This window comes from Podarcis melisellensis, assembly GCF_964234715.1.
Source record: "Podarcis melisellensis genome assembly, chromosome: 1".
NCBI classification, from domain to species: Eukaryota; Metazoa; Chordata; class Lepidosauria; order Squamata; family Lacertidae; genus Podarcis; species Podarcis melisellensis.
The window spans coordinates 73,467,813-73,589,708 of NC_138528.1; the positions used below are offsets into that span (position 1 = coordinate 73,467,813).

The 121,896-nt window shown below is 42.9% G+C and overlaps 1 long non-coding RNA gene across 1 annotated transcript; it reads right to left on the minus strand.

Moving 5' to 3' along the window:
- Window positions 1–70,879: 70,879 nt before the first annotated feature.
- Window positions 70,880–104,508, minus strand: LOC309366326. The gene is made up of 3 exons (XR_014166639.1): window positions 104,446–104,508; window positions 72,447–72,581; window positions 70,880–70,944 (listed from the first exon to the last, which is right to left on the minus strand). It is a non-coding gene; the product is annotated as an uncharacterized lncRNA (long non-coding RNA).
- Window positions 104,509–121,896: the final 17,388 nt, after the last annotated feature.

The following is a 121,896-nucleotide window of genomic DNA, read 5'->3' on the forward strand; positions in this document are numbered from 1 at the left end:
GAAATGAGAACGGAATCAAATTTGTTCCCCACCCCAAACAGGACAGCAGGTTTGTTTAAGTTGGGGCATCCTCAGAAGTCACACAGGGTAGTTTCAATAAGCTGAAATGAGAGCTGTGGCAATCATTCATTTGTTCTTAAAGAAGGACTTTGGGGCTTCTGTGCACCTTATTTTCCACACATCAATTGAGTGCACAGCTTCATTTAAGCTCTGAACAAACTCCTGTGTCTTACTAACACTGCATCCATAACTAATTTGATTACGATAAGCATACCAGCAACTGGTAGATTTGACATATAGTTCAGAAAGCCCTATATCTCCCAGCTTGAGTGTAAAATGACCTGGAAACAATTGTTAGAAGCATTTCTGTTCAATGGTGGCTCTGCTTATCCAGTAGTGAGATCTGAAGAGTTTCTTGTTCTAAGAAATAGTGTTTGGCTCTGGACGCTGTTTCTCAGATGCTTGAAATCAATCAGTCTCTGCAATGCTGGGTACTGTAAGTACAGCAAATGATTATAGCAAGTGATTGATCCCAAATAAAGCACAGTAAAGGGATTTGCCATTGCTCTTTAAACATGGCCAATAGCATGGGCGGGATTTGCTGTAAATACTTAATTCTAATGACGAGTGGGTTTGGGGTTCATCTTTTAGGGTGCAAGGAGCCTGATTTGGTCTCTAGAGATTTTCGTATCATCCTGAAGAAGTGGCTATTTAGGCCCATTTGAACCTGGCTCATGTCTCTGTACATACCTGCTGCAAAACTGAAGAGTAAATATTAGTAACAGATACACTCAAATTTGGATTGTCTGCTACCAGCCTGGGAATATGTAACCTGTATAGGGATATATTGCCATCTAGTGATACCAATGAGTTGGAAACACTGAAGGAAAAGATGGCTGATTAGACGGGAATCCATGCAGCTCTTGAGCAGTTTGTACAGAAAGGTAAAGTAGGTCAGGTAGGGTTTTGCTGATAACTAGATGTACTTTATTTTAAACAGCAGCATGCTTTACGTGAACCATGGAATTTGGAGATAAAGAAGCAACGGAGCAATTAGTGAGCCTTTAAGGAGCCTCTGGATTACATAGATGGCATATGGAACTTTTTACCTAGCCAGAACACAGGTCCATCTAGCTCAGAATCACCCACTGGCTGGCACTGCATTCAAAAGGTTCATAGGGGGCTTTCCCACAGAAAGGAGGAGACACCAGCGAGTGAACTACGGACCTTGTGTATGTAGAGCAAGGACTTTACCACTGATCCACGACATCCTCTTTAACTTTCTTACACTGCAATTCCCCCCCCTACTTTCCTGGTGTGAGATAAACCATATTTTGCCTGAATTGGCAAGTGTAGTTCACGCTTGCCCTGCATACCAGATTGGAAATGTTGGGAGGAATTCAACATACCACTAAGATCACTTAGCACAAGTGTTTCTGCTTCTCAGATGGGATTTTTTTTGCCTCTTTCCCTCTGCATGCTGCTCCAGGGGTTCTCCCTCCCCACCCACATAGGGGGTGAAGAGGGTGAAAGCCTTGTTGCACTAACAGAAGTTCTTGTGCAGGCTGTGCATTAGTTGAATCCAGACCTTTGGTGTTACCTTAATTCCAAGCCATAGTTTGACAATGCATCTGAACCAGACAAACATAAAATGATTGAAAATGAAGAGATATCAGAAGGTGCTAATTTTCATATTTTTCTGAGTGATGTATGTCTAGGATGAATTACTCATAGAATTATAGAATTGTAAAGTTGAAAGGGACCTGAGAGGTTCATCTAGTCCAACACCTTGCAATGCAGGAATCTTGACTGAAGCATCCATGGCAGATGACCATCCAACCTTTGCTTAATAATCTCCATCCGTCAACCTTCTGAAGGAGTCCATTCCATTGTTGAACAGCTGTTACTGTCAGAAAGTTCTTCCTGATGTTTAGCTGGAATCTCCTTTCTTGTACCTTGAAATCGTTTGCAGACTCCACATACAATTTTCTGGCTCCTGTCCATGCTGTTTTCAACATGCAAACACTAAAGTTTATCTCCAAGAGGCAGAACAGCACATGGCACAGGGCTGCTGCCCAAAATGGCAGCCTTGTATGGAGTCCTCACATCTCTCCACTGTGACATTCAAGCACTTATTACCTGTGCCACAGTGTCATTCTGATCTGCATTTTGCACTCCCCACAAGCAGCAGGCAATGATATGGAATCATTAGCACAGCATATTACAAAGCAACAGCCCTGGATTTTAGCAAGATCAATAAGTAGCCAAAGCTATTCCTGACTCTTTGAGTGTACCAATATGATATGTGAGTTGTCAGACACATTGAGTCTTTACATTATTAGAGGTAGCCTTACATCATCATCATCATCATCATCTTCATTAAATTTGTATACCACCCTTCATCCAAAGATCACAGGACAGTTTGCAACATAAAAATTCAAAATAAGAACACAAAATGCATAATAAAACAAAAACAAACCAATAACCTCCCTCCCACAAACACATTTAAAAGGACACAGAATGTTAATCAGCCAAAGGCCTGGTTATAGAGAAATGTTTTTGCCTAGCACCTAAAGCTATGTAATGAAGGCATCCGACAGCCTTCCCTGGGGAGAGCATTCCACAAACAGGGAGCCATCGCAGAAAAGACCTGCCCTTGTGGTGTCACCCTTTGGACATTTCACGGAGGAGATACACACACACACAAAATGGGCCACAGATGATGATCACAGGGTCTGGGCCAGTTCATATGGTCAGTTCAATATCTTAATGATACACCTAAAAATTGAGATGTGTGCTTGCACTTGGATCAGGACTTGGATCCACATTGGATCTACTTTAGTTAGGTTGCAAGATCTGCAACTTGTGTTGCCTGCATATGAAAAGGGGCTAACTGTATGGGTAGAAAGTTACAGCAGAATCGTAATTCCAGCATGAAAGTTCTATTCCAAAGAGGCAGATTTTCACACTCCTACTTACAAAATGGCAGAGCACAAGAGAAAGCACAAGAGTAGAAAGCATCCATGCACTGTAAATCTCCAGCAGATGAGTCTCTTAAAGGCTGTTATGACATAGCTGGCAAGGTAAAGACAGACTATAGAAAGCCTGAGAAACTTGTGAGCTACCAACTCAAACACAAGCCACAGTGGCCCACCAAGGAGCAAAACACAGCTCTTTGCTTCCAAAGATTGCAAAATAAATGGAGAGGGCCAAGCACCTGTGAGGCCATTATGTGGCCGATGGGCTCCATTCAGCTTCAAGGGTATCAAGGTCAGGAAAGATTTGCAGTCTAATTCGGGGATAGGCAGAAGGTAGTTAAGATCTACTTGAAGACAACTAGGCAATTTATGGTGGGATAATGCTAGGTTGGTGGGATTCTTACAAAGAAAACAACATTAGCTGGACCTTCATCTGATCCGGCACAACACTGTTAATTAAGAGTTAATATTCAGAAGGATCTCTTAACATAGTTTAATTATGTGCCTTCATGGTTAAGATGTACTGAGTGTGTACTTAGTGCTTTGTAAATTTATATTACATTGAAGCACCATGGGGATTCTAGTAAAAAAGGAAAAAGAGGACCATGTAAGAATGAGGCATGCATCTTATCTAACGGTTAAACCAGTTTACAGAGCCCTGCCCAGAAAAAATCATGAACTAACTGGCTGGCTACTTACAGGAAAGGTTAGCATAAAATAATGATGATGATGATGATGATGATGATGATGATGATGATGATGATGATGTTGGGGCACTTTCTTTCCACTTCTACTACTCTCTATTAAACAAAACTTACTCATCAAATTCACTGAATTGTAATTTCTCGGCCGCATCTGCCAATTATTCTGTGAATTCATCTTCCCACCCTCTCGAATGATCTGCAGATTTGCACACACACCCCTTGAAGAAACAGCTGGATGACTTCATTTGCTGACTGGAAGCTGGGCAAGAAAGGCATCATCCTTCTCAAGTAGACTGTGGTTGCTAACGCCTTCTGTTACTGCACTGGGAAAAAGTCCATATATGAAATAATATTATTATCCCATGGTGGCACTCAGTCCATAACCACACATTAAAGAGGGGGCAGAGGGAGGGGGATAAAGAAACAAAATACTTAATCTTAGCTAGATGAAAGACTACTCCAACTGTGTTTCTGCATTGTCATGAATGCATAAAAAACCTTATGTTGTCAGCTGTTTGACTGATGGATTACAAAAATTAAAATGAAACAGTATAAGCTGCCTTCAGTGGTCTAATCTGTCCTCATCAAAGTCAGTAGCAGAACTCGGTTAGGAACATAAACCTGTTCAGTGGTCCATGTGTTGTCTGACTGACAGCAATTTTCCGGGGAATCTGGTAGGCCTTTTTAAATCCTACCAGGAGAAATCAAGGATGGAACCGGGGACCTTCTACATGCAAGGCACCTGCTCTTCCACTGAGCTGTGACCATTCCTAGCTTTAATATCACAGAGGGCATATATAAAATGTAAGCTTTTCTGGCTGAATGCTCTGAAGTAGATCCATAGATACCTGAGTGGGTGGTGCCTAACTAGGCATAACGAGAGAGAAAGTGAGGAGCGAACTGGAAGAAATAAGCTTGATATGCTACTCTGAATTAGGCTGAGTTCCTTGTCAGAGAGGCAGTGAATTTGGGTCCAGGAGAAGCAGCCAGTGTTGGTGGGGCAATGCACCCTCCCATCACTAGGCACCCTCTCATCACTGGGAGTGGCGCAGCGGGACAGTAAGTTTGGGACATACTGGAAGCGCCAGGGAGAGCACCAGGTGGGCTTTGCTGGTGTATTCACACGGTGCTGACCTCCTCCTGCCGTGTCCCACACCCTGTCCTGTAGGTGGCTGCAACATTGGTGTCAGAAGGGTGGCACTGCCCCACCATGCTGGCTGCTACCATTTGGGCAAGGCTGAGAAATGGAGGAATGGGGCTTGAACAAGGGAGGTGAGTCAACTCAATTTTTGCTTTCCCTTTGCCCCTCTGTGCTGAGAAATGTGGGGAGCGCAGCTGACGTTTTACTGCAAACTGCCTAATTTTCACTTCCCAAAAGGATGCTCAAATTGAAACACAAATGTGAACACTTCTCTGAATTTTGTGAGGCAATTCTCCAATGGGAAAAAAGTGTATAAAAATGTGTATATTAAGGGAAAGTGCGCAACATGCATGTGAGTGGAAATAAGATACACACAAATGCATTACATAATTGCTTTCAATAAGTATAAATGAGGCAAAATTTGCAGAAAAATGAATACGAATTTTCATGTGGACTTTAAAGAAATATGCAAACTGATGTAAGAAGCAAAGCAAACTGAATTTGTGATAAGAAAAATGAGAAACTGAGAGAAACTGCAATTGACAGATTAGTCCATCCTAAGCTGAGACTCACTAAGCGGAACCAAATAAATGATATTTGGGCATGTTTTATCATCTGACCGGTAAATTATGGGCTAGGAGGTGTTTGTCCTTAGCGCTGTGCTGGTTTCGAACTATTCCACTGCTTTTCTTATCCAGAAAACTTTGATGGGCATTTGATTGGGTTCCTTAGCAGCCAAAGGCTCTATATTATGTTACTAGCCCTATGAACTATTCCATCCCAGTGGATTGCTCTTTCCTCTTTTCCAGGGCTCAATTGGAAATTAAATCCATCGTCTACATCTCTATTTTTCTTTAATTCCACTCCCTCCTCTTCCAGTAAAGAATGTTTGTGAAAGCAAGTGATCCCCTGAACTCTGGCTTCCCCTGAGAAGCACTTGTGCTCTCTGTCTCTGACTTAAAGAAGTTTCAGATACATATAGGAAAGGAATTTCATAAGCTGTCAATTGCAAAACATTCCACACATTCCCTCTCATCTAGAAACATCCATGTGTGGTCTCTGAAGAGGTTATATTTGGGGGCGATGCAATGGGGGGAGCCGACAAGGCTTCTAGCACAATTCACATATGGGAGGCAGTGAGGCAAGATTAGGGAAAGTCTTTACTCCATTGCTCAGGCTAATATTACAGTAAATATATATAAACAGACAAATTCAAGAGGCCTCAATCACATTCATGTTATTAACCATCTGATCCTCAGGTGCAATACAGTAATTTATTTGCCTCACCTTCCTCTTTCATCTAATCCACTACAACCCCACAGTGACAGCAGAAACCTTCACAATAATTTGGGACGTGGGATAACTATTCTGCGTTCCTGTCTTCCTAACCTCACGAAGTCTCTGGCAATAAGAATATTTCTGTGGCACGTTCCACCATATTATGTGCAAATATCAATAGAGAATAAGAAAATAACTGGATCAAGTAACCTGTGGAGAGTTTTCAAACCTCTCCAACACCCTTTGAGTTTCCTCAGAGGTTTTTTTTTAAGGGGAACCATGAAATTAACTTTATTTTTTAATTGATTTTTTATTCCATTTATTCCATTCAATGATAAGAATTATTATTATTATTATTATTATTATTATTATTATTATTATTATGTTTTTATATAGAATATTTATTAAGATTTTCAATAATAATACAATGAAAAGAAAAAGAAAAAATAACAAAAATACAAAAATAAAAATAATTAAAAACACGCAGAATTTCCATTACTTATTTTCCTTTAAATTATTTCCCGGACCTCCTCATACCTCCCTTTTTTGTATTCCAATTCAGATTGTTAGTTCAGCAAATCCTTACCATTAAATTTTTACCTATTTCTAAACCTTTTTTCATATTCTCTTAAGCATTACAGCTGGAAACCACTTAATTTCTATCCAACATCATTCTAACATTCATTAATTTTACAATATTTCTGTAAATAGTCTTTAAATTTCTTCCAATCTTCTTCCTCCGACTCTTCTCCCTGGTCTCGGATTCTGCCAGTCATTTCTGCCAGTCCCATATAGTCCATCACCTTCATCTGCCATTCATCCAGAGTGGGTAGGTCTTGTGTCTTCCAGTACTTTGCAATAAGTATTCTTGCTGCTGTTAAGAATTATTATTATTATTATTGTTATTATTATTATTATGTACACCAACTCCATCTCAAATTAATTTTGCTACTTTTAGTGCAATTCTTCATATCTTTGCTTGAAATTCCTCAGGTGCTTCACCTGAGGAAGAACCTCCTCATTTGCTGAAAATTTTCTTTTAGGCAAAAAACCAAAAAACCTGGTGACCCCTCTTGACTGCATATTTCACTTGGAAACATATTTATCAAGATTTATCAATATATGATGTAGCTAATTTTTAAACTTGTAATCCAGGTATTGTTCTGATATTATGTAAAAAACAAACAAACCCACAAATGCTTCCTTCAATGGGGAGGTTATCTCTTGCCCTTCTATCTTCTCTCAACTCTTTGTACATTTGAGCCAACTGTTAGCAATATCCATTAACTTCCTCCACGAGATTATCTCAGCTTTGGTGACTGGAATGTAGGGCTTGGAAAGAAAACAAATGTTTTCAATTTAGTTTTAATAGTAATGGGTGTCATTTTCAATTGCTGGCTTTTAACTGCCATTTTACAAGCCTTTGGAATAACTTGTCTTCAGTTCTGGAAAGAAAGAAAGAAAGAAAGAAAGAAAGAAAGAAAGAAAGAAAGAAAGAAAGAAAGAAAGAAAGAAAGAAAGAAAGAAAGAAAGAAAGAAAAGCTGGCTGGGAAGTCCTCAGTTTAGTCAGCCTTTTCAGTAGAACTGTTACTGAATTTGACTAAGGCAAAGGACCATTCTGTTCTGTCATAGATGTGAAGGAATTTAGTAAGATTTGCAGAATTTCCTAGAAGGGTTTGGCACAGCACTAGTTCGCCTAATGAGAAATTTAAGGAGAACTGTTCAGATCCTGCTCATGTGAAATATCTGCTGGAATTTTCATGGAATCTTAGAGTTGCAAGAAGCTTCCAGGTCATCTAGTCTAACCCCTTGCCAATACAGGAAATCTACCACAACAGCATCCCTAATAGGTGGCCAAACAGCCTCTGCTTTTAAAAGCCTCTAACGGAGGAAAATTCAGTACTTCGCAAGGGAGTCTGATTTCAACGTCAAATAGCTTATGTTGTCAGGAGGTTCTTCCTAAGATCTAGTCAAAATCCCCTTTTCTTCTGGTCTCAACCCATTGGTTCAGGTCCTGTCCTGTCCACGAGAAAAGAAATTTTAATAGTCCATCAAATATTTGAAGATAGTTATCATATCATATCTTAAATCAACTCTTCTCCAGGCTTAACTCTACTTTGAGTATCATCATGGAAAAAAGGTGGGGTACAAATTTATTGTTATCATCATCAAACTATTTCCTTCTATTTTTTCTCACAGAATGTGGTCTCTAGGCCTCTCTCCAGCTTTGCCACCTTCCTCTGTATATGTTCCAGTTTGTCAATATTCGTCTTAAACTACACACTCTCGGCAAGGTCTGGCCACAGCAGACTAGAGTAATTCCATTGCTTCTTATGATTGGAACCAGGGCTTTCTTTTCAGCCAGAACTCACAGGAACTCAGTTGCATGGACAGGCGGAGTCCCCAGATCCCGCGTGGTCCCCCCGTAATGTGGAATAATGACTTAAGACAACGTGCTATGGGATTAAATTGGCCACAACTTTATTAAATTTCAAATGTGGGTAGACCTTGGCTCAGGCATTGGGCGTTCTCCCTCCCCAGTCCCCAGCCGGGGACCTAGGGAGCATCAGGGTTATCCAGTGTGTGTGGGGGGGGATGGGCCGGCTCTGGAGAACATATGTTCAAGCAGAGATAGCCGCCCCCGTAACGCCGCCACCGCAGGGGAGAGCAATGACAACCTTTCGGTGTACGGTCAAAGCTTCCCTTCAGAAAACCCCTTTAACGGGAAACCCTGGTATCGCCGCCGCAAAGAGAAAGATGGACAAAAGGATTCCGCCCAAGGCCTGATACCGCCAAAGTTGTGACGTTTTGCTACGGGAAAGGCGAAACCTGCCAATGCAGGGAAATTCCTTTCCGGCCCTTGAACAGCGACCTTAATGTAGCAGCGCCCGCATACCTGTGAAGAAAAGTTAACCTGCAAAACCTGTGAGGAAAAATTAACCTGCAAAATAAGACATTAACTGAGGGTGGGTAGGGTGGGAGAAGCTCTGGAGCCAAGTGAGAATTCCCAGGTAAGATCCTCCCTCCTTTGTGTGGGCAGGTAATCCCTCCCCTACCTGGCCTGGTCTCCTTGGCAACGCTTCCCCCAGGTGGGATTGGACAACTGACTGAGATAGGCAGAGACCTCCAGGTATCCCGCCTGAGGGAAGGCGAAGCCAAGCCTATGCTGATGGAGCCGCTCCAGATCTAGGGGCTGCACGCGTCCACGCAAAGGGCGCCCCCCGTTTTAAGCGGGGAGCGGTCGTTCCGGCACCTCTCAGGTAGGCGCCATTGTCATTATAAGAGAACAAGGGAGGCGTTCATGATGCGTTCCGGACCCTCTTTTTCTAGAAAAATAGCACTGATCTGAACACTATTCTTTTGTTGATGTAACCTAGGATTGTATAAGCCTTTTTAGAAGTTGCATTGATCTGATCATTCGTATTTATATTGTGATCTATCAGAACCCCTAGATCCTTTTCAGATGTACTGCTGTCAAATTAGGTGTCACCCGTCCTATGTTTGTGCATCTGATTTCTATTTCTCCTACTTAAATGAAGAACTGCACATATATCTGTGATGCAATTCAATTTCATTAGTTTTGGCCCAGTCCTGTCAAATATGGTTTACAGAATAAAAACACAGAATACATAATAATAAGTTCTAATAGTGCCTAAGGATGCATTTCATCTGGACCTAAAGACTTGGAACTCATTTAGAGTGGCTACCTCCAGGTATTTTCATAGATTCATAGGGGGGACCACAGGGCTCATCAAGTCCAACCCCCTTCAATACAGGAATGTTTTGCCCAACAGAGTGCTTGAACCCATGACCCTGACATTAAGTGTCTCATGCTCTACCACAGCTCCTTCCTATCACCATGTGGTCTATTTTTGCTAGATCAAGTTCAGTTGGCTTTATGGGAGAAGGCTGGGAGAGTTGAGCAGGTGTATCATTTATATATCACCTCTGCTCCTGCAAGTTCAAGATTGCAAACATTGTTCTCCCTCCTCATTTTATCCTCATGACAACCCTGTGAAATTGGTTAGACTGAGAGGATATGACTGGCCCATTGTCACACTATGAGATCCATAGCCGAGTGCACCGTATTTTTCGCTCTATAAGATGCACTTCCCCCTCCTAAAAAGTAAGGGGAAATGTGTGTGCATCTTATGGAGTGATTGCAGGCGGGAGGCTCTGCTCAGCGCTCCCTTTAAAGAGCTGTGTGGAGTATGTGTGCGGCTCTTGGGGGCTTTTCCTGAGGAGGAGCTCGGCTCTTGCACTGCTCTTGCGGGAGGTGGGGGAAGGGACAGAGTGCACGGCTTTGTCCCTTCCCCCCACCTCCCCCAAAAGCCCCCAAGAGCCGAGCTCTCTTTAAAGAGCTACGCGGAGTGTGTGTGTGGCTCTTGGGGAAAAGCCTGCAAGCGCCGCACACACTCTCCACGCAGCTCGTGAAAGGGAGCGCTGAGCAGAGCCTGGGATGCATACAGGCTCTGTTCAGTGCTCGCTTTAAAGAATCCCCCCTTGCATCCCCCCTCTAAAAACTAGGTGTGTCTTATGGTCAGGTGCGTCTTATGGAGCAAAAAATACGGTAATTCTATTCTTCATGAATAAGAATTGTGAGGCATCTTCTGATTTTCATTTCTATCTGGTTCCATGAGTTTGTGCCTCCTATCTTATTTAGCAATCATTTTTGTATGAATGCTTACATTATACCATAACACACACACACACACACACCCTCCTACATTCCTGCAACAACAGGAGGTCAGGAAAGAATGTGGGTTCCGAGAATGTTTCAATTTCAAGGCATGGATTTTATCATCATTCCTCACAAGGTACTCATGGATTATTACCAGAATAAACCTCCTTCTCCTTATCTCCTCTTGCACTTCAACTATGCCAGAACTCTATCAAAGCTTCTGCCTGCCTCCGCAACAAAGCAAACAACCTCACGGTCAAAATTTCTATCACTCGGTATCTGCACTATGTCTCTGTTTTTCTCCATTGCTTGCTGCACTTGTTGCAGTGATGGCTTTTCTCTAAACTAAAGCACCTTGATTTCACATACACACAGAGGCCGACAAGATGGGGAAGAAATTTGTTATTTTCGCATTTTATCTCATTCATAGTTCCTGAACCAATATGTGAACTAAAAACTGTTTTGCTTCAAAATTCACACTTCTCCAAATTTTGTGATGCAAATACGTTTGCTTGAACTCAGTGGGCTTCTTTCTGAATGTATGGTATTGCACTGCATGCCAGGGGGCTAGGAATGGACAAATCTGTCATTTTTGCTTTCTCTATATTTTTTCCTTTTTCCTAACTTAACTTCACCTCATTTCTGTACCAGTTTGTAATTGTTTCTTTTCAAAAGTCTGTTTGCAGATTCATAAGCATTTTTTAGGGCATTTCTCTAAATGTACAGATTTTAAACCTGTGTGTGTATAAGATTGATTATATACCAACTCCTACCAAATCCCATTTTTAGTTATGATTACATAATTTGATTTATTTATTTACTTACAATAATTCATTTGTTTGTTTTATTTTCTCTGTTGATAGCTTGCTTAATATGTAGTTGGGCAATATTTTACACTTTAGTTAATGGAACTAGACAATGGAAATGTTTGTTTAAAGTCCAATTTTGTATATAACTACCCATTTTTCTTCTTCACAGTATGATAGGTCATGATAGGCTACTGTCAAAATCTGGCTTTATCAACATCTAGTAAACCTACCCTCCCCTCACACACATGGCATACCCAGTGCCTGCCAAAGCAATAACATGTCTTAAGGAGGCATGCCACAAAAAGGCAAGGAAGTTCTAGTAAATAAGCCACATTGAAAGACTGATAGTTTTCATTCTACTTTTATCTCTTAACAGTCTAATTGGACTCTAGTAAGTTTGGGGCTGGCAGTCATCACCAGATTTCAACTTCTTTGATGTGGCTTTCCCCTCAGAGCTATATAAATGCAGGGCGAACCAAAACTGTTATCATATACCTCCGCAAGTGTCTTTGGAGAATCCCCCATTTGCTCCAAATGACCAAAGCCACTAATAGGTCCCAGCTAACCAAGATGTTTGGGCAATGAATAAGAAACAGAGAGGTGCTGCTATGATTCAGACTTCAGAATGTGTAGCAGTGCGGTGACAGAGGCACACCTCAAACTGTGATGTGGAAAGTGTTGGGGGAAAGCATTGCAATATGCAGAATCCAGCAAGAGTTTGAAGTGATCTCCCAGAAATGCACGGAAACAGTGCTTCTGGAAAGCAGTGCTGCCTACACTATCTGTGATCTACCAAGCCAAATACAACCCACCTGCAATGTATGGCAGCTCACCGGAAGAGGAATATTTCTGATTTTGCTGCCTGCTGGGAAAACAGGGGAAACTGTCAGACACCTGTCAGGCTTCAATACATGCCTGGTTGGCAGCATTCACCCTGGTAGGTCACAAATTGTATAGGCTTGCATAATGGTAAGAAAACAAACAAATTTGCTAATGCAGCCTGTATGGATGAACGTGATGGGCCCAACCATAAAGAAGAGCCTGCTGGATCAGGCCAATGACCCATCTAGTCCAGCATCTTGTTCTCACAGTATCCAACCAGATGCCTGAGGGAAACCCACAAGGGGAAATTGAGCACAAGAACAGTCTCCTCTCCTGTGGAGAGCCAGTGTGGTGTAGTGGTTAAGAGCAGTGGACTCGTAATCTGGTGAACCGGGTTCGTGTCTCCGCTCCTCCACATGCAGCTGCTGGGTGACCTTGGGCCAGTCACACTTCTCTGAAGTCTCTCAGCCCCACTCACCTCACAGAGTGTTTGTTGTGGGGGAGGAAGGGAAAGGAGAATGTTAGCCGCTTTGAGACTCCTTCGGGTAGTGATAAAGCAGGATATCAAATTCAAACTCTTCTTCTTCCTGTGGTTTCCAGCAACTGGTATTCAGAAGCATCAAGAATGGTGGCCATCACTGCCTCCTGTGGAAACAAGTTCCATCGTTTCACTATGTGCTGTCCTTCTGCTTTATTGTGCAGGGGTTTCATGGCAGTACCAGAAACATTTATGGGAGGGGAAAGAAGAATTTGAAATGACATCTTTCATTTTACACCATTAAATCAGACAAGTGGGCACATTTCGAATCCTAAGAAAGTGTGATGGGCATCAGACACAATATGGCTGCCATGTGGTATGACACAAAGTGCCTCTCACATCTGAAAGAGCAGAAAAAGAGAGACAAGGCCAAAAAACCATATGGGGAACTCCTACCAATGGGCAAAAAGGCACTTATATCAGCCACCAACATGCTCACTCACAGAAAGAAGCTCTTCTCTTTGTTCAAAATAGGGAGGAGGATGGAAGAGCAAGCAGACTCTTGCATACTGTAGATTTTTGAGGGGATACTAAGATCTTTCATGGGTGCCTTAGGACATAATGGCAGGCATACTAATGCCAGCAGTCACTGTGTTGCATCCCTTATTTTACACCCTATATACCTTTTAAACAGAAACAAATCCATATATTTTATTTTATTTTATTTTATTTTATTTTATTTTATTTTATTTTATTTTATTTTATTTTATTTATTTATTTATTTATTTATTTATTTATTTTATTTGTTTAGTCCACCCACCATTGTGACTGATCTCAGGAAAGCACACAAGCAGCAAATTGACAGATTAAAAATTATACATAAATCAGGTCCAATTCACAATGCAACAAGGGCAAGTAAGATACTAGATAGGTAAGAATTAAGTTGGTACCAAAACAAGCAAAGGTGTCTTGAGAAATGGCTCTTTAAACCATATTCCAGATGGCTCAAGTAATAAGCCAATCCACACAACTCAGGGTAGCAAGGAAAATGGGGATAAAAGGGAAAACTGGGACAAGGTCTTCAGCAAAGGTGAAAAGGAAAATGCATGAAATGAGAATGGGGGCTGCAAATGCAATTTCACAGGAAGAAAGTCACTGACACACAAGGTCTCATCCTTTTGTTAAATTTGGAATAACTAACTAAGTACTGTAGTACTGAGACGCATTTCTCCCTCAGTCCTTCTACATACAAAATTTTGGAGATCCTGAATTGCCCTGGAGAAGACAAGCTACTAGGGCGGTAAGAACAGGGCAAGAATTGAGAATCTTCAATGTCATTGTACTATAGAGACTCTCCTCCCTGCAAGAGAGGGGAGTGGTTGTGGGCGGGAGCCCGAGCACCGCCCAGCAGGGGGCGTTGCCCCCTGCCTCCAGCTCACCTGGCTGGCACTCACGCCCCCGGTGGCCACCCAACCAGGTGCCGCGGTGGGGGCGTGTTCAGCAGCCTTTTGCTGCAGTGCCAGCCTTTCCCTGGCCTAATTCCTCATTCCTCATCATCGTCCCGTCACGAGTCAGGAGTCCCCTGGTGAATAAACCCACTTGTTTCGATCCAATGCCTAAGCCAATACCTTTTCATTGCTGTAATCAATAAAGTTGTGGCCTTTTCTAGCCCATTAACCTTATATCACGTGTCCTTGTGTCTTCATTTCACTCCGTGGGGGTCGGGCCCTCGAACCACAAAGACTCTCCTCCCTTCAAGAGAGGGGAGTGGTTGTGGGCGGGAGCCTGAGCACCGCCCAGCAGGGGGCATTGCCCCCTGCCTCCAGCTCACCTGGCTGGCACTCACGCCCCCCGGTGGCCACCCAACCAGGTGCCGCGGTGGGGGCGTGTTCAGCAGCCTTTTGCTGCAGTGCCAGCCTTTCCCTGGCCTCATTCCTCATTCCTCATCGTCGTCCCGTCACGAGTCACCCACCCTCCACTCCCTTTTAGTTAGGGCTTAGGTCATTGGCCTTGCTATGGACCTTAGGTTGGTTGCCCTGGTTGCCCGGGGGGCCTGGTAGGAGTTTTTCCATTTGGCAATAGGCTTTTTGGTTTTTTTCGCCTACCTCGTAGCAATCGTCACAACTTTTGTGGTATTGGTGGGTAGGTTATATAGTTCCTTGAAAGTAACTGATACTTGAATGATTTGACCCTTTTCATTGACTGAATGCTTAGTAACTTTTTCCAGAATATGTATGTGTGTGCGCGAGCGCGTACACACACACATGCATGTGTGTGCATGCATGCATGTGTGTCTGTGTCTGGGTTCATCCAGCTCAAAAACAAAATGTCTTTCCCAAGAACACTGAAAGATACACATGCAAGAATTCATATATGTATAGGACTGGAACACTTTGTCTTTTAACCAAACTTCTAGACATGTAAAACACTCTGCACTCTAATCCAAAATTATAGTCTCTTTTCCTATCTTATCTCTGAGAAGCCCACTTATCAGCCATTCATTCCTTCAGACTTTAATCTGAACTTCTGGTCAAAGTGGAACAGATGTACGAGAGAAAAGAAAAACAAAAAAAAGCATAATGGGTTCATCTCCTTCTACACTCCCCTTAACCATGTGGCAGAACCTTATGGCTTTGTTTCATTTGAGCTTGAACTCTCAAATACCTGAAGGGGTAGGAGAAATGACTCACTAACCCATCATAAGTGTTTTAACTAGAACTTGATGAAATTGACCAGGTTAGGTCTGCTGGACTTCAGCCAACATGTGGCTTAAAATCTGAAATCCTTTAAGCTCTAAGTTGGCAGAATCGTTTAAAAATGAAAACCACAATGTTCATTAGGAGAGGTGACCGCAATCAAATTACAAACATTAAATAAATTTATTTATGCTGTAGCTTTAAGATAGTGTTTGGAATGCAATAAAATCTGCAGCTAGGATATCACTCTTGGGTCACGAAATGGCCCGGTTTTAGAAATGAAAATTAAACAAAAGACGACAAAACAAAACAAAACCAGGTACTCTTTGGTGTAAAAGTTAAGGATCCCTTTCTCTCACCCTTTGTCGGCTGAGTGTTGTCATGCCAAAGGCCTGAGATGTAAGAAGAATATATATCACTTGCCTCAAAAACGAAACGTGAGAAGGCAAATGATAAAATTGCCACTGGAAAGGGGAAGCAGAGCAGGTAGAAAATGCTTTCTTTTCCTGCCTCCCCCTTTTTTCTCCCCCTCCCCCTGCTTCTCCCCACACACCTCAGCCCCATACAAATCAGCCAGTTTCCCTCTGGCAAAAATGTGCTTTCTGATGTTGCTGCCAGACCTCAGAAATGTATATTGCCGTTCTGGCTACATTTGGGAAAAGGAGAGTGCAGTGTTCAACAGATTCTCTTCATAGAGGGCCCCCTCATTTCCCACTTTCATCTGAAAGGGGCCATGGAGGAGGGGGAGAAAGAGACAATTCCACTTTAGGCCCAAATCCAATGACTATTGAAGTAAAAAGAAAAGACTCCCATCAATTTCAATGGGCCCTGGGTCAGGGCCTTTAATCTTTATTCCAAGATTAACCACATATGAGGAAGGTCAGCTGTGAAGAAAAAAACAACACCCAACCATTCAGGCTTTCAGCACCCGATCATTTCATAGCCCTACAGAGAGCCCATCAAAATCTCCTTGTCTATGTTGCTTTTGAGCTTGCCTCTTAGTATGCATGGAGGCAGATGGGAAAGGGGCAGAAAGGAGGGTGTGCATCTTCTGCTGAAGGCACAGAAACCTTCACGCTACCATTTGCCACGACACAAGGGGGAGAGAAGTTGCAACTCTCTCTCTCTCTCTCTCTCTCTCTCTCTCTCTCTCTCTCTCTCTCTCTCTCTCTCTCTCCTTCTCCTTAAGCCAGTATTGTGAAGCAGCAAATCTGTGCCAGCTTTCAGCCTATGATCTCCTCCAGCAGGGTTGTGAGGCTTTGCACTGCTGGCTCCAAAGCAGGTGGTGGGAGACTATGGGAAAACATGTTTACACCCTCCTCGCACGGCATGGGAAATGGTATTGTCAAAAGGGCCTGAGTATCTGAAACTATTGCTTGAAAACGGAGGGGCGCGCACAGCCAGATACCTATAACCTGGCTCAGCCTGCAGAAAAAGGCAGAGCGCTTACTTGATGAGAATGATGGTGGGATGAGGAGGAAAGTTCGAAAATAGAGAGCTTATTGTGAGTGTTCTCTAGTCATGAGTTTATATACAGTCTCTCTCTCTCTCTCTCTCATGCACACACACACACACACGGCACCACATAACACATGCCTACTTCTTTTGGTCAGACCTTGGACTGGTTTGTATTGAGCATTTGAAATTTTTACCACAAAAGATAGGTTTTTGGTAGGAGAGAATGGTTCTCTAAGCAGTACCAAAGCAACTTTTTATTTTTTAAAAAATTGATTGTTTTTTGAACTAATTAGTCCATGCCATTTTGCTGCTCTCCTCAGAAGTACTCTCATCAAATAAGATCCCATGGTTTGTAAGCATCCAAGATGGTGGCTCCTATACTCTTCACCTTCAAGCGAGCAATGATACTCCAATGGCTTTCCACACTTCAAGTACCTCCAGGAATGATGGGGTGGTGCAGCTGAGCTGCCTTCCTGAGAGCGCTGTCACTGCTGCTTACTTGGACAGGGCAGGGACAGGGCACTATGGCGGCGAGTTCGGGGCTGTGTGGGCACACTGGTGGAAGTACCGAATTGGTTCTGCTGGTGCACCCTCATTGCCCCAACCTTACTGCCCCCCCGGCTCCACCCACACAAGATCCAGGTAAGTAGCAGCGCCATTGCTGTCAGGAGGGTGGGTGCACATCACCACCCCACCAATCCAGCTGCTCTGGAGCATTACTGCTGCTGCCGTCAATGATGTGATCAGCTTTTCAATTACTAGAGGCATCATGGGCTGGCAGCAGCATGTCAGCAGCTGCTGCAGCCTCCATAGAATTGGGATGCCCAAGGGCTTGTTCCAGTTTCTCCACAGAGCACTGTGAGTGCTGCCAGAAAACCTGTGCTTGAGATAGGGATTCCAGTGCTAGAGCTTCACCAGCAGGTGCTTTCTAGTCACTGCTTAAAGATCACCAATGAGTTAGAGCCCTGCCACCACTGCCCCAAGCTAGGTGATTTGTTCCATTATTGAGCTGCTCTTATTATTAAGAAATGACTTCCCATGTTCAACCAAAACCTCCTGTAACAAAGGCTGGTTCGTTATTGGCATAGCTTCTGAAGCAACAGAGCATTAATTTTTTTCCTTCTTTGTGGAACAGCCATTCAGATATGTTGTTGTTGTTGTTGTTTAGTCGCTTAGTCGTGTCCGACTCTTCGTGACGCCATGGACCAGAGCACGCCAGGCACTCCTGTCTTCCACTGCCTCCTTCAGTTTGGTCAGACTCATGTTTGTAGCTTCGAGAACACTGTCCAACCATCTCGTCCTCTGTCATCCCCTTCTCCTTGTGCCCTCCATCTTTCCCAACATCAGGGTCTTTTCCAGGGAGTCTTTTCTTCTCATGAAGTGGCCAAAGTACTGAAGCCTCAGCTTCACGATCTGTCCTTCCAGTGAGCACTCAGGGCTGATTTCCTTAAGAATGGATACGTTTGATCTTCTTGCAGTCCATGGGACTCTCAAGAGTCTCCTCCAGCACCATAATTCAAAAGCATCAATTCTTCGGCGATCAGCCTCCTTTATGTTCCAGCTCTCATTTCCATACATCACTACTTGGAAAGCCATGGCTTTAACTATATGGACCTTTGTTGGCAAGGTGATGTCTCTGCTTTTTAGGATGCTGTCTAGGTTTGTCATCGCCTTTCTCCCAAGGAGCAGGTGTCTCTTAATTTCGTGACTGCATTCAGATATGGGAAGAGTGCTATTAAGTCCCCACCAGAGCCGGACCAGCCATTAGGCAGGGTGAGGCTGCTGCTTCAGTTTGCAAAAGCCTCCTAGCTGGCATGCCCCTGGGAGCCCTGCCTGCCCTGCTGCCTCTGCCAGTGGTGCTGATTTTGGGCAAAATTGCACTCCTTCTGGGTGAGATCTCACCCCAAAGCAGCATTCATGGCAGTGCCACTTCTGTGGCAGGGCAGACAGCAGCAGGAAGAGGTAGGTGGTGGTGGGAGCTGCAGCAGCAGTAGGGCAAAGCAGCAATTCCCATTTCCCCTCAAGCTGCAGAATGGGAAACACCACCACAGTCTCCACTCAGCACTGCGCCTCTCTTACCAGTGTTGCATGGCATCAGCTTTGGTGCCACTTCTCCACTGCCAGCAGAGGTGGGACAGGTGATGGAGGCGAGGCAGGCACCATCTCTTGGGCTTCTGCCACTTGAGGCAGGCACCTCACCTTGCCTCACTGGTGGGTCAGGCCTGCCAACATCCCTCGTAAAGTGTCCTCCTCAAAATGGGGCACAGTACTGCTGATGAAGTCTGAGTAGTGCAGAACAAAGTAGAATTACTACTTCTTGGGATTTGGAAACTATGGTTCTATTAACAGCCTAAAACTACTTAGCCCTTTGCAGCAGCTACAACAAAAAGCTGGCCCAAGCTCAGATTGATTTGTAGAGGCAAGTTCATTCAAAATACGGTTGGCAGGTTTGTGTGGGGGTGCCAAAAAGTCCACCCAAAGAGAGACATTTTTCAGCTAAGTGAAAAAGAAATGGGGGTGGGAATGAATGAATGAATGAATGAATAAATAAATAAATAAATAAATAAATAAATAGAGTACAATCAACTTGCTCTTCTTCCTAGATCAGCCAGTCTGAGCAAATGCGTGAAACTGAAGCTCCATGATCAGACTCCCTGTTAGAAGATACTTTCTGTATTCCGCAACCAAGAATACTTGCCTGTGTTGTTTCTGTTGTAGCACTGAACAATGCATGAGGGAGACCTGTGATTACTGTAAGTAAAGCATTTAAACTTACTCAAGTTTGTAGTCTATTCACTCCGAGAGGGGTAGAGGCAGGGGAGAACTGTAAGCACTTAAAAGTGGGACATTTAAAGGTCTAACAACCTATATTTTCCACACGTTGCTAATGCTGCATAGATCTGGTGGTCTAGGAGGGGGTGGAGCAGGAAGACCTTGCTAGTCACCTGAAAAAGCAGAGCTTAAGAAAGGGGTAGAGGATGGGCTCCCCCTGACCTTAGGCAAGGTTGGCTAACCCCTAGATAAGTTAATGGTTGCATCTCACACTTTGATCCCCCTATACAGATTGGGTTTGGGTTTAAATAGTCAACTATTTTTTGAGTCTTGCCTGTATGGTTGCAACACCTAGCTAGACAAACCAATGATTTGATTCAGTATGAGATAGCTTTCTATGTCTCTATGTTCCTACTTGATGACGACTACCAACTGAGGTCACATCCACACTGTACATTTAAGGCACATGTTTACCACTTTAACAGTCATGACTCCCACCAAGGAATTCTGGGAATTGTAGTTTGTTAAGGGTGCTGATCTCACAGACCTGCAACAAACTACATTTCCTTGGATTTCCAATGGCTGTGAAAGTGCTATAAGAGCATTTTAATTGTGCAGTATAGATGTGGCCTGAGCTGTGGCTTTAAAATAGGGTTAGACAAATGCATGGAGAATAAGGCTATGGGACACTGAGCTGGACAGGAATTTAGTCTGATCCAGCCTAGTTCTTTGTATGTTCTTAATACATGATAAGGAAATGCTGTTAGTACAAAAGACATCTAATTGAGGGTAACAAGCTACTTTTGATCCATACAAATGAAAGGCGTGATCCACCCTAAGTCAGGCACACACTCTTAATTCTCCCATTTCAGAGCAAGAAGTAAAAAAGAGTTTTAAGACTAGTGATGTCCTAAAAGGTATGACTTGCAAATTCAAGCATGGGAGATGTAAGCAGCAGGCCAAATCACAGTTTCAGGGCACAAAATGAATACTGCTTGTTTCTTAAAGTCACTTCTCTAATGTATAGCATAAATGAAATACCAGATTCTTGAAAGTTTTAATCTGATAAAACAAACACCACTTATGAACAGTTACTTAAATGCTGAAAATAGCAAGATTTTTCATACAATCCAACACATATACAGTATTTTTCTTCAGCAACATCCTATAGAAGGCAGTGGGATTCATTTTGGGTGGGGTTGATGTTTGACGCCACCTACTGGAGCTTCACGATGAATCCTTATTGTAGTATCAGATAAAAGATTTCAGTTTCTAGTCTTGGTGTTGGCAAACTGACATGTAAAATGTTTCACCACCCTAAAGTTTAGGTGGCTCTGTAAAGTCTCTCTGAAATTGGTCTTGGATTTGGTATGCATTATTAGCATTTACACCCAGCTTCCAAGTTTTTCTTTACCTTCCTGCTGCAAATCAGAGTGAGGCATTTGATCAGTTAATTTTATTTCCAATGTTTATATACCACCAAATAATTAAAGTTCTCTAGACAGTTAATATTTTGCATGCAACAAAATATTTAAAGTAATAAAATATATCTAGAAATAAAATCCAGAATATAACCAGTAGCAGAATATATCCAGATTTAAAACCAGCACAACTCACTTTTCCCAGCTAAGGACTAGAGAGAAATTTGAACCAAATCTATAGGCAAACCTATCTAATTCACACTTCCAAAATATGAACTGAAATGCAGCCATCCTTAAAAATTTTCGCATCTCCAGATTATGCAGCGCAGTTCGCCAGCCAAGTATTGTCTGCAAAAATTTATATAAAGGGGAAGTACATATAAAAATGCATATACACATGAAAATAACAAACAAAAATGTATTTCAGTTTTGTAAAATCATGTATATTGGGGGGGATAGTCAACAACATTTATATACTACTTGATTGTAGAAAAACCTCTAAGTGGTTCGCAATAAATGTTAAAATTTTCAATTAAAAGTAGTTTTATAAACATCTAAAGACACTGTGAATAATTCAACATCATGCTATGGCAATCGTTCAATCAGGGCAAGCATTGTGGCATGCCATACAGAACAATCACTGTCTATTCTGAGATGGAGCATTAAAAGGACAACCCTTCCCTTCATGGTAACAAAAATATAATAATAAACTCGGTAGCGGACCCTGGTGACTCAAATTTCAGTAGCGTCCTGTGCAACATCAAAACACTTCTCGCCTTCCATTGGACATAATAGTGGTGCTCCTGCTGTGGTGCCCCAGATGCTCCATGCCAGTCATGCTCCCCTAGAGCCGCCTCTGATAAACTATACATCTGACATATCTGCTCTCTCTTATAGCTCCCTTATAGCTCAGTCAGTAGAGCACAATACTCTTGATCTCAGCGTCGTGGGTTTGAGCCCCACACTGAGCAAAAGATGCCTGCATTGCAGGGGGTTCGACTAGATGTCTTTTCGCGGTCCCTTCCAACTCTACATTTTTACGATTCTATGATTCTAGCCACCGCTTGAAACAGATCACTTCACTCTGCCTTGTGATCTTGCTCTAATAGGAACTGGAAAAGGGTGTAGTACTGTGCTAGATCAACAGGAGGCTGAATCCAGAGCTAGAGTCAAATGCAGTCTGGGAAGAAGGGAGCCAAAAAAACGTCTGTCCAAGGGAGAGGTCAGGGCTGGAATGAGGATGGAGGCGGACAGCAAGCAGATTGAGAAGTTGGTTGACTGGAAGTGGAGCAGACAGAAAGAAAAGGAACAGGAAGGCTGACAGGCAGCAAACCTGGGGCAAGTAACTGTACAGCCTCTGTCTGGCACTTGAACCAGACCTGACCTGGAAGTATTTATCACCAAGCCCAGTCAATGGGTTGCTGAGGAGAACTGCACCACCCCTTCCTTCGTTCTGTAGTTTGATGCTTCCCATCAGAAGGGGTGCCAGTTCACAGACCAGAAGGTTCCTGGTTGCCAATTCCACCGCTTTACCAGTTACCCCTGCTGCCTTATCTTCCTTGCAGCAGTTTGTCTCCTGATCGGTTGGTTGCAGCACAAATGTGGTGTTTGTTGAATCTTCATTCCAAAAATGAAGTAACTGGCTATAAATCATGATTTGCATTTGTACAGTGCTTCGGGGAATTCAAAGTGCTTCACATACTTTCTGCCAGTAAGTCTTAAGGCAGAATTGTACACTAGTAATACTATGACTGTGTTGTAAATGGGAGTCTGAGACTGCAAGGTGATGGTTTGCCAAAGGCCTCCTAATAATAAATTAATGGCTGAGACAAAATCAGAACTAGTGGCTTCCAAGTTCACAGTTTGTACTCTTAGTCACTACACAACAGCCTGCTGTATAAAATAAAACCAGATAATTTGTGCAAGGGGTGAACTTCTGCCACTAACTGAAGCTCAGTTCCTCTGCATATTAATAACAAAGAAAGATTTCCAGAGGGGGCGAGAATCCAGTTAAAACCTTTTAACACAGATAATACATACAATGAGATATATGTGTACTGAAGGAGTGTTTTCCCAAATGCTCTGCCTACAGAAGGCAAGTATATCATGGAGAAGGGTTCTTTCCTTCTCCCTGATATGCTAGCTTTCTATGTGCATTGTGCAGGTGGTTCTATGAAGGGGAGAGGAGTCAAATATGCGAACACAAACACATACATATACTGCATTGTGAAATGGTATGGTCTAAGATGGGCTGAACCATGTGTGATTTGAGCCTTGTTAGTGCTTGCGGCATCTTACTGAAGCTGCACTTACTTAGGGCTCACCCAGTCTTCTGCTTGCCCTGGCACTTGCCCCTGGGAAAACCCACTCTTTACCACTGAATTGGAGCAAACATCAGTCAGGTTTTCTGTAGACTCAACGGAGAAGACTGGGTTTTCCCAAGGAAAGCAGCAGGGCAAATAGAAAACCACTCAGCCCATACCTAGAAAGCACCTTGAAAAACCTCTCAAGACCACTGCTTTCTCTTATGGGACAAGCAAACTGTGTATGGGTCCCAAAACTACTTCTCAAGTGGGAGCAACAGTAAGAAGATACTTTCCAAATGGTGCTACATATGTGCACTATGAGCAGACTTCCTAAATCAGATGCTTTAGGCCAGCCTACCCCAACCTGGTACCTTTCAGATATTTTAGATGACAGCTCCCATCAGCCACAACAGGCATGGCCAATGGCCAGAGATGATGGGAGCTGTGGTCCAAAGCATCTGAAGGACACCAGGTTGAGGAAGGTGTTGCTGCCTATCTAGGACACCTGAATGAAATAGGGATGCCCAGGGCTATCTTTGAGTAATTACACATACACACATCATCACTGCTGCTGAAATCACCCCTACAATGGTACCTTGGTTTGCAACCGTTTTGGATTACAACCGTTTTGGATTAAACCACGTCAAACCCGGAAGTGCGTGTCCCTTTTTCGGATTACAACCCCCCCCTTTTTTTGGAGGTCCCATTGGTGAAAGCACGCCTTGGGTTACAACCTGTTTTGGTTTACAACCAGATCTCCGGAACAGATTATGGTTGCAAACCACGGTACCACTGTGTTGGTATGCTCTAAGACAGGCATTTTATTCAGGTGTGTGGAAATTGTCCCCAATTTGCTACCCAACACTAGACTTTCATCCTGCTTCATGATTAATTAGCTGGACTTTGACATGTAAACAAATGAACTGCCTCACACAAGTGAGCAGCAACTGGGTATCTTACAGGAGGAAAAATGGCAACACTAACCACACTCTACTTAATAAATCCAGCTGCTGTTTGCTATGATAACAATGACAGAATCAATTATACAAAATAAGATCATTATGCAAATGTGCTTAATTTACACAGGTCTCGGAGTTCAGCTTTTTTTTTAAATCACAGAGTTAGGGCTAGTAATGCAGAATTTGGGTTTTAAAGACACAATGTACACCACAGGTTTTCTTTCTTTCTTTCTTTCTTTCTTTCTTTCTTTCTTTCTTTCTTTCTTTCTTTCTTTGCACTTTTTTATCTTTGCACCAAACAAATTGAAATAAGCATATCAATTTTAATTAATTCATCACCACTACTACCACTTTCATCTTTATCTGAAAGGTCTGTTACATTTTCCATTCTTTCTGCTGAATTCAGTGATGGCCAGGATATTCTGAAGCCACATCTCCTCGATCCTCTATCTATCCATCCAGGGAACGCTGTTGTTTCTGAAAAGTTGTTTCTAAGCCATCCTGTTTTCCCCCACAGTTACATTTGGCCTTCCTATTTCCTGCCCACCTGCATACACATCATTACAGTGATATTATTCATCTGCCAACCATATAGTCAGAGATCCTGCCTCCCCAATTTATTCATTTGCCGTTTGTTAATTTGATAATGTCCAGTAATCCAATTTTTGGGGAGTCATTTTCTCTCAAGGCCACACACATGCATGCTCGCACACAGTGTTCATTGTATAAAGTGCATATGCTAAGCAGTTCCATGACAGACATAGACCAAGGGCAAATCTTACATTATTCATGTGGGAACACGAATGTTAGATGACCATGATAGCTGTATCAGCATCAAAGGGCAGCTTGCACTTAAACTGAATGGCCACAGTCCAACACAGAGTGAAATGTGCTTAAGCCCGCTGTTTTCACACTTCATTCTGCTTTGTATTATGGCCAGTGAGTGAATTCACCTTGTTTGATAATAGTCTAATGGAACTTTTGTGGCAGTTTGTAGCAACAATCTGCAAGTGCTTGGGTATTTCCCTTCAGGATCCACTTTGGGTCTTGCATGCAAAAATGCAATAGTTGAAAGACCAGGCAAAAACTACGCAGGGCCATATCTGACTACAGAACTGCAGGAAATGGGAGATGTTTTGCTCAATAGCAACCATTTTTGTATTATTATAAGGGCATGCAAAACCTATACAGGCGTCACTTCAGGAACAAGGAACCATGTTAACAAGTGCTTCTAGTATTGTCAGATTCCATGGACCTATTCTTCATGTGTAACATCAGGTACTTGCAGCACTGCTTGGTAACATCAGAAGCTCTGGGCCAGATGAGAGAAGTTCATAATGTGACTCCTTCCCAGCAATGCCCCAACAATAAAAGATGAAAGAATACAAAATTCAAATACCCAACATACATTTCCAGAACAGGTGATGCTGGTGTTGAAAGGAGCCACTGTGGACTCCTTCCCTATGTTACTATGATGCATCATGAAGAACAGGTTATCAATGAAACAATGCTAATCTGGATTTTATGAATGAATAAAAAGGAGAACTTAAGTGAGTTGGCATTCTTACATCATTTTGAAAGATGTTACAGCCATAAAAGTTATCTTATCAACAGAGGTATTAAGACATAGACTTCACATCCCCTTTGAAGTATTTCTTCTCCTTCTAAAACGCAAGTATATTTATATCTATATTTTGATTTGCATGGAAATGTGTCTTGGAACATGATGCTCATGGGCAGCTCTCAAGATATGGGGCCACAGTAAATATGCCTTCTCTAGGAAATAGGCACATTTGCTAACAAACCCATGATACTTTTCATGTATCATCAGACATGAGATGCTTTTTAAAGAACAGGGAGCATTCTACAGTTACAATGTTGCACCTCCTTCCAAAATAATAATGGCAGAGGAAGGAAGGGCTGGTAAAAGCAAATTCTCAGGGTCTTATAGCTGATAGTCAAAGTGTTCAAATCTGGATAAAACTGAGAGAGAAGGAGAGAGGGAGGAGAAAAGAATGCAGAAGTCTGGGAAATTGCAGACCGATAAGGGCTGCCACCACACTAATCATTCTTTTTGGAACTGACAACATTCACTCTCTCATTTATTTGTGAGAATTCAGACAACGTCACTCTCAAACCATTATGTTCCCATCATGTTTTCGCTGTTTTGACAAGTGACTTTTGTTTGTTTCAAATGGGGCCGCAGCATAATCATTACATGTGTAGAATGACATAATGCTATTGTTACACCTTCTGTGGAAAGCTGGCAGTGATGTGGCTGGTGATGGTGTTGTTTTCCACACCTGTCTGCATCTCTGCTACTGCTCTTCCCTCAGTGCAGGCCGTTCTGTAATTACCTCTTCAGTGACTACTCTTTGGCAATGTTATTCTGTGAAACATAACAGCATGGCAAAAGTATTTTGATTTATGTTTAATAATGAGTTAAAACTACAACTGCACATAAATGACAACCATTTGTAATGTGAAAGGCAGGCAATTGTAAAACAATGGTTGAACAACTGGAAACCACAATATACTCTGCCTGGCTGAAAAAGTTAGGTATAATCTATGCTCAAATAGATATTTGGGTGCTGTGATTCTGCCCTGCATATTTCTATGCTTCTAAATATTCTGAAAAGCTAGATTTTACAATAGTGCTTCTGCATATGTCTTTGCACATAAGGAGGGGCTGGATTAGTGGTCACCTGTAATGCATACCCTCTGACATTTATCCGATGCAAATAGGGACGTCCTAATCCATAATAATAATAATTTTATTATTTATACCCCACCCATCTGACTAGGTTGCTCCAGCCACTATGGGCATCTTCCAATATCTATAAAAACATAACAAAACATTAAACACGGAAAAACTTCCTTTATAGGGCTGCCTTCAGATGGCTTGGGCATTGGGTAACTCCATACCCTCCAGTATTTCTCCGATGAAAAAAGGGACATCCTAAGGAAAAGCGGGACGTTCCAGGATCAAATCAGAAACTGGAACAGCTTCTCTAAATAAGGGACATCCCTGCAAAATAGGGACACTTGTAGGGTCTGGTAATGTGCCATATATGCCTACCAGTACTCTTAAACAAACTCATCCATTTGTAGTATGGATGATGGTTGCAGGATATTTGTTCGCTTTGTGGAATCACATTTGCAATCCAATTGCCAGCTGGTTCCAGATTAACACTACCTACAAAACACAGGAGGTCTTTCAGTGTGAGCCTATGCACACAAACTGGGAAGGAAGTCCCATTGAGCACAAAGGAAACTCCCTCTAAAGGTGCATTAGGGCTATACTGTTAGTGTACAACAAGCACCCAAAGAAAGTGGGAGGAAAGGGAATAATGAAGAGCAGGGAGCCTGGAAAGTGTAGCTGTGCCTTTAAAGCTGTGGGTGGCTTTAAAAGTGGATTGGACAAATTCATGGAGGAAAGGACTCTCAAAAACAACAAGCCATGATGGCAATGCAGTGCCTCCACAGTTGGAGGCAGCAAAGCTTCTGAATACCAGTTGCTGGGAACCAAGGGAAGGGGGAGTTTTCTTGTGCTCATGTTCTGCTCCCTCATTTCCCACAGGCATCTCATTGGCCACTGTGAGAACAGGATGCTGGACTAGATGGGCCACTGGCTTGATCCATTAGGCTATGTTCTTTATTTCATTTGAAGGAAGCCACTTCAGTGCGGTAGGACTGCAGAGCCCATTTGGAAATTCCATGTTTAATTTAGTGGCACCCAAAGAAGCAATTTTGTGATTTAAAGTCAATTCTAGACATTTTTTCCAAATGAGAAAAACTTTCCTTGCTATGTTAACTTTGTTGTTAACAAAGAAAGGAAAAAAAGATCAAGACCACAATATTCTGTGGTCCACATTGGCCCAATCAACCCCCCGAAAACTGTCTCCAAACCTGTTTAAAATGGGAGAGGCCTATTGCCTTTGTTGTTGTGTTTGTTGATTTCCCAGAGGCCATGTTTTTGTGGTAGGCCCTATATTTATCCTCTGCCCCCATTACATTTTGGAATGGAGCTGCTCTGCTGCCGTCACTGCTGCCTTGAGCATTGTCAAACTAAAGTACAAGAAGTCATACCCTGCCCCCACTGCTAAAGGCAGCAAGGTTCAGCATACATACCCCTAAAAAACAACCACAGGGAATTCCGAGAGTCACTTGAGCAATAAGATCCTCATCCCAGGCTTAGCAGGGTCAGTTGTCCCAAAAGGTAAAGTGAAGTGGTAGATGCTGGAGTGGAAAGTGGCCGCAAAGTGTTGGAGAACAGTGTTGCCTGTCCCTAAGCTCACATGCTGCCCTCATGGGCGGCAGGGTATGGAGTCCTGTTGCCAGGGCTAAAGTAAGATTCAGTCAGCAGTTTGGTTGGCTTCTATATGTGGAATTGAAGGAGGGGCAGCATCTTTGCCTTTGTCATCAAAATGTCCTGGGCCAGGCCTGAGGCCTAGTAATTATATTTGCATGCTGAATACTCTTGAATACCTTGATGCCACACTACGGAAACATCTCATCATAGTACTGGGAAAAGGGGAAAGTTTCTATAGCTTTGGGGCACTTTTCAGACATTACAAGGTGCTAAAGTACAGTACCTGGTGTCCTTTGAATGGCTTATCCTATAAGGTATTCATAGCTCTCTTTTGCCTGGTTTGTTCCCTCTTGTACCCATCCCAAACAGCCATGCCAGGGCATTGGAAGAACATGCTTTGCAATATCCCCCTTGAAAGTCAGATCAAGGCAACAGTGGCACCCAGAACAGGCATATTTTGCAACAGTCTTAGGGTTCATATGCACTTACCTTTGCCCTGCATTTGTAGGCACAGGTCTGGCCTTCCAGGTCTGTGTCCAAGCGTTGTGTTTGTGTTGGTTTGTTTTGCCCTTTCCTCCAAGAATCAAAGCAAGCAGCAATCTGTGGAAAACCTGAATTGCTGTTTGTTCCAACTCAGCATTAAAAGAGTGGGTTTTCTCGGGAAAAGCGGCAAGGTGGGAGAAAAGAGTGTTTGGATGCAGACCTGTGCCTAGAAAGTGCAGGGTAAAAAGTAAGTGTGGGCGAGTCCTTAGAGAAGGGATGATGTAGAGGTTCCTTACCTTCTTTGACTGACAATAACTGGTGTCCTGCCAACAGCTTTAGTTTGGCTGCCTCCTTGGAAAAGGTAGCCCACAAATTTTATCAGTTGCCTTTTTTATCTTTTAGAGGTGCATTTCATATATTGGCATTCCTGGCAATGTGTGAATCTTCTGCTGTAATGTTAGGGTGGGTTGCAATATAATTACATGTGTTGTTAGCATGGTTTACAGCCCACCCCATTAGTTTATGCACATGTGTTGCTACCGCAGTAGATAAGTGCGTATTTCACCCTATATGTAAATGTTTTGTATGAAATTGTCAGTGGTATAATGTATTTATGATTATGCTTTTAAATGCATTGTAAGTCACTTGGAGACATTTGGTAACAAACAACTAACAAGTGGAGGAGGAGGAGGAGAATTGAATGAGTGGAAACTACCTACTTTATCAGTAACAGCGTGGGATTAGCATACAATAATTCCCCAACAATGTATTTTTTTAATGCTATTTTTATTTATATATGCACACTATCCACTGACATACACCTTTTTGTATACATTTGGTTGGAAAACTGCATTGCAGAATTTGGAGGTGTGAATTTCAAAGGACAGCTGCATTTTGGCTTTCATATTGTTTCAGGAAGTGTGGATTTGGTAGTTTCATATTAAAATGTGAACTGAAATAAATTCATCTCCTGTTCCCATCTGCTGAGTAGGTAGCTTGTGAATCATGACTAAGGTTAGCGAATCGTGTTCTATAAAATGGCAGGGAGGGATTTCCTTGCATTCAAGCCAGTTCCAACAATAACTTGAAGCTCTGTACATCCTTTTTTCCACCTCATTCTCCAGGTTATGACACCAGGAATGTATCTGCTCCACTGTACATAGGTTAATGCTAGTAGGAAGGAAACAAGACCAAAAAAAGAATTTCTCATTTCTCATCTCCAATATCCCCATTACCTCCAACCCATGCCTGTTTTTTAAGGAGGGCAGGAAGGAGGATAACAACTCAAGGATAAGGTCAGGAATGTGACATCTTATCATCATCAGTGATAGGACCACAGTGTGGAGGAGTTGGGCAGCTTCTTCCTCACATCAAAGCAACTTACCAAACTGCTTGGCACTTTCTTAGGACCCCAGTAAAGGTCAAAAGACACATCCATAGGGATTCATCTGGCTTCAGGGAAGTTCCCAAAAGGGAACAGATATCTTGCCTGCAGAGCTTTTCCTTCCTTCTGCCACTGCCTACATTCCACTCCTACTTACAGAGCATTGACAGAAGTCCTGGCTTCAGAGTGCTAAATGGAGGGAGGATACCGCCCAGCTGTTTGCAGAGCTAAGCAGCTGACACTTTACTTCCCAAGTACAATTTAAAGTACTGGGGACTGTGAAAAAAGTGTAACCTTCAAAATCTATTAGTCACCTGGGAGCAAAGAGCGAGCTTGAGACAGGGGGCTCAGGAGCTGAGTTCATACATGTGCATAAATTGGCTGTATTTTAAATAAGCTTTTCATGCAAATGAAAAATCTCTCTTGGTTAGGCTGCATATACAGTTTTGTTTTTCTTGTTATGTCTGTTCTGGATTAACACATTTCATAAGTGGCCTCAAAAGGGTGAGAGAGGCTCCAATGCACTTCTTGAAGCACATCTACACCAGACATTAGAACTGTTTTAATAATCATCCCTCTTATTGGAAACATTAGGAACTGCAGTTCTGTGAGGAAGGGGTAGAGATCTCTAAGAGAAAATGCTCAGCGCCTGCACCAAACTACAATTCTCTGACTTCTCTGGGGGGGAAATCATATTGATTAAAATGACATAAATACAATTTAAGCTTGTAGTGTAGCTGTACCCTTGGTATTCTCCATGAAAACAGATTTATAGACTGTTGGGGGACAAAATTACTAAATTTCTAATCATGGAATTTCCAGCTTCCATCTCTGTCAGCACAGAACCAAAACCACAACAAACCCCAAATGCTACTCTAAGCTGCATCAACAGAAGTATAGTGTCCATATCAAGGGAAGTCATAGAATCACTCTTTTCTGTCCTGGTCAGTCCACTCCTGGAGTTCTGTGTCCAGTTGCGGGTACTGCAATTTAAGAAGGATATTGACAAGCTGGAAACCAAGCCTTATGAGGAATGGTTAAGGAAGTTGGGTTTGTTTAGGCTGGAAAAGAGGAGACTGACAGGAGATCTGATAGCCATCTTTAAATATCTAAAGGGTTGTCACATGGAAGACGGAACAAACCTGTTTTCTCCTGCTCCAGAGGCTAGCACCCAAATCAATAGCTTCAAGTTACAAGAAAAGAGATTCTGATTAAACTTCAGGAAGAACTTTTTGATGGTAAGAGCTATTCAACAGTGGAATGGACTCCCTCAGAAGCTGGTGGACTCTCCTTCATTGGGGACTTTTAAGCAGAGGTTGGTTGAATGGCCATCTGTCATGAATACTTGAGATCCCTGCATTGCAGAGGGTTGGACTAGATGACCCTTGGGATCCCTTCCAACTCTACAATTCTATTATTCTATGCCTTTGGGTCACATGTAGCTTAGCCCTAAATCAGAATCTCCTATTGTAAAATCAGAGAAGTCTTGCTTTGGAAAAATGTTTTTCTCCAAAATGCATAGAAGGGCAAAATAGCAAAGGAGAGCTACTATTGATTTGTTTCATTTGAGGACTAAATACACAAGGAAGATGAACTTTCTAGGGTAGAAAAGAAAGAGAAAGGAAGAAAGAGAGTAAAAGACCCCATCTCCCTTTCTGGCTGTTCACAAGTACTATATTTGATTCTGAGTAAGATGGTATCTATTCTAATGTGAATAGCTGTGAGTATCATAGAACTCCGCCACACCAACACAATGTTATTTATCTATTTAGAAAATTTATAACCTGCATTTTAATACAGTGATTCCCAAGACAGGGAACATCTATCAAAACCACACACTACAATCCCAGAACATCAATAAAACTAGAAGAGAAAATGATGAGGAGTGGGGGGAGACACCGAACTAGACAGCAGCCAATAAAACTCAATAAAATCAAATACACATTAACTACAGAATAAAATCAAAAGACCATTAACTACAGAAGGATAGTCTAGAAAGATAAGCCTTTATAGCCTATTTGAAAGGGCCAAGCTCCTGAATTTCGCACACCTCAGCAGGCACCAGGCAGTTGATTCCATCTTCTGTGGACCATTAACCAGGGTGCCTTCTTTGTAGCAGCCACCAACCTGATGAATAATGGACTCATCCAAAGATGATTTGGGCTAGTTGTTAAAGTGCAAGAAGACATATAGGCTCTCTCATTATGTGGACAAATATGAAAGGATCCCACTAATAAAGAAGGTTTCCTGAAGGTATTCAGAGAGGCATCCTGTACTTCTCACACCATCTACACCCTGACACCAATATTGTGGGCATGGGCTAGAAGCTCCACTGCTTCTCACAATTACTGCTGTTCGCTGAGAAACCACTTGCCCGGAGAGAGCAGACCAAATGCAATGTGTTACTATGGAGGCTGCTCTATTAATACCCTCACATTTTCCCCATTGCAAAGTTCACTCATTGGCGTCTCCATAAATAGGGATGGGGAAAGGCCCAGAAGCATTATGGAAAAGGGAGAACTCAGCCACAAAAATATATAGTAGAATAGCAATATCAACACCAAGATTTGGGGAATCCCTCTTCTTTCGTATAGCCACACTTACAGTTGTTATGGCAACAGAGAAAACAAAGATGCCATATCAAAGGCAGTGTGCTGAAGAGGAAAATGCTTTGCTCTGTGTCACAAAACCAGTGTGATATAAACTACCCTTAAATGTGGCCTGTTTAGGCATCTAAATAGTTTGGGCAATGTTAGGATCACAACAGCATTTCTTAGAAAGAGTAATTGAAAGAGAATGCCTGTGTTTGAAAGCATCAAATCTCATGTCTTCCTCCTTAATCTCAGCAACATAAACAATCACAAACATTGGGCAATGCCTGACATTTTTCATTTATCAATTGGGCAGCTCCCACTGGCTTCACTGGGAAGCTACCCAAGTGAAAGCAAAAAGCCCAACGAGTATTGATTAAATCTCTGATACCATCGGGAACGTCAAGCCCAGCAGGAATCTCTATTTGCCCTTTAAGTCTTTGATTCCTACTAACATGTCATAAGAACAGAAGAAGACCTGCTGGATAAGGCCAATGGCCCACCCAGTCCAGCATCCTGTTCTTATAGTGGCCATTCAGATGCTTGTGGGAAACCCTCAGGTAGACCTGAGCACCCCACACACCTTTCCTCTGTGGTTTCCAGCAACTGATATTTAGGAGCATTGCTGCCTCTGACAGTGGAGTCAGAGCAGGGCCACCATGGCTAATTGCCATTGATAGTCTTACCCTCCATGGAGGGAATCTCCAGAGGCAATGCTTGCAGTTGCAGAGCTAGTTCCCACTATGACATTTTGCTGTTGGCACTTTCATGTTATGAAACCCTTTATTGACAGATTAAAGAGCTGTGGATATGAAAACAGTCATCTGTGTTCCCAAAGAGTGAGACTGACTGGAACCTCATATATCATTGCTTTCTGAAATTTTCTTGGCCCAAAGCATCTTTTGACAACTAGCCTAGTGTCTCTTGGGAAGGATCTTAAATTGGGGTGTATATTTAAAGCAGGGATGGCCAATTACTGAATCCTCTGTATTAAGGCAGACAGTGGTTCAGGGACTGGAAGTACACATCGCTACAGAAAGTAATCCCCTTGTACAAATCATTCTAGAAAAAACTTTCCTATTTATATTCTCACCAGTGAAACTGGGGGCATGCTGATTACTACGTGTTACATCACCTCCTGGCAAATAGAAAGGGAAGAAATGGAGGCAGTGAGAGATTTTACTTTCTTGGGTTCCAAGATGGTGACAGCAGTCACGAAATTTAAAGATGCCTGCTTTTTGGGAGAAAAGCAATGACAAAACTAGACAGCATCTTAAAAAGCAGAGACATCACCTTGCCAACAAAGGTTGGTATAGTAAAAGCTATGGTTTTCCCAGTAGTGATGTATGAAAGTAAGAGTTGGACCATAAAGAAGGCTGAAAGCCGAAGAATTGATGCCTTTGAATTATGGTGCTGGAGGAGACTCTTGAGAGTCCCATGGACTGCAAGAAGATCAAACCTATCCATTCTTAAAGAAATCAGCCCTGAGTGCTCACTGGAAGGACAGATCCTCAAGCTGAGGCTCCAATACTTTGGCTACCTCATAAGAAGAGAAGACTCCCTGGAAAAGACCCTGATGCTGGGAAAGTTTGAGGGCATAAGGAGAAGGGGACGACAGAGGATGAGATGGTTGGACAGTGTTCTCGAAGCTACCAATATGAGTTTGACCAGACTGCGGGAGGCAGTAGAAGACAGGAGTGCCTGGTGTGCTCTGGTCCATGGGGGGGAGTGTCACGAAGAGTCGGACATGACTAAACGACTAAACAACAACAACACTTAAAATTTAGAAGGCCTACTAAGGCTCAGATGAGACTGCTTCAGGGACTAGATTTATCCCACAGGCCAGGGGCTGCCAACCCAGTGCTCATGGGCACCACGAGTACCACGGCATAGCTGTCAAGTGACCCTTATTAGAAGGGACAGTCCCTTATTCCAGCGCCATGTCCCACTGCTGTCCTTTATTGATGGATGTCCCTTAAATGTCCCTTAAATGATGTCCCTTAAATTTCAAAGGAAGCAACTCCTCTCCCTCCCTCCCTGCCGGCCAGGGAGGAGGGAGGCTTCAACTGTGTTGCTTGGCTGTGTTGCTCACCCAATAAAAAGTCTAAGAACGACTGGGGGGTGGAGCTTGCATGCCTTGTGCTGATCAAATTGGCTGCATTCCCTGGGGACTCGCCTTTGCTCAGCGCTTCCCAGCGGAGAGGTGACGGTGGTTTTCCTTGAGACTTTGTTTGGCTACTGGCTGGGCTTTCTGCCTTTGGCTCAGAGGGGCTCAGAAGTTGAGCATACCTGTGCTGAGTGCTCGGATCAGAATCGGATGGATATGCCATTGACGGCCCACTCACCCTTGCCGGCGAAAAGGTCTTTCTGGAGCGGTAGCGCATGGTGGGGGAAAAGGAAAGGAGATCTCGTGGGAGGGGGGAGGCTGTGTGTGTGTGGCTAGTTAATGCAAGCTGAGGGGTTTTTTGAATGCTGGATGCCATTTTGTTGCATGTGCCGCTGCAAACTTTGCAGTGCAAAGCCAGGCCAGGGAGCCATCTTAAGTTGAGGCTGCATAGGCCTTGTGGTGCATGTGATTCAGATTCTATTCAGTTGAACCTCTGGTTACAAAGTTGGTTGGACAGTGTTCTCGAAGCTATCAGCATGAGTTTGACCAGACTGCAGGAGGACAGGAAAACTGGAGCGCCTGGAACAGGTGAGGCTGCAGGTCCCTTATTTTGGCTGCTGGTTCCTTATTTTCAAATCTGTAAGTTGACAGCTATGCACCATGGTCCCTGCAAAAGTGCCCCAGAGCTTTCATTCATTTTTATATTAAAGTAAGTAAGTCTCTAGGCCTCCTGGAAATAAAGTTATGGGGGAAATTTGCAGGTACCTTCTAGTGGTTATGTGATGTGACAGTGAGTATAGTGTAGCTGCCTTGTATTTCTTGGATTCTGCCTGTTGTTATAGGACAGCAAGTAAGTGTGTGTGTGTGTGTGTGTGTGTGTGTGTGTAAGTAAAATCAATATTGTGTGATCTATACACTCTGGACCAGAAGGCCATAGCTGAGTTTCCATGATAAGCATAAGGTTGTCACAGGGGGGCCTGTCTCTCTAATGTTATGCTATAACACTCTCCCCACAGCAGCCATTCTGTGGTCCAAAAAAGCTTGGCAACCTTGGTCATTGGCCATCTCTGATTGAGAGTAGAGATTTGCACAAAGCTCTTTTCATTGTGGTGCCAATGATGGGTGAAGTGCAATGGATGTGAATTCTATCTGAATAAAGAGCAGTTGATAGGAGGCCGTTCTATCTTTTCAGTTATTAGTGGATAAATAAATGTTCTGTCAGAAAAAAATAATTATGTTTCAAAGCATATAAATATAGATATGGGGCTGGATCCTTTTAGTCTACACCTTATTTGAAGTACATTCTTTCCCTCTGGGCACTGTAGTTTAATCCCTCAAAGAGTTAAAATTCCCAGCAACCATTAATAAACTACAGAACCCAGAATCTTTTGAGGTGGGGAAATATGTTTCAAAGGCATTGTGTGTACACATCCATACTTTGATCAGACCCATTGAAATCAACCAGATTCACAACTAACATAAATCAAACTTGATTTCAGTGGGTCTACTCTGAGCATGGTTGCATCTGGATACAAGACCCCATACTAGATACTGTTATTGGTTTGGATGAGAAGCAAGCCTGAGGAAACACCAAATAATTCATTTACTTAGGGTGCTAATTAGTAAAATTATTCTGGAGGAAGCTCAATATGTTTGTCTGTGCGAAGTGGGTTGATCTGAGGTAACAGAACCCTTTAGGATAGGAATATTTTCCTCCCGAAAAGACCTCTTGTGTTGTGTGTGTGTGTGTGTTTTTACAGTGGATATAAACCGTTTTATGGTATTTCCAGCAAAAATGTTTCTGAACATATGCACACATGTTCTCCATTAATTAGGAAGAAACCACTGCTAACAACACATTGCACCAGAGTTGCCAAGAACTGTCAGATGAAGGACAAGGAAGACCACTGAGTAGAGCTTGCTGCCTCCCTGGAGAAAACAAGAGTCAGCCAGCAGGCAACTCTTGACTATTGGACCAGGCCAAATTCATGCTTAGGGCTGCCACCTTTTGAAAAACACAACTAAATATCCGTGACTGGAACTAGGGGCTTACCAAAAGAAAGGGGAGAAAGCATCTGAAAACAGCAGTTTAGCTTTGGAACTATTTTTGGAATTTTTAAAAACACTCTGAGGGGAGAGGCGCCTCCCACTTTTTGAAATTTGGGTAGAGAAATCTTTATTGTGTATTAAATAAATTAGGGGGAAGATTTGGAGGGAAGGGGAGGGAAGAATCTGGCTCCCTGCTTTGGTTTGATTGAATTTACTTTAGAAGTCAAACAAAAGCAAATCTGTATTAAAGCTCTCCTTCCCCACCCCCTCCTTAGCACACTCCCAGCATGCACCTCAGCTTCTGATAGCCTCAGCCAGGCCAAGGGATTTTAACTCCCCATATGGATACACTGCACAATCTGGGAAGTCTGCCCTAGGATTCTTTGCAGTGTTGTGGAGGTTGGGAGAGTTCCATTCTTGGGCTGTGTGTGGCAGTGCACAATCTGAGGTTTGCTCCCCTGGCATCCATCCATTATGGCATTGCAAAGGATCTTGGGATGCTTCTCTTATATCTGCTATGCCTGTAAAAATATGTGATTGTTTATTTGCTTTGTTATTTGTGATTGTTTCAAAACCATTTAAAGGCCTCCTAACATTCATATATATATAAATGTGTGTGTGTGTGTGTGTGTGTGTGTGTGTGTGTGTGTAGGCAATTTACAGCTTCATCACAGTGACCCTCACTCCCAGCCTGCCTGCCAAGCCAGTTCAGTAAGATACCATGACTGATGGTGTCAGAAGTTGATGAGAGATGCAGCAAGAGCAATAGGGTCACACTCCATCAGGGTGACCAAGGCATATTCTGTCTCATAATGAGTCCAGAGTGACACAAACCTAGATAATTTGTTTTCTCCAAGGGAGTCTGGAGATTCAAGGTGGGCCTTTTTTTAGTTGTGATCCCCCTACCACTTCCTTAAGCAAAACAGGAACCACTCCCTCACACAAAAATATGTTAATCACATTCTGGAGCCACCCAAACAACCCCCACACCCACATGTTCAAACCAGCTATGGTAGACAATTGAGAGGGCATGTGGTAGACATGACAGCTGAAGATACCTTATCCATGCCTCCATTCTCAGTTTCCAAAATATTTAAATTGTTCTATTCATAGTCTTTAATAAATGTTCTTTTGAAAACTTCCTGAACCAAATTTTTTTACTGTCCCTCAGCTTGAGAGCTGCACCCATTATGGATCTGCACTCACCTCTTTTTGAACAGATTTCCTTCTCCCACATTGCACTGAACTCAGGAGCAACCAGTTCTTCCTTTCCCCCACCTGACTACATAGGGTGCTGATTGGATGGCCCTTATGATAATCATGAAACTATGCCTCCTAGCCGTAAGTGGCGTTTGAATATTTTTTCTTTTTAAAAAGTGGAGGTTGGCTTTTCTTTTCTTTAAAAAAAGGCACCAAATAAATGTTTAACCGGATCAATGAGTTGGGTTTAGTATCATCTTTCCATTCCATTTCATTAAACAGTAGTTGGAATCAGTGGCAACTTTCGTTGTTACTATATTTATATACCTTGCAGCAACCAATTGTCATCGGGCAAAATATGCATGCCCGTAGTACTAAAAATAGCCCCATAATCCATGCTCCTATGGCCAGCAGTTCCAAAATGGCCAAAGGTGCTTCCACATGCAAGCTTTCTTCATAGCCCAGCAGTTTACCTAGCTGACCTTTTAGCAGTTTAAAATGTGTCCAAATATATGCTCGTATGTGGGAAGCAGTAACACCTCTTTGTCTGCTAGGTGGGGGGTGAGGGAGAGAGAGAGGCGGAGAGCAATCCAGTCAGGAGCGCAGCCAAGGGAGAATATTCTGGCAGCCTGTTCTGGAGGTCATAGTGAAGTTATTTATCATCACTGTGCATTTTCCTTCTCATCTGTGTACAACTAGCTCCAATGGCTCAGCTTGCATTTTGGCTCCCAGAGCCAAGCCAGTCCCTTGGCTATGCTGTGCCTTGGCTTTCCATTCACACTTTCTGTCTCATTCAGTTGAGAAGAGAAGGGAGCGATGAATGCAATAACTCGATTGGGAGAACCGGGTCCAAAGGTTTCTTTTTGGGGGGGCGAGGGGGTGTCTGTAGCCAAACTAGAGGGAAACAAGATATCAACAACACGTATCTCTGATATGCTGCGAACGTATAGTTGTGTGTCTGTACTCTAATTAGGCAAGTTTGTGTGCCACTGTTTATTTCAGCTCATGTTTATTTTAGCACAAAGGAGCTTGTCCACAAACTCCTCTGAATTGTTTTCATCCTCTCAGCCAGCATGTCTGGTGGAGCTAGTGGGTTGCCTGATTAGTGCTATACCAATGTTTTTTTTCTTCAAAAAAACAACAAAAAAACACACCCTGGTGGTTTTTTTAATACAAATTGGCAAACACAGTAACATTTCATTTACAGGCACTCTTACCAATCGTAAACTTCTTTTTCAGATAAGCCTGAAGCTGTTTTTAAAGTAGTAACAAACAATATTTAGAATGGGGGTGGTGGGTGGGGAGACAATACATAGAATATATAAAATGTGAGAATTTTAGAAGACATGCAATGTACCGCACACACCATAATTTCCATGCTTTGCTTAGTGAACTTTGTGTCAGTTGCATTAGGGTGATCCAGACGTAAGAATGGATAATGAAGAACTGAACACAGAGTCACAATCTAGAATTGTGTCCGATATTGAAACTGATCTTTCCTACAGCTAGGAGACAAAGATTAACTCCTCTGCAACAGAAGGTAAGTTCATATGGACCCCTCCATGTTTTAAAGAATGCACAGAGAGGGGCATGCTGTCAACCCCCAACAACCTCTGCATGGGTTAGACCAGCCGTTCTCAACCTGTGGGTACTTAGATGTTGTTGAACTACAACTCCCATCACCCCTAGCCAGCAAGGCCAGAGCTCAGGGATGATGGGAGTTGTAGTCCAAAAACATCTGGGGACCCACAGGTTGAGAACCGCTGGGTTAGACCTTCCTGTAGATTCTCCCTCAACATCTGCTTGTTCAATGCTTGTCAGAATGTAATCAATGCAGATCTTCTCCATTTGAGAAGAGTTCCTGGTCAGAAAGGGTACCCCCTCATACGGAAGAGCTCCACTAGTATATATCTGTATACAGTGCTATTTTTCTAGAAAAGGAGGTGCTGGAACTCACCCATGAATGCCTCCCTTGTTCTTTTATAATGGTAATGACGCCCACCTGAGAGGTGCTGGAACTCGATTCCCTGTCTCTATATGCATAGATCTCATTCTGACAACCACTGAACAGACAAATTTTGGGGAGGAATGGTGGTGGCTGTCTCCATGTAGTCTCTCTCTCCACGACTCTCTCCACGTATGCCTTCTACATGTGGATTCTTCCAACACGAAGAGAAAGCTAATGATTTTGCACATTACCTTGACCACTTTGGTGGAAGGAAGGAAGGAAGGAAGGAAGGAAGGAAGGAAGGAAGGAAGGAAGGAAGGAAGGAAGGAAGGAAAGAAAGAAAGAAAGAAAGAAAGAAAGAAAGAAAGAAAGAGAGAGAGAGAGAGAAAGAAAGACTGTGGAGAACCTCAAGCCATGGGCCGAATGTGGCCTCCAAGCCTCTCTATGTGGCACTTGAGGTGCCCCATATGCCACCACGCTCTCCCCAATCAGTGCATCACTGAACTCTCTTAATGCCTCTTTGTTTCCCTGAATGACTGCAATTCCCTGAATGATCATTACACAACAATGATCAAACTAACGAGCAACCTAAGCATGGTCATAATTAAGATTAATTAGTGAAAAAATCCCTGGCCCCCATAATGTAGTGTGCATGATACATTGTATGACTGCTATAATCCACAAATTTTATAAATCATATATATATATGTGTGTGTGTGCACGTGTGTGTGTGCACACATTACCTTTTTAGTAATGATTTGTGTGTGTGTGTGTGTGTATATATACATATATATATATATTAAAATTAATATATATTCATAAGTAAATCTCATTTGTGTGTGTGTGTGTGTGTGTGTATTTCTGTGTAAATATGGTTATGTACTAATGTAAAAAGTTAGCTTCAGGCTTATCTGGAAAAGAAGTTTACGACTGGTAAGAATGCCTGTAAATGGAATGTTTCTGTGTTAGCAAGTTATGAAAAACCCACTATAGCAGCAACGTGGTGTTAACAACCAAATGCCTAAGGCCTGAGAGAAAAGTCTTTGTCTGGCCCCTAAAAGATGTTAACATGGGTGCCAGGTGAGTCTTTTTGGGGATAACATTCCATAAACAAGGGATGAACCACTGAAAATACTTTGTCTTCCTATCTCTATCTGCTATCCACCAAATTTCTGTCTGATAGGGCACTTGGAGGCCCAGTTCTGAATATGATATCTGCATATATTTGTTAAACATAGCAAGTATATTTCTACATGCTATATTGGGGAGAAAAATGTCCTAATAGTGGCAGATTTATAGCCAATAGATAGTGGAGGAGACAACGGGTGGCAACTTGCTTTGTTTGTCATTCCAGGACCTACTTAGTGCTATTTTCTAGAAAAGAGATTCTGGAACCATGAGCGCCTCCCTTGTTCTCTTATAATGGCAATGCTGCCCACCTGAGAGGTGTTGACTGAAGAAAAGCCCTGGGCCTACCCAATCCCATACTCAACAGATATCATCATTCATGCATAAATGGAATTGGGATTGAACTCATGGATGAGTATCACTTCCTTAGGTTTTTGTGATCATCATCAAATCATAAAGGTTATCACTCATAGTCCACCAAAAAAATCAAAAACAACTCCTGGAGTCACCTTCTGAGCAGATTCTGCCTTGTTCTTAGAAATGTTTTCAGGATTGCTCAAAGTCTCTCAGAAATAGCCACTGGGAGTACATTTAATAGGCTCATAATAAATAATCTGGAGAACGTAAAACATGTTTGATGGAGCATTTTATGTTACTTTAAATTTGGAATTCTTTGGAGAACATCCGAGGAGTTTCAGAAACACACATAAAACATTTGCACTGTAAGACCTTGACCTTGAATAACTTTTCAACTTGGTAGAGTTGTGAGAGGATCCCTAGTATCTTATAAATCTGAAGACTTTTTTTCCATATAGGTTTTTCAAGGATAAATTTCAAATCTAATATGGGGGGGGGGGAGAGAGAGAGAGAGAGAGGGAGAGATGAGAATGCTCTTAAGAGATTAATACAAGGTTCACATTCAAACTCTATTTTCTTGAGTACATTAAATGATGATGGTGGTGGTGGCGGCGGCGGTAATTTATTAAATTTGTATACTACCCTCCGTCCAAAGATCCCAGGGCAGTTCACAACAGAAAAATACAATATGCAAAAATGAGAATACATAATCAAACAAAAACAAACCAATAACCCCCTCCCACAAACACATTTTAACAGCCATAGAATGTTAATTAGTCAAATACCTGGTTAAAGAGAAACATTTTCACCAGTTGCCCAAAGATATACAATGAAGGTGCTAAACCAGCCTCCCTGGGGAAAACAAACGGGGAGCCAGTTCAGAAAAGGCCTGTTCTCTTGTTGCCACCCTCTGGGTGTCTCATGGAGAAGGCACACAAAGAAGGACTTCAGATTATGATTGCAGGGTCTGGGTTGGTTCATATGGAGAGAGATGGTCTTGACCCATTTAGGGCTTTATAGGTCAAAATCAGCACCTTGAATTGGGCTCAGAAACTAATTGGCAGCCAGTGGAGTCAGACCAGGATTAGTTTGAATACATTCAAACCACCTTGCCCCAGTGAGCCACCTTTGCCAGTGAATTTTGCACCAGCTGAAGTTTCTGAACTGTCTTCAGAGGCAGCCCTACATATAACCTGTTGTAGTAATCTAACTTAGAGGTTACAAGAACATAGACAACAGAAGTTAGGCTATCCCTGTCCAGATAGGGCACAGCTAGGCCACCAGTCTAAGCTGATAGAAGACACTGCGCCACAGAGGCTACCTGAATCTCAAGCGACAGCAAAGGATGCAGAAGGGCCCCAAGCTACATATCCACTCATTCAGCAAAAGCATAATCCCATCAAGAACAGGCAATCTCCCAGCCATCTGGTCTTGGGAACCACTGACTAACAGTGCCTCAACCTTATCTGGGTTGAGCTTCAGTTTGTTGGCTTTCATCTAGTCCATTACCAGGGCAAGCCCGTGGTCCAGCACATCCACTCCCACACCAGCAGGTGTAAAGGAGAAGTGTGTCATCAGCAAATTGCTGACAGCGTCATCCAGAACTCTGGATAATCCCACTCAGTGTTTTCATTTAGATGTTAAAGAGCACAGGGGATAAAATTGAACCCTGAGGAACCTCACATTGAAGGTTTCATGGGGCTGAAGAACATTCCTCAAGCATCACCCTCTGGAAACAACCATTCAAGTAGGACCAGAACTAGTTCTACCCGCTCCTAACTCAGACAGCCACTTCAGAAGAATATCATGGTTTATGGCATCGAAAGCTGCTGAGGGGTTCAAGGAGAATTAACAGGGACACAATTCCCCTGTCTCTTTCCCAACAGAAGTCATCATATAGGGTGTTCAAAGCAGTTTCTGTGTCAAAATGAGGCCTGAATTCTGATTGAAATGGATCTAGAAAATCAGTTTCCTCCAAGAGTGCCTGGATCTGGTCCACGACCACCTGCTCAAGAAGCTTAAAAGTGTAATGTTTCATTCACGAGGAGGTGGTGTATTTTTCAGGTATTGTTTTGAAAAATGATGCATTTTCATATAGGGCAATTTATTTTGACTGAATCCCTCCAAAAAATGTCTTTGGTATGAAAGGTATGAAACTTTCTCCCTTACCTCATAAGATTCCTAGTCCTTTTTAAAATACCAAATATAGAGACTGACTATTAGCACCCTCAACTGACTTATTAGTACTTCACCAAACAAGCTATTTAATTCATAGTAGTTTTAGCCCTAAGGACATTCTGATGACAATATGAACGGATAAGAGCCTCTTTCTTTTGATGTGTCTCATAAATCTATCAACTTTATACTTAAATATCATTATTTACTTCATTATTACACAAATACTGATAGTAGAAATGTCTATGCACATCATTGAAAAGTTTGGACCAATAGTTTATTTTTAAAAGTGATGTATGAATGTGATATTAGATGTTTGAGATGAAGAAGAAAGGCAAAGCAAAAAGGGACTGAAATATGAATGCTTCAAACTATGTTTATTCGTTTAAAGGAATGAGTGTGATACCAAATACTACTTGGTCCACCACTTAATACAATAATATTATTTGGAAATAAACCCATCATTTTATTTCCATGGATACTTTTGTCTATCCAGCAAATACAATCCTATGTTTCCCCCAAACACCTGTTACTTTTATGAGAGCTTCTGACAAATCAGATTATCAGAGTGCAAAGCAGCTTGGCTACAGCACTTTGACATCAAGACCTCCAAGAGAGCAAGACATACCATAAATATCACCACATCTTGAAAATGCCCCAAGAGAAGATTTGACCCCAAAGCATGGTGACGAGAATTAGGTTTGCTAAGTAGGAGATCAGGCCACTAAGCCTGACAACCCTAACGCATATCAAGATGGGAAGGAAAGACCACATTAGCTGACTGATAAGGAGAGATCCCATCTGCCATCCCTGTTAGAGATCAGGCAAACACACACACATATACCTTTCAGTTCTGTGAGACCTCCAGGTTACTGTGGCTTTAGTTTTACAACATCCAAGGCTCCAAGCGAGCACTCATCATAAACAGCTGCTTCTGGTTTTATGAAGGGGGAGTTCTTTTTATGGCTCTTGTGGCTACTGAACTTAACGGGGAGCCAACAATGGAAAGCCAGTTGCCTGGATTACCCTGCAACTGTTGCTTGAAATCTTTTATTATCATCACAGGCTGAAATCGTTGGCTTCCATTTGCAGACCCATGGTGTGGCTACAGGAAATATTTGCAAGGCATTTCTTCCTTTCTTGAAATGTCTGTGGTAAAGCAATCTTTCCATGGGAGTGAGAAGCCCAGGCATGTCGTTTCCTTCCATCCTACCCATTGAGTTCTTTCTGCCACACATTACAGAAAACATTAGTTGGTGACTGGAAGCTATAGCTAATACTTTCCAAAGGGTGGAGCTCGAGAACATGCAAGTAACATCTTCCAGAACCTGCAAGTCGTATCATTCTTTGGGAATGCTTCCACTGATTTCTGCTGATATATTTTCTCCAGCTATGACAAGGCTTCCCAAACAGAGCCAGCCCTATCATTAGGCAGAATGAGGCAGCTATCTCAGGGAGCAGATGCTGAAGGGTGGGAAGCAGCAGTGAGGTGCTGGAGGACAGAGCTGCATGTGCCACATGGCCTGGCCTGCCCTGCTTGAGCCAGCCTGTTGCCTTCAAGTGCAATGGAAAACACAAGTTTGCATAATTGTTCCATCGCCAGCTATACATCCTATTAACATGTCTTTCAGAAGCCACTAATGTTGAAGGAAGATTCAAGTGCTGTTCTGATCAGCTTCTGTATGTGGGATGGTGAGAAGGGCCACACCACATCCTTCATTTCAACCCACCAGGCTCACTCCATACTCAAACTTTCGCTGGATGAGACACACTTTTTGTGTAAATTTGATCATTCATAATGGACAAAGTCACAGGAATACAGGAACTGCAGAAGCCACCTGTAGGCACCAACCAATATTTAAGGCCAGGAAATGTTTGGGTAAACAGGTAGGCTTTCAGCATCTGCTGGGAACATAATATCCTTGGTACATGCCTTATTTCCGAGGGGAGGCTGTTCCACATGGAGTATGCCACTAATATAAATTTGACAAGGTAAAAGTAAAAGAAGGTGAAATATAGATAAATGGCACAATGGATGCCAAGACACAATGCCGTACAGCTCCTAGTACCTATTAGGTACTTTACATGACTATTTGCATGACTTGAGAAAGGGCCTTTTCAATAGTGGTCCCACGGCTGTGGAATGCCCTGCCCAGGGAAGCCCACCAGGCATCTACATGGAAAAAAATTCTGCACCAGAAAATAACCTTTTTATTTTTTTGAAGTCCTTTTAAATCATCTTATGGTCTTATGCTAGCTGTAGCTCTGTAAATTTTACACCTCTGATCTCACTTTTAATTTGATTTGTTGCTATTCCTTTGTTCTAAAGTGATTTGTAATTTTACAATGGTGTTATATTTTGTTATTTTATTGTAATTTTGTTGGCCTTTAATTCCTGTCAGCATTCCAGAAAACTTTGGACATAAAGTAGCCCATAAATTGAAGAACTGAGTAAATAAATAATGATGATATTTAAACCCGTAGCAGCCTTTCAGGTGGATGGTTCTTTGTTTTGTTTTACAAAATTGTTCCTTAAATCATAGTAACATATCTTTTAGAAGCCACTTCCACCCATTGAGTTGCCAAGTGCCATCAGAGCAACTAATGGTTTTTATAATTACCTCAGCTTAATGCGGCTGCAATTTCCACCCTGCTTTTACAAGAAAACATCATGATTTCAAACTAAAATTGTAAGAAGTCAGGAAATGAATAAGATATGGTTCTCATAACAGCACTAACTCCCTTGTGCTGTACTTATGATATGTAGTTCCATTATTTTTTCATGGTTATTATCTAACTTCCCATTGAAGACAATTCGAATATTTCCGTTGACTTTTAACAAGAATTAGATCAGGCCCTAAATGTCAACATTAATCAATTAATATTTATTTTGTTGGATGTATGTCATGAAATAGGCAGGATGTGTAGTCTGGCCAACTGCAAACATGACTATGACAATAATAAATCTCTCAGACTTAGTCATTTCTTGACAAAAAAGAAAACCTTAACATTACTAGTAACTTGGGTTACAATAAAATCACTGTAAATGGTTTTAGCTTTCTGGAATGCCAACAAATCATCTGGTTCAGCTTCTTGGACATAAATTCTCTATCTAGTCATACATATATAAATAAAACCCTATCATTTCCATACTTGCACATTAAGAGTTCAAAATTAAAAGGCTCTTGAATCATAAGAGATACATTATGGATTGTGTTATATATATATATATATATATATATATATATATATATATATATTCATTTGGCTGGCTGCCATAACTTCAAAAGAGCTCTGCAAGACTAAGCTGTTATTGTAATTTCCCCACATACATGACAAGTGCTAGCCATAATAAGATGGTTTGGGTTTTTGCTGTGTGGGTGAAGAGAGTAATTGTGTGTATATGACAGGATAGCTTGGTACAAAGATAGATGGTGTCTTTCTTGGACTTCCATGAAAAGGCTCATTAGTCATTGGCCGAGGTTGTCAAGGTGTGAGGAAGCCTCATGAATGATACACAGACCTTCACTAGGAAAGAGTGAGCAAACTGGTCTGTCTTGTGGATTTTGTGAATGAGACAGAAAAATCGAAGAGGAAAACTTTCGGGAAAATTGAGGAGAGGTTTTGGAACAGAACTAGAGTTGCGTTTAAGGCAGGAAATATGGACTAATGAGACATCTCCAGGAATGGTAACTGATCTGCTGCAACCAAGCAGTTCTGCCTGCACTTCTACTAGGAGAGATGAACACTTCACCAACATCAAACCAAATTCATGTCTTTGCATTTAGCCAAGAAGCTCTATTATCCCCAAATATCCCTATTTACATGATAACTTATTTGACTTCTAACAAATCTAACAATGACTTGAACAATTTCCTCACCTGAGGACCTTGAAGTACAACATTGGTGTGTGTGACTTGCTTCCTTTTTTTACATGAGCCCACCTGTCTCCAAGTGCACAGCAAGAGTGAGTTCTGCTAAGCTGGCTTGGCTTGTCACTCACCATGATACACATATATACATGACCACTGAGAGCTCGGTTCAAACTACTTCACCTACATCATCAATCAGTGGTTATATATAAAGAGGAGGAGAGAGAGAGATTGAGGGATTGTTTCCACTTTTCATGGAAATCCAAGGAAGACACCATCCAACTTTACATCAAGTTGTTGATGTCAGCTGATTGGCAGTAGAGTTGGATCAGCTGTTGGATTGGCTGTGTGCTTTGAAGTCCCAGCTTCAGGACTTCAAAGTGCTCAATCATCTAATGCCATTGTGACAGCAGGTGATTGGCAGGTGGTCTGCCCCACCCACTTGCCAAATTTGGCCTACAGAACCAAAATGGTTCCACACCTCTGCATTATAACAAAGATTGGGAGCTTAAAGTCCAAAGTGAGTTACTTCTCATGAATCCCCCTAACAGCTCCCACATTTCACAATCTTTGAAATTCAATTTCAATAGAATAAGGAACCAGAAAACTGATGTGTGTCCTGATGCTAACTGGAATGAGGCTGAGTTCACTTTAACAAGCTCACTGAGTGATCATACTTATTATGAAACTTCTACTACAGATGAAACACTCAGCTGGTGTCACATCATTTATCATCAGAGTAGCAAACACAAAACTGTTCAGTGGAATGTGTTCACACATTGGGCTGAGGCCCATTAAGTAAAATTTATTAAGAGTGATAGCATGCTCACTGATATATGTGCAGGTGTGAATCGGTCCCTGCAAAAGTTTCACAGAGAGGAGGACATTTCTGGGCTACGCATAGATTTGCAGGACCTTTTCATCCAGTGTTAACTAAATCTAACTCTCCAGAAAGAAGCAAAGGTAAATGTTCTCAAACATGTATGGGCTCAGCTACAGCTCTTCCTAAACTCCAAAGAGCGTATCATCTTACCATTCCCTAGCCTGCCACATGTTTTTATTTATTACACTTCCATGCTCTTCCTCTGAAGTGATAAAACACTATGTATAGTTTCCAGACAGTGTCCCAACCAGGAAGCTTCTAGGGCCAAATCTGCTTAGGTTTACCACTGTGCTCTAAGAGAATGTGCAACCATTCTCTGCTGTAAGGAACAGCTCTCCCCCAGATGGGACACCTCCTTCTGACTCTTGTTCATCATCTTTGTTTCCGTGGCCATTAACTTTCTAAATCTCAGCCAGATGGGAAGTTGTTCCTATTACTCTACTGAAGTCATCTATATTCAGGCTAGTTACTTATGTATTTGCCCTCATGGCTATGATAATATAGGTCAAATAGATGGAATCAGTCAAGTTCAGAGTTCCCATGGCATATGGTACTTACCTCACATTCACATTAAAAAAAGTTGCTCCTTCTTGCACTGCTACACAACTGATTTCCTCCAATGTCTGCCCTAATGAGCTTCTCAGTCAGCTCCTCGTTACTATTATTTTATTGTTTTACTCCTCTTCCCAGGATCCCAGGCTAGTTTACAATATAGTCAAATAAAACAAAACAAAAAACACAGTACATTTAAATATATATCTTTGGTTGACATTAGAAAGCTGAAAATCAGGGGAACTGTTGCGGCTACAAAGGAAGGGAATTCCACAACCAGGCTGCCACAACTGAGACAGCTCTATCAGATCCTGTGCTGAAGGAGCTAAGCCTATTGATGGGACTAGGTGCACAACCTCTCCTGCAGAGCTCAAGACACACACCAGCAGATAATGGGAGTAGTGCTCCTTTAAGTACTTGGGTTCCAAGCCCTTCAGGGCTTTATCAACCAGTTCCAACACATGGTATTGGGCTGGTAACAAACAAGCACACAATGCAGCTCTTTAAGGATTGGTGGCACAGGTCTCCATTTTGCTGCCCTATTTAAAAGCTTAAAACAAACCCCTGTGTTGCAATAAGAACCAGTCACAGCAATACAAACACAACACGTAGGCTAATAGTAGAGAATATATAATAGAATAATGATAGAATATAATAGAATATTCTGCTGTATATTCTCTACTAACTATTAGCCTACGTGTTGTGTTTGTATTGTTGTGACTATTTAAAAGCTTGGGAGCCCCATATTTTACCAGCTGTAGCTTCCAGACTGTCTTCAAGCAAAGTATACTAAACAGAGCACATTACAATATCCCATGATAATCTTATCTCCTTTTTTATACTCACTAGCTTTGTAGATCAGGGGAAGGCTAGGGCATAGTGTGTCTTGATTTCAGCAAGGGTTTTTGACAAGGCCCTTATTGATCTCATATGGATGTAATACACCTTTTAATTGCAGTGCTTACATGTGGCACAACAGCAGTTTGGTGTTACCTCCACATTTTCACACCTAAGAGCTACCCCAAGGCTACAATGAGTCAAGCTACTCTGCTTCAATTTACAGTGCAAGAAGTAAATTGCATGTGGATAGAAGTCCCACAACAGCTTCTGGAACTCTGCCATGCTATGAAGGAGGAGCAGATGTCCCGCTGTTTGCACAAATGTGCTGTGTATGAGTAAGACAAAGAAGCTTGAACAAAACCCCAACTGGATTATCTTGCAGTACGAAGATGATTTGCTGGTTTTCTTTAGATATGGCTAGCCACCCTATGGCACAGGTGATGCAAGTGGCAAAGGCATTTATTAGACAGGAAAATGAGGGCTTATTAGCCTGGATTTGACATAGACTCAGGCCTACATTCCTTCTTTAGGGCAATACTAGGAAATCACCAGAGATTGCTTATGAATCATACTACACACTGGAGTGGTACAGTCACATGATCAGGCACACTTGCCTATGTTTCTATCACACGTTTCAGTGTAGCTGCAGGAGCTACCGGTATGTATCAGGGCTTTCCCCCCTACCTTCTTACCTGCTTCTTCAAGCTTTTTTTAGGGGTCTTTTTGCTTACCTGGACATCACTACTATATCTCTTCCTAATCCCCAGTAACTAAAGCACTCTAAATTGGCATACAGAATGATGTCCTAATAGTCCCCATTGCAACTCCTTAATTTAATTTAAACCATATCATCCACTTGACCCCCCAAGACTGACCCTCCCTTTGTGGAAATTCAGAACGGTTTCTTGACCTGAACATTACAAAGTCAGGGCTATATTTCCTTACAATGACAGGCAACAAAAGACTGGCCTATTGACAGAAGACAGCAAGCTCAGAAAAACACAAAGTCACAACATCCAGAACAATATTTTTTATTTTGATAAGTAGCCTTAGGGTTGATGTTATTTTATCATTCTGATTGCGGGTGAAAGGGCAGGAAGCAGAGGGACAGGATGGAATTTGGAGCCTAACTAAGTCCTGTTGGGACACGGGGGAGGCATGGTTTGTGGAAGAGAATCTGTGGAATGGGGAAGTCGGCAGATTTCAGTTTGCATCCTGTGGATCTGCACTTTTCCCTGAGCGTGATGCCTCTGACTGACACACACATTCATGAATGCAAGCTTCTACTACTACTTTTGGGCCAGAAATTTAAAACCATGAGGCAGCATTTCAAAGGAAATGGAACAGAAAATAAGTTTACCTGTACCTGGATAACCCCGAAATAAATCCTGTATCAGATTTAAGAAAATAAAAATTCCTTCAAAGAACAAAGGATCAAGGGTTTTGTGTGTGTTTTTTTACATCTATAGACAGGCATATAAAGCCAGTTGCCAAATGCACATTCTTCAAGTAAGATTGGAATGGATTTTTGGTCTGCTGGCCTCTTGGGCATGTATTTAATTAGCAATGTGGATGGTCTTGGTTTGGTAAAAAACAGTTGTCTCAAATATTGGGAAAGCTTTCCTCTGAAAATAGGAAGTACTTGTTTCCCTCAAACTGAGCCTCAATCCCCTTGTGAACATCTTTCAGGCCTCTGTCTGAAACTGCTGCCAATCTATGGAGATTATACAGCACTAGATGGGTCAGACTTGGCATAAGGCCTGTCCCTAACATGATACCAAGTCAAAGAACTGGAAGCTGCACTCCCCATAATGGCAAACAGTCATATTGCAGCGCTGGACAAACAAGACAACTGCACATGCTTCACTGAAGCTGTGCCCACATCCCTTTTCCCTCTTGAAATGGTTTTCAAGACAAGAAAGGACAAACTATCTCCTTCTTTGCCCTGGTAGATTTCTGTGAAATCTAGTCAAAGGAAAAGCTGCAGAGGAATTGCTGCTTAGAATCCATGGTGCTTTCAGACAGGGCTTTAATACTGCAAAGTGAACTGGTGCCCTGGGCAAGGACTTCAGCACCCCTGCCTCCAGTGCTGTTCCTCAGTCTTCTTTGCTAATATCATTAATAGTTTCATTGCCATACAGCTGTCCCTGCCAGGATAGCAAGGTTCTTTCCACTCACAAACTGACTCTATAGATCCACTTGCATGGAAGACTCCAGCTGTCACTTGAAACTGCAGACAAAAGAGAGAGTAACAAAACAATCTGTTGCAGATAAACAAGCTTTCCCCTGATTATATAGTGAATTTCATATACAGTATGATTGATGTATCTTTAATAAATAAAAAAAGGAGAGAGAAATGCAGATAAGATGCAAGTGTACCATAACTCTGTAGCACTATTTTTCAAGAGCACATGTCCTGGTAAAAACAGGCTTGAGATACCCTATCCAGATTGGGTTGAGTCAGCTTCAAATCACAACAGTATGGGTTTGTACTAATTTATGCCTATCTGTAGTTGGAAATAGTCTCTGAAAATCAGACGGACTGTCTAAAAACTGTTGCAATTATTAATTACAACACCATATAAGAAGAATGCCAAGGTGGGGAGGAGGGAGAGCTGCACTTTGCAAATTCAGGGAGGTGGGGCTAGACAATCATACTGCATACACTGCTTGTAGGGGAGGGATGGTGAAACCATAAAACACTCAACTCTTCTGTAAGTTCTGTCTCCTAGAAAACATTTGATGAAGTTTGGTGGCATTTGTTCAACTTTTGTTTAGTTTCTGTCACAGCATATACCTGTTTGTTTTCTATCCTTTCACAAGAAAGTTTGTTGCCTGTGTCTCAGTATATCCCCCCCCCCCAAAAAAAACCCTTGCTCTAAATAAACTGGTAAGGTTTACTTACACCACTTGGCCACCCCTTAATTATTTTAAGGTAAGAAAAAGACAAACCCTATCCTCACTTTCCACCCATAGGGGATTATGGAGGGCCATTCATAAGTGATTATGGAGGAAAGTAAATACCTTTTCCTTTCTCAACAAAATCCCCCAGACCTATTTGCCCAATTATTTCTTCAGGGAGCCCTTGTATGCTGTAGCACTGGGCTATTTCTCAGCAATTTGGCATGCTTAATCCACTCTCGAGGGGCTTGTGTGCCTGTAAATTTCATCCACTTTAGCCAAAAGCAAGGAGGTTATACATATTTTTTGGATTCCCTCTTCCAGTGAATGGGGAAACATAGAGCTTTGTTTTATACAGACAGGCTCAGAATCCAAACCACAGATCAAATGGAGAGATCACAGAGTGACTCAGAAACAGAATGGATTTTTAAAAAATGTACAGATACAAGGGGCCTATGCACAGACACACACTATATGCCACCTCCAGGATCAAAGTCACGATGCCTCTGAATACCAGTCACTGGGGGAAAACAGTGGGAAAGGGCTATTGTCCTCATGTCCTGCTTGTGGGCTTCCCAGAGGCATCTGGTTGGCCACAATGGGAAATAGCTTGCTGAACTTGATGGCCTTCTGTCTGATCAGGCAGCACTCATCTTAGGTTCTTGGGCAGATTTAGAACTCCCTGGCCAGTTGCTTCTATATTTACTTCACTGTGGTTGTTAATTTGAGAGAAGACTTTTATTCCCCCCTTCCCAATTGCAGGGGGGGAAACACGACCTTTCAGATTGTTTATTCCAATCAATAAAAAAAGGTCTCACACTGCCAGATTCCAAGAAACATGAGACTTTCCTGCCTGGGAAAATGCGGGGGGAGTCTATGCTGAAAAAAGAGAAATGGAAGGTCAAGGGTTCACAGGCAGGATGAGCCATGAGATGGAAAAAGCAGGTATGACAGGAAGGTGCATCCTTTCTCTTTAGCACACACAGAATTGTAAAAGAGAGAAGGCTTCAGTAGGAACATACAATCAACTTGATTTTACTGGCCCTCATAGCAGCACAACAAGGCCACCATTAGCACTGAAAAAGGAGCAAATATTGAATTTGGGTATCCCAAAGGCATCTGGTTGGCCACTGTGAGAATAGAATGCTGGACAAGTGGCCTTTGGTCTGATCCAGCAGGGCTCTTCTGATGGTCTTAATTTTAAAATTTAAGAATATTTTTTCTTTCTTTTCTTTCGTTCCCCCACCCACCCAAAGTCCTCCATATCACTGCCTAGCAACACCAGATCTGACAATTAGAAATGGCTCATCACCGAATGTATATTTGCTCTATTATGTAGCACATTTATATATTTTTACACTGAAGGGCACCATTTGGAATTCTTCCCTTGGGCACCAAAATATCTTGGGCTGACCATGTGTGTGTGCGTGCGTTGCCTGAGCCTTACTGCTGTTTGCACAGAATGCTGAGCCCCATCTTCATCATTCTGTCTAAAGAGCACATGGATTCCCTCCTTTGACTCTCCTACATTCAAGCTTTACTTTAGACCTCTTGAGTTAGTCGACAAGATCTGTGTATCAGATTTGCAAGTGGTTGTTCAGACTTTATCAACACTCCTATGGATTCAGAGGTTTTTCTTTTTGTTTTCTTTTTGGTTTGGTTTGGTCTCCTTACTTCCCTACTTTGTGCAAGTAAGGAAAAGTAATGACTCTGAAGCTGTCCTTGGTCTGCCAGGCGAGCAAGCCTTCAATTCCACTACTTGCTCAGTTTTCATAACACTGTGGTTTGCAGTGATCACAAAGGTGGCTGAAGAATGAACAAAAGAAAAAGTTACCACTGCTAAATGCAAGAAAAATGATCAGAATTTGTGAAGCTCAGAGGGACATTTATTCAATAATGTTCAGGAATCCTTTTCCTCTGCCAGATTTAGCCACAAAGGGAGGCCCTATGCTGTCTGGCTGCCCCACATGCTTAGCTTGGTTAGATGAAGCTAAAAGAGGGGAGGGAATGATATCCCAGGCACAAAGATGGGATAGTGCCATAAAAATGCAATTTGAGTTTATGACTTAATAAGGTTGCAATGACAGATCACAGGATGTGGTGTGGACTGCTGAACCTTCACACACAATGTTCAATAACGGACAACACTAAACACAGCTGGTTGGTATCCTCAATCACCCTTATCCATTCTCAATGTTTCATCCTGGCCCATGAAACGTACACAAAACTGACACACATCTAACCAATATCCAGGCAGAAAGGAGAGTGGTTTTCATAAGCATATAAAACCCCCCACTAAAAATGCCTTCCTGTTTTGTGACCTTTTCAGGAAGAGATACTACCTTTTCAAGAAGCATGTGCTCTAAATAGGTTCAGTTTGCCCTCACATGCATTATGTGATTCCTGGTTGATGAGGGTTATTCATGTGACTAGTCAAAGGAGCATGGCCTTCACCCTAAATTGGCTTTAGAGTGATATCAGCACACTACCAGTGTGACTGGCAATGTAGTCTCATTATGACAAGCACTCAGATGAAATTATGGGGATTTACATCTTAAAACTTGTGCCCATGTTTTTAGGAGCATCATAAGAGGGAAAGCTGGGTGTTCTGCAGTGTAAGTCAACAACAAGCAGGGGATCGGCTCAGTGATCACTGAGAAATGAAAATGAAAGTTGCAAACTTTATACCTGAATGTAGTCAAGAACAGCATCTGGCTCTTGGCAGTGAACATAGGCTGCTACGTCAAGCTCAGTCATAATAATGTTCCATTGAAGGCAGTGGGGTTTGTTCTCATATGTATTTTATTTGCTCTACAATATCTACCCTACTTCTTGGCCCATAAATGAACTGTCATAGTAACTTAACACCTTATCAAAATTAAGTGTATATTATACAATAAAAGGAAGAAGACAAGTATGTTTACGGCAGGGACCTCAGTCCATACCCCACTGAAGTGAAGGATAAAACGGCCAAGGATTTGTGGATTTAAGGTTTCAGATCACCCCTTTGTTTACATTAAGTGCAGGATCCGTAAGTCTTGTAATATACTTTTAGAAATTACAAACACACAAACATAGATAATGGATTCTTACTTTATTCTTACTTGTCCCTTTAACAGATACTTTTACACACACACAAAATACTACTACAAGTCCATTGTCTTATTAGGTGTTCCAAATTAAATTATTATTGCATGTTGAGTAACAACTGGTTATTAAAAACATTTCATCCTCTGTTACAAAGAGGAAATGTGAACATAATACCACCACTTGCCTTGGTAATATCCCTCAGCACAGACAAGGAAACAATTTAGAGGGCCACATGATTTTGGAGCAATAGCTTGAACAACTGACATATTTACTGAGCTTTCAAAGCCGCAGGCAGGACAGATGTTTGAATCAAAACAGCCCAGGAAGGCTAATGGGATCCTTACATGGCCTTTAAAGATGTATGTGTTCCTAATTGCCAATGATGCTTATGGAGCCAGTTATTGTAGAATCTTAGCACCTACTGCTGTTTAATGCATTCATCCTCAAAACACCCCTGTAGTTATTATTAGCTCAATCGTTTCCTATCAGTAATGTAAGTGCAGAGAGGTTAAGTGAATGGCTAATGTCACACAGATGCTATAGCTTGGCCTGGACTTGAACCCATTTTTCTCAACATTGCAGACTATCACTCTAACCCCATGAATATATTATCTCTCAAGTGAACCATTTTACTTCCCCAGCCATCAGACCTCTTGTGCAGAATGTGTCCGCACTGTTGTAGACTGCTTACAACCCTGATATCCTGCTTACCCAACTTTCCAAAAACATTTCTGTTAGAAAGAAAGGGGCATATAGAGTTTTCCTTGTGACAGTAAACATATCAAAGACTTTATGTCACCAGCATGGTACTCAACGTGCTTTCTCTTCCTACCAAAGTAAAGCTCTTATTTATGATGACTTCTATACAGTGGTACCTCTAATTACGGACTCGATCCGTTCTGGGGTGCCATTCGCACCCCGAAAAGTCCTCAACTAGAGCACTGCTTCTGCGCACGTGCATGGCATGAAAGAGCGCTTCTGCGCATGTACGAAGCGTGCAGAATGCCTCGCGCACATGCATGGGGCGCTACCTGGAAGTATACACAAACGAGGTTTGCCGCGTTCGTATCCTGAAAAAACGCAACCAGAGACTGACGTAACAAGGGGGACAACTGTAATGAGACAGTCCTGAGTTACTTTGGATATCCTGCACCCTTCCTATATATGGACCTTGTGTCTCAAATAATATATTTTAGAAGACATCTGAAGGCAGCCCTGTTTAGGGAAGCTTTTAATGTTTGATGCATTACTATATTTTAATATTTTGTTGGAAGCTGCTCAGAGTGGCTGCGGAAGCCCTGCCAGATGGGCAGGGTATAAATTATTTATTTATTTTTTATTATTATTATTATTATTATTATTATTATTATTATTATTATTATATAACAAAGGAATTCCTACACAATGATTGATGCACCTTAAACAAAGAACCTGAGATATCAGTTCCTCACGTGAGTAAGCACCAGGAATAGGAGGAGAAGGATTTCTAAGTTGGCCGGATCTGTTCTATTTCATTGTTGTTGCAATTATCACCTGTTAATTTCCTGTTATTTGATCAATACTTGACTGCTTTGCATGAAGAGTTAGCTGTGCTTTGACTTCTCCAATAATACTGACGACAGGGGCCTACCATATTCCATTCAGTGAGCCTCATCTACTGAATTTCACCTTTCTTCCCAGTTCCTCTTCCATCTCTTGCACGGGGCTAATTTGGTTCTCTGGGGCTTCCAATCTATCCCTTTTACTATTATACCCAGCCTTTTGATGCTTTCCCCCCTAGTCTCAGAAGTTATTACCATTAGCTGCCTTTGGCCATTTGTTCTATTCTGTTCCTTCTGAAGGTCTTCTCCCTCATCCAGAAAATAGCCACATTCCTCACGACATCTTCTTTTAGCTTTATTCCCAACTCCATGCCCTCCACTAACACCCACCACTACTCCTCTTCCAGAGCTGCAGTGGTGAAGTCGGTATTCTTGCCAAGTTCTGCCATCTCTAACCCCTGATTTTTCCCAATTCTCACTGCTACCCAAGCTTCAAAATTCATTCCACGTGCCTCTGCGGTCCTTTCCTGTGCTACAGAATCACCCTGGCTCCATTTCAACTTTCTTATCTGACACTGACACATAGTTTCCTACTCCCACTTTGCTCCTTAGTGACTTCAACATATACACTGATAACCTCATTGACCCAGTGGCCTTCTGCTGTCTCTCCCTAACTTCCTCCTTTGGCCTGTGAACCCGGCCTGAAAATTTGGACTGATTCCCACACCCACTGTCATGGCCACTTGTGGTCTCTAGGGATCTTGTGGTCTCCTAAGCATTTATCTGTGCCAGAACCCTCCACTGTAGAAAATCCCCCCCTCACCAACCAAGACTTCTGTTGTTTTCAAAAATGTGTGCACCCCACCCTCTCTGCTATGCCTCTTTCCCCTTCCATGACCAGCAATATATCAACACTGGTACTCTGTGGCAGAGACAAGCCCAGAAGCTGAAGCAGGAGAGGAGAGAGGCCAAGAGGCAGAGATGGATCAGACTGGTGAACAGTGACATGTGTGTTCCCCGCCTACTGCATCAAGCTCCCTTCTTCCCTTGTCTCCCAAAACCAGAAGAGGCATGAAAAGAGTAGAGGAGAGGTTGGCTGCATGCAAGTGCAGTCTCTGATTGCTTGGGGGGGAAAACCTAGAGAGGAAGGGACTTAGGAAGCTGTGGGAAGGTGGGGACCTTCAGGGATGAGTTGCTGTGTTCTTTAGGCCTGACACTCCACCAGGTCTGCAGATCATGCTTTGCTAATAAATAGTTAACTCCAACTTGCAAGGTGTGATTTACTGCCAGCTAGCCCCTGGGCCTGAGAGTCCCTGTCCCTACTTCAGGACCAGTGAGGATTCCTTTTCAAAGAAGGGAAAGATTTCAATGAAGATAGATTTTCGTCTGGAGTGAACAAATCATGGCAGAAAAATCTGTGCCTAAGTCCCTTTCCAAGACTTCTCCATTACCAATATGCAAAGCCAAAACAATAAACAAAGCAGAAACAAAGCCTCCCTCACTGTATGCATCCCTGCTGTAATGTCTGTGGCTAACATCAGAGGCGGACTCGCAGCAGGAGTCCCTGTGCTGACTCACTCACAGCGAACAAAGGAGATTCCTGACCATTGTTATTTCAATTATTTTCATTAATTCATTCATCACTTTAATTTTATCCTTCTCTTCCCAACCACAGGGAAAGGACAGTGTGGTTTACATCTGGAAATGAGTTTCTCAGCACTGGAACAAAGGAACAAGCATCAAATAAAATTTCAAAATCGTGAAAATGCTGATTATTTCACTGCAGAATCCCCTTCAACATTATCTCTCTTTTTTAAAAAATAGGGGAAAGAAGCAAAGTTAATTAGAAGCACTTCAAATGTAATAATTCATGTTAGTTAGGGGTCATATTATGGATCTCTACAATTCAGAAATCTTTATGGTTATGAAATCTGGGGAAGCCTCTTTTAAAATTCTACTATGTCAAATCTCCCAGTTTTTCAGTGGCTCCTGCCTATTGCTTGATGCACTAAGCAAGGAGTTTCTACATGCTTATTTTTTTAAAAAAAAACTTGAGTGGGGTTCCACACTCAGAGGCATATTTTCATCATTTATTTGTTTGTTTATTAGATTTTTATACTGCCCTTCATCATAAGATCACAGGGCGGCTCTCAGGAGAAAATACAGGATAAAAACAAAACAGCAAAACAATAACCCCTCCCTTCCCACAGATACATTTAAAAAGCTGTAGAATACTAATCAGCCAAAAGCCTGGTTGAAGAGGAATGTTTTCACCTGGCGCCTAAGAGTAGATAATGAAGGCACCAGGCGAGCCTCCCTGGGACAGCATTCCACAAATGGGAAGCCACTGCAGAGAAGGCCTGTTCTCATGTTGCCACCCTCTGGACCTCACATGGAGGAGGCACACGAAGAAGGGCCTCAGATGATGAACGCAGAGTCCAGGATGGTTTATATGGGGAGAGGTGATCCTTCAGGTATTGGCATATTGTGTGTCTTGCTTAGCCTTCTCACCAGTGCATCAAGAAGAGCAGGGTTAGGATGACAGTTGTGTGAATTCCCATTCCTTATAGCAAGGGCTGCCCTCCGTCACAGGCAATCTTCTGGAGAGCTCATGCAGAAGTATGTGTGGACTACCACTGGGTAGTCCAGGCTAGAGGGTTGTGGAGGTTGTGTTGCTGTGGTTCAGCAGAGTTCATTCTCCCTCATCAGGAAACGTCTCCCTAAGTACATTAAGGATCTTATTCCTTATGCTCCGTCTCCGTCACGGAGATCCTCTAATGAGGCACTCCTTGTGGTTCCCTATGCCTTGAAGTTCAATTGTCTATTACTAGGGAGCGAACTTTAGCATGGCTTTGTCCTGAGGAACTCCCTGCCAGGAGAGATTCAACAGAAATCATTCCTGGCTTCATTTAGACACCTCCATAAAACTGTGTGATTCAAACAGGCCTTTGCAATGTGAATTTCTTTTTACCGAACAGTTTTTATTGCTTTTTAAAAAAATGTGTGCTATACACTGCCTTGCTACATTTTTCGTGCAAGTGCGGCCAATAAATATTTAAATAAATTAATTTAAAGCAGGCTACCACTACGTCACCCTTTCCATCAAGTGGCCTTTTCGCACAGGCCATTTCTGAGATGAATGAGTCCCCGCGGAGTGGCTTTTCCTCTCAGTGTCAAAGGGTCTTGTGAAAATGCCCTCACTTGATAAGAAAACAAATTGTCGCATGGGGCTCATTTAGAAAACTTGCTGAAGATAATCCATTAGAGCATTTTCAGAAGTGATTTAAATACAATGCCTTTGCTGAAGAGCTTGACACAAGTTGGGGTTCACCCTAGACCTGAGTTACAAATGCGCACTTTTACAGTGGTATACTTTCCCCTTTCCTTCCTGTTTCTTTCCCCACATTCTCACATAAATCTAAAGTGGGGAAATTATGTCCTGGTGTTTCTTCTTCCTAAAAACAATCCTACAAAGTGGACCCCATTGAAGAAAGCATGTTGTCCAAATGTGCCCTTAGGGTGTACATCAATTCTTGTGTACTCGTGATGATAACAAACCCATTGATATTAAATTTGGCATCTGCATTGTCTACATGGGAAGCACTCCAGATAATCTATCGGCACCTCACCGCCTCTCTGCCACTTAAAAGTATACCGAAAAATATGGAAGTGTTTTAAATAAATACAAGGAAGGTAACCTTTTCTCCGGTTTGGAATTTCCTCCCCAAAGAGGCATGCTGAGCTACAATAATACAAGTGTTTTGTTGCCATCTGAACACCTTCTTATTTGCCCAGACATTTTAGATTTTAGGTTATTTTTGGTTGTTTGCTCTCTCTTATGCTTCGGTTTGCTTTGGTTATTTTGTACGTTATTATGTTCATTTGTTGGTTTTAAATTGTATTTCTACATTGTGCCTGAATTAGTTCCCCTCTCCCAGACTTTTGTATGCTCCTCTGGAATCTTTTGATGAAAGGTGATTTACAGAGATCATATATAAAATATAATATACTGTAAATGGTGTTAGCACGGGGGATATTTACATCTCAGTTTCCCTTTGACATACTTTTACTCCTGTTTACAGCTCAGTAAATACACACACATACACACATCAAGTCAGAATAACAATATTCTTAATCAGAGATGGGTACATTTACTGGAATATTAAAGGATGTTTCACCATTGCTCTTCCATGAAGTAAATGTGATCCTTAAACCGTCTCTGTGGCAGCCAAACATAGCTAGGTCAAGTTTGTTTCTCTGTGTGAGTCAGAAGATAAAAGAAACTCCAAAGGGTAGTCATGACAGTTGGGTCCTGCTATCTAGCAGTTCCTTGGTCACAAAGAAAATCATTTTATTTCTCAGGCCTTATTCAAACCCTTCTGAATCAGACAAGTCACTTGCATTCCTGTGTTATGTGGACAAATGGAGTTAGGAGCCTGTTCCAGTAAGTTTCCTGGAAAACCAGGCTGAATTCTTCCATACAGATTCCTCCTTAATATGTATGGCATATTTCATGCTGCCAAAGAATTGTGGCATGCAATGCCGCCGTACTAGCCTTTTCTATGGAACTGCCATCCTTTCTTCACTCACTTTTAATATAGTGTTCAGACAGCCCAAATGCCAAATTATGATTTGTCAGCCCTAATCTGCAGTTGTAATAAAAGGCAATTTCAGCACTCATGCATAGTGCTATGGCAGAAAGAGGGGGGATATTCCATGGTGGAGCTACTGCCACTTCTTAAGATCTGCCAGGACAGAAGGTGATATGATAGCCATGTTCAAATATATAAAAGGATGTCACATAGAGGAGGGAGAAAGTTGTTTTCTGCTGCTCCAGAGAAGCGGACACGGAGCAATGGATCCAAACTGCAAGAAAGAAGATTCCACCTAAACATTAGGAAGAACTTCCTGACAGTAAGAGCTGTTCGACAGTGGAATTTGCTGCCAAGGAGTGTGGTGGAGTCTCCTTCTTTGGAGGTCTTTAAGCAGAGGCTTGACAACCATATGTCAGGAGTGCTCTGATGGTGTTTCCTGCTTGGCAGGGGGTTGGACTCGATGGCCCTTGTGGTCTCTTCCAACTCTATTATTCTATGATTCTAAGGCTGGGGATGGTTTTCCTTCCCCCCTCCTCCCTGCTCCATATTTTCTTTTTCTTTGGCAATCCATGGGAAGGAATGAACTACACCAGATCCAGTGCTGGAATATTTGAGATCTCATTTTTTGCTCAGGCAGGGGTCAGCAAACTTTTTCAGCAGTGGGCTGGTCCACTGTCCCTCAGACCTTGTTGGGAATCACCCAGAGATGCATTTTAAATAAAAGGACACATTCTACTCATGTAGAATGAGTCTGCTGATTCCCAGACCGTCCATGGGCTGGATTTAGAAGGCGATTGGGCCAGATCCGGCCCCCGCACCTTAGTTTGCTAGGGAAACAAAAGTGCTTAACATCTTTCAAATCTTGGGTGACCCCTCCCCAACACCTCATTTTGGTCAGTCGAACATCTGCACATGCAGAGCTTTCAGAGGGTATACCAGTGCGCCTTGGGAAATAAGCGCCATCCTACTGGTGAATTTTGGCAAAGTGGCATTTACACCAATCACAACAGCACCATGGCTAGCTGAATGACAGCTGTAGGATTGCTCTCACAAGGTTTTTCAGGACTTCTATGCTTTTGTATTTTAAGATGTTGCCATTTTCAGGTTCAGCCCATTAACTATATTTCTTCCTGTTAATTTTGGCCAGGGGATCAGTGATGAATGGACAGCTAATCACCTTTTGACTAGACTCTCCCAATTGCCCCAATTTCAGTATCTGTTCTCATGGAGGGGTAGACTCTAATAGCTGACTAGCTTGTGTGTTTTTTTTCTTTCTTTGAATAGCGAAATAGCATTATTTTGCTAGGAAAAAATGAAAAGAACAAAAATTCAAGGAAATGAGTAATCAAAGCCATCCTCTCTGTGGAAACAGAATCTGTCATTGGAGCAATTGAGAAAGGCTATTCAAGGGGGCAATTAACAGGCTAGTTATCCTTAATCCCCCAGCCAGAATCATCAGGAAGCAATAAAACAGGCTCAACATGTAATATTGAAGATGCCAGCATTATTTGCTGAACAGGATTTATTTGCATGTAAACTGGGGTGGTCAGAAGCTCACAGATTTGGACTTCAAGAAAATTTGGGGTAAAGGGGAGTCTGAGGACATGAAAGTGGTGAAAAAATAGGGTGTGTGTGTGAAGGGTTCTGCTGCGACTCTTTACTAGCGGCAACAGTGGTAGAGATGGTGTTCCTTTCTTCCCACAGCACCCCTTGGAATAGTGCAGTCATGTGACCTGTTATTGTTCCATGGGCAATGAAATGTGGTGGCAGGTAGTGGTTCAGGTAGTAAGAGCACTTGTGTGTTCCACACAGTCCGTATTTGAATTTCCCCCAGATAATAGCCAAAATTCTCTCCCCCCGCCCCGAAACTCTTGTAGCACTATTATAATAGGACCATGGCAGTGATTGGGGGTGGAGACTTTTACAGTGTTCTGAATTTCTGCAGAATTTTTTCCCCTTTTCATAAATTCATTAGTAAAATTAATAGATGCCAATTTCAAACACAGTATCAGTTTTTATCTTTGTTTACCAGCAAAATAAACATGTTAAATTACATCGCTCTCTAAGGCATCAGAAAATATTCCCATGCAAGCTGAAGGTTTTCCGATGCCGATGCACATTACCCTATGGAAATTGCCCTAATTTGCACTGGAGATTTTTCTCTCTGCAAGGCCTTATCAATAGCAGACCATCAGCTGATCTCCAATGGGGTCTTGCAGAACCCTTTGATGGGAACTTTGAAGGCTGTGCCTTTGATGGCACAGCTAGATGGCAAACCATGTGGGCAAAAAAGAATCAGCTGACTGCCCTATCAAATCTGGTGGTTGACAGGTGGACAACCTCACCCAACAGTCAAATATGGCTGACAGGGATGGGGGAGATCATGAAAGGTCCCACCAGTTAGAGACCTAGACAATCGCACACACTACATGTAAACTCATTGTTCTGGGTGCATGAGAGAACAGAATTCCAAGACCTCTGTTTACAAAATCTTTAGGAAAGTCAAATGTTTCATACTCTTGCTAATTCTCTCCCCCCCCCCCATTCAAGTTAAAATGCTTAAATGTGCCTTTTAACAACCAAGGGATCTTCCTATCCCAGATAAGAGGAACAAATATAACACTGGGCACATTAGCAGATGCAATTTTAATTATATGAATTTGTCCTGCATTGTTTATAATAATACATTTATTGCAGGCCTCTCATACAAATGGTTAAGGAAGGAGTGACTGAATATTTAAAGCTTCCCAGAAAAAAAGAGAGAAACCAAACACTGAAAGAATATAAATGAGTCACTGAAAAAAATGTTATGAAATTCATCATGTTATGTTAAAACATGATACCTAATCATTTACAGGAAATTAGTGAAAAGATTGACTGGCAAAAGAAAACACCTAATCAGAATGCCTTCATTCATTCCTTGTTGCAGGGTGATATGGGATGAGTGAGCAGAGAAGAAAGATAAGTCAAGAAGGACCTGGGAAAAGAAGAGGTCGAGAACAAAAAGGAACAACAAAAATAAAATAGGGGCTCAGGGCTAGAGAGACTAAATCGCAGAAACATTTTTCCCTTAAAAAAATAACACATAGACAGTTTCCATAACACTTCCTTAGCACAATAAACTTCAATTATCCTCTTTCAAAGAAGAAGCTAGAAGGGTGAGAAGAATACATATAACTGATCAAAATGAGAGGTTGTCATTAATATGAGCCAAGCCATGTGTTGAGTTGACCAGTTAAAGCAAACAGAGAGTCTGGGTCAGTTCTCCTGATTGATCTTTCAATATAAGCATTGTTTCTGAGATTATTGTTCTTATGCATGTGATTCACAGCCTGTTAGTCAACTAGCCAGCCAACTCCAGAGAATACTCCACATGCCAATTTCTATTAGAATGTCAAATGTATTAACTGTGTGACATGGAACATGTTTTATACATGTGGGAGTGGTGATATAGGGAGAATCAAATTGACTTTGGCATCTATGGCAAAGTTGCCTTAAAGGATGAAGCAGATTTTTATGATGTTCCCAATCATATTCCACTGAACCTAATCCCCACCTGAAATATACTATAAGCTGTTAAGAGCTTGAGCAGGTCAGTTTTCTTCCTGTTCTGTCTATTTTTCCTTTCCTTTCTTTTCAAATTACAAATGAATATACTTCTGCATACTAAGGAGTCCCTCAAATACGTAGAAATCCCCTTATATTTGGCTGTTCCTCCATCACTTTCAAACTAAGGACCCAAAATTGTTGTTTTCCCTCTTGTATATTTTTAGCTCATTGCCCTTACCATAGTTTCAATCAGAAGAATCATGTATTGCCCCCACCATGCCTGTTGTTTGTATACAAGACAACATAAATCAATTTCTACTTCAAAAAATAGTAACCTAAAACAAAAGCTGTCAAGTGACTATGCAGATGCATAGGAATATTGAATGCTAAGAGTGGTTCAAACAGAAATAGCCTCTTTAGTATTACTTTGTTAGTTTATTCCATCTATTTCTGTACCACCTAACTTACAAGAGAACAAAGACCTTCTTAAATAAAGTGAAATTTACAAAAGACAGAACCAGGAACATCAACCAGTGACATTCTTAATATTCCCCCTCCTTTCCCCCCCTCCCCAATATAAAGTGACACGCTACAATTCTAAGCAAATATGGTATGTCTGGAAGATCAGACTGTACAAAAATCTCCTGTGACTATTCAGGATTGGATAGAAATTCAATTCAGTATGCATGGCAGGGATAGTACCTGTGGTGGGGGACACATTGTGCTCCTTCTAAGCTACCTTTGGTCCCTACCCTGCACACAGCTCTCATCTGTGGCTCCTAGAAGCTGTCAGCATGAGACAATGGCCACATCATTGGGATGGCTTCAACTGGCTGGCTAAACCAGGTAAGGGCAGCCAATGGGTCTCAAACCCTCAATGAGTTAGGGACTTCCTCTGCATGTGAAGACAGGCTCTGGCAGATTGAGTGGTTGAGACTAATAGTGGGTCCATTGGTTAAGAAGGTAGTTTCTGCACAAGCTGCACAGGGAAGTGAGGGACAGATGGGGATTGCCAACTTGGGAATGTAGCCCTTCTAGGGCAATAGTGTGACTGCCACACAATAGTGTGACTGCCATTGACTCCAAGTAGCACTTCTGTGCTGGCAGAGACTGATGGGCACCGTAGTTCAAATTATTTGAGGGCACCAGGTTGGGGGAGGCTGTGGTAAAGCAGTTTCCCTGCTTTCATACCTCCCTACCCTCCCTCTGCCATCTGATCCTTTCTGCTCATCCTCAGAAGCTTTAAATAGTCAACACTATTTCCAAGGCAAGTTTGAGCTTGCCCTTAAACACTCCAGGAATAATCCTTGAGAGTTTGCTCAAATGTGTGTGTCTATCCCTGTAACAACATATCCCAGAGCTGGCCCTGACTGCGGTCACTCATAAAGAACTGAAATGCCATTCCCAATAGATGAGAGGGTGGCATATAACAGGGGCCCCAACATCCTGGCACTGGCGCCATTGTTTTGTCTCCCAGAGCTATCTATGTGCATAGTGAAGCTTGTTTCAGCAAAACCTAAACTGAAAGCCTGCCATCCAAAAAGAACACAGAGATCCACTGTGATCTGGAGGTGAACCAAACTGTTTATTTCCATGTATGATGATTTCATCTATCTAATACATTTGTACAGCTTCAGAAATGCCAAGGATCTATTCTCAGAGGTGTGGAGTGCCTTCGTAGAACATTTTAAGTAGTGGTTCATTCTGAAGGCGCAGTTGGGTGCGGAGGGGGGGGGGAGAGCATTGCATATAAAATCCAGGTATTTAAAATTACATTCCACTAAAATATGAAGCTCTACAGCCAGGTTCAGCTCTACAACCTGTTGCCACAGATGTCACCGACACTGTCCAATGGCAGTGGCAGCGTGCAGCTGCAAGATACCTTTTTTAAATAGGAAAATGTGGTTAAAAGTGGTCCAAATGTAATTGTTTTAAATGAAGAAACGTCTGCTATCACATAGTTCAGTACACTTTGGCATGATACACAGCACCCAACTGAATACTGTGTGCAATCAGACCAGGATCCTCAAATTCTGTTCCATATGTGCTAAAAGAAGAAAAAAAGCAAAAATGAAATCTGGCCTACATTCAATAAACTGAGTGGGAACATCCACACTTCCATTGCTGATCCTCATAGGCTAGAATTACAGTAAGGAAGTCGGAGAGTTATTCTCTAAGGCCACACCCACACCATGCATTTAAAGCAGTACCATACTACTTTAAACTGTCATGCCACCTTGCCTCCCCACCCCACCCCAAATCTTTGGAACTATAGTTTGTTAAAGGTCCTCCACACACAGCGCTACAATTTTGAGAGTGAGCATAAGAAGAGCCTGCAGGATCAGGCCAATGGCCCGTCTAGTCCAGCATCCTGTTGTCCCAATGGCCAGCCAAATGCCTGCACAAGAGCCCTCTCGTCCCCTGCAGCTTCCAGTAACTGGTATTCAGGAGCATAAATCATGTGATGCTAATTGCAGGGTAGGGGAGAGGAACACCTGAACAGAGCTTGTATGCTTTTGTGAAGCATTTTACTACAGGACACCTGTGCTCCTGTGCACTGGTAAAACAACCCAGCCCAAAAATCTAGAGAGAATTTTGGATGAGCATTTTGGAACCACCACAAAGTCAGAGCACTATCCTCAGAATTGTATCCTGGTACTTGTCGTTGTCCCTTCAACAGAGAAAGGAGTCACGGTTGCACCCTTTGAAAGCAATGGAATCAGAGAAAGGAAAATCCTCTCCTTAAGGTCCCCGAAGCTGCAGGTGTTAGCAGCAGGCTTTCCCAAAGATAGCATGATACAGCCAAGTAAATGATTACATGTGCTATTATGATAAAACTTCCTTTGCTGATAATTTAGTTCCTGTTTACCTGTCCTGATATCCTACAAGCTGGCTTGAGCAAACTGCTTCTCATCGTCCTTGCCCCATTTGCCCTCCCTCTTCATTCAGATGCACAGTGAGATGTTTGGGAAACCCGCAGAGCACAACAGAAACATCTGTAAGATTGGTCCTGATTAAATTACTGTAAGTTGCAACCGCATCCTAAAACTGACAACTGGATTCGCCCTGGGTTTGGGCTCTAGGGAAGAGACAAGCCATTGTGATGGGTTTTGCCTTCAAATTCCACTTTTCCCTAGCTTTGGAAAACAAACCATTTCCCTTGTTGTAATTTAAGGGTCAAATGAAGGGAGGAAGAGGCAGGAAGAATCTCTAAAGTGTACAAAGGTACCTTCCAGCATATTACCAGCAGGGGTCATGCATGTGACGGCATCAATTCAGGTAACACAACTGACAAGTCCTATCTGTTTGACAACAGGAAAAGCTTTTGGTGATCTAGCTGATCTCTTCCCATACAAAGCTTTTCCTCTTAACCCTCCATATACCATTCCCATTTGTGCCTGTTTTAGCAGAGCACAGAGAGTTCAAAGAACTGCCCCTGTCGGTGATGTGCTAGGTGGCGGGAGGTAGGGACTGGGAAAGAGGAGGAAAGGCCTGCCTCACCCCCTCTCCCAGTGTGTGGGTGGGTTTTTTTGCTTTTTACGGTGCCAATTAACGGCAAGCTGGGGTAGGTGGGAGGTCAGTGCGAGAAGCCTCCCTTCTGCCCCCCACCACACCGCGTGTCATCGTCTTTCAAGCATCTGCCAACTCAGTTTGGTCGGTGGAAGGGAAAAGGCCGGGCAGCTTGTTTGGTTTTCTTTTCTTCCTGGGCACTTTACTACTTCAAAAGGCTCGCCCTTGGTTCACAGGGGCCAGAGGGCAAAGGTCAATGGGCACAGCTTGACCTCTCTTTCACCCACCAAAGAGGAAAAGGAGGGGAAGAGACACTTTTCTACTTTAATCTTTCTTCTGCCTCCCATTGTTCCTCAAAGTTTTGTGGAGGGAAACAATGGGCTCCTTATAAGCTCACACTTCCACACGGAATATACTGAAGGAGTAAATAGAACACACACGAATTCCACCTGAAGGAGAAATTGAGGGGTTCCCCCCCCCCACCGCCGCATTGGAATGTAACAAATATGCTGATGTCTTTTAGAAGCAGTTGTTTTATTTTGTATTTGAAACACACACACACACACACACACACACACACACACACGTCTCTCTCTCTCTCTCTCTCTCTCTCTCTCTCTCTCTCTGTGTGTGTGTGTGTGTGTGTGTAAAAACACTCACTAGCCCTAGGGTATTGAGGAGTAAGTTAACATTTCACAAAGCTCTCCACAGCTGGTGATTATATCCCTTGCAATGTGTACAAAGACATTCAGAAAAGGAGCAGAGAAAGTAAACAGTATCACTTCTGGGGAAGATTTGGGGGTGGGGGGGGGAAGGAGGAGGAGAAGCAGATGAAATTTAATCTGGCAGGCAGCCCAGCCACCAACTTAAAACAATACAGAGAAGGGAAGCCAAAGAGGAAAGAAAAACAGAGGGGAAAGTGTGGAGAGACCAGCGTGTGCAAAGGGAGGCGGGGAGCCCTCCACAAAGGTTTCAGGAATCTTTGGGGGCCACTAAATAGCAGATTAGATTGCAGGACTAGGCTTCAGGGGGCTAAATTCCTGCCTCATTATATAATGTGTGTGTGAGCATTCTTAATTGAATTGGCAGAGCCCCCAGCTGTTTACCTCTCATTGGAAAAAATGAGAGGAAGGCACCGGGCCTTGAAAAAGGCAGACACAAAGTCGTGGCTTTGGCATCCGAGAAAACAAAGCAGAAAATAGCATTGTGTTGGCTTCAAGCTTTGCCGTTTTGTTTTAGAACTAGTTTGCACTTAACGACTTGGATGTAACTGCTGTGTTAAGACATTTTAACACGATGCTTACCTACAGCATCTGCATGAGGCACAGCTGGGCATAGGTGTTGTCCCTGGTCATGCTGAAAGGCTATCGCAGACTGAAAGGAGATTAACAGGATGGTCACGCCTGCTATTGCCACCCCAGGGTTAGCTTAGTTGTGATCTTACCAGCAGCTAAGTCAGAAGCACAGTGACAGCTACTGAAACAAGTGTCGGCCTAGCAACACTGACAGACCCTTCCAAGGTAGCCCAAGTAGCCCAAGAGGCCTGTCACAGATGATGTTCCCAAATTAGCCATGCAGGAGAGTCACCAATTAGGGTGACCACTTAGGCATTGCTCCAAATGAAGAAATTCCTCATGAAAAAGGCACAAATGTGCACAGCATTGACATATGATAAATTATATGTAGTAGATGCAAATTTAGAAGTAATTACTATAAATGAATACTATAAATTTAGAAGTAATTACTATAAATGAAATAGAAATGAAATATATTTCACCACTCTGGAGAAAACTGTGACTAGGTGGCCTGTGTGCCTGCTCAACCTGCTGTTCAGGCGAGTAAGAGGGGACATGGTAGAAGTTTATAAAACTATGCACGCCATCGGGAAAGTGGATTCAGAAAAGTTTTTCTTCCGCTTGCATAACGCTAGAACTCATGGGCACCTACTGAAGTTGAATGTTGGAAGATTCAGGAGAGATAAAAGGAAGTACTTCACGCACACACTCCTACAGGAGGCAGTGATGGCCACCAACTTGGATGGCTTTAAAAGATTAGACAAATTCATGGAGGACAAGGCTGCCAATCACGATGGCTATGCTCTGCCTCCATGGTCAGAGGCTTCTGAATACCAGTTGCTGGAAACCATAGAAGGGGAGAGTGCTCTTGTGCTCAGACCCTACTTGCAGATTTCCCACACGCTTCTGGTTGGCCCCTCTAATAACAGCATGATGGGCTACATACGTCATTGGCCTGATCCAGCAGGCTGCTCTTACATTCTTATGAGAGTGATTAAACTTGGGGTGTCTGTATTAATTTTCCTACTTAACTGCAGGTATTTTGTGTGTGAATCTGAATGTAGTACTTAACTGCAATGCATCATCAGCAAATTATATGATTTGTTGTTATCTGGCAGGGTTACATTTTCAAAAGAGCTCTTGATTAATTCAAAATGGGTTCTATTGAAACCCTGTCCCATTATCATAAATGGAACAAGGATGATAGCATTTAATTTCTCATAGGGATTCTCCGTCTGGAATCCTGTGCTTGGTTAACCGGAAGTCAGCTCCACTGAACTCAATGGAACCTATTTCAGAGTAGACATATGTAGGACTGCATTGTTGGTATATGAAATGTAGAAGACAGTGATAAATTGGACTATTGACCTGAAAAACACAATGCAGCGACCTAAAATCAACAAATATTCTGTTATGGTGGTGTGTTATAGACTTTATTTGTGGATACAAACTAAATATTTACCATTGCCCTGCTGGCCCAGTCAGTTTTAAATGGCTCTTCAAAAAATCTTAACTCCTCCTCCATTCCCAACAATGCAGATGGGAGAGATGGGGCCTCTAGCTTATTGGAACTTTGCTCACCTTCCAAGATGGGTCTTGCTCATTAGAAGCCTACCAGGTCATGGTGACCCTGATCTCAGTAATGTAGTTTGAGTCATTATAGCAATGGGAACAGGAGGAGGGAGAGCTGCCATGTTTTTAGATTATCCATCCTCACTAGAAAAAAAAAGACAAAATACTTTTTTTAAAAAAAGTATGCAAACTTCACCCAAAAAAGGTGAAGGGATTATACCAAGCAATATACACCTTTAATTCATTAGGTACCTCAGCCCTCCTTCCCACCCTTTACAATGATTGTCTTAAGTTTCACATATGGTAAGTAGAAAGTGGTGGTTGCTTTATATTGCTCCCATGCTGCCCCTCACCAAGCACTGTGCAGACCACTCCTGAAGAAATCCTTATTGAACCCAGAGGATTATAACTACTGATGGCAAGTGACAGGTGTCCTTTTTTGGGGTAACTTGTTGGGAGCAAGTGGTTACTGGTCAACCCAAAGACCTAGTAGATGAAACTGATTGGATTGACTTCAACCTGGATTCTGGCCCAGATTTGAACCATTGGTTGCCAAAATGAATTACATACAGTGGGAGAGACAGGAAGAATACAACCCCGTTGGTTCTGTTAGATCTCTTGGCAGTATTTGATACCATTGGCAAAGTTTTGTCTCCCAACTTAAAACTCTGTGGGTTGGAGATTGCAAGCACTGTTTTCGGTGGCTCCATTTTTACCCTGGGGACTCATTCCAGGAGGTGGCATTCAGCCCCATGCTATCTAGTTTGGGGGTCCCTTGGTGATCCAGGGTTTTAAAGGTTTGCCCTCTGCTGCAGAATATTACCATACTTTATATCTGAAAAGTTGATCTCTTGCACTTGTCCTGCCATTGTACTTATTATTTCTTGTTGTAAAATATCACAGAACTTGCAGCAGTATTCGCTGATTCATACTCAGGACTTTTCCACAGATTATCCTGGCCACACAGTTTTGTTTTGTTTTTTAATGCATACCATCAGCATGGAATTTTCAAAAGACTGAGACTTTAATCTCATTTCGATATGACCACTGTGAACTGGGCCTCCAAGACCTCTCTTTAGGCTTAGTTAGCCTTGACCTTTGAACTCATTGGACCAACATATCATGAGCTTGACTTTCAAAGACATTGCAGCAGAGGGAAAATTCTGAATTTGGGATATACTGCATGCACACTTTTCCGCCTGGAAGCCAACTGGCCACTGGGCTTTGCACATAAATAAAGGTGAATCTGCTTCACTCATGAATCTGCTACAAGTGATTCCCAGGGCAAGAGAAGATGAAAGATCTGCAGCTTTGATCTCTTAAGCTAAGGCTGTAAATTAAGGCTTTTCTTCCTTGGCAGGGCCAATTTAAATGGGCGGGAATAGCATATCTTGCTCTCTTATCTTGGGCTGGTTGCATCCAGTTTCAGGAATGAAAAAAATGCATGTTCAACTGCCCTCATATGTCTATATTCTCTTTTTGGAGGACAGAGCATGGATTAATAACTCTAGACGGCTCTCCACCTACTGCCTATTTCCCTGTCTTTGCTACCTGTTACATTAATACAGATCTGTTGGGTTGGGCAACAGAAGCACCCACACTTTGACCGACACCAGCTTTGCTGCCACCCCTTGCCCTCTCCTCCAGGGCTCTGCATAGCGCACAGCTATTCTAGTGGTGGGCAGGCAGATGTGCCACCTCTGAATAGGAGAAGAAAATATACCACAGATGTTTTGGGAATATGTGCACTGAAACTGTGTGTTTAGGCACCCTGCTGAGAGCCAACTGAAGTCTGGCACCAGCCTTGCATTCTTAGATTGTGTTCACTACCCACAGCTTGGTCCAAATTCACTGAAGGTAAGATGAAGTCTTCCTCCCTTGCGACCAACTAAGGATCAAGCCCTAAGCACATACATTAGAGGGACACGGGTGGCGCTGTGGTCTAAACCACTGAGCCCCTTGGGCTTTGACAATTGGAAGGTCGGTGGTTCGAATCCCTGCAATGGAGTGAGCTTTCGTTGCTCTGTCCCAGCTCCTGCCAACCTAGCAGTTTGAAAACATGCCAGTGCAAGTAGATAAATAGGTACAGTGGTACCTCAGGTTAAGAATTTAATTCGTTCTGGTGGTCTGTTCTTAACCTGAAAGTGTTCTTAACCTGAGGTACCACTTTAGCTAATGGGGCCTCCCGCTGCCACTGCACCGCCGCCACACAATTTCTATTCTCATCCTGAAGCAAAGTTCTTAACCCGAGGTACTATTTCTGGGTTAGTGGAGTTTGTAACATGAAGCATCTGTAACCCGAGGTACCACTGTACTGCTGTGGCAGGAAGGTAAACAATGTTTCTGTGCGCTCTGGTTACTGTCACGGTGTTCCTTTGCACCAGAAGCGGTTTAGTTATGCTGGCCACATGACCAAGAAACCTGTCTGTGGACAAACGCCAGCTCCCTCAGCCTGAAAGCGAGATGAGCGCCGCAACCCCATGGTCATCTTTGACTGAACTTAACCGTCCAGGGGTCCTTTACCTTTCACCTTAAGCATATGCGTACTTCACCCTCCAATACTCCCTGGGCAGCATTTAATACTTGAACCCTTTCCATCTACCACCAACAGCAAAAATGCTACCCATCACTTGTCCAACAGCACGTGGCTATTTAAAGAAAGCTAAGGGTGATGAGAAAAGGCACAGTTTCTCCCTCAGGAAAGCTAGCTCTATTTTTAAAAGCTTAATGAGAAATAGAAGAAACTTGGGTTAGCCAAAAGAATGAAAATAAATGGGTCCTCTTCTCCCCACAGTCACCAACTCTTTAGCTGAAAAATGCATGGTTTTGGTTTGCCTGCAGGTGATCACTTTGTATCGACTCAGACATTTTGTTGCTATAATCTAATCAAAAGGGGAGACATAGTGCCATTTTTTTAGACAAGATGTCTTCCCAGTTCCTCCTCTACAGTGTCTATTTCCTTAAGCAAGGAAGAATCCAGCCAGTGGTTTACATTATGGTGCTCCCCCTTTTGCTATAATTCTCTACCTTAGTTTTGTTTTTGTTTTTTACCATGGGGGCATTCAGAAGAGGAACATGAGACACTTCAGCATGACAGACACAACCAATAGGAGAGATGTGCCCAAGACACTGCAGAAGGTGCTACTGCTCATTGCCTCCAGTGCATGTAGAATCCCCCCATTTCAGGGTCTTTCATGAACAAATCAGATTTGCTGTAGTTCCACTATGGGATGCCATCTGAATCTGACATGCATCACTAAAGCTCAGTTGGATGATGCCAAGGGCTTGCCTTTGCCCCTGCCAGGGTTCTCTAAGCCATATACAAAATGAAGAGGTGTGTTGAGTGACTTTCCATTCTGCTTGAAGTGCACAAGGTGGTTTTCTTTGGAGACTGAATTCATTCAATTTGGTTATCTCCTGTGCTTCTGGCTCAAGACCAGAACCTATGATCCTGCTATTATATAGACCCTCTGGTAGTTTGGGAGAACAGAGGGTAGGGGCAGGGGTGATGTGGTGGCACTGTTGGAATACCCTACCCTAGAACGTCTTCTGCCAGTAGTGCATGAACGATCCTTTCTTTTTCAGCAATCAGAATGCTGGCGTGCATTCCACAATATCAAAGCTTCTCCTGTAAAGGCTTGGGGTCAGCAGGTGACTTTCCATTTTGGTGTATTATCCACAAGGTTAACTTGTATCCAATATGTCACAAGCTTTAGAACTCCGAAATCCTACACCTAGAAATTATTACTCTTATCCTATTTTGTTTCTGAAAATAATTGGGGAAATGAAGAGATTAATCTCCCATTAAACAACAACACAAATCTGTTTTTTATACCTTTCTCTGAGAAGCTCAGATCAGCAATAGCCAATGCAAGTTATGTTCGTTTGGAGCAGATTTAATTTTTTTCAGGAGCTTTGCAAGTTTTGGATTCCCTTTACTCATCCTTGGTTGGCATGGAAATCCAGCTTGGACTCTATCTTTTCTCTGTGCCTCTCCATAAGAGAAGAGAAGACACTAGATTGGATTGGGACAGATAAGGTGGCAATGCTACTTCCACATCTGTAATGGTGGCACCTGTGTCTAACTGAGCAGTGCCATGCTGGATGGGGATCAATGCGCATGGTGCTGCTGCTATATTTATAAGATAGCCCCATCTCCATTGTCCTATTGTCATCTGACTTAGAATGACTGCAGTGCTAGATCACACAAAACAAGGTATGATTGAAGGGAGATAGGCAGGAATTCAGGACAAACACTGTGCAGATTTATTTTAATTACCAGGCAGCCACCATGTGCCCAATAACAAAGCAACATCTGAATAAAAGGTTACTGTTTCTAGATTCTTTCTAAGAACATGGCGTCTTTTCTTTCTGCTCAAATTAAAACTTCTCAGATAATACTGCTGTATAGTGTCAAACTGAAGAAATCCAGTGCCTCAGACAAGGAAAAGAAAGAGGCCCCGCACCCTCTAAGATTACTACAACTATTTATTTACAAAAATGACAGTGCTGCTATTCGTGCTGTGACTGGGCCTCAGACCTTTCCTGAAAGATTGTGAGAAAGGTGTGTTTCTATTTTTCAGGGGAGGCCAACTTTTTAGGTTGTAACTTCCAGGCAGGGCAAAGATCTTTAGTGACAAGCATTTCAGAAAACCACTGGTTAATCTTTCCAAGAATATTTTAGAGATTAAACTGCAAAGTGAGTTCTGGAAAGCCATGCTAGTATTATATGTACTGTGAAGATGTTTACCGCACACTCTGATCACATAACTGTGATCGATTTGTTGTAGCACGTACCATATGCTGGAGAGATACAGCAGACGCATAATCGGCCTGATATCATGTCATAAAAATGTGTAAATGCAAGCAGATGTTTGTGAAACAAATTAGCCAAAATGAGGTTTCATTCATATCATTTGAAATGCATAATTCAGTTACAGTAGGAACTGGCGCAGGCTTGTCTTGCTTCATTCTGAACTCTCTATAACTTTCTGGGTCTGCTCCACAACCCACAGAAATCAATAACATGGTTCACATTTGCTTCACTGGGGTCTGGAGGAGATCTGAGGAGCTCAAAATTCTATTCTGAAGGATGTTAGTGCTTCAGTGTGGCTGGCTTAACATTCCATTTGGAACGCATTGTATAGGTCTGTTGTCATTGCTTTTGCAGATGAGCCGAGCCATAACTGTGACCTCAGAATAAATTTAGCCATTTGAGGGAAATGGGCAAGCATTTGTGAAAGAGAATGAAATGTTGCTCAGCTTATGCACCTTTGCCCCTGTACCTATAAATCAATTGACAGTCCAAGATACTGTGATCCTTGCTTCCTACATGAAAGGGATTTTCATGTGTGAGGCTTAAGTTGGTCTATAATGGATGTATAAATTCTACATTGGCTACAGTCTGCATTCAGTCTCTGTTCCATGCTCTGTCTAGTCTTTCACATGTCAAAGACAGCCCTTGACACTTTGGTGACTGAGGCAAAATATCCCAGTGTTGCTCCCACAGTGGTGAAAATAGAATAATAAAAATAATGGGCAACACTACCCGCTAATGATATATTAAAATCTGCTGCCTAAAGTAGTCTTAATTGAAGGACTGCATCTGTTGTGTATTAACAACATTTACATGTGGCACAAATGGGCTCCAATGTACTTTATAGTATTTCATGGGGGTAGGTCTAGCGCCTTTATGCTTCCCCATGTGAAAACTGGAAATATGCCTCAATGGTGCTGTGTGTGTGAGAGAGAGAGTGAGTTTGAGTGTGTGTGTGTGTGAGAGAGAGAGAGGGGGGGGGGATCTTCTCTATTTAGACCAATTCTATAGTCTTCTCTATTTGGACCAATAGTTTCAGGCAAATATTTTATGTGGTTGCTTTGTCCCTTATATTGTTCCTTAGTATCTTCACTTTGGAAATCAGGGGTGAATTTCCAAATGACCGTGGTTGATGATGCTGGGAACACTATTTCCCAGCACACAGGGTACCATTAACACGCATGTGCCATCATTACAAGCTAGGGAAGAAGTTTGGGGGGACAGACAATTCCCCCTGCCAAAAAAAATAAAAATGCTCCTAAAGAAAGCTTGCAATTGTTGAGCCAATTCCTAATTAAGCTGAGAAGGGTTTGCTTACTACTAAACTGAACTGAGGAAAGAAGGCAATGAAGATTATTATCCTTATTGGAATAATAAAAAAAGAAAAACTTGTGTTATTAGCTCCCCTGCAGAATTAACGTTATGTAATAAGTAATTCAGGACACCTTCATAAAATGATTTCCAGAACTATCTGTTGGTCTTGCTGGATTTTACCTAGCCCATAGTTTCTCCTTTTACTCCAAGCTTTTTGGATTCTTTTACTCTGCTCCTGAGATTCTGGTCATTTTCTTCAGTGTACGCACTGTCTCTTTTGATCTTTAAGCAAAACATGTGTGGTGGTGTTGGAGTCACTCCCTTGTCACCACATTGGTGATGTCGGGCACACATGGATCCCATCTCTGGCCAGCCATGGCTTCACTCCATGAACTCCACAGGCTTATCACATTCACTATGTCCTAAATGTCCCCACAAATGCCAAAAATAGTAAAGGGTAGTCAAAGGACAGTAGGAAAGGAAAAACTGTTGCAGCTGCACTATGCTCTTTAGTCAAAATGTATTTTTAAATTTATGATTTAATTATATAATGCCCTGCTCTTCAGTTCTGAGGGACTGTAATATGGATGTGTGGGCATATTTTAAAACAATGGGCTAGAGCATGGGTAGGCAAACTAAGGCCCTGGGGCCAGATCTGGGAGCAACAGGAGCTCACCCTGTCACGGGGATTCAAACCGCTGACCTTCTGATTGGCAAGCCCTAGGCTCTGTGGTTTAGACCACAGCACCACCCACGCTGTCACCACAACCACGTCCACCTAAATCATGTTGTCCATCAGGGGTACCAGGAGGGGGGATGGATGAGGGGCCTTGGTCCCCCAATAAATTCAAGGAGGGGGTTGGGCCCCCTGCAGTGACATGCATATGCCATGTGACGTGCTCACGTCACTAGCACATGTCACACAACATGCACATGTCACATGCTCAAGCCACACAGTGTGCACACGACATATCAGCACATCTTACAGCATGTGTGTGTGACGTGAGGCCTGCATGTGACGCTAGCCCCTTCCATCATGGGAGCAAGCCAACACGCCTGTTGTCCATGATCCAAGATAACAACAACTGAACCACTAGCTCCACAGAATCTTCCTCCCAAGTGTTTTCTTATCCACAGCCAGGGCTAGTAAGGTGGAACAGTTGAAGAACATATATCAGAGCAACTCCTGGAGCTCGTTGCTCCAGTATTAGATTCAGCCGAATAAGATGAAGAAAACAGGACTGAGAGTGTTAGGATTACAAATATACAACTGCTCAGTTGGCCCCTTTCTTAATGACTATCATCTGGGTGCAAGGATGGCAAGCTGAGAAACAAATTCTTTATGTGCATGGAGCAAAGGAAAGCCCTAAAGCAAGCATACCAGCAGAACAATTAGATGGTTATTCATAATTCTGTCTAGGGGATTCTTTCTTCATTTTTTTTCTACTTCAAAGAAACAATGATTTATAAACAATGCTGTCTCCCCTTGTGAAATGACTCACTCTTCGGCCCACATTGGGGTTACCCGTACACTGCTTCACATTTCAGGGTTACAATATCAAATGTCAGGATATACAAAGATACATTGCTCAAATTCCATCTTGAGAGCTTCTCATTAGTGCTTCTGGGTTGTGGGTTGTTTCCATAATTGTAATGGAGGTTTACCAAAGCAGAGTGTTTGTTTAAGATCTATGGGGTAGGAAACTCTGGGAGTTGGCTGTGTTGTCCACTGTAATGGACCAGTGTCAATCACAGGTAATGGGTGTTAGCTGGAATTTGTCCGCCTTGCCTCTGCATCCCAGAAATGAATCTTGCTGTGTTATTTTCATGGTAATATATCTTGGGGTAGAAAGAATGAAGAGTCGAGACAAGAGCTTGATTTTAACAGGGGTTCTTTTTCCATTTTTTGAGTTTATTCAGCATTTCATCCATCTTATCTATATATAAAGGTATATTAGAACCTAGGTAGCTGCTTCATGCAGTCCATTAGCCTAGTGTTTCCCAACCTTGGATCTTCAGCTGTTTTGGACTACAACTCCCATCATCCCTAGCTAGCAGGACCAGTGGCCAGGGATGATAGGAACTGTAGTCCAAAAACAGCTGGAGACCCAAGGTTGAGAAACACTCCATAAGCCTATCTAGCCCAATATTGCCTACACAGACTAGCAGAACACAGGGACATTTCTGCATGCAAAGCATTTGTTCTACCACTGAGCTAGAATCCTTCCCCATATAACACCATTCAACTTGCAACACACAAAATAAGTTTAGTTAGTTGCAGCTCTGGATCAGTGGAATGTGCTGCCCAAAGAAAATGTTTATTTACCCCAATAGTTTGTATCAGCTTCTAGTTAGCTAACACATTGATGCATGTGTATTGCATCAGATGTGACTAGCCACATATATATCATCCTGTCTTTGCCCTTTAAAGTGTTTGTTGAGTGATCACAGAATTGAAGAGTTGGAATGGACCCAAGGGTCATCTAGTCAACCCCTTGCAATGCAGGAATCACAACAAAAACATCCATGGCAGATGGCCATCCAACCTCTGCTTTAAAACTTCCAGTGAAGGAGGGTCCATCACCGTCCAAGGAGTTCATTTCACTGACAAACAGCTCTTATCATCAGAAAGTTCTTCCTGTTGTTGAATTGGAATCTCCTTTCTTGTAACATGAAGCCACTGGTTTAGGTCCTACCCTCCAGAGCAGGAGAAAGCAAGTTTGCTCCATCTTTTGTGAGATAGCCCTTTGTGAGATAGCCCTTTGTGAGATAGCCCTTGAGATATTTGAAGATGGCTATCATATCTCCTCTCGGGCTCCTCTTCTCCAGGCCAAACATGCCCAACTCCCTCAACCGTTCCTCATAAAATGAGGTGGCTGATGGTGGTAAAAGACTGGACTCTCTTCTATGAGTAATCATTCCCTCGAATTCCATATTCAGATGAACCCATTCTGGTCAAATCCACCAACAAAAGGGAGGTTCCAGCATACCCAGGGGATCAGGAAGCTATATGCAAATATTCAAGGCTGACAGAAGTATACAATATGGGGACAATTGCTCTCCATCAAGGGGCAAAAAAAGTGAAGAATTAAGAAAATTAGAAATATGCATGGCCTGGGTAGGAGGGCTTTTTACTGACTTTGGATGAGTTTCTGCCTTTTAAGATGGAGCTGTCATTTGCTCCATCTTAGGATGGCTCACTTATAAGCCCACAGTTTCTCTTCAAGGACACAAAATATGCCACTGCCAACACCAGCATTGCGTTCTTCTCAAGCACTGAGAAGTTCCAAAAGCAGCACTACAGGATGTCGGAGGGAGGGGGTAAAAGAGCACGGACGTAAGGTGCCTTTGTAATGTCTGTTTTATTTACAAATATATGGCAGAACATAAGTGGAGACAAACAGGCACTTCTACAGCAGGCAGCAGGTCCCCAGAGAGCAACTTGTACCATGGCTGCAACTCCAGTTTCAGCTAATTCATGTCTCTCCCTCTCCACTGAAAAACATCTGCATAAGTGCAAGTCTCAGACTTAGACCCCCTGCAGGTGGATTGCCCATTCAGGAAACATCCACAGCCATTAAAGAAACATTAACTTTCTTTTGCCAAATCCCTGACTTTCATTAGGTGACACTTCAGGAGAAACTATAGTGGCAGACTCTCGTTCACAGTACTCCAACAGCCAGACTCCCAACACTATTATACCACCCTTGCCTTTGCCAGCTGATGCCCAGTGGTCTTGTTAAGGCCTTGTTGTCCAATGCTGTGCCCCATTTATTTCCCTGGCTGTTCTAATCTTCTCAGCGCTGTTTACTTCTACTTTGGTCAGTGCTCTGGGCTAGAGGAAGAAGGTCTGTTAACTTTGATTTCACTCTGCTGGGCCTCCCTTCATTTCCCGGACACTTTTTGAGGCATTCCCTTCATGACCAAATCTGGGCTGAGTTCCCAGCTTGAATTTTAACTTCTGCTTCAATATATTTCAAACGTCAGCTGCTGTAAATTATTCTCTGACAAGGCCGCCCTCTTGTATTTTGGCACATTTGTTCATAGGCTATAATATATACTTTCCCTATCCTCTCCTTCCCTTATGCAGCTGTCAAAGAGATGATTAAAATACTAAAATCCTGAAGCCAAAGAATTGATGGGCTAGTTCAAAAACACACACAACTATTTGGCATTGTTGCCGCCTTCAGGTTAACCAGGTCGCAATGCTGGACTAACTATCAAACATACAAATGGCAGGATTCTCCTGTGAGGGTCTAGAGACTGTGTTTCATAACTCTTTGGCCCACAGTCTCTCATCTTCGATATATCCCTGGCCTGCCCACTTCCTTCCTTCCAATAGTGCATAGCTCATGTCCTACTTTCCAGTTCCCTGGACCACTGAAGCCCTATTTGGGCATCCTCCCCTCACACAATTACAGCTGCATGAGGAAGAGAGCAGGGCCACACGCAGCATACATGCAGAGACTCCCTGTGTGATTTAGAAACCTAACCACACACCCAATATGTATGTGTCGTCCCCCCCCCGAACATGTGAACCATGAGAGGCAGCAAGGATGCAATGCTGAGGGTGGGGCCAGGGAGCACAGTCCCACTCCCCCCCCCCCACATGATTATATAGTTATAATTGTGTGATGGAAGAAAGCCTGAAAAGGACTTAATGGAAATCTCAAACAGAGCCATAGCTAGATGATATTGCGCCCCTGGCAGAACCATCCAGATTGCGCCCCTTAGCCACGGACAAGTTAGCTCTTCCTTCCACCTCTCCTCCAACTGCCACACCACCAACCATTCAATTCACCCTCTATTTAAAACCTTTTCTTATGAGGCAATAATCAATATTTTTATTTACAGACATATTTATGGACATACTTTTAGCCGCTTTTGCGCCTCCCCTCCCCCCCCACCGCATCCCTGGTGGGGGCCCACCTCTCCACCTCCTAGCTATGGCCCTGATTTCAAATAAATTTTCTGAACCTCAAGGAACTCAGAGACACATCAGAAAAAAACAGATGGTTACTTTACAATGACTGTCAGTATTCAGTGGAAATAGGGTAGCCACGACTGGACCTAATGGTCAGTGGTCCCTTTACCTTTACCTTATGCCTATTTGGGGTGATTATGGAAGATTTGCAATATACCTCCACCCTTTCCTACTTTTGTTTTTTTGTTTTTTACTTCCATCATTCACACTTTCCTGAATTAAATAAGGTGTGGGTTTTTTAAAAAAATGTTTTGGTATATATGTTTATGTATTTTTATATTTCTTACAAAAATCTAAAGCAGTGAATAATAGAAGCAATCAGATCAACACTATGAAGATCAGTTGTCCTTAAATAACTTTCTTTTAAAAAAACTGAACTCTACTCTGGCAATGAATTGCTCATTAAAAAGCTTTCCCGAGGTCTTGCCCTCCTTTCTAAAATCTAAACGAGTAAGCAGTGTGGATGTCACTGCAGAGGAAACTCCATTAAAACAATCTTATGAATGGGAGGGGGGTGGAACCACACTTTATTCTAATGCACTAACAAAACCCTAACAGATGCTTCTGTTAAGGACAGCTGCTCATAATTTAGGCCCCATCTGCACGATAACTTTAAAGCGGTGTCATACGACTTTAAATAGTCATCGCTTCCAACAAAGGATTCTGTAAATTGTAGTTTTGCTAAGAGTGCTGATGGTCACTAGGAGACCCCTATTCCTCTCAGAGAGCTACAATTTCCAGAATTCTCTGGAAATAAAAATTGACTGTTAAGCCACTCTGAGAATTGTAGCTGTGTGATCACTCTTAACAAAGTACTGTTCCTAGAAGCCAATACTGTCCAAAGTGGTGTGGTACTCCTGCCTTAAATGTATCATGCAGATGGTGCCTTAGGGAAGTATTCAGGGCCGAGGGGTGTGGGATCCTTGCCCTACCCATAGCTTTTTTTGTAGCCATTTTCTGAACGCATACAAACATTGTGTGTGCCCCGCTGGGGTACACAGTGTCTGCTTGCTCCCCTTGAAGTGGCTTTTCCCTAGGGGAGGAGTGGAGAACCTCAGCCCCAGCAGGCAAATGTACCCCCCCAACCCAGCTTCTCTATCCAGCCCTCAAAACTCTGTGTTGGCCAGACCCTGCCAGGCCACAACCCTCACTGGCCCTCATCCTTTTGTGCTTTTGCCTAATTGGGATGTGTCCTGGAACTGTAATAATATACCGTATTTTTTGCTCTATAAGACTCACATTTTCCTTCTTAGAAAGTAAGGGGAAATGTGTGTGCGTCTTATGGAGCGAATGCAGGCTGCGCAGCTATCCCAGAAGCCAGAACAGCAAGAGGGATTGCTGCATTCACTGCGCAGCGATCCCTCTTGCTGTTCTGGCTTCCGAGATTCAGAATATTTTTTTTCTTGTTTTCCTCCTCCAAAAACTAGGTGCGTCTTGTGGACTGATGCGTCTTATAGAGCAAAAAGTACGGTACCTTGCTTGCCTGCACAGACAGTAGGGGGTGGTTTGTTTGTGTGTGTGGTTGTACCAATGTTTGCTACACACACCACTGTTATGCGGTCCTTGAGGGAATGTGAACCTTGACAAAGGTTCCAACTAAAGAGCCAGTCATATGGGTCACAGTTTGCAATCAAATGCTAACTAAGGTGTAAGTCCTAACCTACTGCACGGTCTTTCAGTGTTTGTTGTTGTTTGTTTTGCTTTGTATTGTTTATTTAACTATGGCCATGGGCAGCTACAAATCTGATTGGAGCTACAGGGGAAAGGACTACTCAATCCTTTCCCCTCAAGCTATGATAATCTCCTCTATCCAACTGCCATGCCATGCGATGGAGGAAACTGAGTCCATAGATTTCAGTGGGTAAGCAATAGGGGGGATGGAGGTATCGATTAGGAAAAATGGCCCACATGGGAAAGGGTCAATTAACATCCAAAGTGGAAGATCATGGTGAACCGACTGTTTCTATGATTAGAGTAATTATCTTTTGATTTTTCTAATACAGGGAACACATGCTGTCATCGCCCGTTCACCTGAGTTATTCCATTGCTCACTCAAATGGACTGTTTGCATGAGTTTCTCATTTGGGTTAGCAGAACCACCTCTTAAAGGAAGGCAGAAGGAAGTTCTATGCAAGTGAAATGTGGTTAATCCTCAGGAACACCTATATCTCTGCTTATTATTATGAAGTATTAAAAGTATTTTACACACAATGCTCCCCAAATAAAAATGTTGTCTCAAATTACACTGAGGACTCAGCTACACAGCTGTGGATAAAACATTTTAAACATGTTGTAAAGTGCAATATACAAATGTGACACTAGATGGCGGCAGAGAGCTATGCAGAATCCAATGTATTTTTCAAAGTGTTGTATTTTTTTTAAAAAAAACCACACATTTTCACAGCATTTTTTATATGTGTGTAAATTCCAGCTGAGTAGGTCCTTGAACCTTAATGCATGAATCTTACCGCTGACAGGGTCTTCTAGACTCAGTTCAGTATGCATGTACCCGGGGTGTGTGTGTGCAATTCCTGGCCATATGGCAATCTGTCTGAACCTCCATGCCCCACCACTCCACATACATACACAGAGAGAGCACTAGAATAGATCCACCAGCACTGCTTCTTTTCTGCAACCCTGAAATGATAGTGTCCAGAATACAGTGTTTCAACCTTCTATGCTAAGTGTCTGCAGAAATTTCATACTGTTTTCTATTCATTCACTAACTGAGACTGGGCTGTAGCAAACAAACTGGGTCATGAATCAAAGGGGGAGAAGAGCTTATTTAGAGAACTGCATGTAGGCTGTCTACCATACCCTTTTACTTTGCAAGATACGTATCATGTCACTGAAGATTAATGCTCTGCATGGCTAAATCTTCCTGCCCTGCAATCCATTAAGTTGTTGTGGGGGGGGGGGAGACCATCACTCTCACAGCTTAATTAGAAGTCCCTTTCAGAGATAGGAAGTGAGCTTGGAGGATGTGCGTCTGACAGTGCATGTCCTTAGAGGCTGATTCCTTCTTCTCTTAGATCTTAGTTATATCACTTACTCCCCTTCTTCTGCCTCACTCCCCAGCCTCACCCAGCTGAGAATTTGCACCTGTGCACCACTCTCTGCTTCCTGGTTTCCTGGTAGCATGAAGTTTCTTAGCCCATCTGGTTTTTGTGGGGGGTGAGGTACAGGTCATTTTGACTCTCTGCCCTATTTTTCTGCAAAGGTATGAGTAGCTCTGTACCATTTGGTTCATGCTGTCTCCTCCTTTGCCCTCTCCCATTTTGGCTCCCATACTTACTCACTTCTTTGCTGTCACAAGGAGGGAGCGATACAAGAAAGACCATTCCTTTTGTGGGCTCCCTCCTGGTTTGGAATGCATGCCCCAAAGGCAGAGAACGGGAAACTGGGAGGGGGAGGAACCTCACACAGTAAACAAAAACAACTTGAGTCCTCCAAAATCTAACAAACACTTTGAAAATGCTTTCGTCCTTATTCTTCACTCCTCGGGAATTTTTTTTTTTCTTCTTTGACAAGAAGCAAAACGAGAGAGAGAGAGAGAGAGAGAGAGAGAGAGAGAGAGAGAGAGAGAGAGAGAGAGAGGGAACAATTCATAGAAATATGTTTCCTGTTTTGGTGTCTCACTCAGCTGTTCAACTCCATACCAAATCAATTTATGCCAGGAAATAGCCTGGCCTCTGTTTTTCGTTAATGATAGCTGTTTAATTCCAATACCAACAGCTAATTAGCTAGATGGGACAATACAATGCAACCTCATTTATGTGCTGGGCAGAGAAAGGGGTGGGGGTGTAATGCCAAAGATATTTAGATAACCAACAAATCAGATTAATGAAGGCTCAGTCAACAACAGTTGAAAGTATAGTGGGCACCAGGGGCAGTTTGGCTAACTGGGAATTTTGGGTTACCAAAGTTGGTATAATGACAGGGTCAAGAAAGATTCCACCAAGTCCAGAAATGGGAACCTGCTGCTTCATGTGACAAGACTAAGAATTGCAGATCAAAGTCCCCGTGCTTCACTGTGACTCCGAGTGTTGTTGTTGTTTAGTCATTTAGTCGTGTCCAACTCTTCGTGACCCCATGGACTAGAGCACGCCAGGCACTTCTGTCTTCCACTGCCTCCCGCAGTTTGGTCAAACTCATGCTGGTAGCTTCGAGAACACTGTCCAACCATCTTGTCCTCTGTCGTCCCCTTCTCCTTGTGCCCTCCATATTTCCCAACATCAGGGTCTTTTCCAGGGAGGCTTCTCTTCTCATGAGGTGGCCAAAGTATTGCAGCCTCAGCTTCACGATCTGTCCTTCCAGTGAGCTCTCAGGGCTGATTTCCTTCAGAATGGAGAGGTTTGATCTTCTTGCAGTCCATAGGACTCTCAAGAGTCTCCTCCAGCACCATAATTCAAAAGCATCAATTTTTTGGCGATCAGCCTTCTTTATGGTCCAGCTCTCACTTCCATACATCACTACTGGGAAAACCATAGCATAGCTTTAACTATATGGACCTCCAATTCATCTTCTCCCCTGCTTGCTGGATTATCCTCAAAAACACAGATCTAAATGTGTAAGAGCACCTGAGGTGAAGGGAAACTGCAAGAGACAAATGACTGGCATGGGAAGAGTTAATAATAATAATAATAATAATAATAATAATAATAATAATAATAATAATTTATTTGTACCCTGCCCATCTGGCTGGGTTTCCCCAGCCACCCTGGGTGTCTTCCACAGAAACCAAAAATACACTAAAATCACACATTAAAAACTTCCCTGAACAGGGCTGCCTTAAGATGTCTTCTGAATGTCAGGTAGTTGTTTATCACTTTGACATCTGATGGGAGGGCGTTCCACAGGGCGGGCGCCACTACCGAGAAGGCCCTCTGCCTGGTTCCCTGTAGCTTTGCTTCTCGCAGTGAGGGAACCGCCAGAAGGCCCTCGGCGCCGGATCTCGGCATCCAGGCAGAACGATGGGGGTGGAGACGCTCCTTCAGGTATACTGGACCGAGGCTGTTTAGGGCTTTAAAGGTCAACACCAGCACTTTGAATTGTGCTTGGAAACATACTCTTTAAAGCTTCCATCATTTCTTTGCAGTCAATCACATCCTCCTGATGGCATCTTTGCTATCAAGGCTTCCTTACTCAAGGCTGCCTGCTGTGCAACATGCAGGTCACACCTAAAATTGCAATCCAGCCAGCAAGACACATTAAAGTGCCACTGATTTCAGTGGGAGTGAGGGAGCCAGGTGCATAAGGTAAAGGTAAAGGTACCCCTGCCCGTACGGGCCAGTCTTGCCAGACTCTGGGGTTGTGCGCCCATCTCACTCAAGAGGCCAGGGGCCAGCGCTGTCCGAAGACACTTCCGGGTCACGTGGCCAGCGTGACATCGTTGCTCTGGCGAGCCAGAGCTGCACACGGAAACGCCGTTTACCTTCCCGCTAGAAAGCGGTCCCTATTTATCTACTTGCACCCGAGGGTGCTTTCGAACTGCTAGGTTGGCAGGCGCTGGGACCGAACAACGGGAGCGCACCCCACCACGGGGATTCGAACCGCCGACCTTTCGATCGGCAAGCCCTAGGCGCTGAGGCTTTAACCCACAGCACCACCCGCGTCCCTATCTGCCCCAAATCAAGGAGCCTCGGACCAAATCATCCCCTAAACCAGGGGGGCAAACCCCCAGGACAACACCCCAGCATCCTGGGCTCATCAAACCCTACTCTACTTCTTTGTGGCTTCCAAAGGGAAGCAAGAAGTTTGTAAAACACACAGCTTTATGTATTTGTGCAGTGTTAAAAGGATAAAAGTTGACAAAGACTCCAGGAGGTCTATTGCACAAGTGTGTTGGACAAATGGCATTGCCTTTAGGAAACCTTGTCTTACTCAACTACATTTATGCAATAAATTGTAGAAGAGCCCAAAATGTAACTAATATGCTGTATGCAAGCACAAATAGAACCTTAACAAATAATAAATAACTTGTTCCATATGTGTGGCTCTCCCAACAGCCACTAACTATACACCCTCCCCCTTCCCCACCACACACATATAAACACACACATTCTGACTCTAAGGTAAGGAATGCACAAGCTTTCTGATTTGCCAGCAAAATTGGGAGGGGAAGAGGTTAAACAACGTTCTCGGAGTATTATGAGGCCAGACAGAGATGTCCACAATTAGCTTGTAAACTACTCAGAGGTTTCCTTATAATCATGTGTTATATACATTTTGTTACATGAAATAAAAACAATCCTGCTCTGCCCAGGCATGCCCACGCCACACTTTCTCTTCTCTTACAATTTAACGTTACTCATCCAGATTATCATGTGCCACAAACAGGCCTTCTCAGGAGGAAGCAAGGAACACTAGACCAGATGTGCCTACAGGCAAGGAACAGCAGGATAAGAACGGGGGGGGGGGGATATGGTGATCTGAGTATTATTCCTCTAGACAAGGCACAAATGGTGACTAGATATCATTAATGCAATCGTACGAGGGACACTGTGCAAGGAAAAATTCCATTGGTGAGGTGGGAGGTTAAATGCAAGCAACATGTTAGCCACTGTTTACAGCAGAAAATTATCAGTAAATGCACAGGTGGTTAAAGAGGTTTGAGACTACAAGCTATGTGACCCTCACATTGAGGACTAGTGTAGTAAGAACACTCTGCAGATCCACAGTAATACTTATATAGACAGGTATGGAATTGCCGCAAAAAAGGGGGGAGCATGTTTTAGCAATAGTCATGGCAGTCACTTTTTATGCCATGTAACACTTTTGAGAAATAGTTATGAGGTTTGAAAGACAGGTAGGAGGGGTCAGTGGTCTCACTTGCCATTCTTGAATGGTACCCCTGCTAAGAAGTGGTGAGCGCTATTGAACTCGAATCCTTCTTGCGGGATTCCCAGAGGCATCATATTGACATCACTAAGAACACGATGCTGGACTAGATGGGCATGTGGCCTGATCTGGTAGAGCTTTTCATTTGTCCTTAAGTTCACAACAGGAGCCAGTTTTGAACAAGAGACTTTGCAGCTGAGACCCAAAGTCACTAGAATTAGACTCTCCAGACAACTGAAATTGATGATAGGGGCATGCTACTAGCTGCCACCGCTTCCTCAACCACTCATCTCTCTCTCTCTCTCTCTCTCTCTCTCTCTCTCTCTCTCTCTCTCTCTCTCTCTCTCTCTCTCTCTCTCTCCTGATGCTCTAAGAACTAATCAGAAGATATTTCACTGTAAGTCACAGTGTGGCCATGAAAAGATTCAGAGCTGCTGTCACAATAGCGGTTTCTCCGTTAACACTTCTAGCCCTTTAACATTTAGCATATTTCCATGCTGATTTTTTTTACATGGGGCAGATGTGCAGCAACTTCACAACTGCCACTGGATGATGTGCACCACATTGTTATTTTGAGATGAAGCCAAGGTGGTAGGATTCAGCTAGTGGTAGAACACAATGACCATTATCGTTGTGCTTATGTCTGCTAGCAAAGGTCTTTCTGGGTCATACTGTTCCTGAACTGTGAAGCTCGATTGACCTCACAATTCTATTTTCTTAGGTCATGCCAAGGCTGCAGTTACTGGAAGTGAGGATATGGCCGAAGATCATAGTAGAATGTAACATTTTGGCTGATGGACAGCAATGGATGGGAGGAAGCAATAACTATGGCACCGTACAACAACAGAGATGCAAACCAACTAGACAGAACTGGTCCATCATCAACCAAATTCCTTGGCTCAGTGTGTTGGCAGGTCAGCCACTGAAAATGTGAAGGTTTGGGGAAGGAAAGGGGGAGGCAGTACTTTGGACAACAAAGGTGCAGGCTGCTGCTGCTGCTGGGACTGAAAGGGACTCATGACAAACCTGTACAATTGTGTAGAAATGCTTTCAAATTTTGCGCGTGTGGAACTTGACAGATTTAACAGTTGGAGAGGAAAGTAGAATTTTACAAGCTGCAAACCTCTTTGTCATATGCACAAGCACTATTCCTAAAAGGCTTGTATCCTTGAGAGTCTGCATTTGGTTTGCATACATTCAAAGTCAAATATTCCCATGATATCTTTCTTACTTACTTTTCTGCAGCCCCCAACCCCACTACTTGTTTTACCCTGCCCTCCTTCCTTTCCTTTTTCTATTGTGGCATTCTTCCTTTATTATCCTTTATTATTATAGTCATGCCTAGACGCCCCAGTGGAGATTAGGTCACCATAATATGAGAAGCTATGCAAACACATAGTAACACATTTGTTGTGCCCACAGGGAGCTCACAGTTTAGAATGGAAAAGAGTACGAGGTAGGAAAAGAAAAGCTCAGAAAGACTCCACCAGGTCACTGCAAAATAGCCCCAAGTTGTAGTTCAGGGCTCCCTAGCCAAACAGACCACCCCGCTTTTCTTCCCACGGGGCATCTCTCTCCTCTGCCATCCATTCTGCAAGAGGCAATTGTGTGTGTCTACCTGAACTGCCCATGGCAGCAGCGCTGAGGGCTGCCTCCCCTGTGATGCCTCTTAGGCAGTTGTCAGGTTTGGATAACCATCTCTAGATTTCCTCATGGAACGTGCTGTTCCTCTTTGTACTATTCCTGTTTGTACTATTAACCCTGATTTTCCACTGCAGTAAACAATAAAAAGGCAAGACAGATAGCCCTTCAGACCATTCCAGCTGGGCAAGATACACTCGAGCCATTATCCATCTTTCCTCTCCCTCTCCCCATTTGCAGCCTCATTTTCTCAAAGTTCTTTTCTCATCTTGAATTTGCCATCTCTCTCTCTCTCTCCCTCTCCCCAATGTATGTTTCTGCCTTATGAGTTGATTCACTTTGCCCTTTTTCTCTTTCACACAACGTTTCCCAGCAGAAAAGAGAATCCCTTCCAGTCACCCAAAATGCACCGAAAGCCCCCATAGGCTTATTCCAGCCTCCCAAAACAAGACTTGAAGTACTTTGTATCATGGTGGTACCAATACTAGAAAGAGATGGGTGAAAGAAAACACGTCAGTTTCCCGCCCAGACATTTCTCCATTACTTATGTCCTTTTTTGCCAACTCTACTCGGCCTAAGAAATTAAAAGGCCAGCATTACCTCATCTTTCTATTTTATTTACATTTAAGGCTTTTATATAGAACACCTAGGGCTGTTTGCAGTGAAACTTTAAGTTGCTAATACAGTTGCTAACATTTAGCCCCCTGCTCCACGCTGGAAACTTCAATGCCATGGTCTTAATGGGCTTTTTTCCACTGTGGGCCAAACTATATAACAGATTATAGTGGGGTGGTTGGCTGTCACCAGGAACATATGCCAAGTGTACAGTTACCCCTTCCTACTCCGTAATGTAGAACTTATCAAGGTTTTCTACCCTTTTGTAACTGCAGTTAACCTATGTGCTAGAATTTGTGAAAGAGGAAAACACTGTGTCCATGCCATACTTCAGTGTAATTTAGCAACATGGGTATTTAGCAACATGGGCAGATATTTCATTACTACCTCCAACAACATAGTTCATGCTAACCTGAAAGTAAACATAAGCTCCGGGAGAAAACCTGCTCTAAGACCTGGGAGCCACTTGTATGCCCAAGCCAAGCTCACTTTGCTGATCTGGGCATGAAACCCTCTCCATGAAAGTACATAGCCTAACAATCCAGGTAGACATTTTCATTAAACACAGCTGAAAACAGAATCCTTTCTTAGACCAAACTCTTATTAAAAAGAAAGGTAGCTTACTATGGAAAAGAAGCAGATAAAGTAACTTAGATATATCCAACTCTACAATTCTATGCTTCTATGCTAACTAAATACAAAAATGCTTATGTGATGCCTTCCTAGCCTAGAAATGGGAATATCAAACAGAGGCCAAAACTTACATACACCTTCTGAGAGTCTTTGTTTCAGGCCATTTTGAAATGGCAACAGGCACACGTTCCCTGGGCTCCGAAGAAGCACCAGTCCAATATGTTTGACACAGAAACCAGCAAGCCAAAAGAGAGATGGGGAACTATCCTGACTCTTTTTAAACCTCAGAATATTCAGGATGGAGAAGAGGGCATTACCCATTCCCTGTGACACAGACCAACCAATCTCTCAAAGGCGGGGCTTGTAAAAAGCCAATCAGGAATGCCTATACTAATATGGTTTCCCAATCTCCATACTAAAGAAGGTATCAGGAAGAAGGCCAAATTATCATCTCTGGGTCAGCCTGGCCAGGAATTACTCATACCCCATGGCTGGGTAATTTCACCCTGGGAACACATTAATAAAAAATAAAAATAATGGGAAACACCCAGAAAGTTTCAGTGTGTGTTTCTCCAGAAGATCACAAATTTGCAGAGAGGAAGACTAGAACCAATATTCCACTGGCACTAAAGTGTTGTCATTGGGAGAGTCAGGGACTGGTAAAAATGGATGCCTGGCCATTAGGTCAATACAAGTCAAGATCATCACAGAGCTTACTTCATGTCATGATGTCATGGCTTTCTGTGTCTTCTGCATCTACTCCATTCCCATCTCAGACTGCCAACCATGTGAGGGAGGCTTGGGTCAAAATACACAGGCTGTCCTGATATTGCAGTATGGGGTCTTATCTACTAGATCAGGGGTAGGCAAACTAAGGCCCATGGGCCAGATGCAGCCCAATCGCCTTCTCAATCCGGCCCACGGACGGTCCGGGAATCAGCATGTTTTTACATGAGTAGAATGTGTCCTTTTATTTAAAATGCATCTCTGGGTTATTGGTGGTGCATAGGAATTCATTCATTTCCTCCCCCCAAAATATATATATATATAACCTGCCCCCCCCACAAAGTGTGATGGACAGTGGACCGGCCCCCTGCTGAAAAAGTTTGCTGACCAGGGTGTGTTATAGAAAAGAAGGGGATAGGGGAACTAGACACATAGTTTCTGTTTTCTGTGCTCGCTTGCCATGACTACTTTGGCCCTGTTTAAAATGTCCACAATAATAATTTTAAGAATTAGAATTTCATGCTCAGGAGCTATTCCTATACTGACACGGCAGAGTTACAGAACAGTGTGACCAGATTTGGCTTACAACCTAACCTGTATGATTGTGCCAGCCCATTGCTTTTAATAGCCAGACTGATTTCCCCCTACCTGCTGCTTGAGCAGTGTAATAATGCTCCACTGCTTCCACTGCAGATAACTGTAGATACTATGTAAATAATTTCCTACAATAATTACAAATATTAGCATGCAGCCGAGGGACCATGGCTATGCTTCTTATTGTCCTTGAGATGCCCTTCTATACATCACTGGTCATTACACCACTGCTGATAAATCCTATGGTGCTTGGTTATTGGGTGGAGGGTATATGTTATGTTCAATAACAGCATCCAAATATATGTGTGGTCCATACTGGATCAACCAGTAAAGCACAAATCCTTTTGTTTGCCCTAAAGTTATTCTCCGTGGTGAACGAAATAAATTACCTAAGGTGGAAAGTCTTAAAACAAGATCCCAGCCAAAACTGGTGCTTGATCCAAGAGGAAGGGTGAATAAACCCCCTAGCAGGAAGCCAGGAGGTTTATCAAGGTCTTTTCTGTTTCTGGAAAAGCTGGTTTTCATTAAAGAAGGAACTAGCACCAGCTCTCCCTTCCCTCGCCCCAGTAACTCACAACACACCATCCCCATCTCCTTCATTGCCAGTTTGCGCTAATAAAAAGCAGAATGGTGGCTAAGAAGGGGAGGGGAAGCCCCGTATTGTACAAAGATGGCCCCTCTGCACAGGCAAGCATCACAGGCACATTAGCCAGGACTTAAACCCGTGCCTACAGATTTCTGTTGCTTGCCTGAAAACAGGACAGGTCTTGTGATAGTTTCTGTGCTCTTCTTGAAACAAAGTCTCCCAGTGACTGCAAGTGGAATCCGATGACAGACAGCCATGAAGTGGCCACTTTAAAACATACCATATGGAGGCTCTGATTGCATAGAGAGGTGATCGTCTGTCGTTTCTGGCCGTGATGTGAAGGGGGAAGGGATGGGGTGGGATAATGTTTACTTTTACCAGTGGCTACAGATGACCACCACCCACTACGAGGAAAGTAAGTCATTAAATGACCAGTGATGATCCATAAAGTGTGCAATGCATGCATGGCAGGGACAGGGAGAGGATAGCAAAGCAGCTCAAAATTCTCCCCCCCCCCAAAAAAATAAGGTGTAGCTATATTAGGTAGTAGTAGAGAAGCAATTTGGCAGGCTTAAGTTTCTGCTTCTGAACATACTGAGCAGCCTGCACGTCATGGAAGTCAGAAAGCAAATCTATGAGGCAGGGAAAGCAAGGATTGTATTATGAAGTGATGGCATTTGTAAAAAAAGAGCCATCACATATCATCTGCTTCCATATCACCTGACATTGCCTCCAAGTGCAAATGATGAGATATTAAGTGATGTCCACAACAGTGGCAGAGCTTCATGCTCCGGCACCGAGGGGTGGAGAGCAGGCAGGGGTGGGGCTAGCATGTGTCCTGGGAGTGTGGCACGCTGCCTGCGGGGCTATAGCACCCAGCGTGGGCAGGGGGTGCAGCCACAATGGCACCCCACTGGGATCATGCTGCCGGGGTGGTGCGCTCCCCCTGCACTCCTCTTCCTTTGCCAGTGGTCCACAAACATGCACATCAATCCTAAGACAATGGAGATGCAGAGACAGGCAATATGCAATGATATTTGCATCAGGTTCTATCCTTCTGCAGAAGTCCTTTTGGGCTTCAGAGGCCCATTTTGAAGAAATAAAGCCCAGATTCTCCCCCCTCCCCAATCCTGCTTCTCTCACACACATACACTCCAGGTGGTATTCAGCTACAGTTGATATGTGTGTGGAATGAGGTCTGCTCATGCGATAGGACTTCATCATCCCCTGCATTCCCTAAATCTGCTCTGGAGGGTTGGGGGAAGCCTCAGAATAGGCTTGGGTGGTGTGGGGTGTGGGAGGAGGAGAGGCGGAAGTCCTGTTACACTAGCAGACCTTATCCCCCCCCCCCCGTGCTACACTGAATTCCACCCTCAATCGCCTTTCTGAGCTCACATGGACAGAGGCAAACAGCATGGTACTTATATAAGTGTCATTCAGGAGGGCATGCCTTATTTCTACGCTTCCTACAGGTTGAGTTGTATCTGGATTTAGTTGTGTTTTCAATCGGCCTACTGTGAAACTAATTGGACTTGAGTTAGGCATGTTTTTATGACCAAGACTGTTCCCAACTCACTATATGATCCATTTCCCCATTCAAAGATGTATGTTCAGTGGATTCCTATAAAGAGATCCCATAATTCTCTTCTCTCCATGGTGCTTTGCCTCTAGGAAGTGGAATGGGCCATATTCTGGATACATTTACATGTTTCTCTCTTTCTCTCTCTACGGGTCCATAAATATTTTCTCTCATTACTTTAACATTTCTTTCAGCGTGAATAAAGACAACTGTTTGCCAAACTGTATCTTATTGCAGTTCATATGCAACCACACTGGACTCCTTAACTTCTGCCTATATCACAAGGGAGTTCGCCATCACAAATGGCAGCCCATTGCCATGCAGTATTAGCCTGCTAGTGATGGGTAACCAGATGGGCCTGCTTATGTCATGCTATTAGCACTTCATGCAAACAAATGGTGCATATTGCAGATGCATTTAAATGTGTCAAGGCATGTGTGAAACATTTACATGGGTAAGCATTTTGGCATTGCCCTGTGTCATGCATAAATCAGGCCTTGGGAAGAACAGAACAAGAAGTCTGTTAAATGGAAGTAATCGTGCATTGATGCCTGACCTCTCTGTTGTATTCTTCCTCCAATAACTTTGCAGGCCTTTGCATATGTTAATAGTCCGATGCTAACTGTTATTTGTAGTATGACTATTTATAGACGTGAAACTGCTTGCCATCGGGTTTGGAATGAGAGCATCAAGGATTATTTAGAATGTCTGGCTGGTGGTGCATTAAACTGCAGGGAGTGCAATGTCCAGTTCAGGGTTACTGGTTTTGCCTCTTTTGAAACAGTATGCTGCCTGACACATGTAATGAAAGCTCAGAATCTCCCATCTCCTGAACACGGAGATAAAGAGAAAATCTAAAAGCCATGTCAGAGAAGCAAGGTGGAAGACCATTCAGGGTCAAGACCTTGCTTTTAGCTTCCTACTCTGGGAATAAGATCCTGCGTGATCTGAGTCATACAGTTGTCCGGGTGGGAGTGACAAGTTTTCCCTCCCTTGCAGGGTGATTTGGGGTAAACATGTTGAGGATTGCAAAACACTCACATACTACGATGCTTAAAACTAACAGAGTGAGGAGCTCTCAAAGTAACAAACATGGATCAGCTTTAATAGGCTGCACCTGGAACATCTCTCTCCACCTACTATAGACGTTTTGTACAAGCAGAGGCATCAAGGCTTGGGCAGAGGATTCGGAAGCCAGCTATGGGTTCTTCCCATTTGTTTGCCATTCCTCCTTCCTTGGCACTAAGATGCATTCATAGGCTGCCTTCTGTTTGTGAGCTGTTCACTCTGCCATCTTGCAAATGTCTGCTTGCAACTCAGTGTCAGCATTCAGCCACGTTATCTTTGCTTATTGGCGGGGTGACCAAATGCTTTAAAGTGGGAGACGAAGCAATGACAAACTGCCAGGAGAAGTCACTTGCAGTTCAGTTTTTCAGGATAAAGTAATCATTTCTTCTAACGTTTGTGAGCCATTCTAGATTCATAAACATTTTCTCTTGCTACCAGGAGGTTATCCAAGTGCAAGCAGCCCCAGTTATATGACTCCACAGAGACCACCAGCAGGGCCTATTCAGATGGCCTGTTTGCTAATATATTTACAATTCTGTTTTTCATTAGCCCAAAAACGTATTTGATGCTGTCCCATTTTTAGAAAAAATTATAGTCCAAAGTGCAAAACATGTTTTAAAGTGTCATTATCCATCAGAGTGACCTCCGAACGGTACATGACGACTTTCTCTTTGCAGCTTATTTTGCAGTTCAGTATTGTCGTCATCTCTATGTGAGATGTCAAATGACAAGGTCCATAAACCTGTTTTATTGTAAACACCAGCATCCTGTCTCAGTCATTTTGAAGGTTTGTTTAAAAAAAGAAAAGAAAAAAGAGCCAGGGCCCATCTAACTCACCAATGCAACTATTGCACCCTGGTGCTCTGCAAATGTTTTTGACTACAACTCCCATCAACTGATGGGAATTGTAGTCCAAAGCACCCAGAGGGCACCAGCTTGGAGGAGACTGCACTAACGTTATGGTGTTTCTGAAGCAAGCAGACCCACTTCCAAGCATGCCAGAGGCAAATGGGGAAATACAACTTTATTATTATTATTAAAACCTTTTGCTGTCTCTTTTCAGCACTACTACAAAATCCTGCTTGAAAGGCAAGCCTGAAAGTTCAAATTGCCATGTTTTAAACAAAACACAGTGTTTTATTGTACTACACTTCTGAAATGGGATCTGAACGCAGGAATTTTTAGACCTCTGGAGGTTTAAGGTATAGAAATACTGGCTCCTTTACTAACCAGACCTAAGGGTTTTTGTACTCCCGCTCCCTTGTATGACAGAGAAAGCAGAGGCAGTCCACAATGAAATTTCAGTTTAAATGATCTGTTTTATTTGCGCTCTCTCTCTCTCTCTCTCTCTGTGTGTGTGTGTGCAGATTCTCTTTTTTGTCCCTTCAGAGTTTGAAAGGGAAATTAGAAACCCTTGTTTCCCAAAAGTTGCCTCAGTTACTTTGCAGAATGTGTCAACATGAGTAATGATAGCAAAGGATCTGCCAGGAGGACCATAGGAAAAGCACACACAAAGCTGCAGCCCTCCAACAGCTATACATAAGGTATGCCTTTGCTTGAAAAGTTCTACCACAGGGATGGGTTACAGATATAAAAACAACCCTATGCAGAAATTAATAGGAAAACACTGTCCTGGGGTTGGTGTGCTTTTGTTATTTGTTTGTTTGGATAGGCCTAACAAACAAATTCATTGGCCAAATCATCCACATATAATTTTGGATATCTCCACAATATCCTCACTTTCTGACCCTTTCCCTCCAAACTTAGAAGTCCCAAATGTTCTAACCTACTTTTAAAGGGGAGAAGCTCAAGTGCCTTGATCAGTTTGGCCACTCTTTTTCAGAATATCCTTTTTGAGGTGTGCCAACCAGATTCTTACACAGCGTTCCAAGTGCCATCTCACCATAGATTTGCACAAGTATTATTGCATTAATGTAAGCCAGGGGCAGGGAGCCTTGTTCAACCCAAGGGCCACATTGCCTCTTGAATAAACATCTGGGAGAACCATGCCAGGGGTGGGTTTTTTCAGACACACCTTTCATCCAGGTAATCAAGAGATATTGCCACAGATCAAGGATGCAGGTAACATAATTAGAGAAGGGTACAGAGTAGGATCAGTACGGTCAGGGTGTGCATGGCCTGGACAGAGCCTGAAGGGCTGGAGAGAGAGGGCTAGAGGGCCACATTCAGCCCCCAAGGCTAAGGTACTGTCAACTGTCATGACAGAAAACTCTAGACGACACCTAGTCATCTCTTTAACAACTTTCAGGAGCCCAGAACAGAACTTCTTGGAGGCAGAGTCCTCTAGCAACTGCAGCCCTGAAGAGGAGACTGATATAAACATCAGAAGAGCCCGGTTGGATCATACCAATGGCCCACCTAGTCCAGCATTCTGTTCTTGCAGTGTCCAACCAGATGACCCACCTCCTAGTCACCTGGGAGACTCTTTTTGTGTGTATAACAACTGACCCACAAGTTCAATAAATAATTACAATGCTTTTATCATGATAAAAATCTGTCCCGTGTAGGTCAATGAACACCAGAGCTCATCTCCTTGAGGCCCTGAGTGGACACATCTGTTGCCAGACTCTGACAGCTGATCCACAGTCTTCTCAAGAGATCAACAGAGCCCTGAGGAGAGATTCCCACCCCGCCAAACTGGAAACCTCATGACCCGAAAAGAGCCAACAACTGCAGAAGAAGGTGTCAGCCCTTTAGCTGGCCAGGAGGCAGCGCTTTGGGGGTGGGGGGGTGGAGTCACTAGTCAATGATTCCCCAGCCCTGTAATAAACCCCAATCAGTTGCTGAGACAACCTAAGATGCTTGGACTCAGCAGCAAGAGCACAATCCATGGTCCTGAACCCCACCTTGATCTCCCTCCAAGGTGCTAGCCTTCCTTTGCCTTGCTGCCCTGCATTTCTGATAACTGCCCATCTCCTCTTGCTCAGGCTATCATGCATCCTTGGTAGTGTCTAATAGCTGCCAACTATCTGCTTCTCGGCAGAATGCCAACAGCAGAACCCCTCTACATTGTATCTTCCAGGCTCCAGTTAGATGTCAACTCAGTTACCTATTTACAAACCAAACCATGTTTTTATGACAGCATTCTTATATTTAAATTTCCACCAACAGTGTTACAGTTTCTTCTTGTGCCCCAACAGTCACTCAGCATCCCATGCCCACTCAAAATGCTCAGCCCTCATTAGGGAATCTGGGATGTGTTTTTTCCAGCCCTTGGGGTTTTCCTCTGAATATTTGTGTGTGTGTGCTTTTGCAAACCTCAAGGCTCCGATACTGCTGATACCTTCCCCCTTTGCGCACTGGGTAGAGTGATGGTGACTGTTTTGGCTACATAAGCACAGTCACTCTATCTTGAAGGACTGGAAATAGCCTAAATGCTTAAGTTTCTTAAGCTGGAACCTGGCATTGCAGAAATGGTGCAACTACTGACAGAAGCTGTAGCCATCACCTTCTCCTCAATTCCCCACACAAACGACATGAAGGGACATCATTTCACTGTCCCACTACATTCTTGTAAGTTTCATTTGTAGGGAAATGCACACCGTGGTTATGTCACATTTTGTAGTTTTCTGGGGGGAAGAAAGGAAGAGACATGCATGCAGTTTCTTTAATGACATCTTGGTCTGGTCTTTGTGAAGCAATGCAGCAGTGGCCATTTATGTGACTAGCCAGTTCCCATCTCTTACATTTGTATTGCTGAGGCTCTGGTGATTTAAATGATTTAAATACTGCATTCAAATCATTCTGCCTTGTTTATATACTTTCAAGAGAAGCGTTTTCCCCAAGACAGCTACTTCACATGCCCCAAAATATATTTTAAGAAGGAAATTCTCTCATCGTAAAGTTAAACACTCTGCTACCGCTGTCCTACTCTGCAAGCCACAGAGCACTTTGCCACTGACCATCAGATCAATAATAACATATTTCCAAAGTATTCAAGTGAGAACACAGTGATGCCTTTCATTGTAATCTGCAGAGATTCAGAACGCCCATGTGTCTTCAGGCAAAGAAAGAAAAAGGATCAACCTTTTTACTGCTGCATAAAAATATAATGGTAATAATACCAAGGAAATTAAATTTCCTCAAACTGTGTTACAGTGACATTATGAGTTTGTCTTCAAACCACAACAAGCATGGTAATGCAGTCATTCCCATTGCTTTCCTGTCCTTAACTTGCCCTGTGTTGCTTGAGGTAAGGTAAGGACAGAGTTACAGCAATGTACCACTTTAATTTCTTGAGGCTTCCTACTCTCAACTATCCTTTTATCAACACTTTTCAGGCTAGTGAACAAGACATGTTGCTTTCTTGACAAATGTCAAAGGACATCCCTTTAGTAAAAAATTGATAACTGAGGAGTGTATTCGCATGTTGAGCACTGCCTTCAGTTTACTGCTATCCCTGTTGGAATGTCTTTCCCCTTGTTGCTGCCAGAGAACAGGCATGCGTGTACACACAAACTTCATTTGTGAAATAGCAATTATGAGCTTGCCTTGAAGCAGGAAACCCTACATGTGTAGTGCAGTCCTAAATGTATGTCATTAGGAAGAAAGCGCTACTGAATTCAACAGGGTTCACTCCCATAGCATAAGATTGCTGGGCCAGTGTTGTATCCATTCCATGCACTTGCATGTGGAATTTGGTATTTGGAGAATAGAAACTGGCCCCTTGGGTCTTCCAACTTCAGGACTTATCCCCAGTTTAAAGCAAACATTTGTAGGACCTTGTGGCTGTGAAGAGACACTTGAGAAAATGCTGCATCGTTTGTAGATAGGGTTGCATCCTCCTACACAAAGTCGAGCGGGCATAAGCCCATGAGGATAAAGGGCTCAGGGGACGGAAGGTGGGCTTGGGTGTTCATTGACCAACATGGGACAGATTTTTATCTTGATGATGATTATTTATTAAATTTATGTACACTTCATCCAAAGATCTTAGGGTGGTTCACAAGATAACAACTATTGAAATTATTTATTGATCTTGTTGGTCATTTGTCACACACACACACGTGTCTCTCAACTGACTAGGAATTTTAAAAACCCTGAACATGATCCTTCCATTCACTCCCCACATCATTTGTGGAAAGGGTGATCAATAGTTTCTACTTGTGATGTCTGTATCACATCATGGCTACTCTTCAACTTCAAAAGAAGACAGGAATATGGATGAGGCAATGCTCAGGAAACCATCACCTCCCATTCCAGGACCCTCTGGGCTAGGGTATGTGGCCTTTCTGGACTCCTTGGAATCAGAAGTTGCATTTCCAAAACAGTCCCCACCAGACCCACGTTGTAGGAGTGAAATGCTTTTTACAAACAGAGGCAGTTCTTCATAAGGAGTGAAGCTAACAGCAAACGCAGACCAGTCAGCCTTCAGTAGGCCTCATCACTCTGCTGAATCAACAGCTCTGCTTTTGGGAGAATTCTCCAGCCAGCACCTTCTTCAGTGTGCTATCCAAGGTCCTGATACCCACCGCCTTGCTCTCTCTGATGCGATTCTGCTCCACCTGAAGTGCTGTTGCTACATTCTGCTTCTTCCGAGCTTTGAGCCTAGATAGGGCAAACTTCATCTAGCAGACAAACTCTGATTGCACCTTACTGAGGTAGCAGCAGAATCCCTCTTTAGCCAGTATATGCAGTATGAAACACCATCCCTCAAATCACAGCACATGATACACCGTATCAACCTAAAGGCAGTGGCTTTCACACACAAACAAAGTATCGTGCTTACAATCTGGTGTGACGCAAATAACACTTCATTCACAAAATATTCCAACCAAGCCATATGTTTAAAATGTGAATGAAATGTTAAAGTTATCTTACCAAGTTTGTGATTTGTCATGTCTGGGAACAGTTTCAGATGATACCATAAAGAAGTGTAAAAGACTCTTCTGCCTCTGGCGGGAATATAGGTCACAGATACAGTCTGTGCAAGCAGGATTTATGATTCAGATTCTAGCTTCTCTTTTTCTCTTCCTACTCTTTCCCTATCTACCAACGAAGCAAAGATACTCAGAATGGATCCTTGCTATTGATGAGTAGCGACGAACCCTGAGAGTGGAAAGTGGTGGTTTTAAACACTGGCAGAAGTTTGAGTAAAGTAGGGAGGGAAGAATACAGAGAAAGGGAAAGTCATTTTAAACAACTGGAGAGGTTGGAATAAAACAAAGATGATGGGACACTGAGAGGAGGGAAGTGATGTTGGTGGTAGTGTTTTAAAAAAACAAAACAAACCCAGCAGAGGGTTGAGTAGAGCAAGCATAGGGTGACACTGAGGGAGGAAAGTGGCAGTTTTAAACAATGTTTGAGGTACAGTAAGTAAGTAAGTAAGTAAGTAAGTAATTTCAGCTTCTTTGTTGTTCCCATTTCTGCTATTTCTCCTTCTTAAAATGGCTTTATTTTCTTTAAAAGCATGCTCTCAGTGTCCCTCCACTCATCACTTTACTTAAGCTTCTGCTGTTGTTTGAAACACTCCCCTTTTCCCTTTCAGTGTCACTCCCTTCTCGTTGTACTCAAACCTCTCCCTCTTCCAGACCTCAGCTGCCTCATGTGACAGAGATAAAGGATGCAGAGGCCTCAAATATTCCACAGTACCTTCACACAACGTATTCCACTGCTGGTATCATGTGCTGTCGTCAACATGAAGGTCCAGATTCTATGTAGTAAATTAGAACAGATAATTTATTAACAAGCAAACATATGTAAAACATCCAGTGTTGTAGCTACTCAATTGATACGTAGCATGCAGCTACATAGCAAGTTTCTGCTTATTTAATTCCAGCCACAGTTGGAAAAGGGATCCTCATTGGACTGCAGTGTGCTTATCACATTGCTCTCCAGCACAATCAGAACGAACCCTCCTCAAGCAGCTAGGAGGCTTAGTGAACAAATTCCCATTGGTGCCACTACTGCCTGGTAGCCTGCAGTGCTCTACTGACAATGATCATGATACTTCAGATCTTTCCTTTGTGTTCTGCAAGCTTGGAAAGCTCTTGTGAACATCCCCCCAAAAAAACTGCTGGCCTTTTTCATTCCAGAGACTCATGCCTGTGGCTTATTGGTGCATAAAACTGTGTATTGTGTGCATAGTCCTCTTCTCCACCTCCTCTCCAATCCCACAGCTCCTGAAGAGCTGAATTGAGTCATGGATGATTTTACCTACTGGAAAACAAACCAGGCACATCCCAAGAGAGCCATGCTGAAAGCACACGGACAGCATGCCATTTGTATGATGTTAGAGAAGCGTTTGGGTGGGTGTGAAAGGACTCAAAGACTCCTGGATGCTACAGTGTGGATTTTTTAAAAAATAAAAAAGAGACAAGAGTGGTGTTTCCCGAATGCTGTGCTGTAACATCCTGGCACCTAACCTGGCAGACACTCACAACACACTGGAGTGTCGCAGCAAACAATGTCTTTTCCCCTTGAGTCCAGAACATCTCATGAGACAAGGTTGAGAAGAGGACAGGAGTGAGTTCATGAGACGGGACTCATGAGTCCATTATCCCCCCCCCCCCAGGCCAAGGCTGATCTTTTTAGTGTGCTGCCTGGTCTTGTCATTGATCCAACTCACCTCCAGTGTGTACCAAGAAGATCATGGCTCACTACCTCTTGGCTCAAGCCAAGGGTTTTCTGGGAAGCTGGTGAGCTGCAAACACAGAAGTCTGAGGATGCATTCACAGGGCTGGCTGCCACTCCAGAGAAACTCAATGTATGTTGAGATCATGTCCACTGAACAGGCATAGAGGAGTCCCACACCCACTGGCTTCTGCCCCTCTTATACACAATGTTTGGGAGTCTATCCTATCCCCTGCCCCTCTCCTAGCAGTTAAGGGCCTAGTCACACTATTCTTTTGACAGGGCAAAGCAACATTAGCCCTCTGCACATCTTGCAGTCATGTACAGAGCATGCATAGAGCAAGGATAGAAGCTTCCCTCCTTTTGTCAGTTCAGCATCTGGTAAAAGAGCATATATGGATATAAAAGGCATCTGCATGAGCTCTTCACAGGTTGAGAACCCTGCAAAAACAGGGCTCCCTGTCACATCTCCACAGCTTGTGTGTACAGTTTCTAGGTGTAAAGATGCTTTCATGAGATATGTGCTCAATCTGAATAAGGAAGGGAGAGCAGAGTGAACTCTCCTCTCTCCCTCCCCCATCCCATTCAATAGATGTACAGTGTACACAACTGTAGTATGTAAACAGGGTTAATGTTGCTTCACCATATATATAGAAGTATAAACAGGTTATACTCCAAACTACCAAAAGAAGAACAGGGGACAGATTAGACTCCAAGATGTTAAGCAGTATGGGTGGCTGGCTAAGATTTTGGATGGACATGTTACAAAAATATGGAACCTGTGATATGTAGTTTGCTTTATGACAGAATATATACCCACTGGACCACCAAAACCCACCCATCCAACATTTGACTCAACTTCTGCCTGCAGTAGCAAGCACGGTTTTAGTTTTGCCCCATATCTGGCTGGAGAAGAGGCTGAATGAAAGTGCCGGGGGGGGGATGGAATGGGAGTTCCAATCATCATCCCTGCTCACTGCTTCTGGGCTTTTAAAGGGGACTGGCAAGCTCTCTTGTTTAATACCAGTTACCATAGCAGCAAGTGATGGAAGGTTGTAGCTGGTGCTGATGTCACAGTCAGTTATTATCCTGGAATATTCAGGGGTTGTGGGGAGAGACTCTGCATATTGTCAAAGCCGGATAATGACAGCAAATATAATTAAACAATAACAATTTCAAAAAAACAACAACAATCAGAGCTTCCAGACTGCAATCAACCCTCAGATTGATGCTTGCTAAATGGAAAATAGGGTGTCATTTGTACTAAAACATGTCAGTGGTTTTGTACAGATTTGAGCTTCCTTAGATTATATTCAACCATAGGTAAATTATACATTATTTTGGAGGCTTTTGATCTATGTAATAAGCCTTTGTGTATAAAATAAAGGGAAGCCAGGAGACAAATAAATCAGCATCAGACCCCATTCTCTTACATCTCTGATTTGGTATGTGTGAGTTTTCCCAATGGAATCACTGTCAAGTATTTAATTGTTGGAAGGACTTCCTGTCCCTGTTTGTTTTACAACTGATCTGCTCTCATTGGACTATAACAAAAGCTCCTTCTGCATTTAGGTAGGACATTGCTGAGCAAAAAAGGCTGGAGACTGAATTTAGGACCCTGTCTCACTTTGCAGCTGAATTTTTTTCTTGCCTAAATCTTTCCCTTAGAATGACTGGACAAAGGGGCAGTCCCACCATGTGTGTTAATATGTTCCTAGTTGCTCACACTTTCCCTAGAAAAAAATTGGCCTATTTCCCCACTGATTGTATGGTCCCTGACCGGTATAAGATAGCAGTAGCTAATTTATTTATTTTTATCATGTTATCCCATTCCATTAGGAATTACAAAAAACCCCAAAACCCTTCCATGATCCTTGTAAGTCCATGTGTCTTCCATTCTTTCATCAACTGGGGTTCCTTTTCTATTTTCAAAAAAGCCTGTTCGGATGGTCCTGAGCAATATGCCTTTGAGGGCCAACTGGGAGAAACTTACGACATCTTTGGACCATGTTAAGGGATGTGCAATTTGCTGTAACATGTAATCTTGAGATAAGAAATGACGCAGTTAGAGGCACTATAGTAAAACAGCAGCATATGGGGTTGATTTTCTTCAATAAGTTTCCATATGAATAAAGAGAATATGGCTCCCTTCCAGGAGATCAATCATTCTATAGGTCTTAACTGTTCAATTTCTAGGGTGCATATGATTCACGAACCGAGGGGATGGAAATCTAATGAGGTCAGTGGTGATGTTCCAGGCCTGATCCTCTTTTTCTAGTCATCCTAAGTTGTATATGTAGTTTTAAAATATTGCTTATGGAAGTCCATTTCACAACACCAGATATAGTCATTTTTCTTTATTCCTCCCTTTGCTTCCTCTATATCATATTCACAGAGCACCTAAGGAATAAAACTGGATGCATCAAGCAGCACAGGCTCTATTGACAAAAAGAAAGCTGCATGGCTGTCACTGAAGAGTGGCTCCTGGGGGGCTTGCTTTAGATTGCTCTGGGGCTTGAGCCAGCCTGCCTGGAGAGAGCTGTTCTTTTCTTTCAGCCGTTTTCCAATGCATGTTTCTGTTTGTAAGTTTAAAAGTCCCCAGGATTTGCTGCCTTTGAAGCACAGTCAAGCTGGCAGATGGAATCAGTCAGTACCTTCCACTCCAAAATCCTGGGAAGATGAAGCAAGATGAATGGTGGAAGAAGGGCTTGGGTTGTATGTGTTTCACGGTGGAGAGATTGTCAGGAAAAACCTCTCTTGATCTCTTTGCCCCACTTATTCCAAAGGGGTACTGCCTAGGTATCAAGAAGAGGAAATATATGACTAGGATTTCCATGGAAGGAAAGGAGCCAGGGAATTAATTGGTTTGTAGAATCAGGCACACAGATACCCAGCCATATGGTAATCCAAAGTCAAAGTCAAGAATGAAGGTGACAGCAATGGTGGTTGGACTAAGATGAGCCTTTGAGACCCTTCCGTCTCTTCAATGATTCTACAAAATTTGCAAAGGTAGTGATAGTGAGGGAGCATGATGGTGTCCTTTCCCCTTCCATAAGCTGAACCACAGCAAGCCTGTTGCATAATCAGGCTACAGACCCGCTTATATTTCCAGAGTGGCAGAGTAACAGATTTTCCACTGCATGCTTAGGTGTAGAAGTGGTGGTTGTGAATTGTGTTAGCACTAATATTCAGAAGCAATGGGAAGTAGTTGCTCCAGAGCAAGTAATCTTTGCTACATGTAACAGCCTTTAAAACATAAACATCAAAGGTATAGACACTTCTATGTTACATGCTTAATGTGGCTGAACATTATGTCTGTTTACATGAAACTTAATAAAATATACAGGAAAATGAAATACAAATGCACAGTAACTGTTGGCATTAGGAAAAACTACACATTCCATGCTGGTGCACAACTCTGATGTGAGGAATACACATATGCAACAAATATTCCTGATGTGGACCTGAACTTTCCAGAAAAAAATGAATTCCCTAGTTCCACATCAGCAGGACTTAAACTAGATCTCTTCAATGAGATCTTCCAGCTTCAATGCCATTTTTCAGAATTTAGGACTACCTGCTGCAAAGAGTCATACCAGATCTACAAAGCACCATGCTTACTTGCAGATGACACCAAACTAGGAGGGGCAGCTAATGCCACAGAAGACAGAACTGGGATTCAATATGGCCTTAACAGATTGGAGAACTGGGCCCAAAGGAACAAAATTAATTCCAGCAGGGACAAATGTCAGGTTCTACACTTAGGCAGGAACAACCAGCTGCACAAATATAAGATGGAGGACACCTGGCTTGCCAGTAGTACAAATGAAAAGGATCTAAGTGTCTTTGTAGACCACAAGATTAACATGAGTCACCAGTGTGATTGAACAGGAAAAGGAAAAGAAAAGCTAATGCTAGTCTAGGCTGCATCAACAGATGTATAGCGTCCCAGTCAAAGGAAGTCATAGTACCATTCTATCCTGCCGCAGTCAGACTACACCTGGAGTCCTGTGTCCAGTTCTGGGCACCACAATTTAGGAAAGATATTGACAAGCTGGAACAAGTGCAGAGGAGAGTGACCAAGATGATCAAGGGTCTGGAAACCAGGCCTGATGAGAAGCAGTTGAGGGAGTTGGGTATGTTTAGCCTGGTAAAGAAGAGACTGAGAAGAGATATGATAGACATCTTCAAATATCTAAAGGGACATTACATGGAAGATGGAGCAACCTTGTTTTATCCAGCTCTGGATGGTAGGACCCAAACCAAGGGCTTCAAGTTACAAGGAAGGAGATTCCAGCTAAATCTCAGGAAAAACTTTCTGGTGGTAAGAGCTGTTTGACAGTAAAGCAAACTCCCTCACAAGGTGGCGGACTCTCCTTCACTTGAGGCTGTTAAGCTAAGATTGGGTCTGTTGTGGATACTTTAGCTGAGATTCCTGCATTGAAGGGGATTGGACTAGATGACCCTCAGGGTCCCTTTCCAACTCTACTATTCTATGAAAATGAAGCAATACAAATATTATCAAGAAGCAGAGCGTAAACTACTTGACAAAATAGCTTCTTCTTCTTTTTTTGCATTCACATCCTTGCAACCATGAATTGCATTCACCCTTGCCTGAAAGCAAAAGCAACTTCAGAGGAACTACAGACCGTTTCTCTTAGCAGATACACAGAATTAGGAAGCCTTCTATACCTGACCTTATCTGGAACTAGATGTGCCTCAGTGCTATCAGCCAAACTGAGGATGAATGATATGCTAAGATGCCAGCCAGTGAGACCACCTACCTTCCAAACTTCTCAGTCATTTATTAGATCTCCACAGGCCAAAGGACATCTTTCTCGTGTCCCATCATCTCCCTATGGCATTTCCATGTAGAGCACCACTGCCCTCCTGTGGTCAAGCAGAGGCTGATGTCTTCTGGGGAACCCAATAAACACCAACTGTTTCTTTATAGGTGATGGTTACATTTGTAAACTGCATTTCCTACAAACACATTGTGTTCAAAGTAGCTCATAGAAAATCCAAGTAGCACACAAAAATGGTAATACTTAACAAATGTAACATTGACAGTTCAGCAATGAATAGTTCATTTAAACCTCTGTCCCACCCATCAGCCCCAGCCAGCATGGCCAGTGGTCAGGGATGATGGGAGTTGTAGTCCAACAACATCAGAAGGACCAGAGGTTCTCCATCCCTGATTTAAATCATGCTGAAAATGGACGGAAGCCTAAAGCACACCAGTAAGTCAATTAACAGCATTTAATATGAATAACACCAACCCATACATGGGCATCAAGCAAGCCAATCAGCAATTCTTGTTAAGAGAACTATCAATAAAATACTTAGCCCAGGCCAAACAATCAGCAAAGGAGGAAAAGGATGCACAGCTGAAGAAACAGGCAGCAGGCAAGCAAGGACAAGCCTACAATATCCTGAGACAAAAATGTGACCCAACCAGCCAAGTAGAAGCCTTGTACTTCAGTGAAACACACTATGCATGTGAGGGACAGAGTTCAAATAGGAGAGTTAGCAACCAGAATGGCCCATCTTAAGTGTGCAATATGCAGAAGAGGAGCCCATAAGGAAAAAAGGTAAGCACAACAATAATTTCCCTAGCTCATCAGCTGGGGAGCCATTTTCACTGTACATATAAACCAGTAACATACCATATTAAACAGTCATGGCTCCCCCCCCCCCCCAAGAATCTTGGGAATGGCAATTTCTTAAAGGTTCTGAGAGCTGCTAGGAGGTCCCTATTCCCCTCACACAGCTGCAATCCTTTGAGTTTCTTGGGAAGAGGGATTGACTCCTAAACAATTTTGAGTGCTGTAGCTCTGTGGGAGGAATTGCAGTCTCTTAAAAACTCTCAGGATGCTTAACAAACTACAGTTCCCAGGATTCTTTGGGGGAAATCATTGGCTTTCTGAAGCAGTACCATCCTGCTTCCAGTGTATAGTGCAGATGGGGCCTAGTTTTTACAGAAGAGCCATTTTAAAGAGCGGAGACCAAGTCTTCTGAAATGGACTGCAAGATAGGAGTGCAATCACCTCCACACACCTCTCTTGCCCCTGGATAGCCACAAAGGCTAGCAAGTGGGTCTGAGGATGCATATTTGGCCCTTAGGTTTCCAGTTGATGGTGCCTATAACACACATAGCACCGTTCCACGTATGCTCTGTGCCTCGTGGGAGCTGTCCAACCGACTTGCCAGTTGGCTGAGTGGGGGCAATGCATCCAGGGCCTGCCTCAGTGCTCTAGAAAGCTGTTCAGGTGCTCCTGAGAAGAATGAAAATAGAGGCCGCAGCAAGTAGGAAGGAGGACCGTGAAGCAAGGAAAACATAATGTTTGTTTACAAGGCCAGAAGAAATGGAGAGTAGCAAATACCAAAGGCTAGCAAAGTTTCCCCCCTCCCCTTCCTTCCTTCAAAAGTCACTAAGACTTGGATCCTCGACTGTGCTAAACGTAAACAAATGAAGAAAGACACAAAGAAGCAGGGGCAACTCCAGGGGTTATAAAAATATCATTTTGTATAATTAGATTGAATCAAAACACATGACTCTCCGTTTGGAAGCAACACTTGTTTTTCTCTCATTTTTTCGTCTTTTTTCATTTACAGGAAAAAAAACCCCAGATAAACAAGAGCCCTAGGATATTGGATGGCTGTTGCCACATTGTTCCAAAAGCAACCAAACAGAGAAAATACACGGCTTTGGGGGTTTGCACCGACTGCTTTCCCTGCTCTTGTTTTCGTCATCTCGTCCTGCCACAAACAGGACAGTTTCATCAGTTCCTGTCTTACCCCCCAAATGTGTGGCACATTCTTGCTGGGTGCATTGCAACATCCCCTCGCTTCTCCAGCAGCTGTGGCGATGTTTTGATGGTGAGTGAGGGGGGGTCCTCTGCTACCCAACCGCTTGCAGTCCAGCCCTATGCATGTTTACAGAGAAGCAAGCTTCACTTATTCCCAAATATGTCTGGTTGGTATTGAAGCCTTAATTCTTTTAAGCATTAAATTACCTTTGAGCTTAGGCTGGTTCTGGTCCATTTAAATGCATGCCCAGGATGGTGCCAGAAAGAGAGAAGGTAAACAACTAACTTGGACCCCAGGCTCTCCAGCATTAAGCACGCTGACCACAATCTAGAGATGCTTTCATGCAGTAGTTGGCTGCCTCAACTGCCAACTGGCCTGAAAACAGGGGGCGGGGAGGGAGAAAATCACCTGGCCTTCTCTTAATGCCTTTAACAGGAGTTTGATATGCACAGATCACAAGCTAAAGGTTTTCATGACATCATCACCTGCTAATTGCTGCTCATCAGATTGGTATTAAGGGACAGCTACACAAGCCATGCTGTGGGTTAAAGCACAGAGCCTAGGACTTGCCAATCAGAAGGTCGGCGATTCAAATCCCAGCAACGGGGTGAGCTCCCGTTGCTCAGTCCCTGCTCCTGCCAACCTAGCAGTTCGAAAGCGTGTCAAAATGCAAGTAGATAAATAGGTACCACTCTGGCGGGAAGGTAAACGGCATTTCCGTGCGCTGCTCTGGTTCGCCAGAAGCGGCTTAGTCATGCTGGCCACATGACCCAGAAGCTGTACGCCAGCTCCCTCGGCCAATAAAGCGAGATGAGCGCCGCAACCCCAGAGTCGTTCGCAACTGGACCTAATGGTCAGGGGTCCCTTTACCTTTACACAAGCCACTTCGAAAACCACCGACAACCCTCCTGGCTGCATATCTACAACTTTGTGTAAGAATCTTCCCACCCACTTTCTGGTGGAAAAGTTCATATTTTCCCTGACTCTCCTGCCTGCCTGATCTCACAAGGCAGAGAGCAGGACCTCCAAGGTCAATGGATGGGTTCATACGAGAGCAGGCAGATGCTTATTCATGTTTCTACAAATTTAACCAAGCCTGGACAGATGGGTCAAATCTTGCTAATTAGATGCCTTCAAATTCCTCAACTTGCACAACATTCCCAGAGCTGGATAAATAAACCTACAGTTGCACCATTCTACATCAGAAGTATCATTTCCCAAATAAGTTCAGTGTAGTTTTTATACTGTATTTTATGCTGGTTTTATAATTAAGTGTTTTAAATTTGTTGTTAGCCGCCCTGAGCCCGGTTCTTGAACTGGGAAGGGTGGGGTATAAATAAAATATTATTATTATTATTATTATTATTATTATTATTATTATTATTATTATTATTATAAAACCCAATATGGGTACATTTGCCAATGGCTGGAGCTGCCCAAACATTAACTTGAGTGCTGGGTGAAGCCTCCTTTCCCTGTACTACCATACCATACCATACCATACCATACCATACCATACCATACCATAAAAGACTACATCATCTCCAGACTCCAGTATAGGGTGGGAGTGGAATCAGGAGAACTGTGAGGCCCCTTGAGGCCCCTTCAGAAGCCAGGGCACTCCACTGAGTAGGATCAGGGTTTAAACACTGTTAACCACAGCAGTATTTTATTTCTATAGACCAGTGGTGGGTCACCACAGATCTGGGACTCTCTGGACTTCTCTATTTGGCTCTCAGGACTCTCCCTAACCTATTCTCCCTCCTCAGGCCACATCCATCAGCGACTTGCTCCCCACCATGAGAAATGGTAGGCAGTGGTGCAGACCTTGGATGTAATAAATGCACAACTGACATTTTGCTCCTCCTCACAACCATCTCATGCTTTACAACCACTTCTACCTTCTTGATATGCTAGAGAAACAAAACCAAAAATCCACTAATCCTAGGATGCAGCTCAGGAGTAGAGCATTTGCTCTGCCTGCATTTTAAAACTATTTAAAGTTTTGAAACTTGGGAAGAATTTGTAGAAAAGGATAGTACAGTAAGGCTGGCATTCAATGAAGCCATTTTACGCAAAGTAAACCTATAGAAAGTAACTGACCCAACTCAACCATGTTCATTAACTGGCTAGTTCATTAACTGGAAAAGGTGCCAGCTCTGGTGCATTCCAGCATGCCCATGCCAACCTAGCTGCTGATTGGTGCTAGATCTGGTGCCATCCACTGCTGCTCTCTGGGGAGCCCCTGGGCTTTGGCCCCAGGTCCAGCATTAGCTGCACCACTGACTGTAGCCATCCCTGGCCCCACGTGCGCTCATAAACATGTGGTACCCCCATAAGTGTGGCAGTGCACCATGCCACACAGCCAGGAGCAATCCCAACTGTCAAAGCAGCACTGCTGTTCCAGGAATCGCTGCAGCAACATCCATGCCAATATCCCACAAGAGCAGCCTTCCAAGGAAAACTCGGGAGCACGGCTTGCTTCTGGAGGGAGGGGGAATGACCCTGTGAATCAACTCTTAGTGAGTGTGTTATTGACGAACTTTCAAGACTCCCTACTATAGAAGTATAGTGTTTGCACTGGAACACATTATTAATAGATACGTTATATTTCAGCTGCCCTCTAGGGACAGAATCGGGGAAGGCCAATTGTTGGAGAGACATTGGCTGAAAATATTTTTCACCCGTTTGCATGTGTGCCAGTCCAAGGAAAACATGAAATAAAAAGTCAGGGATCTGAGTGGAAAATGTTACCATACTCAAAGCGGTTGTTCCAATAATGCTATTTCTACCCACAGGTATTTCTAACAAGGTGACTGAAAGAAAGAAAGAAAGTGAGAGTGTCTAACAGAGAGAGAGCTCAGTGTTTAAATGTTACTCCCTTCTCCCCCTTACCTACAGACAAATACAGGCATAGATGTCCTCCATGCAGGGAGTGTCCGAAACTCAAGAAAGACGTAGATGAAGAAGTTGGGTAAAATGGCTCATTAAATATTCCTAGTGAGTTTCCAAGTCAAGCTAAGAGTTTGGATAGACTCAGTAAGCAGCCGAGAAACAGTGGTGTCTATGTGTTGTTGAGGTCATTTGCCCAACTGCTACCACATGTTTATGGGATGATACCTTTCCCTCAAAGACACAGGATGGATTCAAGCAGGACCTTAGCAGTGCGGTTGATCCTCAAGCTCAGTTCTGCATGGTCATTTCTCCTTACAGCTGTGGAACATCTGGATCAGTTTCCCTTGCGGGCCAGATGGATCACAAGCCCATGCAGAACCTGCCTAAAGGTCAGAGGTACATTGGAACCACAGGTGCAGAAGGGAAGCTGAGTCGGATGTTTGTTTGTTTGCTTGTTTATTCAATATGTTTATAACCCACCTTCCTGTCATTTTTTTAAGGCCTCCCATGAGGCCTTAAACCACCTGGAATGTGAGGATGCTTGAGAAATCTCTGTAAATTCCAAAATAAAATGCTCTGAGCCACTCTTCTCAGATACAGACTAGAACTTACTTATGCACACAATTTTGTCCTTCTTTGAATGATGCAGTGCATTTCTCAGCAGTTTGAGGTTCATATGGGAGAGAAATTCGTTGTATCTAATTCGCATTCCCTGAAGCAGTAAGTGAACTGAAACAACCGTCCTCACAAAAATGCAGATTCATTTTTATGCAAACTTTTTTTAAAAAAAAAGTGATGCAGAAATGAAGCAAACTAAACTTCAAATAGGAAAAAGGAGAAGCAGAAGTGGATAGACTAGTCAAATGTATCAAATACACATTTGGATATTGGCTTCTATATTGGACATGCCTATTTTAGGAAGACATTTGCACAACCAAAGGGTAATTGCACTTCCCTCATCTGAATTCTGAGATGACAAAAAGTGTGTCCAAAGCTGTACAATGGTGCATATACTACTGCTTGGGTTCTGCTTGTGGGTTTCTGGTTGGCCACTGTGAGAACAGGATGCAGGGCTAGACGGGCCATTGGCAGTCTTCTTATATTCTCATGTTAAGAAATGTTGTAACATTGATGTTCCAGTGGCAAACACGTGAGCCGTTCTGAGTCATGCCAAATCCATCTGCCTCTCCTCCTGCCTGCTGCTTCCAGAGGCTGAGAGATGAAAATCTTCTGGTTTTCAAATGTGGCAGAGGGGAGCAGAAATTCTTTGAAACTGCAGAGCCATTGAGGCTGAAACGGGTCCACCTCAGCTAAAGGAGGCAAGCTCTGCCTGAGGTTAGTTGTGCTGAGGATACAGAAGACAAGGGGCAGCGTGCCAAATCCTACTGCAAAATGTAGTGATCACACACTCACATCTGGCCTTCATTAATTTTGAGGAGTCTGCTGTGGGCAGAAGAATGAGCAAAGGGGGAAGGGTGCTAAACTCCCCACTGGGTGCTTTGGCCTGGAAGCTCCTGAAGCAGATTTTCGTAAGAACTTGTTGAACACATGATGCACACATGGGCCTCAGCTGAAGCTTCCTGACATAGATCAAAGTCTAGGACGAAAACCAAATCAATATTCATATCTATATTTCATAAGGGCATTTACATGGTTATTGGTTCAATGGAAAGTCTGAGGAGATGGTTATTATTACTTCTGAAACTAGGGAGTGAATTTGTGGAGTTCATTTACGGTTCATTATTAGTTTTAATAAGTACATTGCCTATGGGCTATATCATGCATACAGATACAGGTGTCCAGAGAATGAAATGTGCATCTACTTTACATCAACTATGCTGCTGCTACTACTACTACTACTAATGATGATGATAATTTAATTCAAATTCTTCATCTGAGGATTACAGGGTGGTTTACAATATAAAAACACAAACATACATAACATAGTTACAAACAAAAACCACACACATAGTTTAAAAGGCCATAAATGGTTTAATTAACCAAAGACTTTGGAGAAGAAGAGCATTTTCACCTGGTGTCTAAAAATATGTAACAAAGGGGCCAGGTGAGCCTCCTTGGGGAGAGCCTTCCACAAATGGGGGGCCACCACAGAAAAGGCCCATTCTCATGTTGACACCCTCTAGACCTCTCATGGAAGAGGCATATGAAGAAGGGTCTTAGATGATGATCACAGAGTCCTGGTCGGTTCATATGGGGAGAGGCATTCCTTGAGGTACTGTGGTTCTGAGCCATTTAAGGCTTAAGGCTTTAGAGGTCAAAAACAGCACTTTGAATTGAGCTGGGAAACTAACTGGCAGCCAGTACGGTCAGGTGTCATATGCTCAAACCATCTTGCCCCAAGAAGCAAGCTGGTTGCTGAATTCTGTGCCAGTTGAAGTTTCAGGAGATTCCGACTAAACAGTAGGAAGAACCCCCTGACAAAAGAGCTGTTCCAGAGTGGAACAAACTACCTTGGGAGGTGGTGGACTCTGCTTTCCTGGAGGTTTTTAAGCAAAGCTTGGGTGGCCATCTGTCATGGAAGCTTTGCTTAAGATTCCTGCATTGCAGGGGGTTGGATGAGATGGTCCAACTTTACAAATTCTATGATCCTATGTGAACTGAAGAAAGAATTCTGACTAGCTTCTGCAAGCAGTGGTGGGTATCAATTCAAGATGCTGATTGTACAACCCATAACACTCTCAACTTGCTCCTCAAGTGCCTCTTGCATCTGCCTAACAGGAGCTGAAACTGTGAGAAACACCCATGGGAGCAGTCCAGGTGAAGAAGTCGTTTGAGCAACTCCTTTCCATGCCTGGTGAGGGCTATTTTCTCCAAGGCCTGTCATAGTCCAGAGATTCAAAAGCAAGAGGAGCAGCTGAAAACACTTGAGGCCCAGAGGAAGGACCTTTGTCACTCTCTATTCTGGGCATCAAAGGCTCGAGTTCTAATGTTTATAAGGTTTGGTCTATTTCATATAGTCTGTTGGCTTTCGTGCTTTTTATATATTGCTACTACTCATCCTGAGCCTTTGGAGTGAGTCAGGCAACAAGTTTAATACATACATAAAGAAAACCAGCAAAGGAAACTGCGCTGCAGCAGCAGTGCCTGCTCAATTGCAGGGTGTTTCTCTACCCACCCAACACAACTCCTCATCCCTTTGGCCTTTGAGAAAGTAACAGAAGGCTTTAAATGTCAAAGAAAATCCCAAATGCCAACACCACATGTGCTAAAGGGCGGTTATTCTTGGTAATGCTACCACTGACCACATTTCCAGCATTTATTAGCTGGTTAAGAGAAAGTGAGTTTTACAGGAAGAGGTCATAAGAACACAAGGCAATAATTCAATTGTCCTCAAGAACCATCTAGAAACAGCAGCCATTCTCTCTTCCCTAACCCCCACCCCAAGTTGTTTCTCTGCCCTTCTCCCAGCTACTGAGCACTTATAATATTATCGGGATATTTTTCTTTTCTTTTGAAAGCTTGAATTGGCATGAGAACTCCCCAAGGGCAGGGTGCATGTACTCCCTGGCTGAATTCTCCACTGTTTGAGGGTTTTGAGATGGTGGAAATACAGACCCAGTTCTGTGGATTATTTTAAGATAGGGCATAAATGAACCTCCTTTTTCCTGTCTTGGAAAAACAAAAAAAGAGAGAGAAAGAATATTATTTCAAACAGATTAATTTCTAAAGAGTGGCTGAGTTCTTTCTAAATGGGCCCGTTCAATGACTGAAATGGAAGACGCAAAAGGAACCCTCTGGCTGCGCTTGAAAGGTATAGCCCTTGAAAAGCAGGCCTGCTGGCAGGCAACCCACCAATTAAATCAAACTGAGGCAATGAAGCTGGACAAATGCAGGTGTGTTAAGGAAGAAGGAACAGCCTGCCCTTTCCAGGCAGAATGAAGCTCTATTCAAGAAGTTGCTTGAAAGAGAGTAATAGTGGGGAAGGACGTATGCACTGCCCCAGTGTGCTCAGGTGTGCTAGCGCCACTTTGGGCCTTCTCATGTTCAGAAGATAGATCTGAAGATGCATTCTTGGGCATTCTTAGCGGCTTAGAATGCAGGAAGGTTGTACATAGCAGAGACGAAGCGGGGATGTCTTTCACTGTTGCACATGGCATGTCTGGTTTCCATGCACCTGCAACCCAGTCTCCTATTCATGAAACTGTGATCTACACAGGTGCAATAGCTGTCTCAAATGCACACACCTTAATTATGAAGTGAAAGTGGCTTACATGTTCAAATCAGGTGGAAGTGGTTTGAGCGAAGGTGTGCCATGCACCAGTATTTTTCAAGGCACCACAGGACACCTGTGGCTTGTGGCTTACATCATGTGCACACATCTTTAAACACCAGTGAGGGGAACACACTGGAGCCAAAGTAAATTGTAATGTGTACACAGCCTAAGAACGTTCAGCTGAATGGATTCAGAATCATCCTTGTGATCCAGAGCACAGCTTTATCAAGCAAATTTGTTTTTGGTGAATTTTTATGAATGGTATTTACAGGACAGGGGCATTGACACATGACTGCCTAGTCACCCAGTGTGCATGGGGGTAGCGGGCTGCATCACCCAGGGCTATTCCTCTGGCAAGACATTTACCAACCATGCCCCCATGATAATGGGCCCTACCTGCATGCAGATGCGTGTGCTGAGGGTTTTTCCCACTGGGCTCTGGACCCCAGTGTTTGCCTCTTCATACCTTTCCCAGCATATATTTCTGCCCTGGGAAATGATATCATTATTCCTAAGGCTCCACCCACTCCTGGACAATTCATGGACACAGCAGATGAGGTAGCAAAATTCCTCGACTATCCAGTAGATTTGGGTTACAAGTGGGGGAATCACATGCTTGAATGCCTCCCCGTGAAAAACAAATCTCCTTCATATACAAAATCAGCATATCTGGGGAGAAAGCTAGGCTATTATACCTTTTGCACACAGAAAGCTAGGTATCAGGGGAAAGAAGTGTACCAGTGAGGGCATATTCAGTCATGGTGTCTCTCACCTGCTATTTGGCCTCAAAACTGTCTGACCCCATTGACTGTTGTTTGTGTGAAATAGGCTTGAGACTGTGTGGATTTGTGAGAGATCCCTGTTTATAACTAACAAAAGAGAAAAATAAATGCCCAGAAATAGCTATTTTGTGTTGCTTGGTTAAGATGCATCCTGGGATAAGCTTTAATATGTCTCATATTTCTTTAAGTTGATTTTTCTCTGCTTCGACACATACCCAGCCTCCTAGAATTAACTGGTGTCCCAAGCCTAGAACAGAAGTATATTTTATTAGGGCATACAAACAGGCTATGCCAATGACCTGAGTGAGAAAATGAGTCCAGTCTGTTCTAGGGTTGGGCAGGCTTGTTTTGCCTAATTTAGGGGCCACCCAAACATTGTGGGTTTGAAAGGTAGGCTTGAGTGTTACTGGGTTACTGTTTCATTTAGGAAAAATCTATGCAAGGTGGGGGGAGAGAGAAAGGGGAGGGCAAGTAGAAAAATATCCAATGGAAACATAAATATAATATAGCAAATATGGGGCCCCCACTTGAGAAAGACTAGTTTTACTAGATCTAATTCAAAGTGCAGGTTTGAACACTATTTTAATTGAATGACTCTAGAGAGACTGGCGATGGTTGAAGAACATGGATTTAAATTCAAACAACCTATGGTGTTGACATAACCATGGAGGTGTGAGAGCAGGGGGAATTTACAAGTTCAAACTAGTTCTGTATGATATAGGTGCAAGTGTTAATACAGGACATTGATATGTAGTTGGATGAAAAACTTCCTGCAAAAGGTAACAATGAATGGTTTGTCATTGAGCAGGAAAAAAAAGCTATTGAGCAAGACTCACAAGGGTCTGCACCAGTCAACATCTCCATCTGCATGAAGGAGTGAACTGTGCCCTTCTCAGCTATGTGGTTGATATAATGATAAAATGAAGACCTGGATTTTATTTTTATTATTATTATAGTGATGCTATTCCAACAGATGAACTGTTACATAAATTAGTTTATAAACTTCATTAGAGCCCACCACTTTCACAATTCATCCATTATCTGATGGGATAGATTCCAGGGACTTGTCTGCACTGGAATTTACTGTATGTTTGCAGCTATTTACATTTTCATTTAATTTGCATAGTCCACATAATGTTGCCCCCAGATTACACCAATCCTGTTGCTTTCTCCCTGTAATTTCAGGTTTACCCAATATGGGGATAATTGTATAAATTGGTGAAAATCAGGTTCCAAACTGACTGCTGAATCTTTCTTTGTTTTGGGGTAGATCAATTGTTACTTTCTGCTACTCTCCTTTCTACTTCCTCAATGCTTTTATTTCTTTTCTGTCATTGCTGGTAACTATTTCCAGTGCACTCCTGAATGGGAGAATGTTGGATGGCAGGTGGTGATCCCTCAGATTTCCACAAAACCGGAAAACTGCACAAGTAGATGCCTCAGATTTTATTGGATGGCATATATACCAGATACAGTGGTACCTCAGGTTAAGTGCTTAATTCGTTCCGGAGGTCCATTCTTAACCTGAAACTGTTCTTAACCTGAAGCACCACTTTAGCTAATGGGGCTTCCTTCTGCCGCCACACCACCGGAGCACGATTTCTCTTCTCATCCTGAAGCAAAGTTCTTAACCTGAAGCACTATTTCTGGGTTAGCGGAGTCTGTAACCTGAAGCGTATGTAACCTGAGGTACCACTGTATATAGATTAGCAGCAATATGAAAAGTATGCTGAGAATTTCCTATTGTTT